Raw genomic sequence first — 115957 nt, forward strand, 5'->3', positions numbered from 1 at the left:
CATTATAATCAGTTTGAAATATCACATTCTTGTACTTCTGACCCCTCAGTGGACTAGGCATTGCTATGGGGGCACTACCACTTGTATAGTTCTTGAAGTAATCTGGTACTCCACGGATATCCACCTCTAATTGTTTTGAATTGGTCGAACACATGGTATCATCATTAGGGGCCTTATTGTCACCATCAACCCTTTTAATGCCTTGGGGTATTTTTTTTGTTGTAGTGTCAAGATCACTCTTCATTCTCACATGTGATTTAAATTTTCAAAACTTTTAATGTTGGGAATTGTGGGGTAACTTTTCCACTGGAAATGAAGCAAGACCATCTAGAGTGCCTTGAAGAAGTTCTCATCAAATGCAAGGAATGAGGGATCTCTACAAAATGGCACCCACAGAGTTGCTTTGGGACACATCGTCTTTTAACATGGAATTGCAACCGACATGGACAAAATCAAAACCATTATGGAAGATTCATCTTGTGATACCCATGAATGCCCACCCTCTATACAAGTTGATGGTGGAAATCTTTTGGACAGAGGAGTGCAACCAAGCCTTTGAGCTTCAAAAATGGTGCCTAATCATAGCACCACTCCTCATAGCTCCCGATTGGGATATTAATTTTCATGTCCACACTGATGGCCAACATGGGGATCACAAGAAGGATTGCCCAATTTACTTTGCCAATCGCCAACTCAACTATGCCGACATCAACTACACAATGACCGAACGAGAATCCCTAGCAATGGTTTATAGTGTCAAATTTTTTTGACTATATTTATTGGCAAATGATTTTGTATTCTACACTGACCATCAAGCAATGCTATATCTTGTGAATCATCCATCTATGACAGGAAGAATAACTAGATGGCTTCTCTTACTTCAAGAATTCAATATCAAAACAGTGGTCTGCAAAGGTGCTCAACACTACATTGCTGATCACATGTTACTGAAATCAAAATTAAACATGATCACAAATTCACGATTTACCAAATCCAAGAACAAGGAAACAAGTGGGGAAGAGAAGAGAGAGCGACAGTACATGGGGTCCAATCAACTCCCCCTAGATGGTGGCTCTTGCTTCCCATCTAGAGCATTTATAATTCTAATTCCAAACAGCAAAGAGTCAATAATAGTACATCCAAAAGCATCCCTTGTCCACAATTAGAGGGATTACTCAACATAGCTCCATGAGCTTAAGAGATCACATGGCTTAATATGCCCTCATCCATAAATTAGCCCATGGCTTAATATTCATTAGTTTACAGTATGGCCCATGGCCTTTGGCAACTATTCGATACTTCGATCAATCCAAATCACTTTCATCATCTCCATTCCTTGTTATTCAATTCATTAATTTGTACTTAAGCCACCAATTGTGTTAGTTGTTACAAGCAATTGATGAATCATCACACCAACTAATCCCAACACAATTGTACACCTGATATAGAGACATCAAAATACACACCTTGCGACTAATTGCAATAACAACAAAGACACTAGGGACATTAGTATTGCCATGGAATCACCCACAATACTAACAATCTAGCCTGGCAAAACATAGGTAGTTAGGGGTCCAAAGCTAAACCCCACAAAGCACCCACTAGGACCCCCACTGCGTTCAGTGTGCTCCTATGGAATACTTTGCCATAGTCACACAACTAAAATAAAATAATTTCCAAGGCAAGAAATATTGGAAATACAATTCCATAATACTTGTCCCAAGTTAGATCTGGAGAAGAACCCACTAGAGTCAAAGATGACTTGCCTGATGCCACATTATTTAAAATTGAGGCTGTCCCAGAATGGTGTACTGACATCATTGAATATATAATAATGAGAAGACCCCCACCAAAGTTATGACCAGTGGAGGCCCACAAACTCAAAATCAAAGCTACACCTTATCAGCTCATAGCAAGCCAATTGTACAAAATAGGTACATATCAAATCCTACGTAGATGCATCATGCCACATGAAATCCCTCTCGTCATCCATGAAGTGCATGAAGGCATTGTAGGAGGACATTTCGATGGAGAAGCCATAGCTCGAAAAGTTCTTGTAGCTGGCTCTTAGTGGCCCACAGTATGGAATGATATCAGCCTATGGGTTCATAAAAAAATGTGATGTATGCCAAAGAATGGCTAAAATCCAACACAAAGACTTCAATCCCCTAACCACAATCATGGCAGAACAGCCCTTTGAAAAATGGGGGATTGACTTTGTAAGATCCATACATCCTGCTGCTAAAGGAACACAAGCCCAGTACATCATGGTGGTAACCTATTATTTCACTAAATGGGTTGAGGCAAAAGTAGTACACAAAGCAAATGACATAATTACTACCAAATTCCTTTATGAAAATGTGATCACAAGGTATGGTTACCCCTTGGAAATAGTCTCTGACCAAGGAACGCACTTTGTAAATGAAGTAATCCAATAACTTCTCTTTGGATTCATGGTTGTACACCAAAAGAGCACTCCCTACTATCCCCAGGGGAATGGACAAACAGAATCCACCAATAAAATCCTCTACAATATTCTCACAAAGGTGGTGGAACCCAAATGCTTTAATTGGGCAGAAAAGCTCAACTCTACCTTACAGGCATACAAAATCAATTTTAAGGTCAGCATAGGTTTTATGCCATTCCAACTAGTATATGGGTTGGAAGTAGTAGTCCCCATTAGAATTCATTATCCCCAATCTATGAGTGGCAGTACAAGAAAGCCTCGGTATAAAGAATCTCAAAAGCACGACTACTCCACCTTAAGAAGCATACTGAAACAAGGTTAAGAGCCTACCATGCAATGACAACATAAAAAAGACAAAGGAAGGCATGGTTTGATAGAAATCTCAAGGTTAAGGAGATTAATGAAGGTAACCTTATCTTGATCTATAATGCCAAAGTCCACAAGGGCCAATTAAAGTATCAAGGCCAAGGACCTTATAAAGTCAAGAAGATTAACCCCATTGGCACTGTGCTCCTCAAAAATTTGGATGGAATGCAATTCAAATCGTCAAACAATGGAAGTAGCCTCAAGCGCTACTACAAAAACTCACAACTCATCCATGACAACTCCAAGCCAACATTGACAAAATAAAAGATTTGGGAACCCTAAATCTTCCTTAGTTAGGATTAGATTGTTACACACGCACTCACTAGCATAGGTTTGTGTTTGCACATGTAGGTAGACCAATCAATTTCAACCTAAGGCTCGGAGGTGATGACTGAGTCCTAGCTTCCCTATGAAATTCCAACAAAATAAGCATATAGTTAGTCCCTGCCTAGTTATTAGGTCACATGCCTTCACATAGGCACATAGAAGATTGCATCAATGATTGTGTCACACACTTTCATTCCACACTCTCAAAGCATGTGATACATTCGCATCTCTCATAGTACACACACACTTGTCATAGCTACATGCCAACTAATCTACAAGTTTAATGATCAATGTACACCCTCTCCAAAATGGATGCAAGATAGGAAGCAATGCCAAAGCTAAATAAGATTCAATGAAAGAATCAACCTCTTTCTCATATATTTGGGCCCGAAGTGTCGTGGTTGGCTTGATGATGGAAAATTTTTGATATAACAGGTGCCCGTGTATCCATCCTAATAATGAGCCTGTAGTATTGCCAAGGGGTTTGGTCCATTGGTAGGTCTGACGCTTGATGCAATAGTCATGTTGCTAATCTTGCACTAGAACCCCTTGTGGCTCATTTACAGACATGATGTTGACGGGTGGGGTTGGTACCAATGTAGCCTCTAGCTCTTGCTATTGTTGTTGATGGAGATCGATTGGTTGCAATAGTGTGCTGAGATGAAGCATTGAGATGTAGCATCTCTTGGGGCAATTCCTCATTTTCGACCTCCATCATAGGCATTTCTTTTGGGACATCCACATTGGGCAATGTGGTATGAGGAGAAGATTCTAATGGCTCCCACACGAGTGACAAGAGGATGTCCAATCCTCAATAGCTTGTGGTAGCAAGGGGGAGGGACATATTTTCTTGCATCTCTTTACTGATGATTGCTTCCAGTAATGGGGAATCTTACCATTTTGGTGAGACTAACTGCCGAGTTTCTTTGTGAAGAAGAAGACCGAATGTTGGATCCAGTCTTGTCTCAGTTGTCTACTGTGCAAAACAAATGTGTGGAGTGGGAGGGAGCGATTCTTGCCACACTTGGCTCCCAAGATTATGGATAGGAATGTAGTTGCTTCCTTGAGTCGAGGGTCAATGATTGTGCGAAGTGGTATTTCATCCCTATTGAACTTGGTGCCCTTGGCAAGGAGAGGATGAATTTCAAGAAATTTGGCATCAACAGGCCTTGTGGGCTATTTTTCCCCTTTAGTTGGGAGTTAGAAGGCCCTTTGGATCACTGTACTATCGAGTATAATATTGACTGGACTCTAATTTGCAGTGACGGTGCTGTATCTGCCAACTTGTGCAATGATTAGAGTGGAGAAATTCCTAGATGTATGTAACCATGGTAGGATTTTCCTCCAAGGATTGTAGGCACTCAAACAAACATCCAATTTCCTTTTGCTCAAGGAAAGATTTTGCATCATTAGAAAGTGCATAAGTCGATGGAGGTGGCCACACATGCTCCAATGATTGGGCCTCATCAATGGGTTGTATAGGCAGAGTGTGACTGGGGGCTGCATTTGTACCTCTTTTGTCTCCATTTCATGCATGGAATTCTCCTAGGAGCTATCAATCTGAATCACAAATGCATGTGGTTTCCTTGGTTGAGAGGAAATAGATGGCTATGAACTTTGGTGGGGGTCTCATTACTGAGGCCGTAAAGAAGTGTGCATGAAATAAGCTCAAGAGCAAGCAATGTGAGATATGACTTCCAACCTCCAGTAGAGCCAAATACAGCTAACAACAACTCTTCATGCTACCATGCTCCTACAGACCTCATATGACCACTTGACCTCAACACATGCTTAGCAAATGGAGGGACTTGGACAAGCTCGGCTCACTCTATTAAAAAAAAAAGAACTCTAGGATTGCCAAGAAAAGCTTGTAGGGATACAACAATCTTTAGCGACACACACTTTTAACATTGAGGAGCTCACAAGGGAGAGTAAACTATTAAAAGGCCAACTTGCCACCAATATAGAGGCAAGCATTACTCAAGCTCGAGTCTTGGATAAATGGTCAAAGGAAAAGTTGAAAGAGCTGTACTCCCACAAGGTAGCCATCTCAAAGCTTGAACTAGTGCAAAACAATGAGGCAATGGATGACACCACAGATGAAGTCCCACTACAGTGCGTGACCATGGCCAAAATCTTGTGTGGCTACTCTACAAGCCAAAGTTTATCTCAGAGGATGACACTCATCCAACGGAAATAGCTCCAACTCAATATCAAATCTACTTATCCAAACATAAAATTGAAACATTCCGTAGGGGCAAAAACTCTGTGCAAAATTTGCCGACATATTAGAAGATGAAAAAATAATATTCTGTCTGTCCACATAGGCTGGTTTTACTACACTCAAGATAGATGCTTTCATAGCATATATATGCCTCATGGGCAATCTCCCCTCAGGGTCATTGGTGGTCTATTTCCATTGCTACAAAAGCCGTCACTCTTATCTATCGGGCATGACATAACCAACATCCCACCCTTGCTACTCATGATCCAATCAAGAAGTGTTAGAGGATGACTAGCCTATCTCACATCTAACTTGCCATATCTAACCACTCTCTATGCCAATCTCATAACCTCACTTTCCCTTGCTGCTACCACTCTCTTAACCTTCCCTGATCTCCTTCCAAAGATCTACTCTCTTCATTTCTCTTTGCTCGTTTCTCTCACCACTTCCAGCTCACCCAACAATCACAAACTTACCAGTCTCTCACTCCTAACTTCTTCCCTATTCTTGCTAATCCTACCCCTGAGTATTACCAAGTTGCTCAATCCATTTTTCTAGTTCTGCCCCCCCCCCCCGGGAGATACCCCTCCCACAAATAACACTTGTCCATGTTATTCTCCCATGTCCCCAAATTCTCTCCATCCACCACCATCACCCCTGATACTACTTGAAATGCCATCAGCAAAAATGGACCCAATCTTTGATTTTGAATATCAAGATCTAGATAATCTGAATCACACTCCCATGCCAGATTCTAATAATGGGTATGGTTTTGATGTAATACCACTTCCAAGTAACCCCATCAAGGATTTCTAGAACAAATATCCAAATATGAAAACTCGAGGCGGATGGACCCTGAACAACTTCCCAGTCAACCTTTGTCAGCATCAGATTACTAAAGCTTGGATCTACAAGTTGTGATCCCCAACTTGACTGGTGCCACCCCAAGCTCTTCGATGTAAAATTCTTAAACGAATACCTTTGTGCATCTCCATGCCTTGGAACCCATCCTAAGTTCTATGCAATTCCATGACGGCACTGATGGGAGGCCAACATACACACTTTGGGTGAGGATCACACCATTTATTGGCCAATGATTGAGACATACTCTGGAGTAGAATGGAACATCAAAGGCACGCTGATCTGAGCACTTCAACAACATGAGGCAATAATGTAAGACAACATTGATAGCATCCTCCGACAAAGTGCTACCTTTTCCAAAACCATGGAATATAATATGGAGGTCCCCAACCACATCAACCGCCATTCGCCTACACTCAGTTTTAATCCCAATGGACGGATTGATGCTCAGACTACAAGCAGACTCCATCAAAGAGTCATTTTCTTAGAAGCACGCCAGATATCTCTTTTTGAACAAATGGTGGATATAGGCTTCTTGGAAACAGAGCAAAATTTGTTTTGTGCAAAGGCATTACAGCATGATTGACTGGCACGCCATAAGTTTTACAACCAACTAGGTTAAATGCATGGCATCCCAACTCTGTGATCACAATAGGACATAACCCAAGGACGAGTACTAAAATGGATTTGGGGGTATGCTAACTCTATGTTGACATGGACTCAAGTAGCACAAAATGTGTGTGTGGAGTAGCAGCAAAGCTCCCCTTGTATTTGCATAAATCTAGGAATAATCCAACATGTAACTCCTACATGCACGTTCTACATACGATTCCTACATGCATGTTTTACATACAATTCCTGCATGCAATTTCTACATGCAGTTCCTACATGCAACTCCTACATGCAACATGCAGCTTCTACATGCACATCCTAGATGCATGTTCTACATGTAGAGAGAGAAAGTCTTACAATTCCTACATGCACAAAGAGAAGCTCTCCAACTTGTATAAATAACCCATAATGGAATGAAGCCGACATGCTTTGGGGCATTGTGTTGAGCTCTAATTTGTTGTTCTATGCAATTGTCTCCAAGTGTCCATGCTCCCTTGCACGCCATGTCCAAAAGCATGTCCTAAGCTTTTGTCTTCTTCTCCCCTTTCCTCCAACCTTGCAACTCATCCTCTCCCTCTTCTCCCCCCTTCTCCTCTCTTTCCCCCACCCCCATGCTCTTACACCTTCCTTCTCTCCCACTCCTATGTTTTCCCTAAACTTGTACCCTTTTAGATTATTTCCTCAACCCTTGAACTTCATGATCTATGAGGGAGATCAATTCTCCACCATGTACTCTATTTTGAACCCTAGATTCTAACCTTGAACTCCCTTCTGAATCCTGAAACCTCATCTTGAACCAAACCTCCTTTTGAATATTGGAACCTCCTTCTAACCGTGAAGCACCTTCTCAACCCTGAAACTCTTTTTAAACCTTAAAACCCCTAATGGAGGCGAAAGCCTTCATTACCCTGACCATGTTGGTGAACATTCCTTTCACACAAGCATGTGTGATGTTTGCTCCCCAAGCCTATGTCTCTCAACAGAGTACCACCCGAGGTTCCAAGCTACATGTATACTACAAACGATGGCACCAATATATCTGTAGGTGACAAAACGTATCGGAACCCTGCACAACCTGCATACCCTACTCATCTTGTGGAAGCCGTGGGATAGAGCCTACATGCACACACACACACATGTGCACACACGCACATACACATGCATGCTTGCTTGATCATCTCACATCTTACTTTCTTATGTTTGCTCACTCTTTGCTTATTCATTCCACTTCCATGCTATTCCTTGTGATAGAAGGGCTTTCAAGACTCATATGCCTTGGATGCACAATCTTTCCTCTTGGAAACCCAATGCTAGAATCAACAATGTGGCTCTCCCTAGCATGCCTCATACTCTCTTACACCCTGGATGTTAACAATGATATGAGAGAGTGTTGCTACTCATGGTTCTATCAATTTTGTGCGCGATCATCTCTTTATTGGATGCGAATGAGCAATTTGATAGAAGACTACAGATACTTTATATAGATCATTACACCACTATTACATGCATGTGCACACACACATACAATGAGGAGAGAGAGAGAGAGAGAGAGAGAGAGAGAGAGAGTTGCTATAATAAAAAGTTGTAGGATAATAAGAGCTATATAAAATTATTGTTTTGTCAATTATGGCCATTTGAGCATGACTTAGAAGGGCAAGAGGACAATTGGAATTGAGGGGAGGGTGAAGGCACAAAAAAGTATTCTTTGCTTCAAAGTTTCATGTATGCTTTTATCCCATCATACATTTTATTATACTAAAACTAATGAACAAGTTTTCAAAAGCCACATGTTTTGTCGTGGAATTTTTCATTAGACTCTATTTTTGTGCTATGTTGAAAAGACATTACAAGAGATGCTCTTATGACACAAACCATTAAAGCTTTTCCCCTTTTTCCATGAGCTTTTTTCAATGAGTGATCGCACTTAGGTTGATGCTTAGGTGAAATCCAAACACGAATGAGTATATGTATGAGCAAGTGTCCCCATTTCTACAATGGGTTCACATTGTAAAATTGCATGTGTAGTACCTTGCACTTTAATGATTTCTAGAGGCCTACTAGAGTATAATAGTACCACGAGCTCGCACTTAAATCCCCGGGTATGCTAGTAATACCGTCTTGATGTTGATACAAGTGAAAATAATGAGTCCAAGTGGGTTCCTTGAGCATCTATTTTGGCTTTAGAATGCCAAGTGATCCAACCCTAGCTTGCCTCCATGAAAGCTTTAGTAGTAGCAAGGTGAGTGGGCACTACAATGGAATTGTTGGAGTGTTGCCAATGCATGTCTCACAGCATGGAGAGCCTAGAGCCATGTGAGCAATGAAGCAAAGACATTAGAGGTAGGGTGGGGAGGTGCTCTTAGAGATGCTAACCAAATCTATGAAATTATGCAATTGTATAGGAAGAGTTGAGATGAAGGGAAGCTAGGTTGGTTGATTTCTCCTTCCCTATCCTTTATCTTGGTCCTCAAGACTCTAGAGCAACTAAAGAAAGGTTAAAGTGCTCATACATGCACACACGGACAGGGAGAGAGAGAGAGAGAGAGAGAGAGAGAGAGAGAGAGAGAGAGAGTAGTAATTCTAAAAAGGTACAATATATTAAAAGTCTTAGAGAAAGTAAGAAAAAGGAGCTAAGAAAGAGAAATCATGATCTCACTATTCGCATCTTTTATGTATCAATGCTTATGGTGTACTAAGATTTCATTCAAACTTTATCAATATATTTATGATGGCATGCTTTTGACTCCATCAAAAGTCATGGAGTTTTCAAGCAGGATGTTGACTAACGAGTTAATTTATTATTTCTTTTGCCATGTAAACATTCTTTAGATGATGAATACTCTTTGTTTCACATATCGATAAATTTGAGATACCCATAGATGACATATACACTCATTATCATTATCCTTTTTTATTGCTATGTGACATATTTTCAATGAATGATTCAAGGTTCAATGACTAAGGAGTGTAAGGATGAGTAAGTGCCTTTGATTTCTAAATTGAGAAAATCGTGTTGGTGTAACACCTTTAAATTTTCATTGTGTTGAGGGACTTTTGAGGGTAATGAGAGTAGCACGAGCTCAATGTGTCCTTTAGAGGATCCTCTAGTAGTAGAGGTTGGCTATGTGGAATCAACCTTAAGAGTATTGCAAGGGTGGCTAGATAAGTTGGTGAGAGAGCTAGCAAAAAGTATACAAGCTAGGAATATGAGAGAGAGAGAGAGAGAGAGAGAGAGAGAGAGAGAGAGAGAGGGAGAGAGAGAGAGAGAGAGAGAGAGCACGTTGGAGTTGGACGGAGAGGTGGTCAAAGATCACTAAATCCATATATAGATAGAGATAGATAGATAGATAGAGAGAGAGAGAGAGAGAGAGAGAGAGAGAGAGAGAGAGAGAGAGAGAGAGAGAGAGAGAGAGAGAGAGAGAGAGGTGCTCAAAGATCGTTAAATCAATCATTGATGTGGCACTCATAGAATTAGCTCAAAACATGGTGTTGTATGTAAAGTCAATAGGTTTGCCTGAGTTGTTGGAAAATCTCCGATCTAGTGGCCATAAGTCTTGTTGCTACTTCCATTGTCATTGAAGGCCTAGCTAGCTCCATGCCAATGTTAGTCAACACTCATGAGACCTTAGGAAAAAGGCTTCCTATGCATTTCCTCCCTCATATCTAAAATGTAGACGAACAAAAGTATAGCAAGAAATAGGCAAAAGTTAAAACCTTGTCCAAAACCTTTTAGAGGAGTGGAAGCAATTCGACCCAGTGGAGGTGGTCTTAGACTTTGTTCTCAAGTTTGTTTGATCCTTTTCTTCCTCTCTCTTCTATTCTACTTTCTTTCCATTGTGGAGGTCCTCTTCCTTTCCTGGTTTGAGCTATAGGTGACTGCAGATCTAGTAGAGGTCTAGCTTGGGGCTACAAGAGGTGATTGAGAAAAAGTTCTCCCTATGAGCTATATTTTTTCTCACAAAGAGAATATCTAGCTTGGAGCTATAAGAGGTGATCAGGGCTTTGAGAAAAAGGCCTCCCTATCTTCGTCGTATCGAGAACATCGAGGGTCATGAGATCAATATTTTTACACATTCCATTGATAAAATTAGCTCTAAGGTGATTTTCTTGACTTGCTACATTGACTGCAAATATTGTGATGTCCCTACAACAACAACAACGGTGGGTTAGAGGAAGAATACATAGCTCTAGGAGAAACCATGCCAGGACCATCGCTATTGTACAAGTAGGAGGTTGGGGCAAGAATTGCGTGTGGACGGAGTTGGAAGAGTGGGGCGCTGCAAAGTGACTGCCATAGTGTGAAAGTTCATGGGGCGAACTCGATGGTCCCATCCTTGACGAGCATATTGGAATTCGGCACCCTCAATGGGGCTGACAGACTTGATGGTCCCCTCCGTGAGGACGAGGAGCACATAGGAATGTCATGTTGAGATTGTTGTGGAAGGGTATGCATGCTCATTTAGGAAAATTCAATGAATTCTATCTCATGATGTGTGTGCATAAATCAAATCATCATGTGTGGATGGGAGTGGGAAGTCAAGGAGGAGGACGCCCATGTGGGGGAAAGAATGGATGGGAGGGGGGCCATTCTGGGGGGGCGGGGGGGGGAGTATAAAAGGCAGCAAAAGGGCAAGTAAAAGCAAAGGGGAAAGGAATGGAGGCAGCAGGAAAGGCCACAAGCTACACTTGGAATACATTCTCTGCGTTTCCATCTTCTTCTTCATCTTCATCTTCATCTTCATCTTCATCTTCTGTCTGTTGCAAAATTTCTTCATCTTCCAAATCCTCTCTTCATCTTCTCTGCTCACTTCCTCCATCGCCATCGCCATCGCCATCGCCATCGCCATTTCCTCGCTGCTCCTCCTCCTCCTCCTCTCCTCCCATGGCTCACTCCCCCTCCCCCCCTTACTCCTACATCCCTACCTTGCCTATTTCCTCCTCCTCCCCCCCCGACTCCTTCCCTTCCTCCATCTCCTGTCGCCTCCTCGACAAATCGCACAAGAAACCCGTCTGCCTCTTCTACTGTAGCGAAACCGAAGACCTCGCCCGCCGCATCGCTGCCGAAACCGACACCATCGAGCTCAAGATGATTAACTGGGGGTCGCTTCTCCCCCCCCCCCCCCCCTTTCATGCTCTCATTTTCGAACTTTCCGTCCATTTGCATTGGCGTGCGCTCCTTACACATGGCTGCTAAACCTTCTCACAGCAGCCGGTTTTTCCTTGCAGGACCTTCGCCGATGGTTTCCCGAATTTGTTCGTCCCAAACGCTCATGGCATTCGCGGTCAGCACGTCGCCTTTTTGGCCTCTTTCAGCTCTCCAGGAGTGATTTTTGAGCAGCTCTCCATTATCTACGCCTTGCCTCGGATGTTCGTGTCGTCTTTCACGTTGGTTCTACCTTTTTTTCCAACGGGAACATTCGAGCGGATGGAAGACGAAGGCGACATTGCCACGGCTTTTACTCTGGCCAGGATACTTTCGAACATCCCGATTTCAAGGGGTGGTCCTACAAGCCTTGTTATTTTCGATATCCATGCACTTCAAGTAAGCGCCTTCATTCTCTCACGAACTTGTTGTCTCTCAGGAGAACGTAGCTGTTGAATTTCGCAGTCAGGATAGTAGCATGGCTCGTTAACGAATGTAGGAGCCCATCGGTAACTCGCCATGGTCGGCGGTGCACACGGCTTTTGATAATGCCACTTGATCTGGAGTAAGGCTGTTATGAGCATGAAGACTTTTATAGAAAACGTATGCTCATGTGTTTAAGTGTGTAGATAGGTGTCCGTGCGAGAGACTATGCGTTCTTGCGATCTTTTGCATCCACAGCTGGGTGCTGATGACCTTGCTATGCTTGATGAAGGGTGACAGACGATGAGTTTTAAACTCATCATCTTAAACTGCACGGTTTGTGTAAAATGTATGCACGACAACTGCGAGATCTCACACTCATACACGTGCTAAAGAGTCTCCAAACTCAACGATACATTCGCATAGATGAAGAGTGACATATGGATTGGTTGAAACTTACCTCCGAGAGCATTTCTGCAATGCTGAGACGGTGGACCGCTTCTTCCATTGCTAGGCCTTCTTGTGGGATGGAAGGCAGGATGCTCCTGCATCGACGGGGCTGGTCAATGGCTGAGCTTCCATTCTCGACCAAAACCTGCACAAACCTACAACAAAAGGTCAGATGCCCCTATCAATGATAAGGCATTAAAAAAAAAGCAGGGGAGTAAGCCCCCTGGGTACTCAAGTTGATGCTCCCTCCATTATAGCAAGCCAAGCACCTCTTGAGATTGCCTTTCTTGTCTGGATTGGGACACCTTCATCTTGCCTCATCCTCAGCCTGGGAATCTGAGAGACACTTGCTGTCCTCAACCCTCATAAACGAATGCGAATCTATGCACTATTTGACACATCTCACCGTGTCCCGTGTCTTGGGGATGCCTGGAGTAACCACCAAGAAAAGTCACCAATTGTGGCTTATTTGACTCTGGTTCTTTCTTTTGAGGTTGGTCATCCTACTTCTTTTGATCCGCCGCCTTCTTTTTGTAATTGCGTGCAATTCGTCCAAACTTATCAGAGAAGCCTTCATTTTTTTGCTTGCCTCCATCCTCTGAAGAGTTTCCTCCTTTGCATCAGTCTGTGCTTGAAGCAAGAAAGGCCTTGTCGTCGCCATTCTCACTTTATATCTTTTCATGGCTATAGCATTGGCCCCAACTTGTCAAAGGTGAGTGGCTTGGATTGGTTATTAGAACTAGGGTCAAGTACCGTTTGTGAGCCCCTAAATGAGGAGAGCATGGGGGAGTGACACTATAGCATGGAAGGGGGAACATATGGAGGGAGAGAGGCTGCAGCACACAGGCTGCCACTTGGGCAGCTTACAATATCCTTTCAGGGCTACATAAACCCACCTTTTAAGGCAGGTATGTACTAGAAGAGACAGTCAGCGTTGGCCATTGTTTGGGCCACACATGGGCTCTGCTTACTGGCACATGGGATTGTTGTCAGCCCTGGAGATTGACAGAAATTGGCAGGCTTTTACAGGCCTCTAGGGCCTGATCTGGTCGGTATGTCATGACAAGAGAATGATTATTTAGTTAATTAATAGTCATTAGAACCTTATCATTGTTAGGCGTCAATTTGATGGTGCGGTTATATGTTTGTATATATGATCAATCAAGCGGTGTAAATAGTACCGCAAAAACTATGTAACATTGGTCAATGGTTAGTAATAAAGATGTGCACACACGTGTCTAGGTTCTAGGGACAATAGGAAAGGGAAAGGGTGCATTAGAGTCTATTGAATGGTAGGTGCATGGGTCAGAGGCTAAGGGTAGGTGTTAATGGAAAGATAAAACTTGAGTGATCTGAAGGGACATTAATGAAAGGGTATCACCCTTTCATTGTTAATCTCACGTAGCATTCTCTCTACCACATTGCATAAAGCTGCATCTATTGGAGGTTGTCATTATTTTGTCACTTTTATTGATGACTACAGCAGAAAAGTTTGGGTGTATTTTATTAAAAAGAAAAGTGAAGTGTTTGGGCATTTTAAAGCTTTTAAAGCTATGGTTGAAAAAGAAACATACTTGTAAATAAAATACCTAAGGTCAGATGGAGGGGGAGTACCTCTCAAATGAGTTTATAAGGCTCCTGCAGGAGCATGGCATAAAGCAACAATATTCATGCAGTCATACTCCACAGTAAAATGGACTTGCAGAAAGGAAAAACATGCATATTGGAGAGGTATCTCGTGCCATGCTCAATGAAAAAGACCTGTCAGATTATTATTGGGCTGAAGCAGTTGCTACAGCAGTCTAAATAATGAATAGGACTCTCATTGCAGCAATACATGGCATGACGCCAGAGGAGAGGTATACTAGTAGGAAACCAGATATTTCTCATTTGAAAGGTTTTGGTTGCATTGCCTATGTTCATGTGTTAGATGAATTGAGATCCAAGTTGGATCCAAAAGCTGAGAAGTGCATCTTTATTGGTTATTCTTTGCAGCAGAAAGGGTATAGATGCTATAACTCTTCTACTTGTAAGTTTACAGTGAGCAGAGATTGGCCACGTTAATTGAGTAGATCTAGTTGGATGGATAGACCAAAAGCTCTCTTTCTCTCTTTCTCTTTGTGTGTGTGTGTGCGTGTATGTGTGTGTATTTGTGTTCTCTTCCTCTCTCTCTCTTCTCTCTCTCTCTTAGTTTCTCTCTCTCTTTGTGTGTGTGTATGCGTGTATGTGTGTGTGTGTATTTGTGTTCTCTCTCCCTCTCTCTCTCTTCTCTCTCTTAGTTCTCCATGTGCAAGTTTGAAGCTCTCCATGGGTAAGTCTAAATAATGAATAGGACTGTCATTGTAGCAATACATGGCATGACGCCGGAGGAGAGGTATACTGGTAGGAAACCAGATATTTCTCATTTGAAAGGTTTTGGTTGCATTGCCTATGTTTATGTGCCAGATGAGTTGAGATCCAAGTTGGATCCAAAAGCTGAGAAGTGCATCTTTATTAGTTATTCTCTGCAGCAGAAAGGGTATAGATGCTATAACCCTTCTACTCGTAAGTTTACAGTGAGCAGAGATTGGCCATGTTAATTGAGTAGATCTAGTCGGATGAATAGACCAAAAGCTCTCTCTCTCTCTCTCTCTCTCTCTCTCTCTCTCTCTCTGTGTGTGTGTGTATATTTGTGTTCTCTCTCTCCCTCTCTCTCTCTTCTCTCTCTCTCTCTCTCTCTCTCTCAGTTCTCCATGTGCAAGTTTGAAGCTCTCCATGGGCAAGTCGGAGAAGATGTACAAGTCTAGGGGCTAGCTCATAAACAACAAGGCTAGGGCCAATCAAGGCAGAAAAGGGGCACATAAAAGGATGGATAGACCAAAAGATGACCCAAAAGGTCCTTATAATTGGCAGCTCTAAGCTGGTCTTATGCAACAAGTACTCTCACGAGGGTGCTCTTCCCCATTGGAGGGCCAATTGGCATTCAAATTCTGCATGCATTGCGCACATTCGAATCCTCGAAAAGTCTGGTTTTTCACATTTGGTACTAGAGCGGTGATGGCCCACGAGTGGGACGAGAAGAGGGCAAGTGAGCGACAGGCAGAATTGTGGCGGAAGCATTAGTGTGGGGAAGGCACGGCTTGCGACAGCTGAGGACGACGGAAGAAGGTACGGAAGTTGCAGAGGAATGTGTGGACGAGGAACGCGAGACGATGGAACCTCGATGGCATGCTGTAGCAAACTTTTCGGGCTGAGAACATCTCCACCCTGGATTCTTGAGGCAAACATCTCCTTCTCGACCAACCCTAAATTCCAGAGGTTCTGAAACAAGGGATTTTTTTAAAAATTGTTGGTCTTGAACGGTGAACAGGGTGTCCTAACGGGGTGACTCCCCCATTGTGTGAATGTACCCTTAAAATCCTTAAACCGTGAGAAAAAGGGACCCCCCCGTTCTCCCCAACAGAAAGTCGGATCGGAACAAGCCAAACCTCGCATATATGCTGGCGGGAAGCGATGTTGGAGGCTGGGAGCTGAGTCCTGAATTGAGGATGGCTGAGTGAGTGATAAGGGGGACTGAAGGCTCCTCATATAGGGCTAGGAACCAACCAACCTTGGGCCAGCACAACTGACTGGGTGGTCGGTTTTGGCTGACCAGACTACTGGCCCTTGCCTATAAAACAAGGCCCTTTTGGGCCATTTAAGGCAGGCTAGGTAGCCAGTTGTCACTGCCACCTAGGCTTGACCATGGTGCAGGTGACATTTTCCTCTTTTGAACTTGTTGCTAGGTGGATACCTCATAGCGCTTTGCCCTGGCGACCCTAATTGCTGCACTGTGGCTTGTGACTTTGGGAACTGGGAATGAATCCCAGTAGCTCGTGCTTGACTCGTCCTTGGACTAGAACTCACAATGGGGGTCATGGCGTACGAGAAATGGGCCAGTCTGTGGCACCAGGCTCCCTAGTGTAGGGGTGCGTGTGACATTCCCTCCTGCTTAAATTTTGGATGATGATAGTTGCTGAGGGACTGATTGAATATGTGAAGCGAATGTGATGGTGCTGACCACCAATTGCTGCTCGAAACTTGATTGTCCTCCCAAAGAATTGAGAAATAATAGTCTGGCACTGGGATTGATCTTGTACCGCTCCAAAAGGTTGAGGAACGAATGTTTTGTTATGATAACACTGTGGCTCAATAAAAACTCACGAGAACCGGTATTGTCGTGAAGAGTGGAAGCCGAATTGCTGAGGCGAGTCATCCCACCACGCTACTACTGCGAACTTGTGATCCTTGGGTGGTATGCCACTATGATAGGCTCGTGGACAATTTGACAATTTTCCCCAAGGAAAATACTAATGCTTTCTCCCTTCACAATTTTTTTCCTAAGTGTATTTTCAATTGCAAGCTCTGTTGAAAGGCATCCAATACCTTGTACTGAGCTTGTAGTGATGTAGAGTTTTGCAGTAGTGATGGAATTCAACCCTAATGTAATCTAATAGTCATATATTTCTAGCTTGTTGAATTGCACTTCTTCCTTATTCAACAGCCAAGTTATATTGCCTGCCATTACGATTGGCATGACAAATGCTACACTTTTTGGGCTCATTGGATTCCTCTAAAAAGCCACAACCTTGCCACACCTAGCTTCTTCATATACTTCTAATAGAGCATCCTATAGGCATATAGTTGGTGGTGCTTCATGACATGTAGAAACTGGGATAACAAATTTTGTGTTTGATCCAAATGGATAGTAGCAATGAAACACTGCAGTCCACCCTCCATCTTTGATCTTTTCTTTCCCTTATCTAGAGTTGACTAGTATGTAGACTTCTCTTCTCATGGAACCACTACAAGGCATAGGCCCTTTTTCAACGAAAATACTGACGCTTTTTATGTTAATTTTTTTTTTTAATGGGCACAAATGTCGTTATTAAAGTTGTTAAAAGCATCGGAAAAGAACGGTCGCTATAAAGCATCGCTGTATAGCAACGTTGATAAATGTCACTATATAGCGACACTTATAATCATCTCTATATAAAGAACCGATTGGGCTGTTGATGTGGTGGCACTGCACTCCAGAAGTCCAATGGCGTGAAACTGGCTACCAACTGTTGGCATGCATTCTCTCCACTGTGGAAGATACACTTACATAGAAATACTAGTGCTACTCCAGCAACAGTTGGGGTGATGAGAAAGCCATTGAAGCTGGGCAACCAAAACTGAAAACCTAGGAACTCCACCATACTCACATGCACTTTTGGAAAGTGTGGTATTGCTGTCTGCATGACTGCAGTGAGGGAAACCTGGAATGAACTTGCCTCCTCGGCTGGCGTGATAACTGCTGAGGGTAAAAACTCTGACACCCTCCTGGAATCTGGAACTGTGGATGGAAATGTCTCCTGAAGAACTTGTGTGATGCCGGGAGCTGTGGAAATTGTAGCTCTCTCTGAGAAACTCCAAGAGAGATGGAACTGTGACTGCCTCTCCAAGGAGCTAAGCGGCGACTGGCACTGCGGATCACCCCTATAAGGAGGAGACTGTTAGAATTATTGGTATATTCTAGGCAGTGGCACTTTTCCCTCATTCAGGTTTTTCCCTCTAACCACAGTCTAATCCCTAACTATGGTTAGTGGATAGGATAAGGGTTTTGTCACTAAGACAAAAGCCCACTCTTTCTTGTACTTTCATACTTCTTCTATTCAGACGTTCAGCTCACTCTTGCTCTCACTCTTGCATTCTACTCTCCCAAATCTCACATTTGGTATTAGAGCAAGCTGCTCCCTTGTCAAGCTTCAGTCTCCAGCCTCTTGCCTTCATCTTGCTCCAGCTTGTGCCTTCTTGCTGCTATTCCATACAGTCTGTACGGATTTTGTACTGTTTTCCATCGCCAACCATGCAGGTCTCCGTATAGAGGCGCCAGCTCGTCGTATTGTTTCGAACCAGTTGCCGTACATTTTCTGTTGGAGCACTTTACAACAGTCCGTCTGTACGGATTTCGTCTATACAACTGCTGACATTCCGTACGACAATCCAATCCGTGAAGCGTCGTACAACCAGCTCCCGCATTTCGTACAGCTCTCGCGTTCTGTACATTTTCGTACCGTCTGTACAAGTTGAGCGTCTGCGCACTGTACATTTGTTGTACAATTGAGGGTGCCGTCTGTACGATTGTACCTGCTCAGTACACATTTGGTGTGTTTTTGGCAGACATTCTTGCAGATAGCCATTGTTTGGCTTGCATTTTGGGAGCGTATTTAGGGCATATTGTTTTGTTGTAGGCATTGCAGTCAGGCTGCAGAACCTGCTCTAGAAATTTGGGGCTTTTTGGTTCTGCTTGCAATCTTGCAGGCAAAATTTGGGGCTTTTGCAGTTTTTGCAAATAATTGCAAAATTTGGGGCTTTTGGTTGATTTGCCCCTTTCAGGTGCAATTTCTTGGAGAAATTCGGGGCTTTTACAGTTTTTGTAGAAAATTGCAAAATTTGGGGCTTTTGGTTGATTTGCTCCTTTCAGGTGCAATTTCTTGTAGAAATTTGGGGCTTTTGCATTTTGGATGCAATTTGGTAGTTGAAAGGTCATCTGGGAGATTTGCAAGCAGTTTTGGACTCAGTGTGAGTCAAATTGCAGACATTTGCCACTTTTTGCAGATATACTTTGCAGATTTTTGGGCTTTTGCAGAGCATTGTGGTACATTTCAAGCCTTTGAATACGCTGTGACAGCAATTGTCATTGTGGGCAGAATTTTTGGCAGACTTTGGTTGTGCATTTTACATCCCAGGAAGGGATTTCTCTTGTATAGTTTGCTGCATTTTTAAGCTTTTTGGCATAAATAGCTCAGAACAACCCCAATGAGGTGTTTGGAGTCCTCACACAGGAGGATAAGTTGGATGGCACTAACTACTCCTTGTGGAGTTTTATGGTTCGCAACATCTTGGTTGGTAGACATCTTTGGGATTATGTCAATGGAGATGAGGCAAGGCCATAAACTGTGGCAACACCTTTCAGGGGTAGAGGTCAAAATGCAGGACAAGTGATTGGAGCAGCAACTGCTACTCTAGTGGCTTCCGCATCAGAGTAGAAAAGCTGGGATTCTAGGGATGCACAAGCTCTTTCTATTATTTCTCTTTTTGTCAAGAGGTTCATTATTCCTCACATTCGATCATGCAAGACCTTGAAGGCCAGCTTGGGAGATTTTAGAGAGCATGTTTGCAGCAAGAAATGATGCCAGAGTTTCCTTCCTGAAGAGAGAGCTATCTCATACACATATGGATGAGGGAGATTCCATGAATGCTCACCTCACAAAACTTCAGGATTTGAGGGAATAGTTGCTGAATATAGATGAGGTTATTCCGGGATTTAGAGATGTTTACCACCACTCTGAATTCTCTTCCTAAGTCTTATCTCGGTTTCCACACCTCACTGAATTTGTCGTTAAGGGGGGGCAGCAATCCTCTCTCTTTTCACGAGTTGGTAGGAATCTTATTGCAGGAAGAGGAGACAAGAAGGAACATGGCAACACGGGTTGGCAAGCATACCATGCCATGCTAAGTTCAAGCCCAAAGGAAAAGGGCAGCAAAAGCAACATGCAAATCAGGCCACACATCAGCATAAAGCTGATTCCCCTCTTATAAGGCTAAAGGTGATGCAGATAAGCCTAAGAGGAAGGGCATTTGTCACTACTGCAAGAAGCTAGGTCATTACATTGGTGAATGCAAGAAGTGAATAGCTAAGGAAAAGAAAAGGGATTCATGTATGGCTGTCTCAGATGCATCAGCTCCTAATGCACATGATGGAGGGGATGTTACAGCCAACTTTGTGGAAGAGCACTATGCCTTTTTATCTTGCATTTCAGATTTTCCAGTGGATAGTCTAGATACTACCGTCACTTTTGAGGATGATCCGTATGCTTTCTTGACTTGTAGCTATGACCCTTCGAAGGATGCATGCTCTTTTAGTGTCAATGAGACACTGAACACTTGGTTTTTTGATATTGGTGCTTCTAAGCACATCACTTCTACGAAGAATCTTTTTGCATCTCTGCATGCACCACATGCTAAAAAGGTAACATATGCAAACAATTCTTCATATTCAGTATGTGGAGTGGGTGACATCATACTCACATCCACGGATGGCATAGATTTCAGAATTTCAGATGTTCTTTATGTGCCAGGTATAAAGAAGAATTTGCTTTCAGTGTCCTCTCTTAATCGAGGAGAATTTTAGGTCATATTTGATGATGCTAAATGTGCACTCTGAGACAAAGAGAATGACTATGCTTTGATGTTGTTTGCCACTTTGTATTGGGGTCTTTTCCAGCTTGATATTTATGAGAAAGTTCCGATCTTGCACTTTCAGTGAGCACTCCCACTACTGTGATGCAGAATGCGGAGTTATGGAATGCCAGATATGGGCACACGAGCTATGGCAAATGCTATGGTTGATGCATTGCCTCCTTTAGAGTCACCTCCTCCTCATGCATGTGAGGGATGCATCCTTGGCAAGATGCATAGATTTCCTTTTAAGAAGGATGTTGCAGTAAGAGCTACTCATAAATTACAGCTCATACACAGTGATGTCTGCGGTCCTATGAGGACACCTGCTTTTGGTGGCTATCCTCTATCATGTTACATTCATAGATGACTTTACCAATTATACTTGGGTCTATGGTCTAAATTAAAAAACAGGAGTGTTTATGCATTTCAAACACTTTGTGGCTATGGTTGAAAATGACACAGGACTCAAGGTGCAAACACTTCGCACTGATAGAGGGAGGGAGTATTTGTCTCATGAATTTGAGACATTTTTGAAGGAGAAAGGCATCACGCATTAGCTTATAGTGAGACTTATACCACATCAAAATGGCAAAGCTAAGTGCAAAATTCGCACTCTCATGGAGATGGATAGATGCATGCTTACTGGTAAGAAGTTGTCTCACAGGTTTTGGCTCGAAGGCCTTATGTGTGCCAATTATGTGTTGAATTGGACTCCCACTAAGGTTTTGAAGACAATCACTCCCTATGACGCTTGGCATGGGAGAAAGCCTTTAGTGGATCACTTCAGAGTTTTTGGTTGTGTTACATATGCCCACGTGCCTGTGGAGTTTCGACATAAGTTGTTTGATAAGGCACTTAAGTGTATTTTGCTGGTGTTTCTCGAGGTCTTGTGTAGCCCAGCTGAGGAGACTGGTGCGGAACTTCCTATGGTCTGGTTCAGACGGTTCCTGCACCACCAGAGCTAGGGTCGCCTGGCAGACGGTCATCCTCCCCCAGACAGAGGGCGGCCTCGGCATCATAGATCCAGAGTTGCAGAGTCAGGCGCTTCTTGGCAAGCTAGTCATCCGCGGTCTGACCCCAGGAGGACAGATGTGGAAGCTCTTGCTACAGCATGGTCTCAGTGGGTGTACTCCCCAGAGAGGGGGTGTTTGGCAGCCTTCTATTCGATGGATCTTCACTTCAGCTCCTTTGACTCAGCCCCGTTCCCCCTTCCTCCGTAGCCTTATTTCGGTCTGGAGGAAGTTGCGACACAGCCTCTCCCAGGTTCCCCCTAGCTGCCGAGAGGAGACAGACAGACAGCCCTTGATCTGGAGCAGCCAGGTGACAGATGATACAGGTCGCCAGCTTGGAGAGAGATCCCATATCCCTTGGGCGCTCTGGGCGCGTGGGCCCGCGCGCTCATTCCGGGTTTGGAGGGACGTCTACAGTCAGATGAGCCCAGGCGAGCTGGCAGCAGTAGTAGGCACGGCACGTGGGATCCAGGATCGACGAGCGGAGATTGATGCTGCCATCCCTGCAGGTTGGAGGATTCCTGCAAGCACCGGACAGCTCTTCCCGGGAGATGAGAGGTGGCTAGGACAGTTCACTCCACGAGGCATTCCTTTGGTGGTGGTAGGCCTCTTCTCGGACTCTTCGGTTCACTTCTTCTCCATCACTGATGACAGTCGCCTACAGATAGACCCCCTGATTATGCAGGACCAGGATTGGAGACTCTGGATATGGGAGGGCCGTTCCTTGTCAGAGGTGGAGTGGGACCCATGGGAGTGGCGTTGGCCACCATCGGAGACCTCAGAGAACCCTACCCCCTTCTTTTCTTACAGTGCACGCACGGGTCGGCGTGCTTTTGGGGCTCTCCAGCGTGGGCTACCCACACAGGCACATAGGTGGTATGCCCAGGGGATATCCTTGGTCTTTCTTCGCACTTTCTGGAAGACTCTTTGGGCCAGCTGGCGTCCGAGGAAGATCTCCTACTTCCTTTGGATGGTGGCACACAAGGGGCTTCTAGTTGGCAGTTGGCTGAGACAGATGGGACAGGAGGGGCATTGCCAGATGTGTTTTGAGGAGGAGTCGTCTCTGAAGCATTGCCTTTGGAGCTGCTCGCATGTGCAGACGGTTTGGAAGGGAATCATGGGGATCTTAGCTAGGGCTACACCTGAGCTAGGACCGATCACTTGGGGAGCCGTTTGTTGGTGCAGCACTGAGCCGGGACATCACTTGGCCTATGAATTCTCTAGACAGGATCCCGTCCTTTTTATCACGTAGGCCACTTGGGCATACATGGACAGTTTCCCATGGCATTTGACAGAGACAGATGCAGGAGCGATGCCTCGGCACCCAGTTTGGGAGATTATAGGGAGCATCACAGGCTGGCATATCTAGACTTCCAGATGCGCGCAGACTGTAGGAGCTCAGACTACTTCTACTACCCAGACCCTAGCAGATATCTGGAGCACGATCATTCACACACTCAAGGGTCAGTGGGATCAGATTTAGGGAGAGTCCCGGGCAGGGAAGGAAAAGAGACGACGTTTCCTTCGCGATTGGGACCACCGGGAGTTATTCTTCCAGCACTCCACTCAGATTCTTCAGTGGCATTACGCCTGTCCACCGTGGCTGTTTGTCCACTCTTCGATGATTATGCCCTAAGAGGCTTGTATTTAGCATTTTGACTTCTCGGGCTGAATCCGTTTTGTGATTACAGCCCGCTGGCCTTCAGGCCTTTTTATACTCTCGCTTTCAAGTAATATAACTAGCACTACTTTTTGCGCAAAAGTGTATTTTGTTGGGTATAGTGCACAAAGTAAGGGCTCTCTTTTCTACAATCCTGCTTCTCACAAGATTTTTGTGAGTAGAGATGTTATCTTTCATAGAATTCAGCACATACACATGCTGAATTTACTATTCCAGCTTCTTCATATGATGTTTTTGAGGGGATGCTTCCTATAGCTTTTGGTTCCTCAGCTAAGGCTCATGCTGAAAATCAGAATTTACAGCAACCTCCTCCTGATCCACTTGCCCCGATTCAGCGACATGCTGATTTTGTATCTCCACAGGGTGTGGATGAAGTTGTCAGGCAAGAGATTCAAGAGATACATGCAGCCAAAACAGTTCCGAATTGGTTGCTACAGACTCTCAGAGGGAGTAGACATGAGGCACCTTTGCTTGGCAGGACTCGTAGTGCAGTAAGGCACGCAGGGGGGGCTCTTTCTATCGAGACAGCTTATGTAGGTACTCTTCTTGATGAAGAACCTGACTCTTTTGAAGAAGCCAAGGATAATGTGCATTGGATGCATGCTTTGCACAATGAATTGCAGTCCATTGAGAAAAATCAGACTTGGGATGTTGTGGATTTGCCACTAAGAAAACATGCCATTCATACCAAATGGGTTTTCAAAGTGAAAAGGAAGCCAGATTGGTCCATTGATAGGTACAAGGCACGGCTGGTTGCCAAAGGCTATGCACAGAAGAAAGGCATAGATTTTGAGGAGACTTTTGCTCCTACATCCCGGATGACCACCATAAGGTCAGTTATTGCCATGGCTGCAAATTTTGTTTGGAATGTCCATCAGTGGACATAAAAACAACTTTTTTTAATGGGGACTTGCAGGAAGAGGCTTATGTCAAACAACCTCTTGGATTTGAACTTTCTAGCAATGCACTTCAAGTTTGCAAGCTGAATAATGCTTTATATGGGTTGAAACAAGTCCCATGTGCATGGTATGCCAAGATATATGCATTCCTGGCAAGGTAGTGGTTACATAATAGTCCCACGGAAAGCACCCTCTATATCAAGAAGGATGGGGGGGATATTTTGGTCATCATTCTTTATGTAGATGACATGCTGCTTACAGGGTCAAATGAGGCAATAATTGCAGATTTCGAAATTGAGTTGAAAGCTGAATTTGACACGACAGATTTGGGCATGTTAAATTTCTATTTGGGGATCTAGTTCATACAAGACAAGCGTGGCATCGTTATGTCTAAATCCAAGTATGTGCAAAAGCTATTGGATAGGTTTAACATGCATGATTGTAAGCCTGTAGTTACTCCCATGGAGCCGAGGCTGTGAAGCTTACTATGTATGATGCATGTGAATCAGTGGATGCCACACTTTACAGCCAGGTTGTCGGATGCCTCATTTATTTGTGCAATACAAGGCTCGATATTCAGTATGCAGTATCTTAGGTGAGTAGGTATATGCACAACCCAAAGACTATACACTGGCAAGTTGTAAAACACATTTTCCGTTATTTGCAAGGCAGGAAGTCTTATGGCTTGATGTTTCCCAGGGGGGTGACTTGCAGATGCATGCTTACATTGACTTAGATTGGACTAGAGACTATGATACCAGGCAGTCCACTAGTGGTAATTGTTTCGTTTTGGGCAAAGCTTGCATTTCTTGGCTGAGCAAGAAACAATCTACAGTGGCTACTTCCTCATGTGAAGATGAGTACAGGGCAGCTTTCACAGTGACAGTTGAATGTGTTTGGCTGTGTTGTTTTTTGTTGATCTTCATCTCCTATTGGAGGGTCCTTCTCCAATTCTCACCGATAGTCAGAGTGCTATAGCAGTGGCAAATAATCCTGTGTTTCATGCTCGCACGAAGCACATTGAGGTTCATTATCATTATGTCAGAGAGAAGTTGCATGCAGGGGAGATCAGTATGATTTATGTGTCAACACATGACAATGTTGCAGACAGCTTCACCAAAGCACTTCCACGTGAAAAGTTTGAGGCATTTCGTAGTGTCCTAAACTTCTCCTTTTGGTGATTGATCACTACCCTGTACACCACATTGGTACTATAGGGGTGTTAGAATTCTTGGTATATTCTAGGCAGTTGCCAATGTAATGTAAGTAGGTTAGGGGCGCTTTTCCCTCATTGAGGTTTTTCCTCCTAACAAAACCACACTCTTTCTTGTACTTTCATACTTCTTCTATTTAGATGTTCAGCTCACTCTTGCTCTCACTCTTGCATTCTACTCTCCTAAATCTCACAGAGACTGTACTGGATGCTCTCCAAAGGAACGGAAGAGCTATTCGGCACCCCTCTAATGACTCAATTGAATGGGATGCTACCTGAAAAAATGGTGAGATGTCCAAAGCTGTTGAGAACACCTCGTCTACCATGAATGATTGGTATGCCTCTCCAAAGAACTGAGGGATGGCTGGCATAGCTTCTTCTTGATGGGATATTGGGACTAAGCATGTCTCCCTAAGGCACTGAGGAAGTACGAAGGCTGCTGATCACACCTCTGATGAATCGATCGAATTACCATCATCACCAAGGGAACTGCATGTGTAGACACTAGTCACTGCTACCGTTGGTGGCTCGCGATCGGATGGAGAGGACACTGTATGTCTAACCTCCCGGAGTGCAAGACACAATAATGTGAAGGCCTCGTCAACCTCTCTGCTGATTGATTCTGCAATTGCTTGCTTCCCTAAAGTGCAGAGGAAGGGGAGCTGTGGAGGGAACTGCATGACTATCCTCACGAACTGTCGAGGAATCATCAACGTCCGTACTGGTGATAGCTATACCTACGACTCCAGTTATGATGGGACTCCCTCTTGCGAGGCTTGACACTGGTCTGGTAAACTCCTGACACACCCTCTTTTGTTGAGCATCACGGCCAATGGGATTGGAGCCCCCTAGTCCTAAACACTCCTAATGAGCAGGTGAAATGTGAGTCATGCCGACTAAAACTGATGTGGCCAACTGAGCTGCAAGGGCAAAAGCCCCATAGGAACTGACCAGAGCTGATGAAGAGGCATGATGGGTGGAAGACCCATCACACCTATTAGCTGCATTTGGGGTGTTCCCTTGGGTGGATTCCCCAAGAGAACTAACTGTGGGGGATAGACAACTCCTTTGGGCAATGGGCCCAAGAGGCTCATCTATGGCAAATGCTGATGGGTTTGAGATATCTCCAAGGGTGAAAGACCCATCCCTCATAGCTGTGAAAACCCTCTGTTCCCCTACTAAAGGTGATCCAGCTGACTGAGTTCCTGGAGTGGAAGACCCAGAGGAACTACCTGGACATGATAAAGTTGCTGGACAAGTAAAAGACCCATCTGATGTAACTGCATGAACTGACTGATCCTCTTGGGTGGAAACTCCAAGAGAATAGGCTGTTGAAGCTGGGTGATCCCCGTGGGTGGTAGACCCAAGGGTCTCATCATTTGGGCGTGCTGAATGAGCTAAGCTTGCCCCAGAGATGGGAGACCCCTGAGAGCAGACTGTGGAAATGGCTGCACTAACCCCATGGGTGGAAAACCCTGAGGCACTGCATGTAGTGACTGTGGAAACTGAATTATCTCATGGATTGGTAGACCCAAGGGGAACCATTGTCTGAGCTGCTATCAAATAGTCCACTGAACTGTGCTCGGAGATGGAAGACTCCAGTGTAGATAAAGGACTTTCTGCTGATGCACGGTCTGTGGGTACTGCGGATGAGGAGAGGAACTGCTGGTGTTGTACAAGCATCTGCTCTCAGTCTCACCTGCATTGGACCTCATATGCTGCCAAGTCAGCACGACCTCTGGATCGTTGCGCGGCGGCCTAACCTTGCTGCAATAATGATTGCCAGAGGAAAAAAAAAATCCCTCCTAACCTTGCCCCACAAGGTGTAATCACATACATGTGAAGACGGGAGCCGGTCCGATGTGTGATGAAGGTTGGGAGGGAGAGGCTAATGGAGTATGGTACTACCGCCATAGTTGCATCCGTACGCGTATGGATGTTTTTTCCGTATGCATTCCGTACGGCCGTATGTACGGCTTTTCGTACGTGACTTTTAAAAGGGGGGGATTGGGATCTGTACCTTATAACCTGATTTGACGTCCTATTTTCTATTCCGTACTTGTCGTTTGTGAAGGCTCCCAAATCTCGAGAATGGCCGTATGCGCATGACCCGACTCTCCCGCCTGCAAACCGACCTTGCTGCCTCAAGAGCCTATATAGGCAGCCCTTTGCCCTCTTCTTCAGCTCACAGTCCCGAGTCCCAACTCCCCTCAGCCCTTCACTCTTGAGTTTGTGCAGCCTCTACCTGCTTTGGAGGTCAGTGGTCACTGTACAGTTGCAGCCCGCAGCCTGCCTCTACGCTCTACTTGCTCCAAACATCAAGGTAATTGCTATGGCTGCTCTCTTTTCCCGTTTTGCAGCAAGTGTTCTCTCTTTAGTTGATGCCAGATAATAGGGCAGCCTGTAGGGGCTTCAAGCCCGCTTTGGAAATTGTTCCTTTGCCCAATGCCTTATTTGCCCTCTTTTGCAAATTTGCAGCTTGCAGATCTGCAAATGGGAAGACAAAAAGGACCAAAATGGGAATTTGTAGAGGCCTCAAAGCTTTTGGGGAAGGGCCAATACACTTGTAAATGTAAATATTGCCGTCATTCATGGGATGGAGGACTGACCCGTATAAGGGCACATTTTCTTGGGCTTGGGGGTTGACAAGTGTACCACTCCTCCCGAAAATTTGAAAGATACTTGTCAAAGATTGTAGGCAAAGGCGGCTCTGAAAACTACTGCAAAACAGCTTGATGAAGATGTGGCTGATTTGGGAGATGCCTCAGTGAGTGGTACCGCAAGTGGAAATGCATCTGTCAGTGCATGTGAGCCAAAGCAAAAGAAGCAGAAGATGTCAAAGGGAGGCATGGAAGTCACAGGCACGGAAGGATGCATACATTTCTCTCTGTCGTTTTTTCTTTGCAGAGGATATTCCTCATTGGAAGGTGAGGAGCTCTTATTTTTTGTGCCATGGGCCAAGTTGGGCCTACCTTCAAGCCTCCATCCCACAATGTTTTGTGCACAGTAATGAAGCAGTATGCATAGATCAAGAGATGCTACAGTTCCGAGATAAGTGGAAAAAATATGGCTGCAACATAACTTGTGATGGCTGGTTTGACACTCGGCGCCGGCCTATAATCAATATCATGGTCTCATGCATATTTGGTTTAGCCTTCTTGGAAGTCTGTGGACACAAGTGGGCAGTATAAGTCAGGGAGTACATCTTTGGGATACTGAAAGATGCCATTCTTGATGTTGGGGCTGAAAATGTGGTGCAAGTGTGTATGGACAATGCATCTAACTGTGTGCGGGCAGGAGAATTGGTGGAGGAAGAGTGGCAACGAAAACAATGATAAGGTTCATATCGCCTTGGATAAGCTCCTGACCATGGACTTGCACTTGCATCCTGAAATGAGCCTTGCCCTTCACCTTGCCTCTGCATGGCATGTTCCTGATTTCGGTAAGGATGTTTGAATCCTCTCCCTTGTCCCTTTCCTGTTCCCCCAAAAGATTAGGGCTAAGGTTCTTGAACATATCTACCACTCCATGCATCTCTTTTCAAAGACTACCCTTGGTACTTCTCACATACACATGTGGACTTCAAGAGTTGAAAGTAGGTTGCTCCTTCTCATTAGGTACCTGCTGCATGTCCTCAGACGAACCATCTTGCATTATTTTTCCTTAGGGAGCTCAACAACTTCTCAAAAAGTTGCTACTGCCTTTAATTGTATCTTCATCTGAAGAGGCCCTAAGAAAACTGCAATGAACCTCTCCTTTTTGAGCATAGAAGCATCATCACAGGGTGTGGACATTACCTAGAGGGAGGTTACCGAGGGTGGCATTGGAGTCACCTATACGACTAGTTGAGAGTGGGGCTTGCATAGCCTAGTATGTGCACATTTCCAAATGTTTGACAGATAGGGCATTCAGATGGATCTTCTCCCCCCCTTTCATTACAGCTTGGATGCTCCTAATCCCTTGGTCCCACGAGATGAGATCAACCGTACTATACGGTTGGACCTACTCCAACTTTATGCGTCACAGACTTGGGGCGGGCACCATGGGTGTCCCACCAAGACCCGGTTCTACTGTGACCATTTCTTGAGAGTGTCGAAGGATGGAGTGATCATCAGACCCCAGTATCTGGAGGATGGGTGAGTCTCACATGCCCTCAAGATTGCCATTGGACAGATGCGGGTCTCTTCCCATCAGGTGAGGATTGAGACAGGGAGAGGCACAGGTGCACCTAGGGAGCATCGGATTTGTAAACTATGCACTCTAGGAGAGATAGAGACGGAGGAGCATTTTTAATGTACTTGTCCGGTCTACTATGAGATCCGAGGATGCTAGCACTGCCTCTTTTAGGAGGGACATGGCTTCGGGCCTCTCTCTCTCGATTGATCACACCCGACAGCTCAAACAGAGGGTTGACACACATATCACACTTGGGGACATCCCCTCCTTGTTTAGAGTCGGAGCCCGATCGACGGGGGTCACAGTAGCCCTGGTTAAACGCAGAGCTACGACTAGGAGACATGCCAGGACTGCACCTTTGAGTGGCCGACAGCACTCTATTGCCGACTTCATGCCTCCATTGCCTCACCGACTTCATGCCTCCATTGCCTCATCCACCCTGATGTCCTACTGCTGCTGATGATGATGATGTTGATGATGATGCTGAGATTGATATATAGTCGACCATCGACATGACTATGTTGTACTTAGGACTTAGTATTGCCATTCTGCATTTTTTGCATTTTGCATTGGTGTGGATGCTCGTTTAGTAGCTCCACTACCACAGCTCGTTTGTACCAGGTTTTTCACTGTCTCATAGACCCATTGGTCTTCCGAAGACTTTAATAAACTTTCTTTCTTTCTTTCAACTAGTTTGAAATTCAAAATAAAACAATCAGTGGTATTCAAAGCACCTCTATTCAAGGCACTAAGAACTTTAAATGCAACAAAAGAAGGGCAAGTTTTGTGGCCTACCTTATCAAAAATTGACTAATTTGACATTCAAAATCAATTGATCAATGAAATTCAAATATGAGAAATAGATATACCTTATCAAAAAATGAATAATTTGACATTCAAAATAAATTGATCAATGATATTCAAATATGAGAAATAGATTGATAGAGAGAGAGAGAGAGAGAGAGAGAGAGAGAGAGAGAGAGAGAGAGAGACTTACCTTGTGCATTCCACAGGAGAGATTCTATTTTGGTGACAATGTCTTGCCATGCTTTGAGAGTGGAATTCCTCTGCTCAAGCACCGTCTTCACCAACTTCCAGATTCTACAAATGTAAGCTAATAGAAGATGTATACATCTGCATTTTTCAACAACCATAATGATGCTTGAAAATCTATCTCAAAGTGTGCTTTTAGTGGGATCTGCTCTTGCTGATTTTGCCCCATCTTCAAATTTTCTCTTCACACGGACGTGTTTAACTATGGAATCCAGAACTTCTTTACTTGTGTGTACTCAACATGCATGTGTAAGCCAGTAAATAGACAATGCTCCAAGAGGGATATAGAACCAACAAAATATATATTTCTGTCTACAAAGGGACACAATACAAAAGAGTCTAGAATCCCACCAAACTGTGGTCCTTTGTCCTTAAAAAAAGTTGTCCTACTGCCTCCTTGGCACTTCTAGACCCTGAAGCCTGTGCGCTCCTTGCCGAGCTTCTGTAGACTTTAGTCGCCATGCCTTGATCCCTGCACCTTGCTGCCCTAACTGTATAGGTGTACAGCCAAGCTCTGTCTCAGCTCCTCAGCCCTCCTTTCTCCTCTTGGATGTAGGCCTAAAGGATGCTGTCCTGCTGCTCCAGTCTGCTGGTTGCTTGCTGCTCAAGTGTATGCTTAATGGGCCCCTTGGGCTCCCTTTACATAGGGGCTGGTAACCCCCCAGCCAAGCGACCTGGTAGGGGCCAAATTGGCTGACCCAGCAAGCCTACCAACTGACTGCCTGGTCTATGAAAACTGCCCTGTTTGGACTCTCTTTCTGAGGTATGGCTCCCTGCTTGGCCACGTGGCAGGCTGCCACTGGCCCAGGCAGTGCTGCCCATAAATCGACCTGATTCAGGCCGCCTTCAGGTCCAAATGCTTCTCCAAACAGGCACACATCCAGCTGTGCTGTTCCGCCTCCTGTCAGGCCATGTTCCAGCCCTAGGGGACCTTATAGCACCGTACAGGCGCTGAAAATAGTCCGTGCAGGTCCTGCAGAGTGTTGCACAGTTGCTGACATCAGCACCTCTGTTCCAGGCTGAATTCCCCGTGCAGATCTGCTCTAGCCAACCGTTGACAACCACATGGTCTGTCACGATCTGTGACGTATTCCTTTCTCTATTTCTAGACTTATGGATGGTTTGATGAATGGACACTTGTGGAAGGGTATGCCCTTTCGACGGGACACTTCCTAAGAGGCACAACCTTTGCCCTTTCGACGGGATACTTCCTAATGAGGCACAACCCTTCACAAGAGACATCCTATTGAAGAGACATTCCTATTGTAATGTACCCTCTCATCAAGGGTCACACCCTTCACAAGGGGTACACACCTCTTCATGCACATACCCTTTGGAGTACACACCTTTTCATGTGTGACTCTTCACTCTCTATATAAGAGAGGCCCAATTGTATGGATGACACGACATCCACCCTACAGATATTCAAGCAATACAATTATTTCTTGTTCTCTGCTATCTCAGTCTCCTTTCTGTTCCTTAGCACATTTCTAAATATAGTAAATCTAGGATTTCTTACAGTGGTATCAGAGCAAAATTTGCTCCTGCCTGTAGGAAATGCCCCCCACCTTCTAGCGCTGATCTGATACATTTTTGCCGCTAGAAGGACATCCGTGCACATTGTGCATGGAAGAGATGGAGAGGATGAGCGTAAAATTTTTAAATGCCTACCCGGCCTAAAGTCATCCTGGCCTCTCCATCTCCCTCACATCACAAGTTGATGTGAATGGACACGACCAAAATCGTGTCTTTTCAGGTGCTTGGGCTGTCCCAAAACCAAGGGACGCACCTTTTCTACCATGGGACACACCTTTTGGTGACGAGTCTCGACTCCTCACTCATGGGACATACCCCATCGTGGACAGAAGGACATACCTATTCATGCAGGGTCACACCCCTTTTAACAATAGGGACATATCCCCTCATGAACAGGTGCACCTATTCCAAGTGTCACACCCCTTCGAATAGGCACACCTCCTAGGCCCCAAGTGCCTACAAAAGGGTACCTAGAGGGGTAAAAAAGGGAAAAAAATAAACCCATCCCTTACCCCTAGGTTTACCCTAGCTACCTAGGGTTAACTAAACCCCCCATTTAATTTTTGGGGCAACTAACCCATTAGGCAGCCCAACGAATCGTCGCAGCCTTTTCCCCAAAAAACTGCTACGTACGGAATTTTCTGCCAGCCCTGTGCAGCACCTGCGTCAGCCGTACGGATTTCCGTACCAGCCTGCGTCATCCGTACGGCCAGCCACCAGCCTGCGCCACCCTCGCCATTTCTTCCTGCGCAATCTACCGTACAGTCCGTACGGTACCTCCCCAGTCTGCCGTACAGTCCGTACGGTCCGCCAGCCTGCACCGTACAGCCTGCGCAGCTCTGCATCAGCCCTGCGCTATACTGCAGGACCAGCCCCCCCCCCTGCGATATCATTTGGCCTCGCCAGCCCCCCCCCCTTCCTGCGCAGTCCTTGCCAGCCAAGCCTCGCTCTTGCCTTTTTCCTGCGTAGTCCAGCCCTGGGCAATGCTCTAAGCCTCGCCAGTGACAGCCCGCAGCCCTTGTTTCGCCATTTATTGGGCCCTGCCAAATCAGCACCAGTTGCAGCTCTTCGCGCGATGAAGACAGCCTGTTGACAGCCCGGACCAGACAAGTATCGAGCGCTCCTCGCAAACCATTGCACCATGGATCTCCGGACACCGACTTGCAGCCTTCTTTCTACGCAATAACTTGGCAGATTAAAGTATTGCCAGGTGGAGTCTTTCCAATCTGCTTTTTAAGGATTCTCTTTAACAAATTACAGCAAATGAAAGAATCCACATTAAAGCATGGAAACCCCTGGTAATTCACCCGGCCTTTCAAGGACACCTAAGGCATCTGCTACTACACAAAAATTGCACAGCCAGCCCATTTTGGAGCCTTTGCATCTTGGGTCTTCTGTGTCACGTGCCCTCCGAGTGACTTGGACCACATCCTCTACCTTCTGCGTGAGGCACCTCAGTTACATTATTTCCTCAGCACAGTACAGGTTGTGTTCCACGAGACACGAAGATATCCGGAACACGATATTCCTCAGGAGTTTGCTGTTCATTTTTGGACAGAATTTTACCCTTCACCTTCGGCATCTCCAGGGTACTCTCCACCTCCTTTAGCTCCCAGCGCCCAGATATCCTTCTCTATAGGTTGTACCTTCTCCAAGTCAGTATTTACACTTTGAAGGCACTCCCTCTCCTGGATATCCTCCTCTTCCGACAGCAGCTCCTTACCCTTTTTTAGATCCGTGGACTCTGCTACCTACCCCTGTCCTATCACGAGCAGTAACACCACTTTCAGCATCACCAGTGTTATCTCAGACAGGACCTCCCTTACTAGATTTCCACGGGTGGTTCCATCCTGCCTCGCCTGCCCCCTCCAACATGAGCAACCTCAGGGAGCAGCCCGAATCCTCTTCCAGGAATGGTACAAACTAGAGCGCAAGTTCGCGCTTTTCTCACAGGGATCTCCGACATGTCGCACCGCTCGCGTGAAGCCTCTCCAGAGATTAAAGAATCAAGTCCCAAAAAGGCCCCTGAAGGCAACGTCCAAAGTGAATCACTATTGCAACTTCAAATATCTCAGCTTCAGGACAGCATCTCTGACTTGGTTCAAAAAGTTCAACAACTTCAAGATTCTCGAAGTCCAGCACATACCAGATGACGATGCGGACTCTTTCCCACCAGAGGTAGAAAACACTGAACTACGTGCCCTCTACCGATTACTTCAAGCTTCCAAAACTAAAAGACTTGACGTCAAACTTCCGGAAGCCTACACTGGTCAACGCAATCGCCGAACAGCGACCAATGGCTCGCTAAAATGCGCATGTATTTTGACACTGTTGACCTCACTGAAGGCAAAAAGATCGCCTTGGCAGCCTCCCTCCTGAAGGATACAGCCTTTCTATGGTGGCAAAGACGCTTAAAGGACGGAAAAAGTGTGTTAACATGGGAACGTTTTGAACACGTGCTCCGTAAGCAGTTTGTACCTGCCAATGCGGACTTCCAAGCACGTTCAAAACTCCGACAGTTGGAGCAAACGGGTTCCCTGTCTTCCTATATCTCTCAGTTCACCACATTGGTGCTGGAGATTGATGGTTTAACTGAGGATGATCGCCTTCATGCTTTCATCTCAGGCCTAAATCCCTCGTTACGCATTGATGTTCTTAAAGCAAACATCACCACCACAGATGGCGCTATTGCTTACGCAGAGCGCATTATAGATTTTTTAAACACAGGGAAGCAGAGTGCTAATCGCACACAGAACTCTCCTATGGTCAAAGGTGCTCGCCCTCAAGATAACACCAGGTTTCGAAAAAACTTCGGTAATCCAGGTCAGCGACAGTCTCAAGATCCCCAGAAGCCTCAGAAATCATTTGCTGGATTCCAACAGAAGCACTCCCCCAAGGATCGCGCTTCTTCTTCTTCACAAAGTCATTACCGACATCCCCAACATAAAGGTGCGGCCACTGACAAGAAGAACAACTCCAGCTCAAAAGGACTTTGTACCATCTGTACAGGCGACCATAGATGGTTCGATTGTCCCAAGCGACCAAAGCAAAATTCTAATATGGAACCTAGCACTTTCCAAAAAGAAGATGCTACCTCAGCACAAGACAAGAAAGGCAAAGCTGTTCGAATGGCGAATACCATCCACCTGAGCCGTGCCAGCAACCCCGAACCTTCCCTGGCCACTCAAGTACTTTGTGTTCAAGGATCGATTCGTGGAACAACGGTCACCATCCTCATCGACAGTGGCTGTTCTCATAATTTCCTAGCCAGTTCTGTGGTCGATAAACTTCGGTTGACCACCAGTCCTAGTCTCATGGACTATCAGATTGAACTCGCAAATGGAACAACTTTCTTGTGCAACACCAGGATTAAAAACTTGTCTTTTCGCATCCAACATTATACGGACAAGTTGAACTTCGACATCATGCCTCTTTCTCGGTACGATGTCATACTCGGACAACAATGGCTCTACGACTATGATCCATCAATCAGTTTTCGTAGCCATACTATCCAGTTTGTCCACCAGGGAAAACTTATTGAGCTAACTGGTTCTAGGGACTCTCCTTCAACCCCAGTTGCCTCTGTCCTACAAGTAAAGAAGTGGGTTCGTAAACGTCAAGTAAAGACTTCACTTCTGTTGGTTACGGCAGTCGAGGAGACACCAACAAAGGATCCTCCTGAATACCTCAACCAACCTTTTTTCCAGCCTTACATGGATATTTTTCCACAGGAATTGCCAAAGCAGTTACCACCTCGACGACCAGTGGATCACCCAATCGAACTTATTCCCGGCAGTAATCCACCGTCGAATCCTCCTTATCGGGTTTCTTACACTCAAAATGAAGAAATCCAAAGACAGGTCACCGAACTACTCGACAAAGGTCACATTCGGCCCAGTCGCAGCCCTTTCGGATCTCCTGTACTACTTGTGGAAAAAAAGAATAAGTCAATGCGCCTCTGCATCGACTACCGAGCCCTCAACAAGCTCACTATAAAAAACAAGTATCCATTGCCTCGCATTGATGACCTTTTCGATCAACTTCTACATGCAAGACAATTCTCCAAGATTGATCTTCGTTCAGGTTATCATCAAATTCGCATACGAGAAGGCGATGAGTACAAGACAGCTTTTCGAACAAAGTATGGACACTATGAATGTTTGGTCATGCCTTTTGGGTTAAACAATGCCCCGGGCACATTCATGACATTAATGAACGACATCTTCAGGCCTTTCCTCGATAAGTTCGTCATCGTTTACCTCGATGACATCCTCGTTTTCAGCAGATCCCTACATGAGCACAAACAACATCTTCACCAAGTTTTTGAAGTTCTCCGCGCAAATTCTCTCTCATCAACATTGAGAAGAGTGAGTTCTTCAAGACCCAACTTGAATATTTGGGACATGTTATTTCCGCTCAAGGCATCTCTGTGAATCCCAAGAAGGTCGAGGTAATCCGAAACTGGCCTACTCCTAAGAATGTTCATGATGTCCGCTCTTTTCTTGGATTGGCAAACTTCTACCATACAAAGGTCTATCAGTTTTCCAAAATCGCAGCTCCTATGTCCGAATTATTGAAAAGCACAGCAATTTTTCAGTGGCTTCCCGAAACAGAGTATAGTTTCCAACAACTCAAGCAAGCACTCACTACCACACCAGTTATGGCTATTGCTGACCCAAACCTTCCATTTGAGGTCATGATTGACGCTTTCGACATCGCTACAGGAGCAGTCTTGATGCAAGAAGGCAGAGTTATTGCTTTTGACAGCCATAACCATTCTGATATCCAAACCCGATATCCGGTCTATGATAAGGAGTTTCTTGCTGTTGTACATGCTTATCGCTCTTGGAAACATTATCTCATGGGTGCCGACTCTGTGGTCAAAACAGACCATCACTCTTTAGAGTACATCTTTACTCAGCCAGTCATGAACGCTTGACAAGCACGCAGGGTTGAGTTTTTGGCCAACTTTCACATGACCATTGAGTACATACCAGGACTACGCAATGTAGTTGCAGATGCTCTCAGCAGGTTACCTCTAGCATCAGCCATGGTAATCTCTACATTATCTGTGGATGTTCCGAATTCATTCAAAGGAAAGTATTTCAATGATAAAGACTTCGGCACAGCAGTCCAGGTTCTTTCAAAAGATCAACCTTCGACTTCTGAACAGAAGATTTTCTCATCCTATTCTTATACGGACGACCTTCTTTACTATCAAGATCGCGTCTGTGTACCACATGACAAGGATGTTCGACGCCTTTTGTTAAAAGAGCATCATGTAGTTCCTTATGCTGCCCATCCAGGCATCAGTAAGACTTATCGGTTACTCAGTGCAACATACTACTGGCCTCGGATGAAAAGCGATGTCATCAAAATGGTTACATCTTGCTTATCATGTCAACAAATGAAAGTAAGTCGACGACTTCCAACAGGACTTCTTCAGTCTCTTCCAGTTCCAACTGAAAGGTGGGAAAGTATTTCCATGGATTTCATTACAACACTACCACGATCTTCCCGAGGTAACACTCAGATTATGGTAATTGTTGATCGCTTGTCCAAAATGGCACACTTTGTTGCTTGCAAAAGCAGTGCACAGGCCCCGGACATAGCCAAACTCTTTATACAACACATCTTCCGACACCATGGATTACCCAAGAATATCATATCCGACAGAGATCCTAAGTTTACCAGTCACTTTTGGATTTCACTGTTCGAATCTTTGGGTACAACTCTACTGTTCAGTTCAGCTTACCACCCAGAATCAGATGGCCAGACTGAAAGAGTCAACCAAGTTCTAGAAGAAATGCTTCGACATTATGTTCAGTCACGCCTCGCAGCCTGGGAAGAGTATCTACCACTCCTTGAGTTTGCTTATAATAACTCTTTCCATAGTGCCATCAGCATGACTCCATTCCAAGCAGCTTATGGACACACTCCGATTGTACCAACGAATTTTGTACTTCAACATCGAGTGGCCCTAGCTGATCAACTGGTTCAAGAAATGCAAGACATTCTACTACAAGTCAGGGATCATATGCGAAAAGCGCAAGAGTGGTATCAACGGTCTGCCAACAAACATAGACGTCACCTGGAATTTACCACTGGTGACATGGTGCTATTATTTGTAGCCCCACATCGCTATAAGACGGTTAAGTCTGTGTTTCCTAAGTTGCGACCAAGATACTATGGACCTTTTCGGATTGTCAAGAAAAATTCACCTTTAAGTTACAAATTGGAATTACCACCATCATGGGGTAAAATCCATCCAACATTTCATATTTCTTGGCTAAAGACGTACATTCCAGGCGATGAAGCAGTTCCTCCTGCAGGTGATTATGTCCCAGAAATCGAAGACGATTATGTTCTCCTTATTCCTGAGCGTATTCTGGACCATCGACAGCGAGAGACTCGACATCGACTTATCACGGAATTCCTTGTTCTTTGGCGAGATCTGGACGATTCCGATGCTACTTGGCAGTCTGATGAAGACTTACAGCAGTACCCTGATCTTTTACAGCAGTATTTTGAGAATCTACCATGATATTTTCTACATCAGTTCATTATCTCCACCAGGGTCTTCTTTTGAGTGGGAGGGGATGTCACGATCTGTGACGTATTCCTTTCTCTATTTCTAGACTTATGGATGGTTTGATGAATGGACACTTGTGGAAGGGTATGCCCTTTCGACGGGACACTTCCTAAGAGACACAACCTTTGCCCTTTCGACGGGACACTTCCTAATGAGGCACAACCCTTCACAAGAGACATCCTATTGAAGAGACATTCCTATTGTAATGTACCCTCTCATCAAGGGTCACACCCTTCACAAGGGGTACACACCTCTTCATGCACATACCCTTTGGAGTACACACCTTTTCATGTGTGACTCTTCACTCTCTATATAAGAGAGGCCCAATTGTATGGATGACACAACATCCACCCTACAGATATTCAAGCAATACAATTATTTCTTGTTCTCTGCTATCTCAGTCTCCTTTCTGTTCCTTAGCACATTTCTAAATATAGTAAATCTAGGATTTCTTACATGGTCCCTCTGTACCTCTGCTGTCCATTGTCCACCATGATGGCTCCAAACTGCCAAGTATGCCTTTGAACCTGCTTCCCATGTGGCAGCCCCATATTTCTGTGTTTTGCTGTGAGCTTGCTGCCCACATGGCAGTTAGAGTGTTGCCCATATGGCAGTCACATCACCTCAAGGCTCAACCCTCCCCCCCCCTCCCGCTCTCCTCATATGGGGGCTTATAGATGGGGAGGTGACCATATCATTTCCAACACCCCCTCTCTCCGACACATCTTGGCCCAATGCCGACTCGTCGATGAAGCTACTCTAGTAGCTCCTAGGTCGTAACCCTCTGGAACACTTTGGTGTTGATGTCACTTCTTGGCTTTTCATCCAGTGGCTCCTACTCCACCAGGGTTGGTGACACAATCACGATCACTCCTGAGAATCCGGACCTGCACACAAGCGCATTAATTCAAGACCCATTGTCCAACTGCTATGCTTAATGACTTGTTCAGGTTAGGTACCTCATAAACAATTGAGCTAGGTTTCGTTGATATACTTGCATATTTCCAAGGAATCCAAGAGTCTTAGTACTGGACAAATTAGGAAATCATACCCCAAATATTGTGGTCCATGCAAGGTTATCTGAAGAATTGGCCAAGTTGCATATGAACTGGATTTGACTCCTAATGTAAGGATTCATCCAGTCTTTCATGTCAGTAGACTGAAAGAAGTACTGGGTGTTGAGGATCAGGTAGTTACTCCTCAAGAACCTATAGAGGTTGAAGATTTAACCTTTATATCGCACGAGCCTGAGTGTATTCTTGGATTTCGTGAATGTTAAGTTAGAAATAGCACAATCACGGGATACAAGATTAAGTGGAAGGATCGTGTCAAGGAGGACTTTACATGGGAGACACTAACTAACCTTCAGAGAGAGTTTTTGGACTTTCTTTTGACTCAGGAGTGAGTTCTTAGGGGAAGGGGAGTATGTCATGTGCATGGATTGTATCTGACGTGTGCTTAGTCACACGAGTAGCTTTGATAGCCTAGGGAGGCTAGGGGTTAGGCAGGCGATTCTCAGGTTGGGGTTGCAAGGGCAACGAACGAGTTAGGGTTCCAACTATTTTTAGCGGCACTGGGCTAGAGCCTATATAACGGGCCCAGGGATTCAGTTTTCATTCACACAAGTTAAAGCAGGTCTAGCTCTTCCTTGTTGGTCTGGGCCCTGGATTGTGTTGCGGACGCACACCTTCTTCCTAGCGTAGCCTAGGTTCTCAGCGCAGTCATGAGGCCCTATGGGAGCCTTTTGGTGGTACGGGATGCCAGGAGGTCGTGGACTGGTTGGATGTAGATGTTCGTGCTAGCAGCCCAGCTTGTGGCTCGAGGGATACTCGGATTCTATGGGTCCTTAACCCGTGAGCGTCATGGTTTGGTGGTGAGCATGCATGCGTCTCTCTTTATGGTTCTATGTAAGGAAAACTCAAAACATTAGATGGTTACATGAAAACAAGAGGATGCATGCTTTCTCTTTATTTAGAGATGTTATAGATTATGGGACCTTGTTGCTGTATCATTTAACGATGTGCATGTGGTATTGCTGCCACATTATTTGCTACTTGCGCGTGTGGTATTGTTGCCAAGGTCACCCCTTGGCTTCTCCTCATATGATGGCCTTACATGTGAGCGTCTACATCTAGTGGATATCTAGAGGGTGGAGCATTGATTCTCCAACATGCGTCACTGCAAAGATTTGGTAAGAGACAGGCAGTAAGAAAGAGATGACCACAACCTTGTGTAAGCCAATAGGTAGGATTTCTTGAAAAGCTAGAATATGTTTGCTGAAGAAGGAACTAAAAGCAACATAAGTCTAGTTGGATGTCCTCTTGACCCAAAAGAGCGAGAAAGGTGTAGGGGTCAATTCTATGCTTGCTCTTGAAATTAAGAATGAAAAACTGGTCTCTATAAGGTTTGGACCACAAAAACCAACAAGAAGGTCACATGTGGCCTTTCTCAAAACAAGGAGGTTACAAGGATCCAACAACAGCTTGCGACTTACACAAGGCAAATCTTTGTGGGTGGAGTCGCAAAGAGGGGCTTTAAAATAGAAACAATTAGAAGACACAGACCAATCCAGCTTCAAAGCACCAAAGGTAGGAGGCAGCTAGCATCTTCATATCTTTGACTCAAGGGGTGACGGACCACTGGGTTGTGCTCAAGTCTCTCAATGGATGCAAGGTCTCTACACAAAGCCTTGCTCTCGCTCCTGGGCAACTATCTGTCTCATGGCCTGGCCCTGTAGTTCCTTGTTACTCTGCTGAATCCACTCAGCCACCCATGTCACCCACCCCTCGATAGGATTCTCCTCGGGGTGTCTCCATATCTCTGCCATCAGCTGTTGGACATCCTCCTCTTGTAAGAGACCCTCTGGTATACGGACCCCCTTCTGGGGGAGTCCACCATAGGGCTGCTCCAAATGAACTGGCGAGTGGTCTGACATCGTGGTGCCCGCTAGAATGCCTATGGAGCCGCCACGTAGAAGAGCCCAAATCACCAATGTAGAATTTGTCTAGACCACATAGTGCCGACGTTGGCTGAAGGAAAAGTGCAGGGTGTCTGCAAGCCTAGTAAAACTCTGGCTCGCGCCAAGGATCTCTGCCACTAATTGCAAAGATGAACTGCTCCCACGTACTTCTCTCCCTAGCTAGTCTATGCAAAAGAGGCACCTCCTTGCTTATCCTTCATGAACTCAAGGTTATTAAAGTCCCCCCCAACAATCCATGAGTTCACCTCTGGGAGGCAATCCGTGAGCCGCCGCCAGAAAGCCGGATGGTGTTGCCTACAAGCAGGTGTGTACACATTCATGATACCGATCCGAGCTTGAAGGCCCATCCAAATTGCACAACTTGCGATGGGCTCGCCCTCTGCAAAAACCTCCGAGGCCATTGCTTGAGAAACCGAAATGCATACGCCTCACTCTTGACAACTTCTGGGGACCAAATCTCCGGGTCCATCCTGGGGAGGAGACAATTGCGGCGTGCTATGTTTGCTGCTGAACATGTGCTCTTGAATAAAGAGAAGATCAACTAGTCTACCCACCAGAGATTGTTGCGTAGAATCAGGTACTGCGGCTGGCTGTGTGCACGATCATGGAGCTCGTGCACATTCCTACTTACCACTGTCAAGCTCACGAGGAGGGGACAGAAGGGAACAAGGCTCGCCTGCGTGTGGGAGCCTGCTCTAGAAAACTGGATTTAAGCGATTTTGTTGGGGGTTTCGATGGCGAATAATTTGTGTCCATTCGTCGACGAACCAACGTCGCGATTGGCTCAATCCCAACCTTCCGAGCCTAATACTGCATAAAAGAAACATGTACACCAAAGAGGTCGGTACACTGCTGCAGCGTCCAGTAGTGGAGTTGTGAGCAAACCACCTATTAGGGCAAACTGATCATAGCTACGGTCAAACTCGACCTAGGCTTTTACTGGAGAAATCCAAGCTGGAAGTGCGTGGAACTGCCATGGGCCAACCAAAGATCCATACCCTGTTGTCCCAACCAATCGTCCATCAGTTGATATGTGCTCCTTCATCGTGTCAAAGAGCTCAGGGGTCCACTTCTGCACCTTTGTGGAGGCAAAATGGAGGATCTAAATTGGATGGGTATGGGATCCCACTGTGCTAATGCCCTCCTTGCAGGACTGGAGGATCAGCATGGTCAGCTCCATAGGCATCGGGTACGCATCCGGGGTCTCCAGGTAGTTCCACGGTCCCGATCGCTCGACAAGGGTCGGCCAGCACGCATGTGGAGGTTTGAGGACTCTGTCACAAGGCCTCTCTACCCGGCGGTATGAGAAGTTGTATCATGTGTGCCCGAAGCACACTACCCTACTGTTGTGGAGAGGACGACATAGAGACCTTCGCCTTCCCCTTACAGAAAGGAGCCTACCCTCGGACTTGGCGGGCTGCCGGAGGAAGAGGCCTTAGGCAAGGCTGCTACTGTCTGAGAGGGAGGGGAGAGGGCTGGTGAAGGGGGGCGGGTGATGAGGGTAATCACTGCAGGAGGAACAGGCAGCGAGGGCTGAGACGGGGAAGGTGCAGCGGGGGGTGGCGGAGAGGGGACAGGTGGATCCGGGGCTAATGGGGAAGGCGGCTGAGCAGGGTCTGTCACTGTCTCAGTCACCAGTCACTATGGCGGTGGAGCTTGCAGTCTCGGCGGCTCCCTCTCCAATCTTTGAGTAGGGGTCGAGGGTATTGGTGCTCTAAGAGTCTACTTCGGATGCTGCGGGGAGTCTGTTGGCGAGAAGGAAGTCGCTCCTCTAGAGGGGCTTGAAGAATGTCTTGAAGTCGAAGGCTCACTCTGTGCTGCTCTTGTTTGTGGGCCCCCGACCTGGTCTCCCTGTGCCTGCGCTGTTGCCTGTGAATCACCTCTTGCGATTGGTGTGATGCCTTGTTCCATTTGCTCTGCTTCTTTTTCCTACCTTGGTCCACCATCCCTCTAAAGGCTCAACCCAAGGGGTCTGGGCCTCTACTTGTTGCTGATGGGACTGCTGCTGTGTCTACCTAGACGGTCTCCGAGTCCCACCCTCTCTCGTGTATTGTGCTGCCTCGGTGACTCCTGCGAGGAGGGGTGCGCTCTGCGCAAACCTCTTGTGCAATCTTTGGCTAAGTGCCCCTTCTACTGTGGATCTGAAACACTGTCCTGTCAAACCAGAGACCTCCACAGGCTGGCGTAAAGTGCCTCCCTCCAAGGTCTCCAGGAGGATCACCTCGAGTAGAGTATCCGGGCTTTGTTGACGTTGACTTTGAGGGTTACTCTAAAACAGTGCCAAAAGCCCTCCCTATGGAGGGGAGTATGGGCATGTACTCCCTCGAAAGCCTCGGGAAGTGGAGTGTCATAGGAAACCGGGGGACATGGTGAGTCGAGTCTATGTCCTCCACCATGAATCCATGATACCAAGGAATAAGGTACACCAAATGGGAACCCAGGAGAATAGGGCTGAGCCAGAGTAGTATCTGGGGAGCTAAGTTGGAGGAGGAAAACACCGTGTCCATAGATAGTGACCTTGTGAATGTAGTCACCATTTAGTACCTGGTTGGCCTTGATCTGTCTCCTCGAGGGAGTGAGGCCAACTATCCTTCCTAGGACTGCCCTGTCCTGAAGAAGATTCACTGCCTACTGTACCCATTACTTATTCGACGGTGAAATAAGGTCTTTGACAACTGTGGGGATCAAGGGTGCTACCATGGAGCCCCTCTGGCCAGACCAAAGGTAACCACCAAAGAATCGGAACACCAGAATAAGCAATAAACTGCACCTCCCGCTGAAGGGCGGGAATTGGGAGCTGGGAAGAAGAGAGTGAATAAAGAGGAGAAAAGCGCTAGTGAGGAAAAGGTCTGCCAAGAACACCACAAACACATCTCCGACTAGGAAGAGTCTCTAGCTGAACCTTTGGATAGGAGGGAACTTGGAGGTGGTTTAGAAGAGGGTGGTTGAGAAGGAGCCTCGCGAAGTTGCTTGCACAAGCAAGCTCAAGCTCTCAAAGCAAGAATGAGAGAGGGAAGTACAAGAGCTGATTCGAGGCTCGAATTTCTATCGAAAAATGGCTCGCTGAACTCTTTCGCCAGTCCCAATGCCAAGGCGGTGAAGGATAGAACACTATAAGAAAGGCCACCTGATGTGATGGAGAAGCTGGTCGTTTGATTTGTGGCGCACACGTGCGTTGGAGAGGGACCTGGAAAGGCACAAGAACTGGCTACAGCCAGCCCCCCTTGGAGGGAGGGCTGAAGTATAAGGCTTCCCCCAAAGCGGATGTTAGGGAGTTAAAAGAGTAGCTAAGCAAACTATGCAGCACCCCAATCCACAAAGCCCCAAAATGCTGCGAGCTACTGCAATGGGCACTCTAGGGGCTTTGCGACCTGCAAGGGAGGCAGAAGGCTGGCCGCTCCAAGTGGGATCTACACACGAGTGCCAGGGCCAGCCAAAATGGCTGGAAAGCCCCTCAAAAAGGTGGCAGCTCCCCGAAAAGCAGCCCAGCTGCTGCGCGTACTGAGGCATCTAGCAATGGTGCGCCTGCAACCTGGATACGATCACCATGGGTTGCTCCAGGACACCCGACAGCAGCAGCAGCTCCACATGTAGACACCAGCAACAGGCGAACCTGAGGTGAGCATAGGTGAGGCTAAAGAGAAGTCAGAAACACGAGCTAAGGCGGGGGGGGGCGGGAGAAGAGAACAAGGGCGAAGGTAGGGAAAGCCGAGAAGATGAGAGCAGGAGGTGCAGTAGGGAGCGAGCAGGCAGCCGGACTTCGTTCCATCCGATCCCAATCTTTAAAATACCTCACTGGGTAGTTACACTCTATTGAGTGCTAAAAGGATTTAACTTCTCATGGATGAGGGTTCAATCAAAAAGCAGCTCGAAGCAAGTGACGAAGGCCAACAGAAAATAGCAATCTCATGATTCACTTGCTCTAGGGGAGTAGAGGGAACTTGCAATGGCACCCTAACATCAGATCCAGGGAATCTCTCTGATACTGACATGGCTAGAGTCATTATATGTTCAGAGATTTGTCAAAGCCCTTAGAGCAAGCTTCCTGTAGTACACAGGTACATATGGAGGCAGCTTTTGGAAATCAGATGGAGGTCTCAAAACTTTAAGGGGTGTGGTTGCATTGTTAGGTTCACACCAACAGAAATTATCATGGTGTTGAAACGTTACAAACACTTTATATTTCTTTGTTTCAGCACAAAGTTGTCACCTTCACTGTTTTTACATGCCGGGATTTTGTAATTCCACCAATAACTTTGTGATATACAAAATGCCTGCAATCTGAGGGCTTCAATCCCTACCTGACCCTCTTTTCTGATATTTAACAGGTTTCCCAGTGTGGTGAAGTCCATCCTCTTACGAGACTTGAATGCCCATACATGAGAAAATGTAGGTCCTACTGGCTCCCTTCTACAACATTGTGCAGTTTCACAGATTGTGAAGTCCTCCTCTGCCTAACCTGTCTAATACTTCATATCTCAGCACCTAGTCTGGAGTTGGCCATGTTTTGAAGATGCTGAGCCTACCATTCAATGTGTCATGGTCTCTGATTTTTAAAAGTGATCATAAGAGTTCTTCCCATGAATAAGTACCTGTTGAGTTGAGACTGGGCTTTTCAGTCTATGATTTGCTGGCCTTGGTGAATGGAGTAAACTTTTTAATGTTTGATAGAGATAGCCTCAGAGTCTACTGATGCTGGTGATCATGATTAAGTGTTTGAGCTTTGTTGGTTCTTGTGCAAATTGAATTGTTATTGGTAGTTATTAAAGGGACTGGAGTTTCATATTATTCTCTAAGGCAGGACTTACAGTAAGACTCTTAGAATTAATATTTGCTGTTTTTTTTCAATATTCGGTACATTTCACAATATATTATTTCCCAGGCAAAGGTTTCAAACTGGTCTGATTATTTGGAAATGTAACGTGTAAGAGGAGTTAACCTATACATCAAGGCTATGCAATGTGCTGCTTATGTCCAGTTCGTGATTTTAAACTTGACTTTTTTCCAGATGTTCGCAGGTTAGCATTGCATTTCCAGATGAGGGTGCTTGGAAACGGTTCCATAATCACTTACAACACTTCCCTACGGTAAATTTAAAGTGTTTCGTAGTCATTTTCTTTCATATCTGCTGATGCTTGTGAGAAATGTCCCTTTTAATGGCGAATCAACTTTGATTGCTTAGCTGGTCAACAGATGGAATGTGGAAGTAACTGTAGAAGGTTTCTTTCAAAAGAGTGTATAGGACTTTGAATTTTGTCTACACTTGCCATTACTAAATATTTTGCACAGGTTATATAAGATTTGTTTTTATGATGGTAATAGTAGAATGAACGATGATTTTTTAAGACTTGATGTATGACATGTCTCCTGATCTTGTCCTTCTAGAATGAAGTAAGAATTATCATTCCTCATTCCCTGTTCCACGTTGGGAACTGTGCTTCTCCAGTGTCCATGCCTGTGCAACTGCTGTCCTGCAGCCCATCTTTCTCCTAGTGGCCCTTCACTGCTCTGTCCTCTCTTCCCCTTTAACACACATCCCTCCCCCCAACCCCCTTCTTTTCCTGACCCCATCTCATGCCCACCTTGTGCAAAAACATGGAGAATCCCTACATGACTTTCAGCTGATCCTCGTCGTGCAGAATCAAGGCTATATGCATTTCCCCCTCGAATCTGCAGGGGTTTCTTCTCCTTTCCACACCTTCCTTAGTCTTGCACATTCTTCTTCTTTGGGATTTCTTTTCTTCCTGTGTTTCCCCCTTTTCGTGATCTTGTGCCTTGTCTCTTACGGGATCTACCTTCAGTGTAGCCTCTTTCTATCCTCATGAACACCATGTACTTCCACTTCTGATTGCTGCAGGGGCTTCTTTAACGTCTGGCACCTGCCCCTTTGCGGTTTCTTTTCTTCCTGCTGCCCTTTTGCGATCTGGTTCCTTCTTTCCTATAGGAGCTATCCTCACCTAAGTTGTGGCTGGTTTAGATGCCTCTACTTTAGTTCCCTTCCTGTACAGATAGTCAGAAGATCCTCTTTTCAACCTGTGTTTCCACCACCATCATGTGCGCACTAAGCTTTCTTGTTGCAGCCTGACTTCTTGGTCTGTGATATGCATTGTGCAGGCACACAGACTTGCACATGCATGGTTAAGAGACTTCTTTCTGGTTCTCATCTCCTGCTCGAGGTCCTCTTCTTGCTCTAAAACATGAGATTCTGTAAGAAGATCGTTTTTCCATCGTCCAATCAATTACTGTGAGACATGAAATGTGCATGAAAGCTACTGTTTCAAAGTCAGCAGATCTTTTTCTTTGGGCTAGTCTTGAAAGATCCGGCTATAATAGTGTCTATGGTTACATTTCGTCAAAACCACATGACGATTCCCTAAAACATCCCATAGGAGTCGAGCTAGAAGCGCGGTAGGCTCATAACGTTGAGCCACCCCCGAGTGCGAGGTCTGGACCACCGTGGGAGGCTGGCCAGCCTCAAGATCAGCGTGGGAGGCTGGCCAGCCTCAAGATCAGAACATGCGTCCAATACCACATGCTCCTTTTCCTAGCTACCACTCCCAAGTCAACAAGTCTATATTGAGAGGAGGCTCCCTGTTATCGACCTTCCCGTTATCTCTTCTGCTCATACCATAAGTCTCTAATATCGCTGATATTTGTCACGGGCGATGGCTTCTGGTTTTTTCCTCCCAGCCAGCTCTCAAGGAAGGATTCGACTTATTTCGTAATTCAACTAGATTATCCCACATCCTTATCCTTGAGACCCCAATTCCCTAGATAGTTCCTGGCCACATGTCTTCATTCTAGGCCCTTACTTAGATGCATCCTTTTTCACCCCTCTCTTGGAGTTCCCTTTTAAAACAATTGCCCCTTGACAATTCACATATTAGATGCACCTAGACCCAAGCCCTATTAGAACTATCTAGTCAATGCCATTACGCCCTCACCTTGGACCTTGGCAGTTACTTCTCTCGACCATTTAATTACGCACATTAATTATTACAAAAGTTGGCCATCTAAGAGAAAATGCCCACCGATCTATCCGAGGTCATGCTATCTCGGCTAGAGCATAACATTCCTTCCCTCTTCAAGCATCAGCGTCCTCGATGATGAAATCTGGGAATGCTCTCCGTAACTGGTACACGGATTCCCAAGTAGCTTCCGATAGAGGCTGACCATGCCAAGCAACCAACACCGTGGGTATCTTTCGATTTCGTATTTGCATTGTTCCTCGATCCAGGATTCTTGTTGGTTTGCGCCTTGCAATATCCTCTATCTCCTGAAACAAAACCACACCTTCGATTAGTGAGTCACCTGTATGTAAAAATTTCTTTAAACGCGAAACATGAAAAACCGGGTGCACCTTACACCCCTGTGGCAATTCTAATTTATAGGCTACACTGCCTATTCTCTTCAGAATTAACCACGGCCCACAGTATCGAGGTGATAACTTAGCACACTCTCCTGAAGTCAACGACTTCGAGTGCGAAGGAATTCTGAGAAAAACTTTTTCTCCTTCTTCAAATACTCTTATAGACCGATTTTCATCCGCATACACCTTGGCTCTATCCATAGCCTGACGGATATTAGCTCTCGCAAGTGCTAGCATCTCCCGCATCTGAACTACAAAGTTCGCGGCACTAGGCACTTTCTGAGGTACTCCAACTATAGTCGGATTGGCTGGCCTATAACCATAGTTCAGCTCAAACGGACTGAACCCTGTAGATGAATGTTTCCTATCATTGTAGGCAAACTCCAACAATGGCAACCACTTGTCCCATGTATGTTGCCTCAATGACACATATGCTCTTAGCATATCCTCCAAAGTCTGGTTGACTCTCTCCGTCTGACCATCCGTCTCAGGATGATCCCCACTACTCATTCCCAACTCAGTCCTTAGTGTCTCGAATACCGCTGTCCAAAAGTGACCGGTAAACCTGACATCTCTGTCTGACACTATGGATCTAGGCAATCCATGCAGACGAAATATATGTCTAATAAACAACTCCGCTACTTGCGGGGCACTAACAGACTCTCTAGTCGGAATGAAGTGAGCCATCTTGGTTAGACGATCAACCACCACAAGGATAGAATTATACCCTCCTTGTGTTGCAGGTAATCCTACAATAAAATCCATGGAAATGCTCTCCCACTTGCTTAGTGGTATTTCCAAGGGCTGTAAAAGTCCGGGTGGCTTCACCCGCTCGGCCTTACTTACCTGACACGAGAAACACCGTGTCACATATTCATGAATATGCTTTTTCATCTTTGGCCAAAAGAAATCTCGCTTCACGAGATCATATGTCTTCTCGACCCCTGGATGTCCCGCACACGGGCTATCATGGCATTGTCGAATGACTCTCTGCCTGAGATCATTCTGACCAGGTACTACAACCTTGCCATTTCTAACTAGCATACCATCCCTTATGGTATATCTTGCATAAGTTTGGCCTTTTCTGGATGCCAGGTCATCCTTTTCATTTTCCCCGGGTTTTAACACATGAGCCTTAGGCCATAAGCTCTGGACAAACTCGTCCACCTTCTGAGTTTCTTTTATCTCGGTCATTAGAGCACTCTCTAATACCGTGAAACTCAGGTTGTGCATAATGCGAGATAACGCATCAGCTACCTTATTGTCTTTTCCTCTTCGGTACCGAATCGTTAGATTAAACTCCTGCATGAGCTCTGCCCACCTAGCTTGGCGGCCCCTCAAGTCAGGTTGTTTACAAAAATGTTTTAGAGTATCATGATCTACATCCACATAAAACTCTGAACCATACAGATAATGCCTCCATGTTTTCAAAGCATGGATAACTGCATACAACTCCAATTCATGAGTTGGCCAATTCCTTTGAGAGGGAGAAAGCTTCTTGCTTTCAAAGGCTACTGGCCTTCCCTCTTGAAGGAGGACTGCTCCTACCGCAATGCCACTTGCATCGGTTTCTAGGAACAACGGTTTCTGGGGATCAACTATTTTTAACACCGGTCCTGAGACCACAGCTTGTTTTATGGTGTTAAAACTTCCTTGTTGATTCTGTCCCCAAATAAAAGGTACTTTATCTGAGGTCAGATCAGTCAATGGCGATACTATTTCGGAATATCCTTTGATATGCCTTCTATAAAACTGGACAAATCCCAAGAATGATCGCAACTCGGTCAGACTCTGAGGGATTGGCCAAGTTAGTATCGCAGCCACTTTCTTCGGATCCATTTCTACCCCCTGTGGAGTAATTATGAACCCTAAGTACTCAAGCCTAACCATACACAGTATAGTTTTCTTTTTATTCACGTAAAGACTGGCTTTCCTCAAAGTACTGAACACTATCCTTAAGTGTTCACAATGCTCAGTAACACTTTTACTGAATATCAAAATATCGTCAATAAAATGTACTACGAACTTTCCGATATACGGACGTAGTAAATCGTTCATAAGCATGACGAAGGTCGCTGGAGCATTGGTAAGTCCAAAGGGCATTACCAAAAACTCATAATGACCAAACCTGCTTCTAAAAGCGGTTTTATGCACATCCTCGGCTCTAATCCGGATCTGATGATAGCCGCACTTAAGATCTATCTTGCTGAAAATCACGGCTCCATGTAATGCATCTAGCAAATCATCAATCCGAGCCATCGGATACCTGTGCTTAACAGTGATATTATTCAATGCTCTGTAATCTATACAGAGGCGAAACGTATCATCCTTTTTCCTCTTTAATATCACTGGTGAAGCAAAAGGTGAGAAACTTGGTTGAATCTGCCCCAGCTTGAGGTATTCTTCCAGTTGTCTACGCACCTCCGCTTCTTCAGTAAAACTCATTCTATAGGGAGGTCTGTTTACAGGTTCTGCCCCCGGGATCAGTTCAATCTTATGCTGAACTTTCCGCTCTGGAGGTAACCCATAAGGTAGTTCATCCCTAAAACATTCAGAGAACTCCTCTGTTATAAGATTAGCCAGCTTGGCCATCTCACCACTTTGCGTAACATCAGTGCTAGCCGAAGACTCATCCACCGGCTCTACCGATGCGGTGCAAAGGTACAAAAACTCTACTTGAGCCTTCCTGATTTCCATCACGGAAACCAACGGTCCCTGAGGTATATCTTTTTCACCTCGCAAGACATAAAGCACATCATTCATCTTGAATTGATATACGTGCTTTTTCCAATCAATGGCTGGATTCTTACTAGAATGCCACGCCATTCCCAGGGCTATATCCGCATGAGCAAGCTTGGTCATTTCAAAATCAAGCTTCTCAGTATAGTCCTGAATCTGAAGCTCCAACTGGGTAACCCTTTGGTCCCATACTTCAGTTGAACTTCCGTCTGCCATCCTGACTGTGTACGCATAGTCAGATGGACTTGTCTTTAATTTCAGTCTCTTCACGAGCTTGGAGTTAATCACATTGTGAGTTGACGCTGAGTCAAACAACACAATGACATCATGACTGGCCACTTGCCCTTTCATTTTAATTAACTCCGTATCATTGAAGACTGTATACCCCGTTGCTGCGGGCTTAGATAGGATGTTATCAGGTGCACTCGTCACTAACTTAGCAACAGATACACATAATAAACAAGGTACTAACCTCTGAGAAGGTCCCGCCAGTTGCATCTGCATATGTTCCGCACTGGGACTCTCCTGCATTTCCACATCGCATTCAGATATTATCATACTAGCCGTGCGACGATCTTTGTTCAGTGGACAATCCTTCCACTGATGTCGCTGAAGGCAGCCGAAGCACAATCCTTCTTTCCTAGCTTTCTCTTTTTGTTCAGGGGTCAATGAGGACTTTGACCAAGCCCGGGCTGCCATTGGAGTTATTTTCCTTTTCACCCCAACGGTGGTACTTGTTTTTGTTGGTCCCTCAACCGGCTTCACCTGCTTGGTTTGGCCACTTGGCTGCGAGACACTTGTCTTTGAAACCCATTTCCTCTGAAATCCCCCTTTCCTCGGGTGCTCATACTGAGTCCCTGCCTGCACAAATCCACCAGACCTGCCTTTGGCATCCTCATAGTTCAGGGCTACTGCTATAGATTCATCTAGTGTAGTCACATATTTAGCCCGAACTTCCATTTTTATTTTGTCGTTCAGTCCATAGATATAGTCTTTTAACTGAACCGACATAGGGAGAGGGTCTGTTATTTTCATAACACATTCCCTAAATTTGTCAGTGTACTCTGCCACTGACAAGCTCCGCTGACGAAGATTCCTATAAGCATCCCAAGCTCGGGATTCTTCATCAGGTGGGAGAAAGTGTTTCTTGAATTCAGCTTTGAACCCTTCCCAGGTGGTTGGAGCAACTTGATCCTTCTGTTGCTTTATCCACCATCTATCCGCTGCCTCAATAAACAAGTGTGTGGCCTCGCGGATTTTCTTTAGATCGGATTTAATCTCACAAATGGCGAAGGCTTCTTCCCACTTGTGCAACCAAACCTCGATCACATCAGAGCTGCGCTCGGTCATCCGACCAGCGTACTTCTCCGGTCTATAATTAGCAATATTGGGCACTTTGACCCTAGCGCGCTCTAAGGAATGTACACTGGGCTCTGGCTCTGCTGGAGCTTTGCCCTTGTCAATCCTAGACGGTCTAGCCGACAAGGCTTGCACCATCTCCCTAATCTCATTTTGACCAGCATTCACTTGAAGCTGCTGGTTCATAATCTGCTGTAAAGCATCCTCTAATATTGAGATCCTACCAATCAATGTAGGTGTTGCGTGATGTGACATCTGTTGTGTAGATTGAGCTCTAGACTCACTAGGATTCACCCTTGAACTCTGCCCTTCTGGTTCCATTTCGTTAGAGGGTTTTTTTTTTTTTTTTTTTTTAAAATATAAATATAAAGGAAAATATATACTGCTTCCTTTTCTGGTTTTCTTTTTTTCTGCGAAAAACGACAAACTGCAGCGAACGGAAAAAATTGCTCCCTGGGCTTTTCGAATCCCACTGCTTGCACACCGTTCACGAGCTACTGCTGCTCCTGCACACCGTTCATGTTCCAAGTTGCATAAAGGAACTGATCTTAGTTTCGTATTCCGTCAGGTCAGCCCGTCGGCTCTTGAAAGGGGAAATACGTCATAACCTGCCGCACTTGCTTCCTTTTCTATCACGACCAAAATATTGCGCTGTATAAGCCGTCGCTTCACGTTCCATTCAATTAATTTTTCTTCGCTCCTCGTCGAAGTAATTGCGCTGGCCTAAGTATAAAGTCTTTCGTAGACCACGTCGATAGGCGACTCGTCAGCGACGGCTCTTCTCAACGTCACGGCGACCCTCTAGATCCAGCCACCGTATGAGAAGTTCCAACTGCTATATTCGATGACGTACCTTCCCACTAAACTTCTACTGTTCGTCCGTAACTTCCCTCTTCAAAACTCACGAACGCTTCCTATTCCTTGCGCTCTGATACCAAGTGTTATCGACCTTCCCGTTATCTCTTCTGCTCATACCATAAGTCTCTAATATCGCTGATATTTGTCACGGGCGATGGCTTCTGGTTTTTTCCTCCCAGCCAGCTCTCAAGGAAGGATTCGACTTATTTCGTAATTCAACTAGATTATCCCACATCCTTATCCTTGAGACCCCAATTCCCTAGATAGTTCCTGGCCACATGTCTTCATTCTAGGCCCTTACTTAGATGCATCCTTTTTCACCCCTCTCTTGGAGTTCCCTTTTAAAACAATTGCCCCTTGACAATTCACATATTAGATGCACCTAGACCCAAGCCCTATTAGAACTATCTAGTCAATGCCATTACGCCCTCACCTTGGACCTTGGCAGTTACTTCTCTCGACCATTTAATTACGCACATTAATTATTACAAAAGTTGGCCATCTAAGAGAAAATGCCCACCGATCTATCCGAGGTCATGCTATCTCGGCTAGAGCATAACACTCCCACTCCCCGTACCTCTCTCTTATGACCATGGTGTTTTGTTGTGTATAGGTCTGAGCAGCGCTATTATTATTTTATGGGAAGAGAAAACATAAAGTCTCGAAGATTTTCCAATGGATTTCCTATTTCACAAGCTCAAGATGGATTTGTTTAGACCTCACCAACGTCTATGTTTGCGATGATTCAGATAGGTTAACCAGATGGATAGTCTCTAGTGGTATGGGACACTACAGGTATTAATGATGAATGCATCCGAATTCCTAAGTGATAGGAATTCGAAGCCACCATTACACAAGGGCCTTTAATTTCAATTAATGGTGTATGGTTTAATACCTTTCAGTGGATTGGCATTTAGCCAAAGAACAAATGTTCTTTAAGGTTATTTGGCCAGTGTTTAGTAAAGCTGATCACTGTACTGAGACCAATTCAATTATGAAAGAAGTAGTGGTTGAGAACTTCGGTTGCTTAACACTTTATAGTATCCTGGTTTGCCTTTTGGCAAGGTATCTTGTGAAGAGACATACTCCAGGATTTTGGGTAATGTGACAAGTTGTTTACAAGATAGCCATGAATATTTAGGAAGGTTGTCACTATTGTTATGTTAGTTTTGTGTTAAGAAAGTTAGTAAGATTGTCATAATCGGTTTCTAAATCTGCAAAGAGCACATTTGACTGATACTTCCCCTTACACCTATAGATATTTGAATGGATTCTAAGGGTTTTCAGATAGATACTACCCTGTAAATACTACAATGAATCCAGTTCTGAAAGGGAAGCACAGTCTGGTGAACTATAGCTTGACATGGAAAGATTACAACACTGATACTGGTTAACAGAAACAATTATGATTATGAGATGAATCTATGTTCACCAGAATGTTGAATTTTTCCTACTCAACCATCCGATGAGAATTCAGTAAACAAGCCATAATCAACTTTTGAGTTTACTAAGAGGAGATAGATGCTTCTTAATTTACCTTGTATGGTTATTGTAAAGATTCCAAGTTCTTTTAAAGATACTACAGTACAAATGCTATTATTGGAATCTGATTCTGGATGAGACGTATAGTCTGAGAATCATTGATTAGTTTTCCTAAAATATCTATTTTTAAAGGTGGGACAAAGCTAAGTGTATAACTGAATTTCCCCGACTGGACTATCTAGGGTCAAGGTTAGGCTAACCTATGATTTTGGATTGGATCTAGGATTCAAGCATATATCTAGATGAATCCAGGAGCATGCCCAAACTCGTCCTCTAAAAATACAACACAGTGTGCAGTTTCAATCTCACGATGGTCACTCATAAGATTGAAAACCATAATTTCAATAAAAACTAGAACTGAATGCAAACTTACAGAGCTGCATGAATGGCTTTCTGTTCCATGCATGAGCATGTGATCGTTGCATGCATGGCTTTCTAGCCCATGCATGAGAATGCAATCTTTGCATGCAAGCGTAGATCAGCATGCATGGCATTCTGGCCCATGCATGAGCATGCGACCTCAGATCTACATGCATGGCTTTGCTGGAATCTTGGAAGTGCAATCATCTACTGGTAGTGCCTATAGCATGGAATCACTGCATGCGACCTTAGATCTACGTGCATGGCTGTCCCGAATCTTGGAAGCGCAATCATCTTCTGGTAGTAACAGTCTTGGAGGCAGTTGAATCTGCCTTGGGTTGTGAGCAGCCCACGAGAACATCTGTCAGCTTGCGGCATGGTGATTAGCAAGCATTGTGTTGTTTCGGCAAAAACTGTTGCTAGTTGCTATTCTCTGATGATCAGAGTATTAGAATCCTTTGTGTGTTGCCAATCAGGCTTGGTATGTGAGAGAGGAGAGCACACACAAAGGAATAAGGAGACACCAAAAGTGGTGGAGCAAAAGCTACTCCAGCTTATTCCTCTATCATATATATATATATGAGTATACATGGGCACTGTACAAGTGGGTGGGCACACTGCCCTTTACCCCAACAACCTCCCACTTAAAGGCAGTGTGCCTTTAAGGGAGTATAGTACACATACAATACAATCAGCCATAGGCTGAAAAACAAGATGACCAGACCGTCATCCTATGCCCATCGGCACTTTACAATGTGCAAAGTGCATAGAGGATAAGCTGCTAGTAGACATCAGGTTTGCAGGATAGAAAATGACAAGCTGTAGATGCCTGTCAACCAAGATCTCATGCCAGATCTCACTGGGAGAGTGAACTCTCACCACCACGTGCTCCTGTGCTAAGTCCATAGCACCCGAACTGTCACTGTGCAAAGAAAATGTCTCTGTACCACCTGTGACCATAAGCACATGCCCTACAATAGACCTCTGCTGGTCTACCCAACCTGCATCACCTGCATGCTGCTCCTGGAAGCATAAGGACCTGATGTTCACAACTGCTTCCCTACTGTCAAAATCTGCCATAATCATGCTACCAACTCCCATTGCAACGGAAGCAAGAACCGGAAGTGTAGCCCCAATGGCAAACATGTGAGAACCAAGTCTCAACACAGTCATGGATGCATGGAGTACTATGGCTGCCATATCAACCATAACTTGCTGCTCAACTGATCTGTGATCGTTAAACCTGCAGTGTTTCAAGTATGGAGCCAATACAACAATTTACTCCTAGGATGTGGAGTGCCTCTAGTAGATGAGGATGAGGCTATGCATGGTGAGGAGGATACCTTGGCTAATGATGCCCGGTATGATCCATTGGCTGGTTTCTGCAGTTATTGACTCGGATCATATTGCGCATGGGCAGGAATCATTGATATGTTTGCTTCATAAGTGCCTCCATGGCCAGAAGCAATCCCCTCGAGCTTGGCTTCATAGGTTTGATACCGTTATGAGAGCTCAGGATGTGATGCGCAGTGAGATAGGTTATGGTCTTAGTATTCAGGAGGTTGCTATCCTTCTGAGGTTACTTGCCATATGGTTCCTTATGGACATGGATGCTTTGCAGTGGGAGCTGCATGGTCTTGATGATGTTTGTCAGATACTTGGTTGTTTCAGTATGGAGAAGGGGAAGTTACTGAGTACTCCATTGCCAACTTTCCATAGAAGATGCATCAACAATCTCCATAGGAGTATAAACCTGTGGAATACTCGAGACATCTGATTGTCTCTGACCAAAATCAGGAAGTAATCGTGGCTGTCCCAACTTTATAACCTGCTCACCATGGGAAAAACCTCCCACTCCAAGGGATATGGGCTGTCCCTGCATAGAATTCGGAGGTATCAGTGCACTTACACCCTCTTGGAACACCACTCTCCTGCTATCCATAGTCCGGGGCTGTCCAAACATAGCATCCTCTCTGAAATAGACATTATGGCTACGTATCAACTCTCTAGTTGAAGAATCCCATAACCTGTAGTCCCTACTGGACTCACTGTATCCAAGGAAGATACACCTCCTCGATCGGGAACCATGAGCATAAGCCTCGCAGCCAAACACACGTAAATGCTCATAACATGGTGCCGTGCCTGTCAAGAAGTCAAATGGCACTCTACCATTCAGAGATCTCCTGGGTGACCTGTTAAGCAAGTATGCAGCTGTCTTACATGCCTCAGCCCAATAGCATTTGGTAAGACCTGCATATCGTAGCATGCTACCAATCTTGTCCAATAGAATCCGATTTATGCCTTCTGCCAAGGCATCATGAGCAGAAAGATGAGGAGTGGTGAACACCCTCCTGATACCAAGTGTATCACATAGATGCTGAAATCTAGAAGAGGTAAACTCTGCATCACCATCAGTCATCAAGCTCAATAGCTTCTTTCCTGATTGATTTTCAGCATTACCCAAGAAGCGCTGAAATGTATCATATACATCATGCTTCTGCCGAATCGGATATACCCATATGTACTTTGTAGCAGCATCAATAAATGTCACAAAGTAAGAGGCGCCACCCAGTGAAACGTTAGGCATAGGCCCACAAACTGCACTATGAACCAACTGCAATGGCTCAACATACCTCTCACTGACAGTCTTCCTTACAAAAGAGGATCCTGATTGCTGATCATCATCACAATCATGACATAAAATTTGAGAGACATCCATAACAGGAATGTATCTCAATGTTATAAGGGCTTCCATACCTGCAGTAGACATATGTCCAAGTCTGGCATACCATAAACTAACTGATGGCTGCTTACTAATCATAAGCATCTTATCCTGGACACCTGATACATGCAATGCATAAGAGAATCCAACCCGTGATCCCCTAGCCATAACCAGATTGCCTTTAGCAATCTTCCATGCATGATCACCCAAAGAGACATGATAACCTGCCTCAACCAACTGTCCAGTACTGATCTTGCTCGTAGCAAGTCCTGGTATATGTCTAACCCTCTGTAGAACAAGAATAGAGCCACTAGGCATAACAAGGTGGATATCCCCATAACCATAGACATCCATAGAATGATCAATGCCCATCAAACCACTCTCCACAATGCATTCCTGATATGCACTGAACCATGACCTATGAGGGGTCATATGACATGAAGCACATGGATCTAACATCCAATCGCCGAGAATGGGTACATCAGTGGCCAAGAAGGAGGTGTCAGACATAGACAAAAGAATGCCTTCATCACTGCTACTGTCAGTGGAAACCCTGGCATCCACGCCTTGAAGCTCAACATGCTTCTTCTCCTTCTTCATGTCATTCTTAACCTTGCTCTTCTTCTTGTATTTTCTCAGCCATTTCCAGCAATACTTTTTCATGTGGCCATACTTTCCACAATAGAAACATCTAACACAAGTCCGAGAGCTAGACTTGCTCCTGGAATTCCCCCTTGAACATGACTTGTTTCTACCAATTGATCGACCTTTGGAGTGCATATCAAGGCTGTATTTCAGCCCATTAGGACATTTCAGCCCATCATGCTGTAACATAACACTATCATGGTCATACATCCGGCATATACAAGTATAGAACTCATATGCATGGCAGTCTACACCTTGTACACCATCATGTACCTGCAAGTAGACTGACTTCGAGAGTGATGACTGAATGATAGAGCATGCTTGCTCATCCATGTCATCCCAATCATTCTGTTTAATGCTGTTAGGCTTGACACCTTTGCATTGAATGGGCTTATGCTGCCTCTTATGCACTAACACATCATAAATCTGCTCTTTCCAATACTGAAAGTTTGATCCATCCAACCTCTCAATATCAAAGAGGGCACTACCAGCTGTAGATGCCATATCTGTGGCACAATAGGTCACAACCAAAGAGCAGTATAGTGCAATAGGCAACCCAAATGACCAAAAAATATAGTGTTGTCCAGACCAATCAGGTCTCCAAATAAAATTGGCTGATCCAATGCTTAAAAGCACTCAGCCATAAGGAGGCATAAACAAGAATATATGCAGCCCAGTAACCTGCTAATGCCTGGCAATCCAAGTAAGAAATGCACTGAACCAAATGAGCAATGCATGCTCAACCAATGGCAATAGGAGCCCAGCTCAACTATCCATAAACATCAGTGCAGCATCCACCAATGCAAATCCATAATGCATCGAAATGGCATTTACTGCATCACCAATGCATCACCTCAAGCGCGCAATCCTTTGGCAACAAAATCAAGCATTCACCACCAAATGTGCCAAAGTGACTTGCCAAAATGCCAATAATGCCCTTAGACTGAAGTGAGATCCCAATCACTTTCTGTAATTTACTGTGAGTTCCCAATTCACTGTTGTGCAAGAGAAATCCCTACAACAATACCTCACAGCCACTTTGGGCAAAATAACACGTTGTCCCTGTTTTTGAACAGCGATATCTTTTCACTGAAAGACCGGATGCCAAAGCTGCAAACAGCAAAGTTGTAGCTGGTAGAAAGATCTACAACTTGTCAGTTGACCTCTGATAGATTGTGAGGGAGAGAGTGAGGGAGTAGGGAGACTCACTGCACACACACACTAGTGGGGATAATCACAATGAGTGAGTGGTACCTCCCCAAGTACACACATATATATTATGGATAAGGTAGTAACCCTTAAGTACATCTAAGTACAAATGTGTACTTAGTGTACTTAAGTGTCCTACACTAAAGTACAACATAAAGTACTATTTACATAGGGTGGCCAGTGCCTTGACCCCAACAACCTCCCACTTAAAGGCAGTGTGCCCTCAAGGAGAGAAAGAATATTGGCCTCAACCAATACCCATAAGAGATCTGCAGTGTGCAAACCTCTCTGCAGCTAACCCTTTGGTTAACAGATCTGCCGGATTGTCATCTGTATGCACCTTAACAAGCTTAATTTGCTTGTTTTCAAGCACCTCCCTGATGAAGTGATATTTCACATCTATGTGCTTCGTCTTTGCATGAAAGACAGGATTACGTGCCAACTGTATGGCACTCTGACTGTCACAATGCAACAATGGAATCTCCAATGGATAACCCAAATCTGCCATTAACCGAGATAGCCATATAGCCTCCTTGCATGCCTCAGTGGCTGCAATATATTCTGCTTCTGTGGTAGACAATGCAACGCATTGCTGCATTCTAGATACCCATGACACTGCACCTCCAGTGAAAGTGAAAACGTATCCGGTAGTAGACTTCCGGGTATCAGGGTGACCGGCATAATCAGAGTCTGTATAACCTTGCACTTTTGCATCTTGACTGCCGAAACATATACACAAGTCCTGTGTACCCTTCAGGTATCTCATGACACCTTTTACTGCATTCCAATGCTTTTTGCCAGGTTTAGCCATGTATCTGCTAACCACTCCCACTGCAAACGCAATATCGGGCCTGGTTGCAACCATAGCATACATGAGACTGCCACATGCTGATGCATACGGAATCTTTGACATCTCAGCTTTTTCAGCATCTGTCTGAGGGCTGTCCAAAGCACTGATTTTCACATAAGGAGGCAATGGAGTACCAATACTCTTCCCCCCTTCCATGTGAAATCTCTGCAAGACCTTGCCAATATATTCCTTCTGAGACAAGTATAGCAACCGCTTTTCCCGATCCCGAAGTATCCGCATACCCAATATATGGTTGGCATCACCAAGATCTTTCATATCAAAGGTCTGGTGCAATCTCTTTTTAAAGGCATGCATCTCATTATGAGATTTTCCAGCAATTAACATGTCATCCACATACAAGATGAGGATAAGTAAACTGCCATCTGAAGCTTTCTTGGTATACAAGCAGTGATCAATGTCACTTCTCCTGTAACCCTAGGTTCGCATGAATGTATCAAACTTATGATACCATTCCCTGGGTGCCTGCTTTAGACCATAAAGACTTTTCTTTAGTTTGCATACAGCTTCTCTTTGCCCTTCACTGTAAAACCCTCTGGCTGCTGCATAAAAATTTCCTCATGTAAATCACCATGAAGAAATGCTGTCTTGACATCCATTTGGACCAAGTCCATATCTGCATGTGCAACCAATGCTAATACAGTTCTGAGTGTTGTCATCTTAACAACAGGAGAGAATATCTCGTCAAAGTCAACACCATATTCCTGCTTGAACCCCTTGGCAACCAGTCTGGCTTTATGCCTTGGCTTTTCACCAGGTGTGACCTTAAGTCGATAAACCCATTTGCATGGCAGTACCTTCTTACCAGTAGGCAAGGATACCAATTCCCAAGTGCCATTCTTGTGAAGGCTGTCCATTTCAGCCTTCATAGCAAGATCCCATTGAACCTTGTCTGCCCTCTGCCTAGCCTCTCTGTAGCATGAAGGCTCTCCACAATCAGTGAGCATCAAATAATCAATGCCTGGAACAAATCTTTCTGGCTGCCGCGTCGGTCTAGTTGACCTTCTAACCCAATGACCATCGTCTTGAGCTGGCTGTCCAGCCTGTTCATCACCCTGATAAGGTGGCTGTCCCATGTCTCCTGGCTGCATTTGCATGTCAGGAAGATCACCTAACTGTGCTTCATCCATTGGGATGTCTTCTGCCATACCTGGCTGTCCATTAGGACCTGCTGCAGCATCATTTAATGGCTGGTTATGCTGCTGTTGTGGCTGATTTACAGCCTGTTCGTGTTGCCCATGATGCCTGTTATCATCAATAGTTACTTTTAAAGGTCCCTGCTGTACAACAGGTTCCTTGAACATGATGGTTTCATCAAACACGACATCATTGCTGCGTATAAGTTTTCTGTTCTTGGGATCCCAAATCCTGTAGCCCATCTCACCTTTGTCACCGTAACCTAGGAATATGCATTTAAGAGACTTTGGATCCAGTTTAGTTCTGTCCTCCCTGCGTACATGCACATACGCGACACAACCAAAGACCCGTAGGTGTTTGTAAGACGGAGGCTTGCCCGTCCATGCCTGTTCAGGCACACCACCACATAGTCTCTTGTTTGGTGACCTGTTAATAAGGTGCACAGCTGTCTTTACAGCTTCAGCCCAAAATGTGTGGGGCAATGCAGCATGTGACAACATGGATCTGACTTTCTCTTGAATGGTCCTGAACATTTTTTCAGCTGTACCATTCTGTGGAGGATCATATGGTGCAGACAACACCCTTTGAATACCCTTTGCCTCACAGAATTCTTGAAATTCTTTGGACAAATACTCTCCACCATTGTCAGATCGTAAGGCTTTCAGTTCTTTGCCTGTCTCATTTTCGACCAGTGCAACAAACTTAGTGAAAGCCTTGAACGTATCACTCTTCTTTCTGAGAGTGTAAACCCACACTTTGCGGGTGGCGTCATCTATGAATGACAGTATGTACTTTGAACCTCCTAAAGAGAGTGTAGGCATCTCACACACATCTGTATGTACTAGCTCCAAGAGCTGTAATTTCTGATCTGACCTTCTCTTATGAGGTATTTGTACTTGACGACCGTAGAGACAAAATTCACATTTCTTTAAATCTGAATATTTTAGACTCGGCAAGTAACCAAAATGAGCCAATTGCTCCATTCCTTTAATACTCATATGGCCAAGCCGGCTATGCCACAATGAAATCTTTGGCAGCTCGGTGGCATTTACATCAGAATGCGGACAATGTCCAGCATGAAGTGAGTACAAAGTATCAACCTTAGGACCCCTGGCAATAGCCATTGCCCCTTTGCTGATTTTCCATTTCTGATTGCCAAAGGTGGTATGATAACCATCGTCATCCAACAACCCTGTGGAAATCAAGTTTTTCTTCACCTCAGGAACATGCCTGACCCCTTTGAGCATTAACTGCTGGCCATTTTCAAGAACAAGCCTGACATCACCTATGCCAATGATAGAACATGCATGGTTATCACCAAGAAAGACAACTCCCTTTTGCCCTCCTGCATATCTGACTAACAGATTTCTGTAGGATGTCACATGAAAGGAAGCACCTGAATCTATAATCCAGGAAAACATATCTGATCCATCACCAGCATGAAGTGTATGAGCCTCCAGTGAAGAGGTGAAACATATCTCATGTCCACTGTCACTAACATAAGTAACATTCAGCTCCTCTTTTTCTTTGCCCTTAGACTTGCCTTGAGCCTTGCCTTCTTCGGCTTTCTGGTCATTCTTCTTTTGAAAACACTTTTTCTCAATATGTCCCTTCTTGCCACAATAGTTGCATACAAGATCACACTTAGAGCGGGACTTGCTCCTCTCTCTTTCTTTGTCTTTTCCACGTGTTTTGGACCTGCTGCGTGCATTCAAAGCATTTGACTTCCCAATAGCATTGTTCTTTCTGTTCATCTCTTCCTGTAGAAGAGCACTCTCCACATCTGCAAATAACAGAATGGCTTTTGAGTTGCTGGTAGAAGTCCTGAATGTGTCCCATGACTCAGGTAGAGAACATAGGATGAGTGTAGCTTTCAGCTCATCATCGAGCTTCAACCCCTGGTTGATCACCTGGCTGAATATGCTGTTAAACTCAATAATATGAGTGGACATAGCTGTCCCCTCCTTCATTTGAAGACCAACAAGCTTTTTTAGCCAGTAAGCTTTTCCCGTGGCACTTTTCTTGGCATAAGTATCCTCAAGACGTTGCCACATCTCCCACGCAGTAGGTTCATCCCTGATGCCTACAACCAGTGAATCAACAACTGTAAGCATAATGGTCGACCTGGCCAAGCCGTCCATCTTCTCCCACTGCTCATCAGTAACGTTGGGGGGCTTAACACCCTTTTCCTTTATAGGCTTGTACTGGTCCTTCTGCATCAGCACATTGTAGCATTGTGTCCTCCATATGTCGTAATTTTTAGCTCCTTCGAGCTTCTTTATCTGAAACAAGGACGACACGTCGCTGCCGGAACTCATGGTAAAGAAAGTAGAGTTTGACTCCCTGTAGTCGTGCAATTAAGCACTAGTCACTCCAAGAAAATTCCCCCGCAGCGGAAGTACGATCAAAAAATGAATTTGGTACTGTTTCAGTGGCACAAAACCAACTGAATATTTTTCTCCCACTTGCTGCAGAAACAGTACAGCAAGCTGTTCCTGTCTTTTTCGCTGGCGAAAGTGCGGTACAGCTGCGTCAAATCGCTCCAGAAAAATCCCAGAACTGATATAATAAAAAAAAAGCAGTACTTTTTGACTTTTCTGATAGTCAAATATGGTCAAACCTGCTGTTTGACAGTCCCGGACTGTCAAAAAAACAGTAACTGTAAATCTCTGATTTTTGATGAAAATCCCTGATTTTAGACCTCCATATGCTTCATAAACTTTCCCCCCAACTGAATTTGCAGTTTGGAAGTAAGGTGGCTCAAAAGCCCTTTGAATGCATGAAGAAAATCAGGGATGTGACCTCCAATTTGAGAGATTGACCTTTGACCAAACACTGTAAGTCAAATTTGCACTTTCAAAGCATAATAGTGCTCCACAAGATAGCCTGATGCATGTAGAGTGCTCCCACTTGACAAATTGCCGGTCAGGCTACAAAAGCCCCAAATTTGAGTAAAGTCAAACTTGGTCAAAATCGACCAAATCTGTACCAAATGTGATTGTACTTGCAGCAACAAGCTAAAGCATTTGTCACAAGCATAATAGCATCAAAAGCCCCTTGAATTGGCAGCACATTCCGTGCATTGACACAGTAAATGGCATCAACTGCTACTGCTCACACAAGGCGTTTGACTGCAAATCCATTGAGTTGCATCCAACAAAGCATACACTGCAAGTATCAAGTACAGATCTGTCCAATGCATACTCTCAGTGCCACCACTGTGTACAATCACTGGCCAAGTGATAAGACCTGTCTCAACACTGTTTGCGGCATAATGCCTCAGTGCGAGTGTAAGCCCTGCCCCAAGTAGAACACCTTGGCTCAAATGCCAGTGGCGAAAAAACAATGTTTTCCCGTGAAAACAGATAAACAGTAAAGAAATGTGCCTCGATCTGTGGTACCCTGACTGTTGGCTGTACGTGAAAGTCAAGTACAGCAGTGCTGTACCAGATTTCGAGAGAGAAGGGGGGGAACTGGAGCTCGACCGCGCCCAGCTGGAGCAGCCGCGCCTTGCAGCTCTTGCCTGCGACCTTTCAGCCCTGGCCTGCGCCGTTGCAGCCGCGCCTTGCAGCCACGCCTTGCAGCCTTTGCCTGCGCCGTGCAGCCGCGCCTTGCGCGCTTGCAGCCGCCGTTGTAGCCGCCGTTCGCGCGTTGCCTGCGCCCTTCGCGATCCGTCCGTACGGTTGTACGGACGTCGTACGGCCGTACGGATCGGTCCGTACGGAAGGGGTAGGATAGGGAGAGGAGGGAGTGGAAGTGGAGGGAGAGAGAGAGCCCGTTGGCTCTGATACCAGTTGATAGATTGTGAGGGAGAGAGTGAGGGAGTAGGGAGACTCACTGCACACACACACTAGTGGGGATAATCACAATGAGTGAGTGGTACCTCCCCAAGTACACACATATATATTATGGATAAGGTAGTAACCCTTAAGTACATCTAAGTACAAATGTGTACTTAGTGTACTTAAGTGTCCTACACTAAAGTACAACATAAAGTACTATTTACATAGGGTGGCCAGTGCCTTTACCCCAACAACCTCAAGAGCAAAATCCTTGTGGATTCTCAGATATTCTCACCTGAAAAACAGCTTCCTGCACATTGGTCACAAATAGACAGCAGACTGCAACTTTTTGTGGTTTTGCAGAGGCTGTACTCCTACAGCTTATACCGGATCAACTTGCTTCCAAAAGCAAAGTTGTAGTATGTTCTGTGAACTACAACTTTCCAGTTCGGCACAAAGTGCAATTCCGCACCAGGAAAGAGATATTCAGTCCTGAAAATGACTGTTTTGTCATAAAAACAGCAACAACAGCTTCCTTGAATGTTTGCTGCCCTTTATAGCACTCATCTGCTCCGGCAAAAAACAGCCCCAAAAATGGTCAAAATACATCCAGCAGATCACCCCGTATGTCAACTGCAACACCAGCAAAATGGCAAGTACAATGCCTAACCAAATCAGCCCCAAGAATGCTCATAGATCAGCAATAAAATAGCCCAAAAGCACTGGCAAAACAGCCCCGAAATGTGCTCCAAACGATGCTAATCTGACAGGATCTCAATACATCACCGTACCACCGTATGTATCCAACATAGGCAAATAACCATGCATCCAACGAACTGTCAATGCATCTCAACCAGGCATGTACCACTATCAAAGCATGTGTCAATGCCACTGCCAAAGTGATGTACAGATCGAAAGCTCCTTGTGCAAGACTGCAAAATGGCATATGACCAGTCTCGCAAAGTGCCCAAGCAACAGCCTCAAATCAGCCTATCCACAGCTAATGTCCACAAGGCGTACTTCTACAAAATGTCCCGCAAAGAGACCAAAATCAGCCAATGCTCAGCTCCAAGACCTCAAATGCAACACCGGCTATCTCCTAGGCATACAACTGCATCAAACATGCAATCCAGAGGCTCCCCAACAGCTCCCAGATGAGCTAGAGACAATGGCAAAGAACTATGCCAAGACTGGAACCTGCAAGTGCCAAGAATGGCTATGGAGCCAAAATAAGACCCAAATCTGCAGGGAGGAAACCTCGATGTGAGGTTATAGGTAGCACAATTGCAAATTTTTAGGAAGCTTGGCATCAACGGAATCGCAATCGGAGGACTGTGCGAACTCCACCACAAGTTGCATATGCAGCTCTCCAATGCTCCTTCACGGTCTCCTACGCCAAAGAAGTTGCTCACCAACTGACTCCTGGCTCACAGAATAGCAGCAACAATTGCTCTTGACGCCTATCTACTAGCTGCCCATGATAACCAACGCCTCCAACAAGCACACAACGGCCAGCCACTTGCTGCAAAGGATGCATCAACAGCCAACGATAGGCTCCCACGAGACAACGTCAAGACCAACGGACAGCGGTTTCCTTCCAACGCTAGGTTGCTAGAGCACTGGAGCGCTGGAAGATAACCCAAAGTGATTCTTGTAGCTGCATTGTAGAGCAAACAGATTTGGATGATGTCTACTCAAAATCTCTCCGTGAATGAGAGAATCAAGCTCTCCAAAGCTCCTGGTAGATCTCTCGAAGCAGTGCCCGTTCTCCTCTCACCGAGCTCCTCGTAGATCGAACGCCATGGGCTCTGATACCAGTTGTGAGAGAGGAGAGCACACACAAAGGAATAAGGAGACACCAAAAGTGGTGGAGCAAAAGCTACTCCAGCTTATTCCTCTATCATATATATATATGAGTATACATGGGCACTGTACAAGTGGGTGGGCACACTGCCCTTTACCCCAACATGGTATAGCCAGCTGATGGATGCTTTGTTATGACAAAGCAGATGAAGTGAAGATACAGCAGGTAGAGGGGTTTTGGGGCTCTATTTAGAGCTGTGGGGCAGCGAAATCGCAAGAAAGGTACAACTCTGAAGTGTACGATCGTGTGCTCTTGCATGGCATGCATGCGGGTGCAGCCTTGGAAGGTTTGCATGCTGCTTATCTGCTGCATGCAATCGCATGCCCTTTTCCTTGTTTTGCAATCAGGACCTTTTTTTTTGGGGGGGCGCGATTAGGACTTGACCTTATGGAGTTGCATGTGCATGCTAGTGTCAAGCTTAGTAGCATGTGTTGATTCTCTAAGCCTGGATGCAGTGATGGCATGCTCATGGAAAGCCATGTATGAAGATCTATCGATTTGCATGCAATGTTTGCATGCTCATGCATGGGCTGGTCTAGACCTCAGGCTTGAGGGTGGATCGACATACCATGGCTGGGAGGTGAGCTGTTAGCTCAACCCCTATGGATGTTTTGTGGGAGTGTCCCGCGGTTTTAAGGAATCAGGCTTAAAGTCCTATCCCACCAGGGTCAGATGTCACTCGACCTGGTTGGGGGTGTTTCATTTGGTATCAGAGCCCACTTAAAGCTGGAAGAGCCCTCTTGTTTGGAAAAGCTAGAATTCCCACTTTCACCCCTTTTCCTATTTAGGTCTGTTTATCCTGGAATAGCCATGCGTTTCTTAGACTTGGCCAATCCATGGGATGTAAACCTCATCCTAGTTCTAATCTCAACCTTATGTTAATCCATTTAGTATCAACCTTGTGTAAGGGGACCATTTAGTTTTTTATGTTCTAAATAAGAGAGGGAGGGAGAGAGAGAGTTTTATTCCTATTTTTTAGAAGATTTTGTTTCTTGATTTACTTGTTTATTTTTGCTAAGTCACCTTCTTCCTTTCTTCTTTATTTCTTGTTTTCTTTCTCTTTTGTTTACTTGACGTATTTTAGTAAGCACTGGGTTTGCCCAAGAGACTCCGCGGGTCTTTAGAAACCCAATATAGCTACTTATGCTTGGGCAGTGACTTTAAGTGTTGCTTTGCTCGCTAAGTATGTCTTCCTTTTGTTTTTCAAAGAGTTTTTGTTAGCTCTTTTTTCTTCTCTTTTATTTTTTGTGTAGATTTTTGGACTTTAGAACAACAAATAATCTAAATTTGTATGATTGGATATATTCTAGTCTTACAAAGGTATATTATGTTAATCCAAATTCTAGGCTAGACTACATCCTAACCCTAGATCCAATCCAAGATCATAGGTGAGCTTGGCCTTGATCCTAGATAGTCTAGTCTTGGTTAGGCCCTATGACCTAGTCAGTCCATTTATGGACATCTTCTACCTTGTTCTCATCTCTTGCTCCATGTCTTCTCTTAGTTTTTCCATCATCCATCACTTACAGCGAGACATGAGACTAGCATAGGAGCTACTGCTTCCCAATCATTCAAAGCTAGCAGAGTTTTTCCTTTAAGCAAGGCTTCAAGGAGCTGGCTACAAGGCTGTCTACGCTCATGTTTCAGGATTGCACAATCTATCACATAATACATTAGCCCATTATTCTTCCAAAAAAGTCCAATGTGCCATGGGTAATAACCCAGTGCAGATATTGCACCACCATACATGCGTGCACAAAAGCAGAAGCAATCATTCAAAGGACTTTATAAACGTGAAGACCAACAATAGAGGGAGAAGGTGAATCTCTTTAAAATAAGATGCTGCCCAAAACAGGATGAAGTATGAAGTGTACCATGATGCCCTCCCAAGGCATGCTGCCTCCCTGAGGCTCAGTAGCCACCCTTGTGCCGAGAATGCAACACATTGGATTAAATAAGAGGGGGGCTTTATAGTGCTTGGGGGAGCACTCATACTCCTCAGACCAACTGAACATTAGCATTTGTTAATCAAGCCATGAATCAAATAAGGAAAGTACAAACATTGACATTAAAATAACAACGCAATAAATGTAAAGGGTCATGACCCACATTAATGACGAAGGCGTACTTCTCTGCTATTAGGATCTCCTCCCGCCCCATTTGCCATTAGCTGTATTTTCCTTTTATTTTGGCAATCAGTGCTCTTTGATTTCATATTTTGAGCTTGTCAGAATGTAAGGCGCAATGGCCAACGAGTTACATTTTGCGACTAAAAATTTCTCAGCTTTGTTCTCTGGGGTCTGTTTCTTTTGTCAAGAACCACAGCATATGTATTTCCTATGCAGATAATCTGTACTAAAGTGCGGGAAGGTGATAAACGCATTGTGCGTCTTAAGGAGGGTGAGGCAGCTGGCCGACATGTTGTCATTGTGGATGATCTAGTGCAGTCAGGGGGGACTCTTATTGAGTGTCAGGTATGAATTATTTTTGTCATTTGTTTCAAACTTCTGAGAAAGACAGGGTGGACAAGAGACCAGTGAAGGCTTTGATTTGGATTTGAGTGCGCACATGTGCGTTCAGGCATCTGTGTGTGGGGTGCTTTTATGCGAGTTGGCTGCCTTTATTACCCGGTTTTTCGTTTATTGGCCCCAGCTGACACTCTTCAAATCATGCAGAAAGTCCTATTAGCACATGGGGCGGCAAAAGTTAGTGCATATGCCACCCATGGTGTTTTTCCCAACAGATCATGGTCGAAATTTATTCACGAAAGTGGAGGTGAATGCTTTTTATTAGCAGCTTATGATGTTTTTGAATCGAGTTTGTTGTTTTTTTCGTTTGTTTTATGTCATGGTGGAAGGTTTTTTCCCTCTTAAACAGAGAATGAGGAGCAAGGCTTCGCCTATTTCTGGATCACAGATTCATGCCCGTTAACTGTAAAAGAGGTCATGGGAAAGCCTCCCTTTGAAGTTCTTAGTCTGGCGGGATCCATTGCAGCCGCCCTGCATATATAGGACTCTCCTTGGACAGATTAGGAGCTTGGTGCAAAGCAATCTGAAAGAGAAGTTTTGTTCTCAGGCTTTTAGAATTTGAGTCAGTTATTTTGTAGTCAAGATACATAGTTAATGGATTGATGCTCAATACAAGTTTTAATAATGCTGAAATCGGCATGCAGCAATTTTGGGTAAAGCTTTTTGTAGGGATTGCTTCTGATTATTGCAATTATGATTGGAAACTCAAATGCTGCGAGTTTGTTTTGTGCTAACCAGGCTTACATGGAACTTGTGAGATTTGTTTAGCACTAAATTGGGCGAATATATAAATACTTAAGATAGGGACTATGGTTTAAGGGATTAGAGTAGCATGGCATGGACTTCAAATGGTCGTATTGTTGAATGACATCAATGATGTGGTGCAATATTTGATTGACATTATTTTATTGCCTCCACTGAACCTAGAGGCCTGCCAATTTCTCCTTTTTAACACGAGTATCCTGTCAAAATAAATTGTGGGATACAGTTGAAAGTGGCTTAATGTGTTTTCTATTTTGGTTTATAAATCTCAGCTTGGGCTGATTATTTAGTAACTAGACAAATCACGTCCTCGTGACAAACTCCCGTCTTGAAAGAAGGCAAACGTCCTCGATTGCTTGCAAACCAAATAAAAAGAAATAATAGTAATGGAAAAACCAAAAGCAAATGAAATGACCAAAGCTGAAATAGAAAAATAACAAAATAACCAAATCTGAAAGATAGCCAACAATGCCGTCAACAAATCAACCAAGTTTGAAATGGGAGCGATCCAATAGACCAACCAAACTTGAAAGGACAGCGTACCAATGCCACCATGTCAACCAACAATGAATATGTATATGTAGAGCCATGGTAATAAATACAAAATACATTGCACATAAGATGCATCATAACCAAGTGGCTAGCACACCAATCATAGAGGCATGGCAAAGATACTGTGAGCAATCAGTATCTCGGGTGAAACAAAATGCAACATCAAGTGTTCTTTAGATATATGAGCGGGTTTGTACAAAAGAAATGGAAGTACTAACTTCTCCCCTGCGCATCAGGTAATGCTACAGACACCTGGCGCTCTGTTGAACTTGAATGAGGGCCACACAAAGTGGGCTCTAACTTGAAAGCCTTAAGGTAAAGTTGTAACACCTAAGGAGTATTTGCTAACTCGTTCTCGTCCATCCACTTTGCATGCAATGATGAATAGTTACAAAATTTCACTAAGTAGCGTCATGCAACTTTACCTCTTACCTTCCTTTTCTTATGTGCTAGAATTTGCTCAGGTACAAGGATATCATCCATGTCTTCCACCTCTGGTTAAATCTCCGGAGGCAAATTTGTAAGCACATCATCTTGAAAAGGCTTAAGGAGACTCACATGGGAAGCATTGTGAATCTTCCTAATGGTCAGGTAACTGCAAGCAAAATGCTACATCATTAATCTGTTGAGCTACCTTAAAAGATCTGTAGTACCTCATACTCAGCTTAGGGAATAGCCGAGTAATACCCCGTGTACTTTTCAACCTTGCTTTTTGAAAACGTAGCAAGACATAATCACCTTCCTTGATGACATCACACTTGTGCTTGTTTGTTGCCTTTTTTTGCTTCGCCTGCGACTTTTGCAATGCTTGTTTCACCTTTTGATAAGCTATGTCCAAGCTCTCCACATATTTATTAGCTTCAAAAATTTTATCTTTTGTCTATAAGATGGGTGGAATATTACGTTGGCCTTCCACTATCTCAAATGGTGCTTTACTTATGAAAGAATGTACCGTGTTATTGTATGCATACTCCACTAATGGTAAAAACTTCTCCCCTTGTGATTGGTGCTCCGAAACATATCAGTTCAGCAAATCTAGAGTTGTGGAATTAGCCTCCTCCGAATGCCCATCGGTCTGTGGATGAAAAGCAGAAGAAAATAGGAGACAAAGTAGAACACTAGACGTGAAAGATACTCCAGTTGATGCATGCTTATGTAAAGGAAATAATATCCAATGGATGAATTGGCTAAGAAAAGTGGACATTGGAAGCATCAAGAAGGAAACTGGGCATTGGAAGCATTTTAGACTTGTTCCCTATCCATGATAAAGGTTTTGGTGTTGTGGAAGATTTGTTCCACCAAAAAAATTCTAGAATCTATAATACATCATCCAAAATTTTATTCAGTCAAATAGAATATAACCTCCAAGTCAATGCATAAAGTTGTGGAACAATTCATTAAATCTACCTAGCAAGGAGTGATAAATACAGGCATATTGGCTCATACTTAAGAAATTAAAACAAGCATGCCTTTAAGTAGCTCCAAAAGTAAATCCCCACTACAAAAGCCGACAGATTTTGATATAGCTTGCTATGTGCTAAATTCGGGTATAGTTGGTGAGCCTTAGCATGTTGGAAAGATGGAGTTGATAGAAAAAAACGTTGTGATGAATGCCCAAAGAGTACTGTAAGCCATGGTGAAGTCTATGGCATGCCTATAGAAAAGAAATTAATGGAAAATTGAAGATTGTCATAAAACTAGATGAATGAGGTGGTGGAAGGTCAAAATTTAGATATAGTTTAAAAATAATGGCCAGAATCTTGAACATGGAGCCTTCCCTTAATGACCCAAAGTAGTTTAATGTTTCATCAACACAAGAGATTTGGTGGTTAGTTTCATTTCAAGTAATGTAGGCTTTATTTTTGTAGATGTATACTTGCATATAATTTGAAATGTGTTGGAAAGAAATCTATCATGTCTTTGTTAGGTCCCAAAAAAATCTCGTGAAGTTTTTAAGTGGTTCTTTTAACCAATTTCTAATGTGATAAATAGACGTACCAGTGGTGAGCTATAGATCCTACCCTGTACGGCTACTCTTTAAACCATAAAATGTATATATGGTATATCACATGGAGTGAATTTAAAGCACCCTTCTCCATTGTGCATGGGACAGAGAGTAAAAGACAAAAAAGATAAGGATGCAAAGAGAACATGGGTTGGTGTACTTGGAAGAATTGACAAAACCAAGCCACCAGATTAGGACATTGTAGAAAAGGATAAGTCTTGAAAACCAATCTTGTCTATTCCCTTATAAAATTTTCATTTTATATCATTGTTGCATATAACTTGAAGCCATAACAAGAGAGTCAAAAGATGATTGAAAGAATTGAGAAAGTGCTTTCAAGTATGGGATTGAACTCTAGCCAAGTAAAAAAAGGATGTAAAAAATTAGGGAAACTAGGCAATATTCCATGGAAACCAAGTTTTAGTGGTCTCGAAACTTTGATATTCTCTGTGTTTACTTTTTTAGGCCCCATCTCTTTTCAGATTGCATCAAATGAATCTTCCTAGCTATCCACTTTTAATGCATGTAACGAGCCATTCTTTTTAGCTTTATGCTGAACTATCATGGATGCTTCTTCCAAATCCTATATGGTCCTTCCCTCCTTTGTCATTTCTTGTTATCCTTGCTTTTTCCCTCTAGCACAAAAGAACTAGAGAAACATCTACAATTTCGTCAAAGTTTTCCGTCTAGGGAATTCCATGTCATTTTCCCATGCTTTTCACAACTCTCCAATGCAAGAAATGTAGATAGTTCTCTAGTGCAAGAAATGAACTATTCAAATCCTTCCCGTTAATTCCCACCCTTACATCCACATTTTTTTGTAACCCCATTGCCATAATTGCCTTTCATTGCTAGATGCTCAAGCGCCACCCAAAAAAGTGGTAGATAGAGGACCCATTGACTAGGCTGGAAGCAATAGTGTGGCACATAGTCGACCCATTAATTAAGCTAGAAGCAACAAAGAAACACCTCAAATGGATCAAATGTCACATCAAACAAGTAAAGGGGTTCAAGGAGTACCTTAAAGATTAAGAAGTGTCTTGCACGAGTGGATAGAGGCAAACCGAGAAGCAATGATAAGTAGCAACATAGGCATAAGTGAATGCTCAGAGAGAAATAAAAGAAAGAGAGATATATTAACATTTCCAAGAGGCCTCATGGGCCTATGAGACAGTGCGAATCCAAGAAGTACCTCATACAAGCCAATAAGGGCTGAAGCAAAGGGTTCACTAAGACCCTTACTAAGAACTAAAGCTGAAAAATTGACTGAAAAACAAAAGCTAAAACAGTAACATGCTCAGCTAGTGAACAAAATACTAGAGTAGCAAGGTAACAGGAGTGTGTCAGGTGCTCAGAGCTAGCAGTCCTAATACGTGCTCAAGTTCCATATATCCAGGTAACCTGGTGGCACTCTGATGAGATGTGAGAAGCTCACGTATCTGTGTCTGTCAGGCTGTCTCACGATGTGGGGGAGAGCGTGGTCTCCTCGATCTCTGGATCTGGTGTGCTACGTCAAGGGTGATGCCTCCTCTCTGGCGGTCGCCTCTGAGAAGGGATGAGATAGACCGGACCTTGATCGTACGTACTCTGGGCTCTCTTCACATTGCATGTGGAGTGTGTGTCCCTTATGCACCCCTACCGTTGATCCATGATGCTCTCATCTCATCAATCTCCTCTCCCTCGGCTATGGCATCAGCCCATGCTACTATGATCACTTCTTGAAAGTGTCATGTGGATGAAGTGATTATCAGACCCCAGTACTTGGACGACAGACGAGCCTCATATGCTTTGAGGGTTGCCATGGAGCAGATGTGGGTCGAAAAGATATTTTACACACCCCCATGGCCAAGGCTATGAGGTGGAAGCTGCACTAACAAATGAGGAAATGGATAGAGAAAAGTTTGCAATTGTGAAGAGCAAATTAAGTGCTTGTTGTTAGGGGTTTTCCTTGCAAATTTTGTCTTGCAAGCTGTCAAAAAAAGGCATATGGATGAAAAAATTGAGCAGGTGATGGATAGGAAGGCAAGCTAGAGTCAAAATTTTGGCATGTTGTTGAAGTATTTTGTAAGGAGTTACCATGTATATTTGGGATGGAGGATGTGCAAGATAGTGGGTGGGTTGAGCAATTGAGTGAGACCTTGGGGGAATCGGTTCAAAGAGTGTTACCAATGTAGAGGGTTCATTTGGAATGGATAATTTCTAAGCAAGAGTTGTGGGAATCTCTTTAAAGTTGATAAATCCTTGAGGCCAGATGGTCTGAAGTAGAGTTCTAAGTTGATTTTTGGAGTGATTTAAGAAGGATTATTTGAAGGTGGCTAACTGGGTGTCTCTGGCCTATCGCAATAGTGTGTCTCTCTATTAGCGCATCTCAAGCAGGTAGCTCCCAACACAGACCTGATCGTGAAAATGTATCAATTGTGTGAGTGGGCCAAAGCCATAGCTGTCGTTCTTGAAAGAGGCAATGGTATCATCACCGAATCTCATATTAGACTGGGCAAACACATAGAAAGTGTTCCTCTGTCTCAATCTCCCCCATCTGGCATAGTGTGCAAGCCCTCTGCTCTCTGGATATGCCTGCAGCTCTCCCTACCTCGATCCGTAGCTAATGTGATGAGAGTCGTAGCTGACCAATGGCGATCCTCAGTGCATGTGAGACTATCCTGTCCTCAAGATACTGAGGTCTGATGACAAGACCGTGCTTTGAGATCCTCAGGAAGTGATCACGGTAGAACTGGATCTTGGTGGAGAGCTCCTCTCCCCCCCAAGCTCTAGATGTATGGAGCTAGACCCAATCGTACGATACGGTTGATCTCATCTCATGGGATCATCTAGGGTGGTGTGTCAAGCTGTATTGAAAGGGAGGAAGTCTATCCATCTGAATGCCGTGGCTACCAAACCATGTGGAAACCCATTCATGCCATGCTGTATCGACACCACTCTCCACTAGTCGCCTGGAGGACTCTAATGCTAGTCTCAGTAGTCTCCATTGGGATAAGGAACAAACTCTGTGGAGAAACGTCACCGTTTGGAAGATGGCATCAACCTGGAGGGGGGCCATGGTGAACTTTTCCTATATAATCTGATGAGGGACTGAGGGTTTACTCCGAATCATCATGGATCCCATGGTAACCTATAATCTCTCAAATCTCTTCCATTCCATTGCTGAAATGTCACTCCCCCTGCTGCGTACATGGCAATCAGTCTCATCAGTGTGTCAAAGAGCCAACCCTTCGACGGGGAGTCTTGGAAGTGTACCTGGAAGCATCACCTCTCTAGTCGGGCCAGAGCACCTCGTCCTCGTGTGACTCGTGCCGTGCCTGCATGGATCATCGTGAAACCTAGTCCAGTGAACACTATCCCCAAATATGTGTAGGACTGCACTATCTCCACAGGCTCGCCCAGGTATGTGAAACTATGGTGATGGGATACTATTGCTCGCTAGGTGTTGAAGATCATAACCTTGGTCTTCCCAAGGTAAAATGTCAAGTCTCTCTCTTTACAAAACATCTCCAAGACCTCTAGATGTTTCTATAGTCCCTCTGCGGAGGATGATATGAGGACTATGTCATCAGCATACGACAGTATCTACACCATCATGTCAGCTGGGAGCGAACCTTCTCCGCCTAATCAATCGATGAAAGAAGTGATCTCGTCCATATAGAGCTCGAAGAGAGTTGCTGACAGGGGGCAGCCTTGCTTTACTCCAATGGTGCTCTCAATCCAGTCTGATAAGCCTCTAGGGGTGTATATCTTCCCGTTGACAGACTCATATAAACTCATAACCCCCCAAATCATGATGGCTGGGAGTTGTAGTGCTTGTAATCTCCTGATCAGTTGAGAACGTGGGATAGTGTCAAATGCCTTATGAAAGTCTACGAAGCAAGTGTAGACTTTCTAATGCTTCGACTTTGCCTCCTCGATAATAGCCCTCAGAGTGAAAATGTGATCCAGGGTGGAGTGCTGTCTCCGAAATCTTGCCTGCCCAAGTGCCCACTGTCCGTGGTCCTCTGTGTGACTACTGTGAGTGCTCTCAACGGAAGCAAGAACGGAAGAGGGAGAGAGAGAAACAGAGTGCTACACAAGTTTTGGTGGGTGCAGAACCCCTTAATCTTCTTTTTCATTCATTTATATATGTGTTTGAGTATTGTACATAACCGGGGTAAAGGCACAGTGACCTTTGACCCCCACAACCTCCCCCTTAAAGGACAATGTGCTTTTAAGGGAGAAAAACCAATGAGCATACTATTTAATGCCCATCAATACACGACAATACTCAAACCGCTGACTAGGTAGACTCTTCGTCAGCATATCTGCAGGGTTATCATCTGTATGAACCTTGACAAGCTCTATGCGCTTGTCCTCAAGTACCTCCCTGATGAAATGGTACCTGACCTCAATGTGTTTGGTCTTTGCATGAAAGACCGGATTCCGTGCTAGCAGAATAGCACTCATGGAATCACTATGAAATGTCGGTACACCTGTATGAATCCCCAAATCTCCCACTAGTCGATCAAGCCATATAGCCTCCTTACAACCCTCTATGGCTGCAACATACTCAGCCTCTGTGGTAGACAAAGCAACGCACTTTTGTGCGCGAGACATCCACAACATTGCACCACCTGCAAAGGTGAACACATAACCAGAAGTGGATCTACTATCCACATGTCCTGCATAGTCTAAATTTGTGTACCCAAGTACACACATGTCTCCTCTACCAAAGCAAATGCACATCTCCTTGGTACCCTTCATGTACCTCATGATGCACTTAACTGCCTCTCAATGCCTCTTTCTTGGATTAGCCATATACCGACTAACAACTCCCACTGCAAATGCAATGTCTGGTCTAGTAGCTATCATAGGATACATAAGACTCCCAACTGCTGATGCATAAGGAACCTTGGCCATCATGGCCCTTTCCTCATCTGATTTGGGACTATCTATATGACTCAGTTTCACATATGGAGGCAATGGAGTACTCATTGCCTTCCCCCCCTCCATATTGAAATGCTACAATACTTTTGTAACATACTCTTTTTGTGAAAGCCAAAGGAGTTTCCTACTCCGATCACACGTGATGCGCATACCAGGAATATGACCTGCAAGTCCCAAATCCTTCATATCAAAGGCCTCATGCAACTTGGCCTTTAATGCATCTAGCTCATAAGTATTCTTGCTAGCCAATAGCATATCATCCACATATAATGCCAAGATTATCAGTGTAGAGGCAGTGATCAATTTCACTCCTTCTAAAACCCTAGGACCGAATGAAACCATCAAACTTCTGATACCATTCTCTAAGCGCTTGCTTAAGACCATAGAGACTCTTCTTCAGCTTGCAAACTAAATGCTCTTTGCCCTTTTCTTCAGAGCCTTCCGGCTGCACCATGTAAATTTCCTCATGCAAATCCCCATGCAAGAAAGCTGTCTTGACATCCATCTGCATAAGCTCCATATCCTCTAATGCCACTAGTCCAAGCATGCATCTAAGTGTCGTCATCTTCACAACCGGAGAGAATATCTCATCAAAGTCCACACCCTTCTCTTGCTTGAACCCTTTAGCAACCAAACGGGCCTTGTACCGAGGCACATCATCACCTATGACCATTTTATAGACCCATTTATATGGCAATGCTTTCTTTCCATGTGGCAAAGAAACCAAGTCCCAAGTCTTATTCTTCATAACTGAACTCATCTCTGATTGCATAGCATACTCCCACTTGCATTGATCTCACGCATCACAGCCTCTCTGTAGCAAGAAGGCTCCCTACAATCAGTAAACATCACATAGTCTACCCCTGAAACAAACCTATCAGGCGGTCTAGACACTCTAGATAATCTTCTCAAGGGCATTTCAGCTTGCTGTCCCACTTGCATATCAGCCACATTTGGCTCATCATTTCCACCAATAGATGATCCATCATCTACCCTTGATTGTATACCTATGGGAGTACTTGGTGGTACCATTTCATGCACATTTGGTGCATGGACAGGTTGCTGTCTATCAACATATGCAGGTGGATTCACATCTTGAAAAGTGATTCTTCTCATTTCCACATCCCTCATGGGTGCCTTATGCATCTTCTTCTCATTAAAGACTACATCTTGGCTGCGTATGATCTTCTTTGCTTCTGGATCCCAGAGACGATAGCCCATCTCTCCACTTTCACCATAACCCAGAAAGATGCATTTTCTAGACTTAGGATCTAGCTTCTTTCGAAGCTCTTTTGGCACATGTGCATATGCCTCACACCCAAATATACGCAAATGAGAGTAAGAGGGCTTCTTGCCACTCCATGCCTCTTCAGGAATACCACCATCCAAACTCTTACTAGGTGATCTATTGATCACATGCACTGCAGTCTTCATTGCCTCAGCCCAGAAACCACAAAAAAGACTTGCATTGGAAAGCCTGCATTGCAACCTTTCTTGAATGGTACGGTTCATCTTTTCTGCAACTGGATTTTGCTTTGGAGTACGAGCGGATGTGAGCTCCCTCTTAATCCCACATGTATCACAGAAATGCTGAAAGTCATGAGAGAGATACTCTCCACCATTGTCAGTCCGTAGGCATTTAAGCGTTCTACCTAACTGATTCTCAACCAAGGCCAGCCATTTCTGAAATACCTAGAACACATCACTCTTCCGAGCTATAGCATAAGCCCACACTTTCCTTGTTGCATCATCAATGAATGTCACATAGTATTCAGCCCCGCCTAATGACCGTGTAGGCATGGGACCACATACGTCTGAATGCACCAAATCAAGCTTTTCAAACTCTTTCTTTCTCCTTCTTTTATGGGCTAATTTAGTTTGCTTCCCATAGAGACAGTGCTCACAAAATTCAAAATTAGAGAAACTCAAATGCGGTACATAACCCAAACAGCATAAGAGTTTCATTCCCATTTGGCTCATGTGCCCCAACCTGCAATGCCACAAAGAAGTGCTTGGCTGCTCGGTTACTGCAATAACATGATCAAATACCCTTGATACATGTAAGGGATACAAAGTCCCACACTTGGCACCCCTGGCCAAAAGCATAGAGCCCTTCTGAATTTTCCAACTCTTAAAGCCAAAAGTGGTGTGAAAACCAGCATCATCTAGGTGACCCAGTGAAATAAGACTCTTGGTGAACTTAGGCACATGTCTCACATGTTTCAAATAAATGCAGACCCATTTGCAAAAGAAAACTTTATGTTACCTACTCCCACTATGTCACATGCATAGTCATTTCCAAGATACACACAACCTGTCTTTCCACTGTCATAAGTGGAGAACCATTCCCTATGGGGAGTAACATGGAATGAAGCACCAGAATCCAAAATCCAATCCTGGGAATATGCATCATCTGAAGTGGTAAGAAACTCTGCAGATAAACTAGACATGAAGAGAACATCATTGTCACTATCATGTGTGACTGCATTGATCTCCTCGATCTTCACTTTTCCTTTGTCCTCCCTTGGACTCTTTTCCTTTTGATTTGCACCCCAATTTGCATTCTTTTTCTTATCATTTTGCTCTCTTTTCAGCTTGTAGCAATCCTTTTTCATATGGCCCTTCTTGCCACAGTGATAACACTCAATAATCTGTGCCCTGGATTTGCTACGAGACATCCCTCTTTCTTGGGACTTCCCCTTGAACTGTGATCTGCCCCTTTGCACATTTAAGGCTGCATCCTCCTTGTTGCCATCCATAGACTTCCGTCTAATCTCCTCAGCCAACAAGCTACCCACAATATCATCAAATTTCAGTACTCCACCAGGTGCAGAGTAACCGACAGTTGTACGGAAGGTATCCCATGAGGATGGCAATGAACATAAGAGAAATATTGCCTTAGTCTCCACATCAAAATTCATCTTCTGAGCTTAAAGCTGACGGAAAATAATATTGAATTCATTCAAGTGAGAAGCAATGGAGACCCCTTGCTTCATCTACAGCTCAAACAACCTCTTCATGAGGTAAACTTTATTAGAGGCAGTTTCCTTTTCATAAGTGGCACACAGTTTCTTCCACAAATCTTTCGTAGTCTGCTCATTTACTACTGTGAAATAAACTGACTCTGCAAGATGAAGTCTAATAGTAGATTTTGCTAATGCATCCAACTCATTCCAATCATCCTCAGACATATTTGCAGGCTTAGCTTCAATCCCTGCCAAGGGTTTAATCTGCTCCTTTTGAATAAGCACATCCCTTATTTGTTCTTTCCACAAGGAAAAGTTTGTCCCATCAAACTTTTTAATGCTAAAAAACTCCTTTTCAGACATGGAAGAGGATGCCATGATGCAAATGAAGCAAAAATCCCAAATGCTAGTGCCTACAAGAGAGAATCACACCAAATACCAGGTGCACCCAAATGTGTATGCCACAATAGAGTGAAATATCACCAAAACTTATGTCTTAAAGCCTCTGGCTCATGTGCATATACTATGCATCCATATGAGCAAATCTGACCCAAAAGAAAATGCCAACTGCAATGGCAATAAGTGCCAAATGACTCAAGCATAAACACCGTCCACTGGCATATGCATTAATAATATCTCATCCAAGAGAGCATAGCACTATCAGTGCATCACCTCAATGTGTCAAAGCTGTCCCTCAGCATAAAATAGCATCCATGTGCAAAGCGTCCATAAAAATAGCATCCCACAGGGCCATTTGGGCCTATCAGCGCATCCAATAAGGTCCGCAATGCATCCAAATGGCCTATAAATCATCCACTGCAACCCAATGCACACCATGAATGAGCGCACACTGCTCAAACTGCAACTAGAGTGATCTGCATAAGGTATGCCCAAGAAATCATAGTCGTACGGTAATGACCGCTACTACAAATAGAACCTGAGATGCCAAAAAACATAGGCGCCATTGCATAATCGAACTCAGCAAGAAAATATACAAATATCTCTCTTCTGCTGGAACTCCAAAATCCCAACCGATGAGTGAGAAATGGGAGTCAACACTTATCCACTGCCATGTGGCATAAATCTAAGGTTTCAAAACCTTAGAATGAAATATGCATAACAAAGAGACGAAATCGAATACACAGAGATCTATAACTCTGAAAATCCTCCACCGAATCGCGTAAGAACCGACAGGTAGGGGTTTTTAGGCGTGCGGAACGCAATGGGACAGACGGTTTTGGAAACCGTGGTCTCAATCATTGGGTCCAACACACGGATTGAAAAACGTTTTTGAAAACAGAGCTATTTGTAAACTCCACTGGAGTGCGAATGATGAGCAACATAGAAGTTTTAAGACCTCCTGAGTTCACCGGAAGTGACAGATCTACAAATGGTTGCTCCAAACTTGAGTTGCAATACCCGGGCAAAAAAACGCAGAAACTGACATAGTGAGCCAGAAATCCAATGAAATGATCCCAGATTCAAGAATGAAGGTGTTTCCAAGCTCCTGAAGTGAAGTGGACACCAAAAGCAAGCAATAGTTGCCTCTACAAGTCAATACGGAGTCTCTGTCATCGAACGGTACAGGGAAAGCTAAAAAAACGACTTTTTCTTTGAAAACACTTAATAGGCTCTCAAAACCACTTCGCAAAGCCAAAGTGACTTTTCCAAAGGTTCCTCCAAGGTCTCTATACACTCGGATGCAAGTAAAGTCACCCACAAAGCTTCCCACAGTGCTTCTTCTTCCTCCTACAGAGCTACTGAGCTTCCAAGCATTCACACACGCTTAGCTAGATCACCCGGGCTCTGATACCAGTTGAGAGTGCTCTCAACAGAAGCAAGAACGGAAGAGGGAGAGAGAGAAACAGAGAGCTACACAAGTTTTGGTGGGTGCAGAACCCCCTAATCTTCTTTTTCATTCATTTATATATGTGTTTAAGTATTGTACATAACCAGGGTAAAGGCATAGTAACCTTGAACCCCCACATGCTAATCTCCCTCTCTAGTACCGACCCATATATCTTAGCCAAAGTATGGCCAATCATAAGAGTATGATAGTTCCCAGTGTGCATGGGATCGCCTGCCTTGTGTATCGGTACTATGGTGGTAGTGCTCCAGGTAGGTGGGAAGCCATGACATACAGCATGATTGAACAATTGTGCTAATATCGGGGTCAAGATCTCTTGCCTATGTGCAAAATGCTCAGTGCGTAGTCCCTCATGATCCGATGATCGTCGGTTATGAAGTCCGAGAAGGGCAACTCGTACATTTTGGGGAGTACACAAATGGCATGTGGTGGGCCTGGGCATAGAGGACATATTAGGTGGTGCCTGGTCTGGGACATCATATAGGAAGCATGCATATGTGTGCTAGACTGGGGGATCTGTGATGGGAATGGGTGACTTCCCTTCTGATAGGAGTCCCCATCTAGTGGTAGGATCTCCTCCACGAAAGGATATGATCACCTCGTCCATTCTACGCATGAGGAAAGCCCGCTTCTTACGCTATGTAACTCGGCGTGATATCCGATGTGCCTCTAGCGGAGTCAAGTGTCCCAATGCTATCTCACGTGTAAGGTGGACTCTCTTCTCTCTGCACTCATCATCAAACCATGGATTTTGGGGCATCTTCCCATTTGAAACACGTGCAGATCGTGTCATGGGAAAGGATCTGGCAGCAACATCCTGTATCACTGATGTGAGTGTCTAATGCATGTGCGAGGTCCATCCCATCCTCAAGTAGTACTGGAAGCTCAGAAGCCAGGTGGTCACGTACACTGGATTAAGAGCACGGTCAAAATGTATCTGGACATGAGCGGGTGGTGGAGGGGCCCTCCTCATGGCTGGTGTGGCGACCGATATGCAAGAATTGAGATATGAGTAGTTAGCTCCAAGTGGAGGAGGTGGCACCATAAAATCATGTATCCGTGGGGCCAATGCTAGTGGGCCGAGCAGGTAGTCTACCGTGCTACTTCCCCCTCCATGTGGGAAACAAGTGAGGCCACCAGATGATGGCCATCTACGAAGACCACCATATATGATCAAGTCATGTATGGCTCCCAGCTCGAGTAAATGTCTCCCATATGTTGTCACTAGTGCTTTTGCCTTTGCTGATTGCCTCATGATCCCCAGCTCTGCTGCATCCATCTTTGGTACTATGAGGGAATCCTCATCGAAATCTAATAGGCCCACCTGTCTGTTCCCAGTTCGTGCATTGAAGTCACGAGGAGGAGAGTGTCCCCATGTCTGGAGAACTCCGTGATATCATCATGAATAATCTCATATGGGCTATGCCCATCAATGGTGACCTCTCGTGCATAAGATGATGTTTCTGGGGAAATTAATGTAGAGAGAGAGAGAGAGAGAGAGAGAGAGAGTAATGTCGCTCACTACAAGTCTATGAGACAATACAAATTCCAAACAGTGACTTACTACATTTGGATAACCAGAGAATCGGGGAAGTGCACAAGGGTAGCTCCTTCCAAATTATTATAAGACATAGCTACATTCTAATGTTATATAAGTGGCCTTTGTAAGATTAGTTTAAGACTAAGTCATTGGGTTTGGATTTCAAGTCCCTAATCAATGCTTGCCCATCTTGAGATACCGCCCATTTGCTTGCCTTGCATGCTTTCTTTACTTTGGTTAGTTCACTATTTCTTTGTTTAAGCTAGGTCAGAGTGAGCTCCTCAAGTATTCAAATCTTTGTACCCTTCAGCTTATGTGTTTGTCTAAGGATCTTAACTCTTACAACCTTCCCTTTGAAGTAGACCTGTGCTTGTGTGCCATTTTCATTGATATTGCTATATCATTATCCTCACATTCAACTTGTGGTACTTCCTCCTTAAGACATATGATTGTCATCAATGCCTTTCTCCTGGTCATCATGAAGGTAGCCATCTTTCAATCTCCCAATGTGCAAGATCATCTTATTTTGTGCTTTAGTTTCCTACTCTTTTAGTTCCATATAGAGATCCACTCTATTGACTTTGTTGTTGCTAACATTAGTAGCCATTTCTTGCTTGATTGAGCTTACTTGATTGGAGATCATATCCTTCATCATGAAGACAAGAGTCGACGCCGGTGGAGATGCATTACCTCCGCATATGAGCTCTACAATAATTTCATGCCTCCCAAATTATTATAAGACATAGCTACATTCATACTTTGTTTTGCTACTCTTTTACTTCCACACAGATACCCGGTCTATTGGTGTTGCTATTAGAATCAAGAGCCATTTTTTCCTGGATTAAGCTCACTTAATTGGTGATCATATCCTTAACCATGGAGATAATTGTCAATGCTCATGAAATGCTTCACATTTGTGTATGACCTCTGAAACAATTTCCTCTTTTTATCACTCTTCTATGAGTCCAAGAACACATCCAGGATTCTCACACTGAGAAACCAAATTAACTAGAGTTTCCACAATAGCAGCAAAACCTGTCATGCTTATGTACTCCGAATAAAAGACTACAACAATCAACTTGCGACAAAAGCAAATATCTAGTACTTTTATCCCAAGGGCTACAAACTAAAGTTTGAGAGTTAGATTTGCTCTCGTGGGTCTAAGATGATCCTTTGTAAGTCTTTGCATAGGAGGTGGGTATCAATAAGGCTACAATGGCCAAGTACAAGAGCTTGTATATGTATCAAGACAACGAATGACCTCATCTTGGGAGACTCCATAATGACCTAAATGCCCCTTTGCTTAACCTAGCCTCTAGGGTGGGCCAAGGGTTCAATACAACCTTGAGTGACCTTAACCCAACTAGTTGTGAATTGAAATGAACTAAACAAAGACGGACAAAATGAGCTAATTGGGGGTGTGCGGTAGCAACCTAGACGAAGGCAAACTTTGAAAGAGCTTTGGAGGCTTTGGTCTTGGCATATATAAGGAAGCTAACCAGGAGTGAGTTTAATAGACAGATAGGAAAGCAAGATGAGATGGGCAAACAGGAGAGCTCTAAGGTAGATGGAACGGGAGAGAGAGAGAGAGAGAGAGAGAGAGAGAGAGAGTTGTGTTAATGTCTTCAAAAGTCCAAAATGGCATGGGAGACAAATGACAAAAACCATATGAGGCACCAAAAGAGAGCCTAACAACTTCTCCACTATTAACTAAAGAGGAAAACAACAAACTGCAATATACATTGTTCCTATGCTATGTAATCTCTCTCTCTCTCTCGTATGGGGAGGGAGAGAGAGAAAAGAAAAAGAAAGATCTATTAACGTCTGCAAAAGACCTCACCAGTTTATGAGACAAAGTACCAACACCAAAAAGTGACTTACTACATCTAGATAGCCAAAGAATCGAGGGGGTGGACAAGGCCAACTCCTCCCGATTTATTATAGAGCATAGCTACATTCTAACACTATCATAAAGTGGTCTTTATAACATCAATTTAAGACTCAAAGTCTGAGAGAGAGATTTTACTTATCGCAGGAACAATCCTAAGGAGCCACAAAAGACTCATCCGATGTCAATCTGAAGATCGAACTCACACAGCCCACAAACAGACTTGCATCACATAGACCAACACACACAGACCAATCACACTCACCAAGTTAAAAACAAAACATTAGATTCGAAATCTTAATCCAGGGATATGCAGGAAACCCAAAACCTTTTTCAGTTGGACCTTTTCACCAGTCATGGACTAGTGTCAAAATACACACATTCCAACCAAACTAATAAAAGTATGAGCACTATTTCAGTGAGTGCATTGCGCTTGCTTGTCAAACCTTACATGCAAAAATGGCAAGCCCTACAAAAGTAAATTGACAGCCCATCTTAAACACATGGGAATACTCTCTCTTTTGCATCCCTGAAACTAAACCGACCTTACATTTGCAGCACTATAGAGAGCAACCTAAGTGACTATATGTCCATCCATTAATCTACAATTTCACCCTCCTCGATTTCACCTTCCTCAATTTCTTCTTCTCTGTAAGGAATACCTTCCCTCACACTCATATCTTCATCTAATGCTGTCTCCGTTTGAGTGGCTGCTGCAGCTTCTGATCTAAGATCCTTCACGATTGTAAAATTACTCATGCAGGCTGGACTCACTACATGTATAACAGGGTACTCAATGATTGTCAAACCTGAAAGTTGAGAGGCAAATGACTCTGAGGGATCTAATTCTACAAAACTTTTCTGTTCACCCTGCATAAAGATCAAGAACCTCTATCAAAATATCTTGCAATGATACAAACCTTTTAACCCCCCTGACAGAACATGATCAACACTTGAAAATCAAAAGACGTTCTCACCGAGCAAGGTTCTTTCACGAGAAGAAATCGCATGCAGTCGACAGGCTCGTTGAGGCCGCCTTTTAATTTACGCTGGGCAGCTGGATTGCAATTACTATCCACCAGCTTGTTTTCAAGCATCTTTGCTGGGCTCAGATTTTCATCTGCACTGGCAGTGGAACTCAATGTGATTCCTTAACATAACTGTCTCCTGCATTTGGCAGGACAGCAGCCTCAATTACAGGCCCTGCCTGGATCTACCCATCAATCCTCAAAATAGCAAGCCATCTTTTCAAAATAGGATCTTAATGTAACTCAATACATTTACAATATTTTCTTCCTTTACCCTTGCTTATTCAAACATGAAGGTGGGTAGTTATCATGTTCTTCTAGCATTCTACAATCATCCCCCTTGCTTTGAAAATATATTGGCTTATTTCTGTCCTGATTCCTTACAAGGATAAAATATCCTTGCTGGTCTATGTACTACATAGTCCCAATGAATGAAAAGATAGCTACAATAAAAAGTAAGAACTCGCCAAGCTTTTGATCTTCTTTTCACATAAACTCTCTTAACTTTTCGATGTTTCAGATGAGATTCATAAGATTTATGTTTTACAAAAAAGGCATAAGCAGGCTTAAAAACCAGGCCCACCAAAAATCTAAAATATCATAAGAGCTGTACATTCGTCAACCAAAGTTTACACAACCTTTTGCCAAAAAATAAAAAAGCAATAGTTACCACCGTAGCCAATTCAAATGCACATAGTCAATACATGTATATATGAGAGGGACAGGGGGGGGGGAGAGAGAGAGAGAGAGAGAGAGAGAGGGCTACCAAGTATTGACAAGCCTTAGATCTATAGAACAGAAAATCCACTCAATTCTCCACAAGATGCACCTGCAACTGCAGAGTATAGACGAATGCATCCTTGCTTTTCTTATTGGGTTCCCTTTTCTTGTTTGCTGTTCAATTTTCCTTTGGTGTTGCATTGAATGCCTGCTGGTCACCATCACCCTCATGCTCTGCCTTGCTTCCTCCTGATCGACAGGGGACCAGGCTCCTTGGAAGTCAACCACCTTGATCTATTCGCCAGTTCTGAGGGTTGTCACTCAGCCGTTGAAGCTCCTTGGCAATTTACTCAGCATGAGACTAGCCAACTGATTGCCATCCACCTTCTGACCTACAATGGTGAATTGACATTTGAACACTACGACTTTGACTACATGATCACGCGCCAGGTCCCCTTCCATCATCTTCAACACTAACAGCTGATTTTGGTGCATTACAATGCGACTGGTATGCCTCAAACGGAAGCATTAAATCTGCAGTCTCTGCCAGTTGAATGTGCGGAATCATTGAATCTGCAGTCGTCACAATGATCATCCGGCGTCTTTGCTAAACAAAAAATAATCTGCTCCCATTCTTTGACGTCATTTGGGACTGCCATCCGGATTACCTTTCCTTGCTACATCCTTCTAGTCCTCCGGTTGCAATTCCCCACAATGCCCATGCAATCATGTGACTCTGAAGCTTGATCTTCCAGATTCCGTTTAGCATGTGTCTAAGAATCTTGATCTTCCAGAATCTCGAGAATCTAAAAAGGGACAGCTTAATCCAACATTCAAACTTCATGTGTCCACAAGAGAGAGCATCAAACCTGGAGCAATAGGCAATAATAGAACTGTCCAAAATATCTCAAAGTATATTGCACAAAACTGAACCAAACACTTCTTACAGAGAAGTCCCAAAAGCGGCAGCAGTCCACTGCCCTTGATGCTCTATTGTGAGCACCTGTACTGCTCCTACTGATGCCCTTGCACTTCTCAGGTTACAGGCTCTTTAGTGAGCTTCAGTGACCTTCTGTAGAGTGAGTTTCTCAGATGGCTACTGGCTGTAGGTGTGCACCACATGATGCTCCACAAGGGTGAGGGGCTGCCTCTGGAATGAACTAATGAACTGCCCCTGGATGGGGCCTTTTATAGGACTGGGCAGCCCTCTAGCTGGCCGACCCAATCAGCAAACCTGCTGACCCAGTCAGGTCTGACCCGACCTGCCACAGACAGGGCCAACCCAGACTGTGCCGATTATGGCCAAATATGCCACGCCACTGGTCACCTTTGTTTGCAGCACTGCAGACTTGAAATATGCCCTCCTCCGGACTGCCAACTGGCAGTCTATATGGATACTGACCTGCTGCAGTCCCTCCTGGCCTATTTAAGGGCCTCTGCAAGTGCCTATTGCTGTCCCTGTACCTACTGTTCCAGACTGCATTTGCTCTGCTGCAGTACCATACCTGCTGTACAGTCCTGGCCTCTGTACCTGCTGCTGCACCAACTGTACCAGCTGCCCAATTGGCTGAAATGTGTGGAGACTTGCATGGCTCATGGTTCACGTGGTTTGTGCACAGTGACTGGTTGACTAGCGCATGAGAAACACTTGGCTCACCCTGGTGAAAAGATTTACGTATGCATGGCAGTTTCTTGAGGATACTCGTGTGCACAGTGGTTAGTTGACTAGCGCATGAGAAACACTTGTCTCACACTCATGAAAAGATCTACATATGCATGGCGGTTTCTTGAGGATACTCGTGGTGGTGCACAGCAGCAATTGAACCTGGATACTTGTGTGCACAGTGATTGGTTGACTAGCGCATGAGAAACACCCTGGTGAAAAGATCTACGTATGCATGGCAGTTTCTCGAGGATAATTGTGGTGGTGAGCAGCAGCACCGAACCTATATATGCTAGCTCAAATGATGGATTTGATCTCTTTGTCCGAGCCTTCGAGGCCCTCTGATTTTTCATGCTGTGTGTCTTCGAGCAGCTGCTCGTGTCTTGACTGTAGGTGTCCATAGTTTAGACAGTCAAATTTACATTTGTCTTTCTTGTCTAAGTTGGGGGCTGTTTTGCCAATACCCTTGCCACACATTGACAACACTTGGCCTTGACGGCATGCCAAAGACATCGATGAGTCTAGCCTTTCAATGATGGTGAGTTGAAGGCAGCTCAATGTGGGCAAATGGTAGTCGCACCAGCACCAATTTGTGTCGCATGTATCCATGCCCAACTACTTGTGGGATGCGTTACACTTTTAGATAAAGGAAGATTCTTTGCCGAAAGGAAAATCATCCTTTAAATACTTTGTGATATACTTTGTCAATCTCCAAGAAGTTAGAAAACTCATTTAATGCTAGCTTGAAGCACATATCAACACCAAGTGTGTGTGCATACACAGGTGGGCGAGAGAGAGAGAGAGAGAGAGAGAGAGAGAGAGAGAGAGAGAGAGAGAGAGCACAGCTAGCTACAAAGCTCCTCTATAATCCATTGTGCATTGTTGTAGCTCTATGCAAGAAACCGCCCCCAATTTTAAAAACTCAATGGAGACTAACTATGAGTAGATGTCAATACTAGAGAACAAGGTGTGCCTAAAATGTGTTGGGTTGATAAAGAGAAATTGTAAAAGCCGTAAGAGCTGCTTCTTAGATTATATTTCTAACGACCTTAGTAGTTCAACATCACCATGCCGTAGATTTTCTTTTGGTTGGCAACAACGCTAGAATCATCCCTCTATTTTATAGACACCAAGATAGAAGTACCAAAGCTCACTACGCAACCCCAGCAAGTTCCAAGCAAGTAAACACTTGATAGGGAGCTCGAAGGACTATGTAGAGATGCTAGTGCTACCCCAACCGTATGGTGGCAAGCACTGTTCACATCCTCTCTACAAGGAGCGGGACACTTACACATACCTAGCACTGCAAATATTTACCTAGCACCTCTAATACCATTTTGTCTAGATCCAAGTAATTACAAGAGCTCTAACATAACAAATGTATACAACCCATCCAATCACAAACACACTCAACTATAGAATATGTTTTTGTATAATACTGACAAAAGCACGTCAAGATATTTAACAGAGACTCTCTCACCTAATTAGCCAATATACCTAGATGAATCCAAGAAGATTCCCAAACTCATCCTCTAAAAACACAACATAGTGCAATTTCAATCTCACGATAGTCACTTATAAGATTAAAAGCCATAAACTCCATCACGCATAGCAAGAACTAGCTACTATGACATCCCCACTCACGTCATCAGCGCCCAACAGTGGGTGTAGACCATAGTATAAAAATATGCTCTCACACATACACATACACACACCCATGCATACTTGAGATCCATTTATACAAAGTCTTCGTATTGAGTTTCTAGCGGCACTCTGGTGGTGGAGGGCAGACTCAGCCATGACGAAGGCTAGCACTAAAGGAGAAGGCTAATTAAAAAGTAGTCCAAAAACTCTTCATTCACGCTACAACTGCTTGTGAAGTCTAAAGGATTTCATTTTAGTCTCTTCCAAATGAGCATCTAAATCTAGCTGATAGGGCAACGCACCATTTAAGATAGAAAGAATTATCGCAATACTAGCAAGCCACAACTTGGACTAAAAATTCACAAGGTGAAATTTGCATGTCCGCTAATACGACAGAAGCATATACCTAGATGAATCCAGGAAGATTCCCTAGTTAGCCAACTCAAATTCTAGCCTAGACATAAAGTAAACCCAAATTAATGGCCTAGTTGTAGGGTTGATGATGGTAGACTATTCTTCTCCAACCACTTTCGTAAGTGGAGACCTTAAAATGCTCCCTTCCTTAGCTAAATTTCAATTTCATCAGACTCTACAAGTTTTGAGTTTACGAGCTCATGCTTTCTTATAGTGGAGATGCCCTTATTTTTCAGCCCCCTCATAATCCAATCTCTATTACATCCTGGCCTTGATGTTTGTCCTATTTACTTAGTAAAATCATCGATCTTCTCTGTGTTACATTCATGGGCCAGCAGCTTGCTGTCCATTGTATGCTACTTCAAAACTTAACCATTCGCACCTTCCCCCTGCTCTGAAAATACCTTGGCCATTCCTAAGGACAAGATATGCTTGCTGATGTATGTACTAAGTAATGCCAATGAACGAAAAAGATAGCTACAATAAAAAGAACTCGTCTTAAGCTTTGCATCTTCTTTTCAAACTCTCTTAACTTTTGTTACGATGTTTACAAAAAGGCATGAACACGCTTGAAAACCAGGCTCACCAACAAAGACAAAAGTCTAAAGCATAAGTAAGAGCAATACATTCCTCGAGCAGAGCTTACACAACCTTTGGCCAAAAAGTCAAAAAGCAATAGTTACCGCCACAAGCCAATTTAAATGCAACATAGTCTCAGAGCACATCAATACATACATACGAGAGGGGCATTGGGGTGAGAGAGAGAGAGAGAGAGAGAGAGAGAGAGAGAGAGAGAGAGAGAGATACCAAGTATCGACAAGCCTCAAATCTGTTGGATGGAAAATCCACTCTATTCTCCACAAGATACACCTGCGCCTGCAGAGTACAGAGTGCAATGAGCAAATCCTAAACCCTAAAAAGAGCATAGAGCTTCTCCACATGAAGGATTAAAGGCAGAACCATGGACATATAAATAGAAGTCTTTCAATTTACTTTCTGCAATACCGACTAGTGTTCTCCATCCTCCTTGTCATGCCCTGTGGCAAATATAAGAGCGTCATCTTCCGCTTCTTTGTCTGGCTTCTCAAAATACTCCAACGACCACTAAGCTCTTGCCTAGTGCGTTCAAAAGGAGTTCTTAGTCTCTTCGCGGAATCGGATTGTCTGAGAACTTCTTCCAGAAAATTGTAATCTGCACGGAACCCACCGAACAAACCATAACGGAAAGGCCGACGAGAACAATCAGAGGTGCCGGTGAGTGAAAGCAAACCTGAGATCAGGTGAGTGTCGTCGAAAGCAGCCAATGGCACGAAAGAGCTTGGGTCACGCTTGCCGGAGCAAGAGGTGCGCAATTTGTGGGCGGTGATGCAAGGCAGGCAACAGGATCGAATGCCACAGGCGGGGCATTTGTACTTGGAAGGGTACTGGGAGCACTCTTGGCAAAGAGGGGTGACTGGCGAGGTGCTGCAGGAGCCGCCATGGCTACTCTCCTCCTCCACCATCGAGTTCGCTAAGTAAATGTTCCTGCCGTCTTGATCATTTTGAGGGCACCATTCTGAGAGACCTTTTGGCCTGCCCTCAGAGTGTGGGAAGGGTATAGTGACGATTGTCCTTCTTTGAAAGGTAAATTCATTTTTGGCCCTTACTTACGGTTCCTCCCCAATTCAAAAGTAACAAGATGAAGTATTTCATTGGGCCTCCCCAATTGCCCTTGGTAGATCTAAGAGCACCTCCCCGCGCCAGCCAGTGGGGCTAGGACTCACAGAATGCTTCCACAGCCCCATGGTGGAAAATGCTGAGACTTGCATTTTTCCTGGCAGTGGACTACTGGTCTGGCTAGGTGGAATTTCCAAATTCTAGCCCTACATTCCACTGCTGGACTAGCTGAACCTGCTAGACCAGCATTTGTCTCTGCAATGCCTAAGCTACAGCCTCCTTGGAAGCTGAAAACGACTTGTTCAATAGGTTGCGGATGGTGGAATAGGTAAAATATCAAGGAATAGGTAGCATGTCTACACGGGGGGATGCGATGCAGCCCATCCAGCAAACAGCCGAGCCAGCAACCTCCCCATTAAGTCCCCAGCGCCAACCTTGACGCGGGGAGTTGCTCTAAGTGGAGGTTCTTCTCTAAGAAGATAAAATTCAGAATTTTCTTTTTTTGAAAGTCCTAGATTTTATGATTGGTCCAACTCCCCACTTTCTATTTCTTTCCCTTGAAATACTCCACCTTTTTCTCTCCCCTCTCTCTCTCTTTCCCCCCCTCCCTCTCTCTCTCTCTCTCTCTCTCTCTCTCTCTCCCCCCCCCTCTCTCTCCTTCCTTTATCTCCAGTAGTCTTCCTACACATCATCTCCAGTGTATTCTTTTTCGCTTTTGCAGGCCTTATGAATGATTAAATATCATTCACCTTGTTTTTGGGTGTTTCGCTTTTTCCATTTTGGTTTTTTATGACGTTATTGTTGTGTAAAGCAGAGAGTGGTCTAACAAGTAAACGTAGTTTGTGCCGTGGCTTGAATGGTTTGTGTTTTGGTTGGTCCATATTTGGTCAATTGTGGAACCGTATATTGTTGTCAGTGTCGTAATCAATTGTACCATGCCACAGTTTGTCATAACCTCTTGCAGTTTTGCTTTCTTGCTTGATTCAGTACTGTAGTCAATGTTGAAATCTCCTGTAATGTATGTTTTTATATATGGTATTGTGTCCATTATTTCTTTGATTATTGATGTCAAAGTCTCTGTTTTGGTTTTTGGTGATTTGTATATGTTCTCAATCATTATTTCTTGGTTCTCTTCTGCTTTGAAATGTGTAAGTAGTGCCTTGCATCCGTCATCATAGAAGCCTTGTTGTTGTAACAATGTGTGTTGTTTTTTGTAGTATGTGGCCAAGTGTTGTCCTTCATTCATCGCGATGCTATGAAATCCGAGTAGCTCAGTTTGTTTTTGTCCATGGTTATGTGTTTCTTGCAAGCACAAGATGGAGGCACTCAGGATACTTCTTGATGATAGCAAATCTAAGCTGTGTCCCTCAGTTGATCTTGTGTTTAGGCTTTGAATTGGTTTTCTCCTTGTTTTTCCCTTCTCCGAAGTCGATTTGTTTTCATACCCATTGCTTTTCCGCTCTCATCCTTTGTAGTTCTTGCAGCACTTGTTGGTCCACTTTGATGTGTTTTCTTTCCAGGTTCTAGAGGAAGAAAAAGTTGTCTGGGTTACCAATCCTCAATAGGGTTGTGTATATGAGGCCATGTGTTTTTATTCCCACAGGATCAAGTGCGAGAGATTGCATGGTGATTCCTTGCGAATGGTGTATTGTTCTCCCTATTGCAGCCTAGATCGGGAATTGTGTTCTTGTGATTGTGTTTAAATGGTTATTGCCTACTTGGAATTCACGTATTATTTGTTGAATTGGTGTCCATGTTTTTGGTGTTGTTTCAACATACAATCTCGCATTTTCGTATCGTGTTTTCAGCCCTATGGTCTGGTCATTGAATTCCATCCATACAATAAATGGCTTTTTCTTTAGTTCGGACATTTTGAGTATTCCATTTGCACCATTTACAATGCCATCGTTGATGTCGAGGTTTCTTGAGCACACTTTAACAATCATATCTACTTTCAGTTGCAATTGTGCATGCAACCCAGAGGTTTTTCACGGATCCTGTGGTGCTTGCAATGTTTTGCTGCATGTTTTTTGTTTGATGTCCTTTGCTGAAGAACATGTTGGTCTCCAAGTATGCTATTGAAGATGGCGAGGTTGTGGTTGTCTTTTGCCGCGTTCGTAAAAAATAAATGTAGTGTATTGGTATCTCCTTAAGGTGCTTTATATTTAGTTCACTAATGTCCATATCTGTTTGTTCGCATGTACATATTCTATTGAGCACCTGCAAGAAGGTTCTATTTGATTGGTGCATTGGCTCCATCAATTCGTAGTAGTGTATTGAAAATCCAATCATTGTTGCACATCCTGGTATTGTTCTGCGAGGATCTGTTGTTTTTCTACTGACAACCCAGTGTATGAGCCTCTCAATAGAGGCAGGTGCAGGGCCACATGCAATGTGCTCCCTCCAACGTGTCTTGTTGCCTTTCTAGTGTATGCTAACAGTAACACTTTGGGTAGATCGGTATTTGTTGTGCTTTTGTGTGTATGGTAGCTCCAAAGGAGTGTCGCAACAAATGTTTTCCCTGCCCCTGCATGATGGCGGACCTAGTTGTCACAGCATTGCAAATACATTGAGCTCCGGCCGCTGCTTGTAGTCTGTTGATGTTCGAAGGCAAACAAAGTCTTGGAACCCGATTTTGGATTGTAGAATTTGTTCAATGTTAGTGTCTGAGGCTACTATTCTTGCTGTAAGAGTTTCCCCTTGTAGTTGGCCTTTCCTCATGTGCACCCAAGTTGAAGACATCACCTGTTGTACTAAAATTGTCATTGTTTTGAAAAACAAATTCTCTATGGATCATGCAAAATGCCGGTCTTCATTTCGCAATTCCCATTTGACAATGTCTTGGTAACTGGTCCATGTTGCAAGTTTGTACGCACGAGTACAACCGAAGAACAACGTTGGGAATGCCAGCTCCTCGCAATGTTCGTCTTTGAAGAGACCTAGTGGTGAAAAACCTTCTGACGGTGCTACCGTTAACGGGTTTTTTCCAAAGTCAACACATGTTGGCTTGTATACAAGCCATGCACCAATATGTGTGTGTTAAGACCATCTAGCTGCTCATGCTATTCCGATGCTGCATTTGCCTTTTGTGTCTCCGACTCATCTCCTAGAATTTTGGTGAATGTGTTGGAGCCATTCATGGTTTATTATGATGTTGTTATCGATGTACAAAGCCGTTTACAGCATTTCCAAAAGGGCGCGCATTGTTAATATCGACCGGACCAAACCACTGATGTATTTATATGATTATATTGCATTCGTCTTTTAATAGCTACCATAACGGTTGCGTTGTCATTAACAAATCTCGGTAGTAGTTGCTGCGCTCTATCCAAGTCTGCAAAGACGTTGATCATGCTACCGTGGAGCCCAAGCTACCCTTCATAGGTTAACTGCCTGATCTGAGCAAAGGGAATTCTTATAGAAATTAGGTGTTCTTCGATCTTGTTAAGTGTAAATGTGTGCTCCTGGGTTCTAGACATTTGCATGCTTGTTTTGGAGAACCTCGGTTGTTTGTTCACCCAAAATTGGCCATGGCAAAGGGAGCAAACCCTGGTGCGCATTTCGCTGCATCCACTTCCACACCGGCATCTGCAAAGGCTACATGGTCGTGCATGTTTTTTTTTTTCCAGCTTTGACTTGAACGTGAGGCAACCGCAGGACATGCAAGCGCATGCTGGTGTGTCGGCAATTTTTGTTTGGTATGTTCTTAGTGGTTTTGAGATGTGGTGTTTTCGCTTTAAGTGGTTTACTTTGTCAATGCCCACATAAGTATATGTTCTCAAGGTAGCATTATTCTATCGGTGACTATGTTCTTCTCCTTGATTAATCTCGTAGTTGCTTGTAGTTGCCATTCCTTGCTAATATATTGCAGATCTAATTTTGTAACCTTGTTGCAAATGGCTACTGTCCGGTGCTTGATGTTCTCCCATGTGCCTTCATAAAGCTTGGCAATAGCAGTTGCTGGTGAGTGCAGATGTGATTGTATGATTTTAATTAAGTGTGTCTCATCGTCAGTTGTCCAAATAATGTAGGCTTTTTTTTTTTGGTGTAGGAGCAGTGGCCACACTGTTGTAAGGCAACTTGTTTGATCTATCAATAACATCTTCCTTTGCTTCTGTAATGGGCTACTGGCTTCCCATGTTTGTGTCAGTGACTGACCATCATATACAAGAACAGAGAACCGATCGTCAAAGACATTTTGGAGTATGTCAAGGCATTGATAAAGCAATTGTTCATTTATCGCATTGCACGGGAGTGCTGGTAGCAAGCCAAAGGTAGTCATAATTCCCCTTTCCATGTGTTTTGCTCCATTTGAACCCAGCAAAGGCAACATGGCATGAGGCACTGTGGAGTTACTAATACTGCTTTGGATCACGTCAATGACTTTCCGGTAAGTGTATGTAGGACAGAGAGCAACCAAGCAAAGAATCATGTCGGTGTTATTTGGATTTGCCTTGTTGAATGTTTCATTCCAAGTTGCATTGCAAGAATATTTCGAAATGCAAGGGGAGAGAACACTCTATTTACAGTGTGATTGAGGTGGCTGCTGCTCGAGGCGACGAAAGCTAGAAGCTAAAAGAACTAGCTAACAAGCACTTGAATTGCAATACAAGATTTATAAATCAGGCACAAAGTACCAACGTTCATTTTGTGATCCACAAGTTCTCTAGTCAAACTATGCAAGGGTACTTTGTTAGAAGCATGCGAAAAGAACTTGAGAGCAAGTACTAGAGAGCCATCCTTATATCACAGAATATTTACATAGAGTACTTTTATCCATGGATTTTCTTACAATGGTTTTTTTTTGGTGGAAAAATTCCTCTTTGTACATTGCCTAGGCACGGGCAAGACTATACATGCGAAATGCACTGGGAATATTAGCAGACAAGTTTATGAGCAAGAAAGTGAAACCCAAAGGCAAGCCAAGGACGAGTATTTACAACAACTACTAAGGAACAAAGGGCAGCATCACTTCTAAACACTCTCAGTGAAATTTGTAACAAAGCTTGAGCTGTTGATAGTAAACTTCCCCGTGGGCCTCCTCTCTAGTAACATAGAGTGTGTGGCAACAACACTGCGAGTATGAAATTCAAGGAAAGGGTAGTAAAGGCTGAGGACCTTATCCACATGTGGCCCATGTAGATGCACAGCAACCTAAGTAGCATCTCATAGCACAACACATCCTTTAAGGCAAGGGATCTATGAAATGCTTTGAATGCCATTGCAAGAGTAGCAATGTGGGCATAAAGGTTCTTTGCTAACCCAGGTTCCTTTGCACAAATCACAATGGTATTCAGTTAAAGGGTTGTTGAGGCTAACAAAGTGCAGGACGCCAACCACCTGATGCATACATTGCTTCCAAAAGTAATTTCGTTTTTCCAAAAGTCGAGGGAAAATAAGAGGAGAACAATAAACGATGTATACCTTCTTGCCGTATCCAAGCTGCAACACTTGCCATATGAATGCGTCATGCAATGTTGTTCTAAGATTTCCTTCCGGTACTGTGCCCAGAATGGTGAAGTCAAAAACCCCAAGTGCATGCCTGGCGTGCATGTAAGAGATGTTCTTGGCGACATACATGACAATCCCCTCATCTACAAACTCCTCCACCAGGCGCACAAGCGTTTGTCGCCTGTCGGCAACAAAAGAAAGCTGTTTGCCAAAAAAGAGGCAACAATCAAAGGCTTGGTCAAGGCAGAATTATCTACAGTAGGTAAAGAAAGGGTTTGATTGGATTATGCTCAGTGCTGCATGATCTTCTGGGTTGGCGCCATTAGCGATAGTGATCTGGTATGTTGGTGGCCCATCGAGATCCACTTTCATAATCAGGAACGCCACTATGTCGCCACTATGTCGATTGCTGATATAAAAGGTACCCTCATGTTTTCCATTTGGTTTGCCACCCATGGTGCATAATGGTGTATGATATTATCTGGGATGAAGGAAATACTGCCCTCAAAGGGCTCCCCCTTTAGTACTGTCATCATTGCATCCACACGCAAAGAGAATGATGAAGTGCCGCCTTCCCCAGGTGCTCGTTTTGTTATTGTAGGTCCCTCCACCCGAAAGAACTCATCAACTTGGAAGACTTTTTTAAAGTCCAAGACATAGGTAGGAGGGACATGTAAAATGATTGTTTTCGAGCAGGCACAATCGGTGAAGTTGATGCGCATGTAAACAGGGTAGGGCACATCCTTCGCTTTGAATGTGCAGTATTTTGCAAGTGCTTTCCCCTTAGAGGTGAAGCGATAGGAGACAAACTCCGAGACCGTACTTATTGGAAGTATAGGGAGAGCGTTTGCGTTTATTCATTCTACTTCTAATAGGTGCCTCATGCAGATAGCCAATGTACTCCTTAGGAATTGTTTTTGGAACGTGTGCTCTAATGTTCGAACTTGCTGGAAAAGAAATAGTATAGACATTATGAGGGGGAGTACATTGAAAAAGTAAACAAACACCTATGTGTGTTTTTGTACGCTATAACATTTTGAGGTGCTTTAGAAGGGAAACCGAGTGTTTGAATTTGTACCAAGTAAGTGCTTTGATTCAGTTTGTGGTTTGATCTAAGACATTCACTTGGAAAATGTGTAAAGGAAGCGTATCTCTGAGTTTGTATATACTTACATAGACTTTTTTCCCCGTGTGAAAACCTTTTGCATAAGCAAAATGCACAAGAAACTTGTATTTGGAATAAGTGATGTGCACATAAGAAGTGCATATGAAATAATCGATATGATAAGCCATAAGAAAAGGGAGTAATTTCAAAATTTGTTCATTCATCATATTACATTGGAATATGCTATTGCCTTGTAATTACAAAGCAAGAATGTATGCCTATAACCAATTCCCTTCGATCAATGAATCTTGTTTCAGTAAGGAGTTTTCGCAAAGGAAGCAAATCAAATTATCATGTCTAATCTTTGGTTACTTTAAAAAGTGAATATTTCATACTAGAAAATACAAACGTTTAATGCAACAACCTATGCTTATAAGCAATTCCCTTTGATCAATGAATCTTGATTCAGTAAGGAGTTTTGGCGAAGGAAGCAAATCAAATTATCATGTCTAGTTGTTCGGCTACTTAAAAAAATGAGAATTTGATAATGGAAAATACAAACGTTTTGTCAAGTAAAAGCCTTTGTTTATATTCTGTTTTCGCCTTGCATATTCACTTGTGAAAATAATAAATGGAAGCAACCATGGGATCTCCAAGGTACAACACTTTGGAAAAAAAGCAGAAAGAACTGATGTTTTTAAAAGCAAAGCAACATGTAATGCTTTAAGCATCTAAAACTTCAGAGCCTCACGTCACGTCACGTCACGTCACCTATTTAAAACATCTAAAAAGGTAGCCTCACGTCGATAATAATAACACATTTCGGGCCCTTTGTCGCATGATATTTGACGAATTGGAGCACAAAAACCAAAATCAAGCAAACCTCCTGGGAAAAACTAATAATTCCAACATACAGAAGGCACAAGCTTGCATGGCTGCAGCATGGAAGGCGGTCTTCAGTGTAGGCTTGGAGTTCTTACGTATACCACCCTCCTTCCTTGGGGCCAGATTTAAAGGCATGCTTGCAATAGATGATGGCTTCGGAACGGACGTTTTAATCAAGCAGTTGCCTGAAGCAGACACCACACCTTGCTATGCTAGAGCACAAATGGCCTCTCTCATTGGAGGAGGTAGTCCTGCATATAAAACCAGAATGAAAAGAGGACGGAATCTGTTGCTCGATGCAAGAAAGCAGAAAAGAGTAGGTACCCCCCATTAGATTGAAAGGCTCATTGGCAAAAGGCGGATTTGCGGTGGATTTTTTTGAAACTTTCAGAGGTATCCGAGGATCTGAAATTTTTTTGCTTTATTACATGATGATTGAAGAGAAATTATGTAGGGAAGCTGCAGATAAAATTAATCGAGCATCGATTCGAAGAGGTAGGAGACCAACACCTTCAGCAGAATTTACATCTTCTGGATATTGCTCTACTGCAAGAGGCGCCTTTTTGTGTTGGGAGCGTACATCAAGAAGCAGCGCATCCTCTACGCGAGATAGTAGGAAGGCGAGGAAATGGTGCTGCTGCAGATTTCTTGTCAGTCCACTCCCTTGGTCGGTTTGGCGCTTTGGTTCGTGGACATCTTCTGTAGCAAAAGAACAATAGAAAATCCTTACCAGAATCACTCTGGCAGAGGGAAATTACCTTTCGTAGGAATGAAAGATTTGGTGATTCGTGAGAGGGAGAGAGGGCTACGGAATCAACTTGGACTTATCAGCTGCGACGGATTACAGACACACGAGCAGTTCCCTTGAATCATTACCATCTGGGAGCAAAGCTAAAGCGTTGTTCGCTGGCTTTTTGGATTCGGCCATGTTCATCAACCCTGCTAACGCGACAATTACATTAAAACCAAAAGCAAAATCGGATATAGACTTTGAAAGGAATCGCGAAAAGCAGCAGCAATCAGAACCTCTGCTCGTATCCATGGAGCATGATAATGGGCGGGAGAATTCGCCACAGTCCATGGACACTAGGGTTAATTTTTTTATCTCCTTTGTTTCAACTCGTTTCAATTCATTTTTTCTGTTTACAACTGACTCTCAAATTTTTGCTTGTGCCTTTTTGCAGAGATGGTGAAGCATGCTTCTGGGAAAGCTGCAGCGCTGAAACAAATGACAATGCCATGTCCTCCATGAACGGTGTACTGGCGATTTGCACTATCTGATTGTTGTACATGTGTAGACGGAATTGTACGACCTCGTTCAATGCCTATCCTTGAAGATAAGGAGGAATGCAAAGTTCTTGCATCTTCTTTTAGTCCTCCACTGCTGCTGTCCTTCGATGTTAAACCTCCCAAGCAATCAGAGCTACTGAAGGGTTCACCAATCAATAAAGACACGAAGCGTTCACTCAGTAAGGCATTCCAAGCAGCAGCACGTGAAGCATACGCGGATGGTGGGATTTGTTTCTTTCGACCTTACTTTTGGTTAACGTCAGAAGGTTTAGTGAATCCTTAGATGCCTTGTTCTTGGCTTGACCCTGCACTCTGTTGCAAAACGATTGGAAACGATACAGTTTGTCATGAATTATGTGGTTTGTTCTTTCGGTTGGCTGCACCCTCTGTCTGTTGGAGTTCCAAAATTTCAGTCCAGTTGGAGGGTGAATTCAGACGGAAGATGTTTTTGGTTTATTGACTACAAATTGTCGTTTTGTCAATCCAAACGCTGGTGTGCACGAAACTCATGTTGAAGATTAAGATTTCTTTCCTTACAAGTATTGCCTCAAATTTGTGTTTGTTAATTTTAAGTATTGTGATAGCTCGATTGAATTAGCATGACTATGATGTTGATCTCTAAATGTGTATGCCTAGAGTTTCCTATCAAAAATTTTGCAAGAAGTATGGCTTTCATAGTTGTAACTAAGTTCTTTACGCAATTCAAATGTTGTGAGATAGTCATTTTATTACTTGAGGGCAACATTCACTTTGTGAATGAGACAACAATCACTAAATTTGATCGGAGTGCAGCATGGACTTTGAGTATGAAACTCGGTTCAATTTCAATTGTCATGGGCACAATAAGTGTCATCATCATAAAGGTGGATGGAGAGGGTATTGTGGTCCATCAGATAATTGTGGCGGACGGCCCACGTAATGAAGACCGTGCTGCTATAAGTATTTTGCCTTAGATGACATTTGCGTTTGTGAGACCACTTCGCCAACTTCCAACAATATTCTTTTTTCTCTTCTTTCACTATGGTAGCTCGCATTTGTTGGAGAGCGCAAGAACATTCTCACACACTTGGTGCAAGAAAACAATGTGGATGGGATCGTCATGTACACACTCAGAAACATTTCCTTCATGATAGTGAAGAACACCTTGGGCTTCTACGACTTCACCATTCTCGCAGAAATCCCTAATGGCAGCAAGAAGGTCGAGCTCCAGCAAGTCTTCATGGCCCAAGTGTCCAGACTCGAATACAGGCAAAGAGTAAGTGCACAATGAGTCTACTTGCTTCATTGCCTTAACACATGTAGTGAGATTCCTTCTTTGGTGTTGTCCAGGTCTCACATGTGCTGCACTTCATGAACCTTAATGTACAACTTTTGGAGTTCCAGTGCGGTACTTGTGGCGGTACATGTGCTAATCATGATCCAACATGTCCATACTACTTTACTTGTGACTCTGCTCACTTCATTTCCAAGGTTCCTCTCTTGAAAGGTCGCATTTGCAGCCGCGATGGTGCAAATGTTTCAGTGACCATTTGCGGCATGCAAGTGGACCCCTTACTTTGCCTTTAGGCGCCTTTCCTCGACTTATACACTAAGAGTATCTTTGATGCTACTTGGCATCAAGCCCAGTGGACGCTTCACAATCAACATCTCCGATCATTTGGTTGCGTTCGAGCCAAACGCATAGAGAGAAGTTGTTGTACTCGTTTGTTGTTTACCATAACATGACTGTGTTTCTCCTCGCTTCAATTTGAATGTTCATGGTTCTTTTATTCACTCGCTACAAACACCACCACTGCCCAAACATTTGATCCATGGAGGAACACTTTGACATGCACAATTTCGACAAATGAAAGTATTTAGTTTTTAAAACATTGCACCTAGGGAGCCACGACATTGTGTTGTGCTTGCTTTATTTCTTCCCGGCACAAACATATCAAGTGATATTCTAATCTCTATGCAATTGTATTTTCTCGAGTTCATCATTCTTGATATCTCCTTGGAGAGAATTGCTTTCAGACTCATGGTTAATGTCAAACACTTAAATCAAGAAAGTCTTTCAGTGTAAGCTTCTCTGAAATAGTTTCTAAATGCTTTTTTGTTTGCAACTCACTTTTGTGAATGAGCATAAGGGGCTCTTCATGCGCCTTGTGCAAGAGTGCAATGAAGAAGGTATTGTGATGTACACATTGAAAAATGTGTCCTACATGTCAATTAGAAACACCTTGTGTGCTTTCGACCTCGCTATCACGCAATTTGGAAATCTTGGATATGGCCGCATGGTAAATTCTTTTTTTATTTTCTCAAGTATGTTCCTTGAATTAACACTTTCACTCTACTGAGACGATCATGTGTTTTTCTTTCCCAAGTGAGTGGATTGCTAGAATTTACTAACCTTAACTTGTAGCTTGTGGAGTATTCCAATGAAGTTTGTGCTGGCACGCGTTTGAGGCATGACCATCAGTGCCCTTTTTGCTACACTTGCAAGTGTACGCAAGCTATTACACAAACTCCAACTTTGATTGGGAAGATACTTCAACGAGGGGAAGACGAAGTCATTGTTGAGCTTCGAGGCAGCCACATGGACAACAATTTACCATTGGAGGCTCCATTCTTGGTTTTGCATAGTGAAAGCACTGTTTGCATAAGTTCAATGCTTCACTGCATTAAACGTAGTGGAACTTTTACGGTGAACAGTTCTGGCCACACAATTGGCTTTGAGGCAACTATATGATGCATGTTGCAAATCTTGTAATCTCTTTTGTAGAAGCAATGACTATTCATTTTTAAAAAAAGCAACCCCTAGTGAAGCTTATTACGTAACCAACAAACATTTTCACTCAAAAGACTTTGCAAGATAGATATTTAATTCATTAACAACTTCCCATGTGATGGATATCTCATTCCAAAAAAAAGTTCTCAAAAATTTGAATACATTTGATCTTGTTGCGAATAAGAGCTTCTTGAATGAGAACCCACATAACATAGACATTGTTAAGTGTTTAATACACCTAATTCCTTCACAAACATACTCATCCTTATTAAACATGCTTACACAATCAATCCTTGAGAATGCCAACTGAAGCAATTGCCCATGGAATGCCCTCAAAACTATTCACCTTGATTGTAATAATGAGAGCATTAGCAAGAAGTACATAGCAAGCATGTTAGCCATAAGAGGGTTGATATATAGTTCTTTAACTAAAGCAACACTATAATTGCAATGTTCATTCAAGGTAATTTGTCGAACAATAAGCAAAATGCACAAAGCTTTCAAGTAGTCTCTCCTCAAAGTGCATCATACCATATAATTCTTCTTGATGAGACAATCATTCCATTTGAAATCTCTCCTTTTCTTGAATTGATAGATAAGCGAGCATATGTGACTTGGGAAAAGAAGCATGAGCATGACCTTGCACTCCTTCTCCAAGTTCACCCAAGTGTAAGTGCTAGAGAGGTTGGAACTATATTCATTGCAAAGCATGATAATGTGCAATATCCAATTAAATCAATAATACACAAGGTCTACAGAATTAAAGATACACTTCTTAGAAAGCCAAACCAAGCATCATTGCCTCTTAATATAGATGAATTACATCTTCATTTAGAAGTGAACACCGCAGTGCTCAGTCAACATACTACAACAACAGAGGACATCTCTAACAAACCAAGAAAGAAGAAACGAGAAACTAGCACTCCTGTTAAGGTATGCAAAAACAATCCAAGACTCGCCACAACGTGCCTATGTATGCTGCAATAATTTGACATGTCTTTCGAAGCTAAAGACTCTCAAGCCACAAATGTCTAATTTCTTGCTAAACAACAGCATAAGTGAAAGTGAAATCCCTTCAAGGCAAAGATGTTTATATAGTCTATGCTTCAAACATATTAAAAGCAATATCATCCCCACATATTGTCATAAGAACATGACTCTAACAAAGAAAACAACATTCACAAGTATATTGAACGATATTGAAGCATGACTAATATCAATACGAATTCCTTTTGTGCAAATATGTGAACTTAGCTTCGATGGACAATATGGTTTCAAAGGTAGCATTGTGAATGCATTTGCTTATGTTGATAGGGCACAACGTGTTCTTCCAAGATTCATCACTGATGTTGCAACAACCATAGTAGCCCCATAAAGAGGAAATTAGAATATACACATATTTTCATGAGTGGCTTGGTGCGGCCAACACTTACTATGCGTGCTTTGAAGGAACTCTTGCGAGCTCCTTCATCTCCTGTACCAACCTAGTGAAGTTGGTGAGAGAATCCAAATTGGGCTTTTGAAGAGCAAGTAAGGAGCTCCCATATGTTGCAATTTCAATCAAGGGAGTAGAGTCTGTCACACTATGATGTAAAGGGGTGAAAAGATTATGTGAGGAGCTCTCGGACCATGCAAAGGGGGAGGAAAGATTATGTGAGGAGCTTTCAAACTATGTAGACAAGTTTTTGAGCTTGGGGTATCCAGGGGGATCTATTATGAGAGGGGATAGAAGTTGTAGGAAGAGTGCAAGGGAGAAAGGTCGAGAGCGATAGAAGATGAAACAATGAATGAAATGGAATAATGGAGGCTTAAGTTTGCAGTTCGAGTGCAAGGGAGAAAGAAATGGTCGAGAGGGATAGAAGATGATTATATTAAGTCTCAGCTTCACATTTGATTATTGCATGAAGCCTGTCGATACACCCAAAATAAACCAGTCAAAAAGAATTTTTTTCGTGACTTGACATTCAAACTTGAGATAGCTTATAATGAAGCAATTTTCACACACAAATGACAGTGGAATAGACTTGAAATTGAAACTTCAAAGAACTTGCAATAGATAATCAAGTCACACCTTTACATCCCAAACACTCTCCTTGAACTATGCTAGGATTTTCCTTTATTATTCAAACAGTCATGGGTAAGTCTCTGCTCAAGAGATAGCGCCACATCCACTTCTATCATTGAGAGCATAGGTTGATGGATGAACATGTGCTCATTTTGATGGAGACCTATCACTCTTAAAAATACAAAGTAGATATGTTTGCAAGTAGATTTGCATTAGAGCAAGAATGTATTGACTATATATAATAGTTTTAGGTAGCGATTCGTTCGACCGACATAGGATTGATGGCCTTTGCATTTTGTATGTATTGGCTAGAGTGGTCAAATTTGTTGGTCAGCACTTGTAGCCCTATGATGGGTTAACCTTTGTGGGCATTCAAGTTTGTGGCAGCAAGATCCCGTGTTTCAAGGCCAGGATGCTCTTTTGGGTGTTTGGTCCATGGGGGGGTGTTGGAATGTGGGTTGTGTGGCCTAAGTCCCTTCATAAGGCATAATGAAATGTACTTGTGGTAATAATGTAAGGTGGCTATTCAAAGGAATAATGCCTCAAGAAGGCACCGTATGACACATGGATGAAGCATGGGATACTTGCAATGTTTAAGGTACACAAAAGCAGCTGTGGAGCCTCTCTCATAATCTCGCTAGTTGTTCCTTGACGAACTGATCTGGAAATCTGAAACCTATCACCTCTTACCCGTCTAGTCAAAACCTAGCTATGGGCTGATCTGTAGAAGAAGATGATGAGGTGGCATATTGAAGCTACAAAAGGCTAGGGACTCAAGGAGGCTCTGATACCAAATGTTGGAACTTGGGGAGAGAGGAGAGCTTCATCATGGAGGTGAGTGAGAACACATGAGATTTTCAAATGGGTGTTCTATTCATTGTGAGAGGGAAGTCCCTCTTTTATAGAAATGGAGAGAGGGTGTCCTAAATCAATGGCACCTCTCCTACATCAATGGAAGTAGCTCCTAAATCATAGGAACTCCACAATCATAGGCACCACCCCATGTGGGGGCCTTTGTGCATTACATCATCACCTGTGTCCCCCTCTATTTGTTGGCATGATTTTTGGGCCACGTGTGTGGCCAATAAAAGCCTTTCCTTTCTGCAAATTCTAAATTTGAGCACATAAGCAGAAAGAGCTTGAAAATTTGAGTAATTTTCCTTTTTAAAACACCTAAGTCCAAGTTTAGCATCAAAAGTTATGACCCTATGAAGTTTTATCTATGCACATGTAAAAGGGCACCCCCCCAAAAAAAAAGGCCACGTGGCATTTTGGCTATCGAAATGCCATGGACTCTTACCTTTGACCACTGGCACACACCTTTTTTGTTTTTCTTTATCATAGTTGCAACCACGCAAGTTCCAAGAGATAACACTAACAGAAACCACTTGGCTAGGGCTCCTGGGACCCACTTTGATAGCATCATGGAGAAAGTGTTCCCCATAAGGGATTCCTTGCACCATCTTTGATTCTTTTAGACATCTTTCAAGTTACCATCGGCACATTATTTTCGGCCAACGGCTTTCTTGCTTTGCACTTTATCTTGAAACACATGCTTCCTTTGATTTGCGTCTAACATAACTTCTACCCTTGAACTGGACTCACTATCGTGACTATCAATGTCCAATGGGATGTCATCCCAAGCCCCACCAACCCCTTTCTTTCTTTTTATAACAGGAGGCAAGGATTTTTCACAGGAACCCTCAAACCCGAGCCTTGTTGCACTTCTCTAATTTCACCTCTACCTTCTTCCTCATTTAGATTAGATAGGTAATGGACATCCACTATATATTTCCACCACTTTGCCCTTCTTGGTGACAAACTTCTAAGGGCTATCAAGCTTAGGTGCCTCAATATTTTCAAGATCCACCAACAAACCTATCTAGCACGAACCTTTCTTATTTGGCTGCATGTGACATGCAATGTCAGAGCTTGTTTCGAATGGCTAGGAGAGGATCTTTGTGCTTGCATCTTGTCACAATCCATTGGAGAAGACTGCATGCCACTCGATTTTGACTAGGTCTTTTCTAAGAGCATCTAAGGCACCAACCTCTATCAAACCTCTAGCTAACTTTGTATTCTTTGGTCTTTCAGGATCCACCAACAAACCTATCTTAGTGTAATTCTCCTTGTTTTGAATGGCTAGGAGAAGATCTCTGTGCCTACATCTTGTCACGAAGATTGCCCAAGCTGTAACATTGAACCCTTTCAATAGCCATAGACTTTCAAAGCAGTAAATTAATTCCTTAGCTCTTCTTTCAATTAGAATAGACTTTCAAAGCAGTAAATTAATTCATTAGCTCTTGATGGTTTTAACTAGTTGTGTCTCTTAGAATAAATAAAATTTAAGCACTCCAATTTCACTCACATGCACCAGATGATGCAACAACAGAGAGCACATGTGTTGCAACATGCTACAACTCTGATGTCTCTCCACCATATTTCCTTCTGCCAAGAAAGTGCAACAGTCATCATAATAGCATCGAGATGCCAAGGGTCTCCAAGTGAACCTTTACAATTTGTGCACTTTACTCATTTCTAGTAAGCTAATTTACCTTGTTCTTATGGAAGAAACTTCTTACAAACCTTTCTAAAGTTGCTTATGACCTTTTTATTTTGCGATTAGGCATGCATTTGATCTTGTGGATATAGTACGAATGTAGCTCCATGCAAAGGGTGTGCATTCGCTTTCATATCTTATTACAAATATAAGACCTGTTGCATCTGACATTTTCCAATGCTCTGTACCCATAGCATAGCATTGGAAAATGTCAGATGCAACAGGTCTTATATTTGTAATAATCAAAGAAGGTGTAGAACCATTTGTAATAAGATATGAAAATAATCAAAGAAGGTCACTATGTATAAACCCTCTATACCACGTGCGTTCGAGGCATATTTCTAAAATCCCTTATCTGTGTAAATCTTTCATTAATAAAATGTACCCCTTTTCTATACAAATCTGTAAATTTTTTCGAAAACTATTTTAAATAGTCCCTTATGTATATTTATTTCTGTAAATTTTAGAAATAAAAAATATCCTTTTGTTGAACTCACGTGATAGGGTTACATATGATGAGTGACCCCCCCCGAGACCATCCTTAGCACAAGAACAAATGGTTCTACACCTTCTTTGATTATTTTCACATTGTGCCAAAATGAACTTGACTAAAGAAGATGTGCACATTTATTACTAGGTAGTGTATATTGTGTCTTTTTATCAAGCGAATTTGCCCATCCTCTGTCAGCAACAACTGTCTTGACTAAAGCTTGATGCACTTCTAGTAATCTAGCGAGCACAAGAAAGATGTGGCAAATATAGTCTGATAAAATTGCCATAGTTGCTTCACTGAGTGCTATCTACTATTGATCGCTCTTTACAAAATTAACAAGACTATTGGCATCTTGTAGTGCTAGTTGAATAAATGGCAATTGTCCAATATCTCTCAACAATAAGTTTAAAGTATGAGCACCACATGGCACCCATGTCAACGTGGGATACTTTGCCATGAATCATGATCATCTCACCTACAGTCTTATAATTTGTTGATGCATTATCTACCACCAATGCAATAATACTATCGGTACCACCAATCTTGGAAATTGCTCTTTCGCATACTTTATACATGCAAGGTTTATTTTTCTCTTTTAGAGAAGTATCGATACTCTATAAAAACATTGTTTGTATCTAGCAAGATAATTAAGAATATTTTTTGTTATGCATTCCACTGCTATCTTTTTGTGTTTATAAAGATAAGCCATTCTCATTTTATTATGATTTGGCAAGACAAATCCTAGTCTAGCACTTGGCAAGACAAATCGTGGTCTAGCACATGGCTTTAAGAAATCATGAAACGTATAATCTCTCATGACATTGAATGCTATGCCATTCCTTATAAGTGATTCCATCCATCTCAAGTGATCTTCAAGCACTTGTTATTTGAGAAAGTGATCCTCCATGGATGTTTTTATACTTTTTTTCTCTTTTGAATCCAAGTCTCATTTAAGGCATCCTATACCACCTCTGAGCTATTTCCCAATATATATGCACCCTTAACATGTGCTCATGCATGTCTTGCATTGGGAGGCTGACACTACCATCACTATTCCTTAAAATAGGAGTCACCACTCTCTTTACTTTTTCTACATATGACTTGCATAGAGCAAATAAATTGAATGAAGGGCATGTACAAGCTTCAACATCCATGCCAAACCCTAAGAAATGTTGCTTAATGTGTGTAGAGCCCCTAGTAAACTTATGTCCACAAAATTTGCATTGTATAAAGGAGACTTAGGCATGCACTTTCTATATCTCTATCATGTATGACCAAATCTTACCGCACACAATACTTATAAAGTTGCAAATAGAAACAGAAACACAAACACAAACAAAAATTATAAGTTTCGAATTATATGAATACAAAGTAGTATACATTTCTTCATTAACTATTGAAAAGCAATATTCAAATGCACATGTAAGAATGCAAATTGATTAAATTTAATTGACGTAAAAGTATGTATAATAAACTCACTCAAGAAAGAATGCAAGTAGATGCACTTTCATTTCCATCCGATTGAAAGAACATGTATTCTTTCAAGAGAAAGTGTGACAAAGTAAATTATTAAACATGGATTCACCTACTATTGAAAGAATATAAAATATATCCTTTCAAAGTAAGTGTAAGAATTTCAATACTTAAAAGTTCATTCAAATATAATTGAAAGAATACATCTATATTATTCAATAGAAAGTTCAAGAACTCAAATCTTAAGGGTGTAGATAGTTATGTATTCCTTCAAGAAATAATAAATGTATTCTTTCAAGAGTAGGTGTAAGAATGTGACTGTTATCAAATGTAAGAATCCAAACCCTAAAGCATACTACTGAAATAATTAACAATATTCATTCATGATTAATTGTAAGATGCCAATACTTAAAATTTCAATGACATAAAACTGAAAGAATACATATATATTCTTTCAATAGAAAGTGTAAGAACTCAAATTTTACAAAGGTGCAAAACATTAATTCACATAATATTGAAAGATTAAAATATATTCTCATAATAATAAGTGTAAGAATGTTGATTATTTTTTAAAAAATATTGATCATATTTTACAAAGTTGCAAAATGTTCATTGAGATAGTATTGAAAGATTAAAAGACACTCTCTCAATAATAAGTGTATGAATGTTAATTATAAAATAATATATTTTAAAATTTAACCATATTACATGCACAAAGCAAATTCACATACATAGAAACTTACTTAGAAAAACAAGAAAAATTCAATACAAGTGTTAGAAAACAAATTCACAATCATAGACACTTACTTAGAAAAATAAGAAATTTTCAATAAAAAATCTAGAGATCTTAGGAACTCAATAATTGAGATCCAAAGAACTCTATCAAATAAGAACAAAAAGCACAATTCACACAAGAGATCTTAGAATCCCAAAAAATAGATCCTAAGAACTCACACAAGCAAAAAAACAAAACATATATAAAGATCTTAAGAACTCAATAAATGAGATACAAAACGCTTGTTTTTATAGGGGCTGTAGGGGGTAGGTCAAGTGCTTGGTGCACAACTTCTTGTGGACAAGATCCCATAGAACCCAAAACACTAGAGCTAGGGTCACTTGGCAATTGCTAGGCTAAGGGAGGAATTGACACCATGGATCCAAAGATGCAGAACATAGCCTTGCTAGGAAAGCTAGTAGAGTCTAGTCTCACCTTAGGATCGAAGCCCTGGGAACTCTTATTTTAGAGAGGGATTCTCAAGAACACCCTCACACAGGGGGCCACTAGTAACAATCTCATTGGTGGGCCTTCTCAGAGGCCGTGCTCATAGGGAAAGGCTCACCATTAATGATGAGTGAGAGTTCCATTCCCTTCTCTAGCATTTAGGGATTCATGATTAGGAGGGATACATGCTAGTGTAGTGGACACACATTGGTTAGGCACAGTGGGATAGTGGCCTTGCTAATTCTTTTGGAGCATGGAATCAACTCCTCCCGAGACAAAGGCAAGTGTAAGAGCCCTCTCTGACTTGAGAGGGGCGGGCATGAGGATGCTGGAGATAGATGCCACCATCCCTAAGTCTTTCTCAAGTCTTTTGGAGCATGGAGTCAACTCCCTCGCAAGACAAAGGCATGCGCAGGAGGGGCGGACATGAGGATGCTGGAGATAGATGCCACCATCCATAAGTCTTGGTAGGATAGTTTATATAGAGCCTCAACTCCCCATAGTGGAATGGGTACTTCTTCAAGATAGGATTGCCCTTAAGGATCTATTATATGCATTCAGCTCTAAAGTCCTTCTGCCCATGCATTGCATAGTGGGTTTTCTATCACCAAACATAAAGGGAGAACCGGAGTTGTATGTTGTCCTAGAGATAGAGTAGTGGGCCGGTTGGGCAAAAGTTGGTCCATTGACCTAGGACTAGTCACTTTGGTGTAGGACCGCCGGTCAAGTTGGCAACTTTGGTTGTTGGAGGGCCACCCCCTTCAAAAGATTAGTGGGACCTGAGAGAGAGGATTTGGCCTTCTAGTTTTACAAAGTTTCCTCTTCTTGTACATTGGATGCATCGGATGCCATCTCCAGTTGGAAGCAACTACCATGGACCCCTTTGAGAGGTGGTCATTTGGTGGAGCAATAGATGCCATAGGTCATTTTTAGATTTTGGTCTATTATGGACCAACCTCTGACCAGAAAAATTACATACTTCTTTTGGATGGTAGCGTGTAGGGGGTTTGCCCATGGGCCATGGTTGGAGTAGATGGATCATGCATGTGGATGGGAGGCACCTCTATTGTGTGGATAGAGACCTTGAGATGGGCCAGCACTACTTTGTGGATCTACCCCATAGCACAGAGGATTTGGCAGGGTGCCCTTTGAATTGTGGCTAATGTTGCAGAGGATGTAGAGGGATTTCACCACCTAGGGCATCACAGCTTGAGTGCCACACGTTCTCGACTAGACAATTACGATAGCTTATAAGATTTATGGATAGAGAGTCTTCGTCATTGAGGTCAGAACATGATTTCTTCTTCTGGCTAGCGGCCAATACAATCAATAAAGGATAGTATGTGGGAGACGGTGCCTAGCATCATTGCTTGGATATCTAGGTTGCCTATTGTAGTTTGGTGATGGGTGGCTAGCAAGCCCCCCCAGAGCTACCACCCTTATTGCCATCTAGCAAGATATTAACTACACCTTGCACACCATATGGGAGTGAGGGACAATGGGACCTTAGGCGACCATTGAGAGGTGAGGCATTCACTAGTTGTATGGTCCTCCAGCCTAGTTGTTAGCTCCTATTTTAGAGTTCTCTATGAACGGCTGGTCGAGCAACCCGCTTTTCTTTACTTGTTTTGCTTCCGTGATCATTGCCACATGAGCTTACGTGTATGGTTGGTTTTTTAACAAAATGTTATTTTTCTCACTTAAAAAAAAGTTTTTCCTAAAACATTTGTCAAGCTGTGTGGCAACTTATTATCGTGTCTTCAT

At 43.7% G+C, this 115957-nt stretch overlaps 2 protein-coding genes and 1 long non-coding RNA gene across 4 annotated transcripts; 1 reads left to right on the forward strand and 2 right to left on the reverse strand.

Annotated features, from left to right (window-relative positions):
- The first annotated feature begins 11517 nt into the window (after positions 1 to 11517).
- On the forward strand, positions 11518 to 72028 carry LOC147896634 (Phosphoribosyltransferase family protein). Its single transcript, XM_087381343.1, has 7 exons — positions 11518 to 11957; positions 12084 to 12399; positions 31113 to 31208; positions 47279 to 47347; positions 71060 to 71188; positions 71390 to 71489; positions 71592 to 72028. The coding sequence occupies exons 1-7, from the start codon at positions 11740 to 11742 to the stop codon at positions 71723 to 71725; spliced, it is 1062 nt and encodes a 353-aa protein (XP_087237469.1). The 5' UTR covers positions 11518 to 11739; the 3' UTR covers positions 71726 to 72028.
- A 16049-nt stretch (positions 72029 to 88077) lies between these two features.
- Positions 88078 to 94888, reverse strand: LOC147896635 (uncharacterized). 2 transcript variants are annotated; one of them, XM_087381481.1, is made up of 5 exons: positions 94494 to 94883; positions 94217 to 94415; positions 94031 to 94099; positions 88732 to 88879; positions 88080 to 88624 (listed from the first exon to the last, which is right to left on the reverse strand). In XM_087381481.1, the coding sequence occupies exons 1-5, from the start codon at positions 94723 to 94725 to the stop codon at positions 88352 to 88354; spliced, it is 921 nt and encodes a 306-aa protein (XP_087237607.1). In that variant the 5' UTR covers positions 94726 to 94883; the 3' UTR covers positions 88080 to 88351. The 2 variants fall into 2 exon arrangements, with proteins under 2 accessions (XP_087237606.1, XP_087237607.1); XM_087381480.1 differs by having other exon boundaries at positions 88078 to 88624; positions 94217 to 94888.
- A 7380-nt stretch (positions 94889 to 102268) lies between these two features.
- On the reverse strand, positions 102269 to 103218 carry LOC147896636 (uncharacterized). Its single transcript, XR_015541732.1, has 4 exons — positions 103079 to 103218; positions 102831 to 102920; positions 102645 to 102725; positions 102269 to 102571 (listed from the first exon to the last, which is right to left on the reverse strand). It is a non-coding gene; the product is annotated as an uncharacterized LOC147896636 (long non-coding RNA).
- Between the last annotated feature and the right edge of the window lie 12739 nt (positions 103219 to 115957).

This window comes from Dipteris shenzhenensis, chromosome 11, assembly GCF_047967505.1.
Source record: "Dipteris shenzhenensis isolate YYH24624 ecotype China chromosome 11, Dip_SZ_1.0, whole genome shotgun sequence".
NCBI classification, from domain to species: Eukaryota; Viridiplantae; Streptophyta; class Polypodiopsida; order Gleicheniales; family Dipteridaceae; genus Dipteris; species Dipteris shenzhenensis.

Coding starts and splice junctions, on each gene's coding strand:
- LOC147896634 (XM_087381343.1), top strand. CDS start 11,740: ATGGCTCACTCCCCCTCCCCCCCTTACTCCTACATCCCTACCTTGCCT. Junction 11,958..12,083: donor CTCAAGATGATTAACTGGGG/GTCGCTTCTCCC, acceptor TTTTCCTTGCAG/GACCTTCGCCGATGGTTTCC. Junction 12,400..31,112: donor TCGATATCCATGCACTTCAA/GTAAGCGCCTTC, acceptor TGCATTCCACAG/GAGAGATTCTATTTTGGTGA.
- LOC147896635 (XM_087381480.1), bottom strand. CDS start 94,725: ATGGTGGAGGAGGAGAGTAGCCATGGCGGCTCCTGCAGCACCTCGCCA. Junction 94,100..94,216: donor ACTAGTCGGTATTGCAGAAA/GTAAATTGAAAG, acceptor TGTACTCTGCAG/GCGCAGGTGTATCTTGTGGA. Junction 88,625..88,731: donor TCGTGAAAGAACCTTGCTCG/GTGAGAACGTCT, acceptor ATCTTTATGCAG/GGTGAACAGAAAAGTTTTGT.